This window comes from Aphelocoma coerulescens, chromosome 26 (genome assembly GCF_041296385.1).
Source record: "Aphelocoma coerulescens isolate FSJ_1873_10779 chromosome 26, UR_Acoe_1.0, whole genome shotgun sequence".
Lineage (NCBI taxonomy): Eukaryota > Metazoa > Chordata > Aves > Passeriformes > Corvidae > Aphelocoma > Aphelocoma coerulescens.
Genome location: NC_091039.1, coordinates 7,257,908 through 7,371,598, shown reverse-complemented (window position 1 = coordinate 7,371,598; position 113,691 = coordinate 7,257,908). Strand labels below are relative to the sequence as shown.

Here is a 113,691-nt window from a genome sequence, read left to right as displayed (position 1 = left end):
TGTCCAGGGAAGGGAGCGGAGCTGGGGAAGGGGCTGGAGCACCAGGAGCGCCCGGGGGGGCTCAGGCTGGAGCAAAGGAGGCTCAGGGGGGACCTTGTGGCTCTGCACAAGTCCCTGACAGGAGGGGGCAGCCGGGGGGGTCGGGCTCTGCTGGCAGGGAACAGGGACAGGAGGAGAGGGAACGGCCTCAGGCTGGGCCAGGGGAGGCTCAGGGTGGACATCGGGAGGAATTTCTCCAGGAAAGTGTGGTCAGCAAACAGCAGGGACCAAGCGGGTAACTGGGCTGAGGGTGTTTCCATATGGAGGAGACGATGCTGCAGCAGTCACGCATGGGACAGGACAAGAGCAGCTCCGAGGTCACCAAGCACTGACACACCACAGGGCTCAGGACCACATCACCTTCACCCCTTAAAAAGTTTTTCTTGAAACACAGCACTTAGAAGTGTGGAGGGTTTTATTTATTTCTTCAGAAAAGCATAAAAATAAACTGTAACATTGAAGTGAAATACACCTGTGATCAACAAGAAACACAAAATGCAGGAAGAGGAAATGGCACATAAATGTCCTGATGGTGGTTTTGTCACTGAGGGTTTGTGAATGACAGCAGCCACACAGAGAGGATCGGGTCAGAAGTCCAGCACAGTCACTGCGCAGGGTCTCATGATCTGGGAGATCGCTTCGTTAGCCCTGACTTAAGCTATAGTTCAGCTCTAAACTACACACTCCAGAAAAGCTAATGTCAACAGTCAATACATTTCGGGGCCTTTTTGTCCTTGTTAAGAATGTATAAATACCCCAAGAGGAGCTGTAGTTGCCTCCATGATTTCAATGGCCATCTCTCCATTAAATGCAGAGGGATCTCTCGTGTTTCCAGGCACTGCCACCTCCTTACATAACCAGGGACAGGACGAGGACTGCAGCCACCATCTCTGGGGATGCTCCTGGTGAGGCTGCAGAAGACGGTGCCAGAGGCAGCAGCAACACACCCTCCTCACACTCCTCTATCACCACTTGCAAAACTTCAGGGGCAGATTTGTTGAAGTCTGAGGCTACAGCAGCAATATTTTAGCAGTCATACTGCCTTTCATCCAGAACTCCAACAAAAATGCTAAATATTACTTGTCTGGCTGTGCAGATGAGAAAACAAAGATTAAATTGCTTATCCAAAATCCCCAGCAAGCGAGCGGCCAGGAGACACACAGAGCTCAGAGTCCCCACTCACCCTCTCTCATTGAAACTGCTCCAGTTCTCCCTCTCACAGCTTTGTGTGTGCAGCAGAAAGAAATGCACAGCGCAGAATTTTGCTTCCAGGTACAACTTGTGGCTGCTGATACTGATCTGTATCCCTGTTTTTATGGCTTAAGAGGTGTCTCCTTCCCTGGGGACCACCGTGCTGGGAGTGAGCAGGTGAATCACTGATTTGAATCGCTGGAGGCAGGGCGATGTCAGCAAAGGATTTCCACACTTTCTGTCTCTGCAGGACTTGGCAGCCTCAGCAGTGAGAGGCTCAGTCACACTGGGACAGTCGGTGTGGCAAAAGCATCTGCCTTGAAGGATGCTCAGCCACTTGTTTCTTCAGAGTACAAAAATTATCGTGAGATCTGTGAACTTAGGAAGTTACTAGCTCGATGTTTGAAAACATGAGGCTATGTCTGGAAAACAAGCAGGGACAAAATATCACCAGTAATTTCTGTTTTAAAAGCTGTGCAAAAACATCATTCCTATGGGCAGAAACTGCACAGGGATGAATTCCTTTAAGAGGCTCAATGTGCATGGAAATGTTTGAGCATTCTGCAAGGTTTTACCCCAAATTTCCTTTAAAATTAAATCTGTAACAAACTTTGCCCCAAATATCAACACATTTGCAGCTTTTCCCACTCAGCACTGACTGAAGAGTTTTATTGTATCCAAGGAATCACACACTTATCTATTTCATGGCTTGTGGACCATCTTCCAAGTTTCAGAACAATAAGGGTCCAGGCACACTGAGGGCCTGACTCAGCAAGACAGAGCTCCTGTTTGGTGTCTGTTCTGGGAAGGTTGACTTTTTTCCCCATTTTCTGCAGGTTTGAGTGGAAGCTGATACCATTTATTGCTGAGTCAGACTTTGCAAGTACATGAAATTAGATCTGGATGAATGTAAACCTGGTAATGAAAAGATTAGAAGGGGAGAAGCAGGTCCAAGTTCAGCTGAAATCAGAGGCACTTTTCCTAATGACTCCAACAGGGAGTAAATCTGGATCTCCGTTTCTCCCAGCCCCAGATTCTGCCCTCCTTCAGGCAGACAGATGCAGCCCCTCAGACAGAGCTGTTTCACTCCTGTGCTGCTGCTCCTTATCTCTGGTACAGCAGGGGATTGCTCGTCAGCAAATCCAGTCTGTCAACAGGGTGTTAAATCCCGTGTCCACACCTTGTCTCTCCCGAGGTGCATTTCCTCATTTCTAACAAATCCCATTATTTCAGGGACATCTCCAGGGTGACTGACAGCACTGACACCTGCCCGCAGGGGTGGAACCTGCTGACCATCCCCAAAACAGGGATTTCTGCTCCACACCAACTCAGCAACAACACAAGGTTAAGAGGCAAAGAGAATCGATTCTCTGCATCCTGTCACATACAGGACACAGCCTGTAATGTCCTGGATACAGCCCAGAAATCCAGTGACCCTTCACACTGCAGTTTTATTTTAAAAATAGTGTAATTTATCACAGCCCATCTATTTACACAAAACAGGGGTTGCCACAATAACTTTTTTCCCGAACTCTGCAATCCAAACCCATTCATATTAAATTATACCAAGATTTCATTCCCCCTTTCCTACTATATGGCAGCAGTAAAAGACTGAAAGGAAAGCACTTATTTATCCCAGAACCTGCAACAGGACTGCATTTTTTCACCTCGTTTTGCAGCTGACTTGCAGAGGCTGTATTGAGTCTTCTGCAGGCAAATTAATATGAAGCAGAATCCCTCATGACTTCTTCTATTCCAAAATAATAATTGGCCAATTGGATAAATTATCACAAGTTCAGCTGATGTAAATACATAGCTGAGGCCCATTTGCTGATTTAATGAAATTCAGAAACAATTTGTGATTGCATAATGACCGTGGATTCCTGGCTGATTGAATCAGAGGGCTGGAGAGTAAATGAAAGTGGGTTTGACACCGTGCAGGCTAATAACACATTATTGCTCTGGCTGTCAGAAGTAAAGGTGCTGACTGCATCACGGTCCAGTCCTGAGTGTCTGAACTTAAACTGCACAAGAAAGGAACTGGTGCTCTCTAAACTTACAGTAATCATTCTTTAAATCCTAGTCATGGAAGAATCAAGAAAAAATGCTCATTCCAAGGACCTCAACACAAGCCTTTGAAGTGCAAGCATAATTATTTTCTTTACAGATGAGATTGCAGTGTATCATTATGAATAATGACTTAATGATGTAATTAATAGTGAGCACCCACATGGCTGCCAGCAGCTGCCCTGGCTGAGGGTCACCGAGTTCACACCTCACCCCCCACTCTGTCCTTTGCCAAGAATCCGACCATAAGGAATCATTTAACACCGCCCAACATCCCAGGTTCTGCAGGGGCAGGTGAGCGCCAAAGGCCTGAGCCTGTTCCCAGAGCAGACAGGACCAGATTCCCTGAAAACCCCATCCCTGCTCCCACTGCAGACCTGGTTTGTTCCATGCCCACTGTCTGGCTGGGTGAAGCCACCAGGTAATTAGGCAGATGAGCTGGGAGCTGTGGAATCTGGGGAAGGATGGCTGATCCCAAGGCAGTGCTCTGCAGAAGCTCCAGCAGATTTCCAGAGGGAAAGCCTGGACTGGCTTTTCCCTGCACTACAGCCCTGGGGCAGCAGTGCTGGGGCCATACTCCTCCTCCAGCTCATCCAGTGTCCTTAAAGTTGCTTGAAATCACAGGAAAGGCTGGATCCCAATGCAAACATGGAGATATTTTCCAAGTTTGAGCCCTAAGGATGTCCCACTTGTGAGCACAGGACTGCAGAAAGGGTGAGGAGGCAAGAACAAGGCTTCCTCTACCAAAAACATGAGCAAGCTTGGCCTTTCCTCCTTTGTGACTGTCACTCTGAAAGGGACATGGGATGGAGGCTTCTTATGCAGCTTCCCAAACATTTCCCTACCTTGCAAGCGTGCCAGAAAAGCCCGGAGTCAGTCTGGTGTCTGCAGTTCTGCAGAGTCAGGGGAAAGGCAGAGACTGATAGGGGTTTCTGGTTCAAGGGTTTTATAAATACCATCAGAGCCTGTGCAACTCTCTGGGGAAGGAAGCACAAATCCCACTTCCCGTGCTCAGCTATGGCAGGGAACTGCCAATTATCATACACAGGGATTCCCATGTTTCAGGCTAATAGCAGCACAGTGGGCTGCTCTTACTCTTTGCTTTCTACGAGCAAGAATTTCCTTGTCCAAAGCTGTAGCAGCCTGGAATTTCCTACCAGAGGAGCCTGTGAAGGAAAGGACCCTTAGAAAGCTAAACAGGAGCAGAGCCAGCAGCCTGGGCACCTCTCCTGGCTTTAATCACAGGTGCCCCAGCAATCTGTTATCTGTGCATCTCCCCCCTGCACAGCCAGCCTGGCTGTGGCACAGAGCTGCTGCCAGCAGTTTGCTGGGGCTGTTTCTGGATGGGAGAGGTGAATTTGAATTTGAAGCTGGGACACACGATGGGAGATGGTCCCATCTTAGGGTGGGAGCTGACCCAGCAGCTCCTCATACTGAGATCATTTGTCAGATACTTCAAAAATCCCCTGGTAGGGATGGGTGGCACCTCCACAGACACCCCCATAACACAGCCCAGGGCCTGATTCTGCCCTCGCTAACCCCATCCACAGTTTGCAGTGTGGCTCGGGCAAAGCTGCTGGATTTGCACAAGAAAAAGCCAAAAGAGAGGGGACTGAGCTCCCTGAGCCCCGCACAGCCACAGACAGGAGAGGCCCAGTCTCAAGCAGGAAAAACTGGGACAGCACAGCTCAACAGGAGCAATAACAAGTGTTATCCTTTCAGCTGTCAAACTGTGCTCACTGCTCAAAGGCAGCTGCAAGCACACATTTTCTGCTGTTACCCAACTTCTTCCTGCACAGCCCTGTGGAGCCTGGCACCCGCTCACCCCGTGGCTGGGCGGTGCCTCCGAGTGTCTCTGGGTACCAAACCTCGTCCTACACTGCCAGCTGCTCTCACCCACTTCTAGGGCACACTCAGCTGCCATTTTCCTCCTTCTATTTTGTAAAATCCAGGCAGCACAGTATGGGGAAGTGGGGGAAAAGGAAAGAAGAAACAAAGATAAAATAAAAGTAACTACCAGAGGAAGTCAGAGACATCCTTTGACTGTGGAGGTTTGGTGGTAGCCACACAATGAGACAAATATTGCCTTGAAATTAAATGTCATATATATTGAAATTAGAGAATGTCTGATTCAATAAGTGCTCACTCCCGTGTTTCCTTTCATGGGGTTTAAACACTTGTTTTCTTTAAACATAGTCACACAATGACTGCGTTGTACCCAAGGGGTAATTTTTGATTAGCAGGTAAAAGTAACAATCCAGGTATTTGTCTGTCAGCTTCTGGAAGCCCTGTAAGATCTGTGGAATTTCTTCATTACCTGTTCCTGCCCTCTCCCAGTTGATAACTGGTTCCATTCAGGGTCAGTGCCAGTATCCCGGGATCAGACACTCCTTGTGCCTCAGCCCAGCCCCAGGCCAGCCGCACACCCAGGCACAGGGCTGCAGGACAGGGTTTGTAAAGACATCAGTGAGGAAATAATGAACCTGTGCCTGGAGAAGAGCTGTGTGTTTCCAGTTAGTGCTGCTCTGCTGTCCTAAGTGGACTTAATCATCCCACAGCCTTGGAGACCCTCCAGCACCTTCATTCCTCCTGCTTTCAGGGGTTAGCGGGAGCTTGTCTTAAACCAGCCGTGTCAGGAGAGGCTGTTCCTCAGCTCCCTTTAATAGCTGCTGCACTATAATTATGATTACAGTAACACTTAGACTCTTGACAGCACTCTTTGTGTTCTGATTGCTTCCTGAACACAAGCGAATAATCCTGGCTTTGGGCCTCTTTCCCAGGAAGAGCAGGTATTTTCCTTTGGGAAGGCTGTTTTAGTAGAGCAAATGCTGGATAGGAGGGAGCACGAGGCACCTGTGTCTCCTCACAGATGGTGCTGAGCTTCCCCTCCCAGTACAGTCACCCTTGGTCCTTTTGGGCCGCAGCTGAGTGTCACAGCCGCCATCCAACCACCCCTGAATCCAGCTCTGCAGTCAGCTGTTGCCTCCTTAGCGGATCGTGAGTCACTTCCATTCCTGCTATGACTCAGAAACTTTGACTGGAAACTGTCTGAGAAAGGCCTGAATGTCCTGGGTCTCTCCCACCCTGCCAAGGTTTCCCCCGGGGCAGGGGTCAGTGGTGCTGCTGCCTCGCCAGGGCCGGGCAGGTCAGCCCGGGACCCCTTGGCAGCGCACACGGGGCACACACGGATCACACACAGATCACACACAGATCACACACAGATCACACACGGAGCACACACGGATCACACACGGATCATACACGGATCACACACGGGGCACACACGGATCATACACGGATCACACACGGGGCACACACGGATCACACACAGAGCACACCCGGATCACACACTGATCACACACAGAGCACACACTGATCACACACAGAGCACACATGGATCACACACGGATCACACATGGATCACACACGGATCATACATGGATCACACACAGAGCACACCCGGATCACACACAGAGCACACCCGGATCACACACGGATCACACCCGGATCACACACTGATCACACACAGAGCACACACTGATCACACACAGAGCACACATGGATCACACACGGATCACACATGGATCACACACGGAGCACACACAGAGCACACACGGAGCACACCTGGATCACTCCCAGAGCACACACAGAGCACACACGGAGCACACACTGATCACACACTGATCACACACGGAGCACACACAGATCACACACTGATCACACACGGAACACACACGGAGCACACACTGATCACACACGGAGCACACACGGAGCACACACGGAGCACACACAGATCACACACTGATCACACACGGAACACACACGGAGCACACACTGATCACACACGGAGCACACACGGAGCACACACGGAGCACACACAGATCACACACTGATCACACACGGAGCACACACGGAGCACACACAGATCACACACAGATCACACACTGATCACACACGGAGCACACACGGAGCACACACGGATCTCCTTTCTGCACCTGAAGATTGTGGCAGGCAGAAGCCCCCTGCAAGCTGAGCCGTGCTGTCTGTGCCTCATCAGCAGCATGCGCGGCTGCAGCCCAGCGGAAAATCCCAGTGACATCCTCAAAACGTTTGGGTGTGCTTTGGCTTCCAACGCTTCCCTCTGTTGCCCTTTGAAAAGAAAGTGTTTGCATAAATAACAGCAGATGCAGTTGAAAATAGCTTGTCTCCCAGCCCGTGTTTAGCAATGGAAGGGAGCAAAGATAAAACAGTTGCATCTGATGCGAGAAAAGCACCAGATGGGTTTGCCAGGAGCAGCCGGCCCGGACAGGGAAGATTATGGCTCATGGACTGAAGTTGTCTCAGCATTTATGGGAGAGATTGGGAAAAAAGCTGAACTGACACCACAGCACTCAGGCCAGCAGTGACCTGAGCAGGGTGGGGACAAACTGCCAGGTTTGGAGTCACCTACAGCCGTGGCTTCCCACTAAAACATGGGTGGATGTCGGACTGAGCCCTGCTCCATCAGGCAGAGCACAAGGAGCAAGTCCCCAGCGTTGCATCTGCTTGGTGGGAGGGCTGGGATGGAGCTCCCAGGGCTGTTTTCTCAGGGAACAAACATGGCAGGGATGAGGGTATTTATCTGCCAGAGATCACTTTTACTCTAAACAGACAGAAAGTGTCCCAGGAGCTGCTGTCCCGTTCGATAAACCAGGATGGGAGCTGAGCTCCTGGGGAGATAGGGGCCGGTTCTTAAGGTTGCCTTAATGACAGAAATCTCCACTTGTCTCTCCAGAGTTACAGAAACCGCAGAGGTATCAGAGCATTTGATCACTTGTTTCACTGCCTGGGCTGTGTGTTGTGGCGAGGAGCTGCATTCCAGTCTGACAGGATCTCCCTGGTGGCTCCTGTCCTGGGGCACGTCCCCAGCCCCGGCAGCAGCTCTGTGCTCTCGCACTCTGCTCCGTGCCCTGCAGCCCTGGGCAGGGGCTGAGGGATGCTCAGCTCGGGCTGCAGCCCCTCCGCGCTGAGCCTGTGCCCGGAGCCGCCCGGCCGGGCTGGCCGAGAGCCACGGAGCCGCTCTCCCTTCTCCTGTGGCTCCGACTGGGACCTTCCAGGCACGCTGCTGCCTCTGCTCTGACCCCAGAGGGGCTCTTGGGGTCTCCTGGCGATTGGTCACTCTTGCCCCTTCACCAGGAGCCTTTGCCTGCCCTTGCCTGCCCTGCTCACACAGATCCCGCTCCGGCTGCCCTGGTCCCGGGCTCTCCCTGCTCCAGCCCCTCATGGAAACCTTGAGCGAGCACAGTTTTCATTTCCCATCTGCCAAATGAGCAAAGCCCAACTCAGCAGTTTCCTCCCCCACGTGTTTGGATGGCAGTGGAAGTGACGAGGAGCTGAGGAGATGGAAACAACAACACCTTATCTCCCTGTCCTTCCAGACCTGCGTTTCCCATGCTGCTTCTGGAGGTGCAGCCGGCCCAGGGGAGCTGCTAAATCTCCCCCTCACACCAGGAACAGGTTGTGGTGTTATTATTTACCCGGGAACACGCTCGGTTTAAATTCCCTTCCACTGCAGAGTGTGTTGTGATTCCTCCAGACAGATCTTAGGGGCAAGCTCCAGATACATCATTGTGAGGCTCCAAAACTTAGAGCAAGTATTTAGGAACACTTTATTTCCCCCCAGATCAGGGCACCAATCCTGGCAATAAGTGTAATTAACAACAGTTTTCTACAGCAATGAGAGCTCTGTGTGTGCTTTGTTGTAAGGAAAAATAAATTCCTTTTTTTGCTAAGGAACCAGAAAACATCTCTGAGTTAATTGTAGAACAAAAGAGGCCTTGATTTCTGCCATCCATCATGGAAAAGGTTGGATCCAAATATACGTACATTAAAAATAAAAAGGTATAAACAATGCTTCCTTCCTAAAGAGCTTCCCTGGCAAACCTGGGCTGTGTTGGCCCCCAGAGCCCGGCTGCCTCCAGCTCATCTTCCTGTTGGTGCAGCCGAGCTCCTGGGGACACTCCAGGCACCTCTCAGGACCACTTCCCTGGAGAATGGTTTGTTTCCAGTCCATCTTTGATCAAAGAAAGCCCCAAGGGCTTTCCTTCCTCACCAGCAGCTTTGTGTGTGACTGCCCTTGGTTCTGGGTCCCGATGTGAGGTGGGAACTGAGCCTCCCTCATTCCTTCTCTGCTCCAAGGCCCATCAACATCTGGTATCACTGAACTTCCCTGCAGAGCCCAAGCCAGAGGGACCAACCAGCTGTGGAAGCCTGTGTGGGATCAGCGTGGGGATTGGGACCTCTCACCTCTCTGGTTTGAGCCATCAGCTCCTTCCCCCTCCAAAAGGACCTGTGGGGTTTAATTTGTTCATTTGGAATTACTGTTCCTCAGGGGAAAGCCTCTGCTTCCACCTCGGAGAGGATTAGTGCAGCCACAGGACCAAATCCCTCTGTTCGTTACACCCGTGTAAAGCTGGAGTAAATAAATCCTGTTAAGCCATTGGGGCCACTCTGGGCTTACCCAGACAGAAATGGTGGTACTATAAATAAGATCTCGGTTTGATTATGGAAATAAAGGCAGGAAAAAAGCACTTAAAAGATATCCAGAGGAAATATAAGATCCCCCCCCCAGTCATGCTGACAATGATGAATTAGTCCACGAAAGCCAGTCAGAGAGTGAGTCATGTTTCATAAATAAATTACAGCAAGATATTCATAGAATCACAGAATATCCTGAGCTGGGAGGGACCCACAAGGATCATCAGTCCAACTCCTGGCCCTGCACAGGATAACCCAAAATCTTAGGAAATGTTCTTAGGAATCTTAGGAAATACCTTGGTAATATTCATTTAATCTGGGACATTTATAGCCTGAGATGCCACTGAGCATTCAAAATTCAGAGTAATTCAGTGACCCCGTATCAAGCACATACACTTATTGCAGCTGATAGAGCCACACATTTCTGGCAGTGTTCACTCAACCCTTGTTGGAGACAAACTGATTTGGAGAAGCTGCTAAATGGGTTTTACACCCCATGTCCTCAAGTCCTGGGGATGGGCAGGGCAGTGGCAGTGGGTGCTGCCTGTGCCAGGTGCCTTGTCCCCTCCTGTGGATGCTCATCTGTGAGATAATGGCACCTTCCTCCCTTTCTTTTCAGAGAAAGGCTACTTTGCAGTGCTTTGCAGTTAAATAATTTGCTAGTGTTCAAAAATAAGAGCTGGGAAGGGAGCTCAGGGCCTTGGCTTTGTTGTTTCACCCCGTCCTGCCTCCCCCAGCCTTGCTGTACTGAGATGCAAAATTATCAGTGGAAGAGTTTATAAAATGTCAAAACAGTTTCTCTCCTGTCAGCCAGACAATTTGTGTAAACAGAGCCTCTCTAAAGAACCTCCTGCCAGCTCAAACCTCCCTTTCATCTCCCCAGGATTTATTGTGTGCCATTTTCACGGAATTTTAGAACAGCCTCTAATGAAAAGCGAGGATGGAAAGTTCTGTGCTGTGCAGAGGAGTCTCCAGTGGGATCCTGGATCTGCTGTCACCTTCCAGGGCCAGGCAGAGAGGCTGTTAAACACAGGCTGAGGTGATTTCCTCTCCTCACACGCAGGAGGTGTCTCTCCAGACTGCTGGGTGACGTCTCTGCATTGCTCTGCAACAAGCTGGGAAAGCAGCTCTGGGAATAAAATATTCCAAAAAGCTGCATTTCCCAAGTCAGCAGAGAACACCGGGTATGGCACAGTTCATTCCCAGCCCCGGGTGCTGTGAGACAGGAACAGTCTGGGGCAGGAAGAACTGGATAACCAGGGAATGGCTGCTCCCACGGGCTGGCAGGGATCATTCCCGTGTGCAGGAGTGGAGCTGGCATCAAACGGGTCCTGTGCCGGCTGCTCTGCCCGGGCTGCAGCTGCACCCATTCCACAGCCACACCCAAGGAAAGCTCTAAAAAACCTCCAGTTATAATGCAATTAATTTTAAAAACACAAAAAAATATAACTTGTCCAAACCCCTGTCCCTGCGGTCCTTCCCTGTTTGTACCTGGAATTCCAGGGGTGGCAGGCGGGAGCAGTTTCAAAGCTCCGGCTGCTGCATCCCGCCCGTCTGCCCGGCAAAGCCCCTGGGCCGTACTGGTTTGACAGCCCCGGCTTCTCCCACACGGGCCCTGCGCTCCCCGACGAGCTCAGCAGGAGCAGCGAGCACGCAGCTCCCTCCCGGCTTTCGGCAGGTTTGAAATCCAAAGCCACAGAATCCAGCGGGGCAGAGCCACACCGGGAGCGTGAGGACTGCACAGGCTCCTGCTGTGTCCTGAGTGCAGGTGCCAGTCCTGCAGCAGCATCTCGGGCAGCGTGAATGTGTCTGGCTGTGCCCGCAGGGATGGCGGGCAGGGATGGCACCGAGGGAGTGCCAGAGGTGCAGGTTATCCGTGGTTAACACCTTAACAGCGTTTAACCAGCCCTGATCTCTCCAGTGTGAGACCCTGGCTGAGGCTGTCCCGGAGGGCTGGGGTTCCAGTGCCATGGGTCACACATGCCATGGGTCCCAGTGCCATGGGGTCACACATGCCATGGGTCACAGTGCCGTGGGTCCCAGTGCCATGGGTCACGGTGCCATGGGGTCCCAGTGCCATGGACTGCACGTGCTGGTGCTGCAGGGTGGAGCAGAGGTGCTGAGGGTCAGGGGTCCAAGGGCTCCGTCCACAGCTGGACACCAGTACATGTCCCAGCACCATCTGCAGCTCCAGACTCCAGAGTGACCCAGCCTGGGGTTCCACACTCTCCCTGCTTGCCTGCCCTGCTTTCAGTGGCACCCAGGGCCAGCCAAGGCTGAGGCTCTGCCCGGTATTGCCCTGGAGGGCAGACAGGAGCCAAGAGGCCCTGGCACCTTTTCTGGCTGTTCCAAACAGTCTGGTGAGTCACCAGGAGAATCCGAGCCCCAGCACAGTTCAAGCTCAGGGAAAGGGATGTGGAAGGGAAGAGCAGCTTTCCAGATCTGATTCTCCTCTGACAATTTGCTCTTGACAGCAGTTGAAATCATCTTTGGAACCAACCCTGCATTCTAAGGACAGTGAACTTTGCTTTTCAGTACAGCTCTGTGTGTGCCAGGGGTTTCTTCAGGTTTTTGCATCTGCAAGAAATCCCAGCAGCAGTTTTCCAACATCACTGTGCCCCCATATGGAGGGGTGGGTGAAAAAATCCCGAATTGGGAGTTTCAGAGGGAAACCAAAAGGGTCCTGCTCCTGTCCAGCCCTTCCCAGCTCTGTGTAGACCAGATTAACCCTCCTTTTACCACAGATGGGGAAACTGAGGCACAGTGACAGGACATTGTCCCCCACACCAGGCTCCAGCCTCTCATTCTGGCTCGTTACTCCCCAGACCACAATCACTCTCTGTCACACCACATGTGATTCTGCTCCACATTCACATCCTCTCTCTGCCTTGCTTTCACTTCCTTCCCAGGCAGGAAAGAGCCAGGACAGAACTCGCCACTCGCCACCTCTTGGTTTATCAGTTACTTGGGTTTTTTTCCTATAAAGTAAACATAAAATTTTGAAATCCAGAAAAAGACTCTGGCACAGGAGCAGAAGCTGCTGGGATGTAAGGAAAGAGGGGACACTGTTGTCCCAAAGCAAAGAGGGCGGCTGTGGCTGGGACACCCTGGCACTGTGTGAGCGCAGGCTCAGGGTCAGCCGGACCCCGAGCCCCCACTGGGCCCCAGGCAGGGCATTACGGGGAGTTTGCCTTCGAGGAGACCGCTCTGTCCTCCCTGCAAGTGCTCTGCCCAGGACAAAGGCGGCCGTGGCTGCTGTTGACGCACACGATAAGTTCATCGTTGTGGGATATTTCTTTTTTCTGTGTGTCACTTAGAAATAATTTTCTTTTAGCAAATTTGTTCTCCTCCCCTCCACCCCCGAAGTGAAAAGGGAGTCTGTGCTCAAAGCCGCAGCTGAGATTGCAGAGACCTTCCCTTCCTGATCCTTATCTCACCAGGATGTAGGAGGATCCCTGGGGAATAGCTGGAAGCCTTTCGCTGGAGCCATCCAAGAAAGGAGCAAGCCGAGTACGGCCTTGAAATGGCAAAACCACCAAGTGCTCGGGGGCCGGGATCCGAAAGCCCTTTAGCCCATCTCACTGTGACATCCCCGGGTGCTGCCGCACGGGACCCGCCCGGCTCTGATGCCAACCTGCCCGGCCCGGGCTGCTCCTGGAGCCGCCTCTCCACAGGCTCCGCCGCCTCAGCTCAATAACGGCACCTAAAAATACGCCTTGGAATCCTAATCTGCACCAAAGCCTTCAGGTGCTGCCCCACAGCCCCGCTGCAGCTCGCTCGCAGGTCTGGCTGGCAGCAGAGCCAGGGCTGGGCTTCTCCTGAGCGGCACCTCGGGCTGGGTCACACCAAACTGCTCCCGGAGCCCACGCTCGGCCCCATTTGGCTCCTCTGCACGGAGTGTTTAATCACTTTGCAAGCTGTAAAAACCTCCAGCCCTGTGTTTCCTGAGCCTGGGGCTGAAGGAGAGCACTGGGAGAAGGGCCGAGTGCCCCCGAAGGAGGATGCAGGGCCCGAGGAAGGGATGCAGCACCCACAGCACCCCAGGGCTGAGGGAAAGCCGTGCTCATGCGGGGCAGGGGCAGCAGAAGGGCACAGGCTCATCCTCCTTTGGTGACAGAGGAGTCACAGCAGTCCAGCACCGTGGCTCTGTCATATTTAGGACAGGAAACAGATGCTGCCTGGTGAGGAAGCACCTGAGGAGTATCAGAGCACCTTGTGCCTGCTCCGGCAGGAACCCGGTGGGAACAGGGGGTACTGGGTGGAACCCCCCTCCCTCCATTTGACCCCAGCTGGGCTCGGTGGCATCGCTCTCGGACACAGTGTCCCCACGGGAAAGCACCTGCCTTCGGAGGAAAAGGGATGGGCAGGGCCAGAGCTGTTAAACCCGAGCGCTGCTGCAAACCCCGCTTGCGCAGCGGCTGCTCCATCCCCCGGCTGCAGCTCCAGCCGCCCCGTCCAGCCGGGTCAGGGCGTTCTCACAGGGCGGAGCCTCTGCTCCAGCGCCCGCCCTCTGCCTTTACAACTTGGTTTTCTTTCTCGTTGTCCTACTCTGATTTGATTGGGGTTATTTCTTTCCCCACTCAAGTCTGCTTTGCCGCGTTGGTAACGACAGTGACCTCTCCCTGTCCTTACCTTCACCCATGAGCCTTTCGGTTTTTAATGCAGCTGCCTTCAACACCCCTGAGCTGCCTCAGTTGTGATAGTGACTGTGGACAGATTAACTGGAGTGATAAGTGGCAGCTTTGCAGCCAACTGCTGTTGACATTTTTGACTTCTAAAACGGCTTGTAAGAGGAACCTGTAGAACTATTTCTTTATAAGTTCCTGGTAAGAAGGGCTGTCTGTCCTTTCCCTTGAAGATAGCTTCCTTCCCAAGGCACTTTGCTGACTCGAGGCTGCTGAAGGGATGCAGTGAGCTTCAGGAGGGGTCTCCAGAGAGGGGAACAGTACCTGGATGCTGAGATATCTGCAGCTGGGGGAGGCAACAGCTGATTTGCTGCCTGGGTGCTGAGGACATGAAATAGTGCAGAGGTTTGGATGTTGGAGCGTCTCTAGAACAAGCGAGCAGCAGACACTGAAGATCCCACACGTGGCCATCGATGCCTGCATTTCCTTCCGCAGCTGCAGCCGGCGAGGGAGCAGCTGCAGGAGCTCACGATGCCAAACAACAGCCTGGCCCTGAGCAGCCTGGATGCGATTTACATTGGCAGCGAGTGCCTGGTGGCTTTGTTTGCCACTCTGGGCAACATCCTGGTGATCTGGGTGGTGAGGCTGAACGCGGCGTTCCAGAACACGACGCTCTATTTCATCGCGTCCCTGGCGCTGGCCGACATTGCCGTGGGGCTCCTGGTCATGCCCCTGGCCATTGTGGTGAGCCTGGGCATCACCGTGCCCTCCTACAGCTGCCTCTTCATGTGCTGCCTCATGGTGGTGTTCACCAACGCCTCCATCCTGTCCCTGCTGGCCATCGCCATCGACAGGTACCTGCGAGTGAAGCTGCCCACCAGGTGAGGCTGCCTCGGGCTCCTCTGCCCAGCTTCTGCCCCACCTCCTCTGTCCTCCTTAGCCTGGCCCCTTTCTAACCAATAATTACTTGAAGTGGATGCTTGTGCCTCAAAGCCCACCTGAGATGAGCTTTCCAGAGGCCCGGGGGTGCTCATGAACAGCTCGGTGTTACCAGGTGTTATCACCGATCAGAATTTGGTCACAGGATGTGTCTCTGGGCAGACTGTTGAATTTTCACCACTTTGGTTAATTGCACAGGATGCTGAGCGTATTACAAGTTTCTTTGGGTTTCTGAGGCTTGTCTTTTAAATAAAGTTCCTTTTAGTACTTGCTGAAAATACAAAAGTAGTAACAAACATTAACAGTTTACTAAAGTTTACATTTAAATGAAAAGTACAAAAGCTAGAAAAGCAAAGCATAACCTCAAGCATCCAAGAAGTCATATTTTATAATGGGAAAGGACCTGTGAAGCTCAAGAATGAATTTTAATCCTACAAATGGCATAAACCAAGTATAAAGAGGAAGGTACACCCAAGGAAGCCAAGAAATAAGATAGGACTGCAGCAAAGCAATATCCTGGCAAGAGGAGAACTAAGATCATAATGAAAGAAGAAATAAAATAGGTGAAGAAATCCAATTTTAAACAAGGGAACTTAAGTCCAGTTCTTACTGATGCTGCAAAGTAACTGTTACAAATGAACAGTTGGGGCTTGTTCTCAAGATAAAATTTGGTTTCCCCACAAAAAAAGTTAATGCTTCATTTTCTAACAATGATCCTGCAGTAGCTGAACAGGCGAGTTCACCCTTAACTACTTTAAAGCACTTGTCTTTAACATGACCTGGGATTTCTTCCCCTACAGATATAAAATAATCACAACAGAGAGGAGAGTTTGGTGGGCCCTGGGGCTGTGCTGGTCTCTGTCCCTGCTGGGAGGGCTTGTCCCCATGTTTGGCTGGAACAAGGCAGACTCAAGGAGCTCCAGCTTCCTCAGGTGCCGGTTCATCTCCGTGATGAGGATGGATTACATGGTGTATTTCTGCTTCTTCACATGGACCCTCGTGCCCCTGCTCATCATGTGTGCTCTGTATGCCGAGATCTTCTACATCATCCGCACGAAGCTCAGCCAAGGGACCAGTGTGAGAGGGGCTGGGGCTTTCTATGGCCAGGAGTTCAAGACAGCCAAGTCTCTTGCACTTGTTCTTTTCCTGTTTGCAATATCCTGGTTGCCTCTGTGCATTATAAACTGCGTTTCCTATTTCTACCCCGAGTCTCAGATCCCCCCGTATTTGATGTACTTGGGAATCCTCTTATCTCATGCCAATTCTGCCATGAACCCCATTATCTATGCCTGCAAGATAAAGAAGTTCAAAACCACGTACCTTTTAATTTTAAGGACCTATATCCTGTGCGAAAAACCAGACCCAGCTCTTAAAGAGCAAACAACAGACCCAGAGTCATAAACAAAGGTAGAACCTGCCAGTAGGTACCAGACCATTGATAAACCACCTGGCTTTGCTAAGGAACTCTCGGGAAACTGCAGCAACCTGGAGCTCTGAGACTACTCTGAAGCTGTGTGTGAATATATGTCTTTATGTAATAAAATCTCTAAACACAGAAGATGGAAATTTTGTCTCGTGCTGAGGGTTTTGGGGTTTTTTAACATGAGGATTGGTTGAGTTGATTGAAAAATAGGATGTGTTCTTTTCTGTTCACAGTACAGCAGCTCACAAGCTCACTGACTGTTCTCACACCATTTGTCTTGTCTGTCCATTTAGACTAAACTTGAGTCTGGTCAGCTTGAGCTTCAGCCAGTGTTGTCACATTTTCATGAGTAATAATAAATATTAGATGGATTTTACATTAATTCAACCTGCTGAGTCTTCCCATGACAATCAAAAAAACCTGCCCAGTTTCAGTCAATGTCCTGCCTGGGATGGCACAGAAGTTGCAGTAATTGTTACACCACAGCTGACACAGCCCATTTTTAGGGAACAAACTGAAAAGAGGTTGTTAAAGGCCAGGCTCTTTTTTTCTCCATCTTTGAATAATAAAAGAGGTCTAGAAAAAGCAGAAAAGGGAGCACATCATTCTGTTTCTTATCATAGAGTGTTGGCATCTGTTCCCTAGCTGAGATCAGGCATCTCATCTCTTATCTGATGTAACCCTTGTCACAGGCCAAAGCCCAGCCCAGTGACACAGCTCAGCTCTATAAATAAACAAGGCAAAGGAAGCCACTGCACAAGAACATCGGAACTTACTGCAGGATCTCTTGTGATCATTGATGGACCTGATCGCTTTCAGCAGAAAAGCAGGTCCCGCCTAAACAGCAGAGAGTTATTTGTTAGAATGATGCACGGGGACCTCTGCTGATGTGTTTTGGACAAATTGAGGGAAGAGGGAGTGACCCTGCACCGAATTCCTGGCAGGCTGCCTGGCAAACTCCAAGGGAATGAGGCACAAGGATATGGAGGAAGAACAGAGAGCAGCAAGAGCAAGCTGCAAACAGAGCAGTCCCAGCCAGCTGACTGCTCACCCGAGGGACCCCAGCCCACAGCTCACCTTCCAGCGAGGGAGGGAGACGCTCCCCACGTTTTCTTTATTAAAGAGAGTTTGAAGAAACTGCCATGACTGAGGTGAGGGCAGATAACAGCAAAACAAAGACCACGAGTTGTTCTGCTGACCCTGTGAAAGTCTGTGGCACCCACAGCAGTCTGTGGCCAAACCCACACCACCACGCCCCACATTTCAGAGCATCAGAGCGTCTGGCCACACTTTTCAGTTGTTCCCCGAGATTCCAGCAGCTGCTGTGAGGAGGAGGCAGGACAGCCCAGTGGAGCTGCCGGAGCTGGAGCCCCTGCGCTGGTACCGGGGCTGGGAGGCAGAGCAGCACCCGAGGGAGCTGCGGCATCCCCGGCGCTGGTACCGGGGCTGGGAGGCAGAGCAGCAGCCGAGGGAACTGCGGCATCCCCGGCGCTGGTACCGGGGCTGGGAGGCAGAGGAGCAGCCGAGGGAGCTGCGGCATCCCCGGCGCTGGTACCGGGGCTGGGAGGCAGAGCAGCAGCCGAGGGAGCTGCGGCATCCCCGGCGCTGGGACCGGGGCTGGGAGGCAGAGGAGCAGCCGAGGGAGCTGCGGCATCCCCGGCGCTGGTACCGGGGCTGGGAGGCAGAGCAGCAGCCGAGGGAGCTGCGGCATCCCCGGCTTGGTGCTGCCATCAGGCGGCACCTCCAGCCCGGCTCCTGCGGGGCTGCTCTGGCACAGCCGCTCGTGGTAACTTAGCCCCGGTTCATGAAAAGGGAACGAGTTTTAACTTTTTTACACTGTACTTAGAACGCTCGGGGTAATGACACGTGAATGAACATTTCCAGAGGTTTTGACTGTCACACTGATTGTGCATTTCTTTTACGGGACCCAACCTGAAAGCAGAGATTTGCATACAAACATTTCATTATCATCACGTCAATAACAGAAAATAACTAAGCAGAGCACTTGGCATTAAAAAAAAAAAAATACAGAAAATGCTAGAGTTGGTGACAGAAAAGGGAGACACAAGGGCACAGACGTGGATAGATGCAGAAAAACATTTTCATTTCTCAATTCTCTCTGGTAGTTCTCACAAACGGAAACTTTACAAGGGCATGGAGATCTCTACAAATGAGGAAATCCTGTATAGAAAACCTCAAATTGCCCACAGCCATTGGCAGCCAGTTTGGAACAGGAGACAATTTCCTGTCATAACTACAAAAAGAGCTGTGTTACAGAGGGCATGGGGGCACTCCCAGAGCAGGCCTTGGTGTAACATCCTGGTGGCTTCTGATGTCCAGAAAGTGGGAGCATTTTTATTTCACTCAGAACTTCTTCATCACACAGCCAGTGGTGTCCGGCCCCGCTGGAAGACCAGAGTGCTGTAGGTCACCTCATTCTGGGGATGTGAGAGAAGCCACAGACATTAGACCGTGCACAAGCACTGCAGGTCAGCAGGAATTTCCCACTTTTAACTTGTCCTCAACACCACACACCATAAACAGCCTGTCCCTGCATGCAGGAAATTGGTAAATGCTGGTTCATCCCACTGGCCAGTCTGGCTCAGAGTTCTGGGTCAAGTCTCCTTTAGGAGCTTCCAAAGAATTAATATCACAGAGGAAAATGGCAGAAATGCTTCCTCTTTAAAAATATTTCTCCTACCCCGCCTAGTCTGTGGTTTAGGTAAGCCCCAGAACCCCTGAAGTTCCTTGTCAAAAGAACTGCTGAGTAACAGTCGAGTCTCAAAGGCGACTTTTCTCCCTCCCACCCCAATGAATATTTACCCCACTGTCCATAATGTGAAATATCTGCATAAAGTGTTAGAAATAACAGTTGTGACATTTACCTGGGGGCTCCTAGCACAGTCCTCGGCTGCCATCTGGGAGAAATCTTCCTCTTGTAAATTTTGGTGGGGTCTCTTATAAACTAGGAAGGAAAGGGATCCCAGTCTCAGCTGTTTGCACTGTGCTTGGTCACAGCAATGCAAGGGAGGCTGGAGAGGGGGTGACAGAGAGGTGATGTGCAAACTCTGACAAGGACCTGCACAGCAAAGTGGCAGCTGGGCTGCCCAGTCCCTGCACACCTCTTGGAAGTGGCCAGGGTGAAAGGGACTGAGGAATTCAGTGCGGCCAGGATTAGGATGAGAAAAGACCACAACCAACAAAAGCCTCCACAGCTCATCAGTGGCAAAGTTAAGTCCTGAAAACAACTCCTGCCAGAGACGAGCTGTTCATCAATACAGAGTTATTCAAGGCAGGCATTATTTGTGCCACTTTCTAAGTACCTTCTGCAGTCACCATCACTCTGCTGTTATGCCCTCAACTGTGCCACTTACTTTTCCTGACTAAGGAGATGAGTGCAAAAACCAGGACAGTCAGGAGGACGCCAGAGAGGAAGGCCAGTGACATGAACAGTATTTCATGCCTGTTGATACACAGAAAATCCTGTCAGAATTCCCAGTTATGACAGAGGGGTTGAAGCATCAGTAGTGCTCAAATTCACCAAACTGTTTGGAGTGTAACACGTTTATCCCAAGCCCCATGAGATCAACAGGTGTGTATCTGCATTGAGCATCTCTAGGAATCACCCACCCAGTGCACAGACTAGGAAATTCTAACCAAATTTTAAACCCCCAAGATGTTAAATATGTGATATATGACCCTTCCCTTGCAGGAAGAGGCTGCAGTCTCAGGAAACTCTGGGTTTGAAGTCAGGAAATAAAGGTGGAACATTTACGTATTAATCCAGCATCTGACTTCCGCAGCTCTGAGATCATCTGCAGGGGTGTGGGCAGTGCTGTGGATGGTGCTAGGGACAGTGGTAGTAGTGGAAATGGGTTCTGGTGCAACTGCAGTAGAAAAAAAAGAAATCACGAACTTGTTTTAAAATGTGCAACTTTCTCCAGTAGTACTGCAAGCAACTAGCCCCACATGGAGACCTGTGTCTGTACAGGTCTGTCTGAAAGCAGAACCACCAGACAGGAAAATTCAGCTGTTCAGACGATGACTGTGCTGGGCAGCCTCTGGCAGCCATGCAGTTCTTCCCCAAACACCCCCGGCTGCTGAGCCTCCCCCACAGCAGCCCCTGGGTCAGGACATCACCTCAGTCAGGAATGCTGCAGCCAAGGAAATTCCTTACAAAATAAAATACCTGGAGTCGGTTTGGAGGAAGAGCCTCCCATTCTCCCAGAGCATTAACTGACAGGAGGAGAAACTGAAAGAAAGGGAGAAGAGTTTTATATTTATATACAAATGCACATGAGCAAAACAAACCTCCCACCCTCTTCCAACTCAAGAGACTTGATTTAGTTTCTATCCATTTCTTGGAAATTTTATGAAAGTGGCACAAACCTGGCAGTTCTTCAGCATCAACCCCTTCCCAGTGTCTTGTTCCTGCCCACTCGAGTTCACTGCTCCTTGGTGGGCACGGTGCCTTCTCCACCCAAAGAATGGAAGATGTTTAATAACTAAAAGGACCTACAGGATTATTTTTGCAGCAGCTAAAACCATATGAACATTTTCATAATCAGCAGCAGCTTTGAAAAGTTCCTCCCTTGATGTTTCTGTTTAAGTTAAATTGACTTTCCCACCAAACCAGGAACAGTAACTTTCTTCTCAAATTGGGGGGTGGAACCTTAAAGATAGGGATTCTTAAAGATATTCTACTACAAAATCCCTACACTGGCATTTCTCACCACATGCTCTGCAAACTTCATGTGGTGAATAATGCGAAAATATTACAGTAACATGAAAATAAACACCCTGTTCTCTGCTGCTGCCACTTTTCCTACTGTATCCCATTGTTGCCCACATTCCAGAGGAGTCAAACCATGAAACCTCCCAGTTTCCCACACCAAACCTCATGGGGTGCTGTGTTTGCAATAAAAAAAGAAACAAGAAATGATACAGCTCTTTCTTACCTCCCACCATGAAGTGCTGCTGGAAAACTCCCCGAGCGTCAGCACACCAGTTCAACCCCTTGCTTTGTGAGAAGAATCTGTTACACCAGTTAAAAGCTCAAATGTCAATCAGATGTGAGCTTACACAATTGTGGAAGTTGAGCAACTTCACTTTTTATTTAAATTGACAAAAAACAGGAAACCATGAAAGACACCTGCATTCTCTGGAACTGTTAATCTAAATAAAGTAAGTAAGGCAGCTTCAGCTTAGGTTGGCTTGAAGTAAGGCTCTTGCCTCTAAAGAACACCATTTTGGTGAACTGATGCACTGAAAAGTGTAGAAACCCGTGTTTCTTATAACCCCACTGAGAAACAGGATTGCAGGCACCCCCCAGTCTGCCCACCTGGGTTTATGGGCTGGGTAAATCCCATCCCAGCACACGGGAGGAGTTTATTCGTGTGTGTGCTTTGCTGGGATTTTGGAGTTTTAACGAATTCCTTCAGGGAAAAGCTCCCTACAAAAAGGAAATGAAGAGATGAAAAACCCCTCAATAAACTTACCCATTTATTTCCCCGTTTTAAACTGACTACTGACAAAGCCAGCTAAGGACAAGTTTTTCAGGAGCTTTTGACACATTTTCTGCCAGATCACTCTTCTCCCAGCACCCAAACACTCAACACTACACAAGGCGTTATGGTGAAAGGGGGTTTCCAGCTCCTCTAGGAAACAAGGACACTCACTCAGAGCCCCTCCAAGCACGGGGCCAGGTGAATGGGAGCACAAATCATCCTGACTTTCGAACATGTGTACAAGGGCAGCAGGTATCTGCAGTTGTTACCACACAGAATTCTAGCACACAGATCAGCTTTAGCACCAGATTTTTTCCCTGTGAAGTTCTGTGTCTCTGAATGTGTTCAAGACCAAACAAAGAATTCAGCACGATCTCACACACTGTGGTTTCAACTCATCCCCCACCACAAACCAGCTGTAGTGGTTGGTGTGACCAGCCAGTGACTTCAAACACAAACAGGCAGGGACTGCCAGTAGTGAAAGACAGCAGAGGAGTTTTTTTGTCTGTTTAATGATATTTAGAGTCATACAGTTTCCAACAGTAGGTATTGGGACATGTCAGTGGGCTCAGACTGCTCACACAGCTGCATGGGTGCTCCTGGACAGTGCCTTCAGGTCTAGGATGCACTTGGCAATGCTCTCCTTCTGCTGCAAGAGACAAGAAACAGCCTTCAGAGGACATTTCAACAAGCAAAAGAGACATTTAAGTGCATTTTAGATAAACCTTTTTAGACCTATAATTTACTGATTAAGAGGGATGCAATTACAGCTCATGAAGTCACAGATTCACATCCAGTAAAGCACAGGTGCGTGGAATCCCAGAAGGTTTGGGTTGGAAGGGATCTCAAAGCTCATCCAGTCCGACCCCCAGCCATGGGCCTGGACACCTCCCACTATCCCAGGTTACCCAGCACCTCCTGAGCCAGGAGCCCCAAACAGCAAATCTTTGTGCAGGCTACAATGTAAAGAAGGTAAAACCCAGCAAGTACCTGCTGAGGTGTGATGCTCTGAACAACGTTCTTCTCCACCCACTGGATCATGTAGTCCTGCTCTTTCTGCCGCTTCAGGGTCTGCATGGCCACCTGGTAGTCCAGCCTCTTCTTCACCTCGTTGTACACCATCAGTAACCGCTCCCGGTAGTTGGCTTCCAGCAGCATTGCAATGTTGTTCTGCACACAGAGCAGGAAACAAGAGCTCCGTGTCTGGCAGGAACACCAAGCAGCAGCAGAACATGTCAGGAGCCCCAGGACCCCAGCAGGGCAGGCTACCCTGGGGCTGGGCAGCAGCGCTGCCCCACTCACCCGCTTGGCATCAAAGAGGTAACTGCGGCCTTCGACCCTCCACTGCTCCTTCTTCTCCTCCTCGATGGCCGTCTGCAGGGTCTGGATGGCCTCGTTCTTCATGGCTAAAGCTGTGGCCACTTTCTCCTGAAAGATACAAAGAACTCCACACTTCAGAATCACAGTCAGGTGCAAGGAAAACAAGCGATCCACAATTAATCCTGAAATGTCGCATTAAGCTGTGAGAAATGTCTGTGAACTGCCCTGTGCCAGGGCTGAGGTTAAGCTGTGGCAAGAGAAGAGAATGAGGGTTCACAATCAATCATGGAATCCCAGACTGGTTTGGGTTGGAAGGGACCTTAAAGCCCATCCAGTGCCACCCCTGCCGTGGGCAGGGACACCTCCCACTGTCCCAGGCTGCTCCAAGCCCCATCCAGCCTGGCCTTGGACACTGCCAGGGATCCAGGGGCAGCCCCAGCTGCTCTGGGCACCCTGTGCCAGGGCCTGCCCACCCTCCCAGGGAACAATTCCTGCCCAACATCCCATCTAACCCTGCTCTCTGCCACTTTCAAGCCATTTGTACTTTAACAAAACCATCCCTTACTAACAACTGCAAAGTCTAATTACAGTTTCTTCGTCACCTCGTTAAGTTTGTCGGCGAAAGCGGCGACATCAGGCCCAAACTTCTTGATGCCATAAACGATGACTGTCAATATGCAGATAGCTGCTACTGTCTCGTGGTTAATGACGTAGATCTCCTTGGAAAGAAGGTAAAGCAGGAGGCCAGTGCCCAACATGTAGGGCCCTACAGAAAGAATAAAGCGGCATTATTTGTATAAAGCATAAAGAGGCTCAATAAACTCGAATACCTAAGAGGGAGCTACTCTAAAGGCTCACAAGATCAGGAAGAAGTGTTCTGTTTCACCAGGACAAAAAGCAGAGTCACAACTCCACCTGGGAAAGGTGGCACAAGGAATCTCACCAGAAATGGAAGCAGCTTGTACCTGACATGGGACTTGCTGCTTCTGCTCATTCAGAAACATGCAGAATTCCCTGCTTAAATGTTTTAAGGACCAAGAGGCAACTAAATCTTCCAATAAAATCAATTGTATTAATAAATGGAATTCTTTCAACCATTAGGTGTCTAACTTTAGAGCCAGGAGTCCTGGATTGGCTTGTTCTTCACAACCTGCACATGGAAAATACTAGTTTTCCCTAATATTTTACCTTTTCCGCAGCCAGAACGGGTGGACAAAACCACCTAAGCATAGCAAAAAATGGTAAAAGTCTGTATTAACCTGTAACTCCTGTTTTAGGATAGAGAAACTGGAAAAACTCCTCAGGGATCAAACCATGACGAACTTCTCCTCCCTTCTCAGGCAGAGGTGACACAGGAGCCAAACTCTGCTGAGTTGTGTGCAGTGGTCTTGTGGTGTGCAACACCCTGTGAACAAGGAGAATGCTTCCATTATGATTCTTATTAAAAAAATAAACCCAAACCACCCTTAGACGAGGCTCAAGCACATTTCCAATTAAATAAGTAGGTAACAGGTGCCCAGAGAAGCTGTGGCAGGCCAGGTTGGACCTGCTCTAGTGGAAGGTGCCCCTGGCCACGGCGGGCGGTGGAACTGGATGAGCTTTAAGGTCCCTTCCGACCCAAACCATCCCCTGATTCGAAAAAGGCGGCATTTATTAGACACACCTCCTTTCGGAAGTGGGTGGGACTAAATAACCTCCAGAAGTTCCTCCCCACCGTCCCTATTTTATACTCCTACAACACGAATGAGGAAAATAAGAGACAAAACCCTAGAACAACGCTGTTTAAGCACGAATCCCGGCCGGTTTCCGAAGGGTTCCCCCAGTACTCACCCCACGGCGACGGGCGGCGGCAGCGCCCGGAGCGCGGCGGGGGCTGAGGGGACAAGAGGGCAGAGAGCGCGTCAGGGCAGAGCTCGGCCCACACCCCCCGCCAGCCACCCCCGCTCCCCCCCCGAGGAGCGCTGCTCCCCGCGGCTCACCGGCGCGCAGGACGAGGCGGGAGAGCATGGCGGGCCGGGAAGGGCCGGGAAGGGCCGGGAAGGGCCGGGAAGGGCCGTGAGGAGCGGCGGCCGGAGCGCTGCTGCCGGTGACCGCCGCCGGTGACCGCCGCCGGTGACCGCCGCCGCCGGGCGCTGAGATGGCGGCGCGGCTCTCGCGAGAGCGCACGGGGGGCGGGCGCGGGGCGGGCGCTCTCGCGAGAGGAGGCGGCGGCGGGAGACACGTGGGGGCGCCGCCGGCCCCGCTGCCGCCGCCGCCATGGAGGAGCCGCTGCCGCCGCCGCCGCTGCCCCAGGCGGCCCCGCCGCCCGCCCCGCCCGACACCGCGGCTCCCGCGGCCTCCGTGGCCTCCGTGGCCTCCGTGGATGGGGAGCCCGCGGCCGAGGCCGCCCCCGAGTGGAACATCCCGCCGAACGCGCCCGCGTGCATGGAGCGGCACCTGGAGCGCGCGCACTACCGCGCAGGTAGCGGGCGGGGGGCGCGGGGTGCCCGCGGTGCCCGGGACCCTCGGGCGCTCCCCGGGCGCTCCCCGCGCCGCTCCCCGCGCCTCCCCTCGTGTCTCTCCCGCAGACGGGGCCCTGCTGCTGGGCGCCTCCGGGCTGAACGGGCGCTGCTGGACCGGCTCGCTGTGGGTGTTCGCGGAGCCCCGGCGCGCCCCCAGCGAGGGCTTCTGCACCGCCGGCGTGCAGACCGAGGCGGGGGTCGCCGACCTGTGCTGGGTGGCTGACAGGGGCATCCTGGTGGCCTCCGACTCCGGTAAGCAATCCTCCGCCGAGGTGGGTGGCGGTGGCGTCCCCTCTGCTGAGCTGGGTGTCCCCCCCCGTTCCCCTCCTCTGAGGTGCGTGACCCCCTCCCCATCTCATAGGTGGGTGTCCCTTTCACTGAGGGGGGTGTCCCTTTCACTAAGGTAGGTGTCCCTTTCACTGAGGGGGGTGTCCCTTTCACTAAGGTAGGTGTCCCTTTCACTGAGGTGGGCGTCCCTTTCACTGAGGGGGGTGTCCCTTTCACTAAGGTAGGTGTTCCTTTCACTGAGGGGGGTGTCCCCCTGCATCCGCCAGGTGCTGTGGAGCTGTGGGAGCTGGAGGAGAACGAGAGTCTCATCGTGAACAAGTTCTGTAAATACGAGCACGATGACATCGTGACATCGGTGTCCGTCCTGGCCGGCAGCACCCAGGCTGTCAGCGGGGGCAGGGATTTCTGGTGAGTGTCCCCAGCCTGGCAGCCGTGTGCCCGGGCTGTGCTGGGAGCTCACTGCTCGCTCTTGTCCACAGCGTGAAGGTCTGGGACATCCCGGAGCAAACGGTGCTGCACTCCTACAGAGGTGAGTTCTGACCCACCCCCCTCTCTCCTTTTTATAGGCCCCTTTATATCCCACTTTGATCCTTTCCCCCCAACCCCTTGTCTGGCTCCCTCAAGCTCAGGGTTGTCACAAGGACTTGTGGCCGTGGTTGGATTGGGCAGCTCATCACTTTGGTAGGAAGCAGTTGGTGGCTGCTGAGCAGAAGTTATCCTGCGTCTGGGCATAAACCGTTCTTTGTCCAACTGCTGTGCCTCTGGAGGTCCTTGGGAGTATGTGGGAAAGTTGGATCCAGTCTTTGAGGCTCTTTATCCTTTTGTGCTTTTGGTAGCTCACTCCGCTGCAGTGACATGTGTGGCTTCCTGTCCTGGTAAGGACACTGTGTTCCTGTCCTGTGCTGAGGTAAAGCTCACTCTATTGTCTAAACCTACCCCATAGAAATGAGATTTAACTTTAGGTATTGACAGTTTAATGCACTTAGAAACCACCTCTTGTGTTGCAATCTGCCTACCTTTATTATTGCAGTGTTGCAGTCTGATAAATTTATAATGAGTTTACCAAGCTGATTCCTACAGGTTTGTATCAAATTTTGGGAGCTCCTAGTTCTGTCCTGGGGATGACTGAAGGCTGCACTTACTGACAGCACCATTTTAACCCAGAGGAAGAGGCAGGGTCATTTTGCCTGTGAGTCAGCAGTGAATCTGAATTTATGCCACAAAGAAATTGTAAAATTCTTCTCATTCCTTTTGGATTTATAGGACAACAGAACTTTACTCTGGGACACCAGATGCCCCAAACCAGCTACCCGAATTGGTATGTCTCTGTGTGTAGTCACTGCTTCTTCATGAGTTTGTGTTGGAAGAAATAAATTATTTTATGTCTGATTTCTAAGTCTTAACTCTAAATCCAGTGATGTGCCTGTTAAAACCTAAGGAGGTCTAACACTGTCACAGACAATAAGCTTAAAACACTTGTCGTGATGCGGTAGCAGTGCTAAATGAGTTAGAGCAGGAATATCTTTGTGCTGCCTCCTTCCACACTCACCCCAGTTTCTTCCCTCGCAGTTTGCAGTGCCTGTAATTACCTCCCTACCTCAGTCATGTGGCATCCACAGAAAAGTGACATCTTTGTCTTGGGTAAGAATCTTGACTCTCACCAGGCAAATCAAGGTCATTATTTTCACAGAACAGATTTTGCTGGTAACTTCACTCCCCCTCTGTCCCAGGTGATGAAAGCGGAACAGTTGCACTGGTGGACACAAAGAATCCTGACTCTGCCCTCAGCGCCGCTGTGCACGCCCGAGGCATCACGGGCTTTGCTTTCTCTGCACACAGGTACCGAGTGCTACTGGCACAGAACGTGGGGCTGCACCCCCTTAACAGCCGTAGGTATTTCTGAGTAAAACCTATGAGTGCCCGTTTTGGTCATCTTATCAAGGAGATTGTAGCAAAGAACAGAGTAAACCAAACGTTGTCTCACTTCTGACTCCGTGAATGTCCATGACAAGAATTCTGCAGTTCCAGAATTACTCACCCACACGCTGTGGGGATTTTTCCAATTACAATCACCTCTGGTTAAAGAAGGATCACTTGCTTTCAGACTCTAATAGAATATTCCCGCTCAGTGTGCTGGCACCCTGCCAAATGCTGATGAAAACATTTTTGTAAGATTTTCTGTGAGTTAATTCGCTGTACCTGGGTCAGGATCACTAAGACTCCTGCTTTTCACAAATTTATCCCTAAAATTTCTTGTATTTGATTGTTCTAACTATGCTCTCATCTCTCTCTAGTTCGCCCTTACTGGCTTCAATCAGTGAAGACTGTTCAGTTGCTGTTCTTGACTCAGACCTCTCAGAGGTGTAAGTACAGACAGAATGTACTCACTGCTGTTGTCTTCTTGAATTAATTACTAATACACAGAAACCCAGACTTGGGGTTTGGGGTGGAAGGGACCTCAAAGATCATTCATTCCACCCCCTGCCATGGGCAGGGACACGCTCCACTGTCCCAGGCTGCTCCAAGCCCTGTCCAGCCTGGCCTTGGACACTTCCAAGGGTGGGGCAGCCACAGCTGCTCTGGGCAACCTGGAGATGAAAATATTCCTAAGCAGAGGAGCATCATCCTAACAAACCAGCAGTTAGGGATTGCACAAGCCCACATACTCCCAGTGCTTGATGGCTAATGGAGTGCTGGTGTTTTCCAGGTTCAGAAACCGTTCTCATCGAGACTTTGTAAAAGGCTTGTCCTGGTCTCCTTCAGATGATGCCTTGCTCACTACAGTTGGATGGGATCATCAGGTTTTACATCACACTGTCCCCATACCAGCTGGGGAAGCTTCTGGAATCAACTGTGTAAAAGAATAGTTTTATAAACTCATGGTCCAAGTTCCTTCCTGGCATCACTTTGATTCTGCTGAAGTCGCAGGTGTGTGAACTGGAGTGGGGATGGTCTGTTGTCTGCCTTGAAGCTTGTGGCTAAGAAGGTTCCTGTAGTAATTTTGATTTAGGCATAAGTTAGTTACAAACCAAGCTTTACCCTTTCCTCAGGAGTGGCTTCTCCTGTAATAAAAGACTTTGGTTTTACTCAGAAAAAAATTGACTTCAGGCACAGAGGAGACTTGGAGAGACAGGGAATTAGGTGTAATGAAAATAGAAATAAAGTCAAAAATACTTGATTCCTTCCTCAGTTCTCCAGACTACCCATGGAATTAATAGAACCTTTTGGGGGAGGTTAGCAACACACCTCTTGTTGGGTAAAAGTGAGAGCCTCACCCGTGAGCCAAGTTCTTTGCTCTGTAAATCAGGTGGAATGAAAAGACCTGTTGGGATTCAAGGACTGGAAGGGTTCCAGTGCTGTCTTTGATGCAGCACATGGTTGAGAGCGTTGGGCCTCAGTACCAGTGTGGAGCCTCTGGTGAGCACTGGTTGTGCACTGGTCTAAAACACCAGTGTTTGGAGTCAGGATGTAAAATGAGGATCCCAGCTGGAGCCCTGTGAGTAAACATCTTTGGGGTGGTGCTGGAATCCTGGGATGGCCAGCATGTGCTTGGCCTCAGGGCCAGTTGAGGGGACTGTCAGAGGCTGGAAGCCAGGAGGGAGCGGGTGCTGTGCTCTTTGACACCACGTTTCATCTCCTCTGTGCTGAAGGCAACTTACTCAAGGATAAGACCTGTGAATGAAAGGTTTATTTGAGGGAAAAACTGGACTAAGGACTTCAGTTGTCATGTGCTTGCTCCTGTACCAGACTCTGCTTAGTGATAAACCAGATCCATGCACTTGTGACAAGTGACCTCTTGTGCTGGTGACTGAGGGGACAGGACATTCCCCTACTCCCCAAAACAGACTCCACAGAGCCCTGAGAGGTGTTTTTGTCAAATACCACATACATTTCTAACTCAGCTGTTTCCCTGGAACATATTTACCCGGAAAAAGTCATTGCTCTGCATGCATTGCTGCTGCTCTAGATATGGCTTGGTCTGGCCTAGTATTTCCTAGACAGAATTAAGCAAGTCCTGACTGATGAAACAAAAATGATGTTGAAATGAATGTTACTCTGATTCTTTAGCATGATAGCAGCACTTAAATGTACACTGCTTCCAGTTCTTATCTCTGCATACACATAGGTTTAGTTGTGCAAAGCCCACAATTAATTTTTAGGCAGACTAAGCTTTCCCAGGCTCTGTACTTTTCTCATTTACTCTTTGTAAACCTCACTTGCTGCTTTTTAAATTCCCGTGTCATACAGGTGTTGACAGAGCAACTTCCTGTTCTAGAGCAGTGTATGGCCAGAAACAGTAAATGATTATAAAAACTGACACATTTCTTCAGAAATACCCCTTGAACCACAAAGTTCCCTATTAGGGACCTCTGATGCTGTACTGAAACAGGTCTTGTGCTGGTTCTGAAAAACTTGTCTTGGAAGATGGTTTTCATTTGTAACTGGGTTTAAGTTTCACTGGGCCACTTCTGTAGCACTGAAGAGCCAGCTGAGATCATCCACACAGTTGAAGTTGTGATTTCAGTCCCTGATATTAAAACTGTTCTTAAATAAATGTTCACCGTGTTCCTGTTCAATGCCAGGGTGCTACAGTTCTTCAGCACTAGTGCAAGGCAGGCTCTGGGTCCTGCTGCTTTTCAGGAAGTTTTTCTTTCCAAGGGTCTGAACATGGGTTTCCATCATGCACAGCTAAAAAGAGAAGTTCAAGTGTCAGACATTAAACCATGTTAAGTTCTCATATTGCCACACCTGAGCAAAGCACAACAGCACATGGCAAAAGACTCGTGGAGGATGGTGAAGCCCGTAGGGACAGCAGGTCACTGGTGCTATATTAACTCTGCTTTTACAATCAAAGACTAAAAACCCCTCAACGCTTCAGCATCTGACAGATGTTTGTTGTGCCACAGGATGGCAGCAGCTGCCCTTGACAAGGGCAAGGCAGCACCGCCCCAACTCTGCACATTGCCTTTAAGAGTATCTGCTTTTGGGGTTTCCAGCGCTTGCACTTGGGGTTCTTTCACTCTTGTCAGGGAAGCACAGAAGAGCAGCAGTTCAGGAGTCACTCCTGGGATGCAGCTTGGCTCAGAGTTGTTGTACCAGTGCAGGCAATGCTGCAGTAGTCACACGGACACGTGGGCAGCGTGGCACAAACACCAGCAATCCCACATCAATCCTTGCTGGCTTTGCAGCTCTCTGCCAAGGAATGGAGGGAATGCTGTGGGGTTTGTGGCTTGCCCAGCTGTCCCTGCACCACACGCCTTTCAGGTTTGGGGACATCCACTGCAGCTCCAGCAAAAGCTTCAAGGCATACATTGCACCCTTTCCCTCCCTCACACAGAGCCTGCTTCTGTAGCCAGAGCTGGATGAAGGAGATGAGAATGCAAATCAGTTTAATTTTGAGTGGAGAGAAGCCACTGCAGCCAAGCCTTTTATGTTGCTGCTTGTGTTGCTCACACTGCGCTTGCAGTTTTGGGCACAACATTCGAGTTGGGACTTGCATCAAGGATGAGAGTTTCGTCCCTAATGAACGGCTCCAACCCAAGAACTATTTATAGAAGCTGCACCAGCTCCTCTGCCAGCCTGCCCAACCAGCTGGGTGTGAGTGACAGAGCTCTTGGGGCTCAGCTGCCCCTTCATGCCTTGACTGGGCTTCTAAAGACACTGAAACGGCCACGGGCTTTGGATCAACTGCTCAGAGAAATTGGACCAAGCCTGGGTAAGCTGAAATTCAAACCCTTGCTGAGCTACATTTTCCCATCCTTCCAAGGACATGCTAACTTCTCAATCCTCCAGCAGACAGACCGCATAAGCAACACTAGAAAAGAAGTCAGACCACACATGTAATAAAACAATACATCCAGAAATGTTTAATGCAAGAAGGTTGGTGTTCAATGGCACTCATAAATAAGAGACTTTGTTCAATACTTTACAGCTCATGCTCTGTTACACTCTCCTAGCAGGAACTTGTGAGGAAGAGGCAGCTAAGTTGTATCACGACTTGAATGACCACACTGCAGCACAGAGGGTGAAGTGAATAATTCCACGCTCAGGATTCAGGATTGCTGTCAGCACTGGGCTGAGGCAGGTTGCTTTGCACCATGAATCCCCCTTAGTTTTGTTTCTTCTTAACTCTGTTGCTAAATGTCTATAGTGAAAGCTGGGAGGAACAGAAACAGGAATCCAAGGACAGTTTATCCACATACCTGACAGAGTATGTCTGCCCCAGGAAGAGGGAGCTCTTCCCCATCCCTGCAGTCCTCATTTCATGAGAGATTGAACTCTGTCCCCCAGTGCTTTGGCTGCCAACAATTTGACAGTGGTTCCTTTGTCACAATGGCCCCAGAATCAATGTCGAGTTGTTACTGAAATACCAGAATTTGCTGAATGCATTCAAGAGAAGCAGGGATAGTCCCAAGTGTTTAAAGAATAGAAGGGTTCCACTACTGAAAACCTGCATGCTAACCAGTTCTACAATTGGGAGCAGAGTCCAGCCTGATTTAGTGACAGCTCAGTCCCCTGTGCAGCCCCACAATGGTGTTCTTGAATGAAGAATGGCTATTTTATAAAGCTGACTTATATTATCATGCTTCTAATACTAAATTAAAACAAATTTATCTGCTAGAAATGAGACACTCCATGGTGTCTAAGACTATATTTCGACTACACATGAACTGTGTGTCTGGGTGAAGTAGCAAATGTGATATTCAAAGCTAGTGCCACCATGGGAGCGTCACATTTTTCTCTAAAAAGAAAAAAACTTGTGTTGGGGAGATTCCAATTCTTGAGGTGGAAAATTGCACACACACACCCCCTGCCCTCCCCAGTTCTGGGCAAAGTCAATATCAAAAGCTGAAATCGCCCACCCAGCCTTAAAATTGTTTTTGAGAGCTCATTTACAATTATAGCTTACTATTTTGAAAAAAAAAGTATCCGGAAGAAAAAAACATTAAGTTGCAGTATTATCAAAGTGACTTCTTTGCTTTCAAGTTAAACTGGTGAAACTTCATCCAATACTAAAACATGACCCTGAAACCCCTCAAAGGGGATCACAGATTTACTTCCACAGATGAATAAGAATCCTCAAGATGCTCCTTGCATGGAGAAAGTTCTGTATTTCGGGGCAGGTGGTATTCCATGTTACTTGGCACACTTAAATATCCTTACAGTTACTCCTTAGTCACTTTTCTCCATGAGTATTTTTTTAAAACCAACACCCAGATATTTAAAGTCTATGATTTCAATATTGGCTGGGGTGAGCAATGGAAATCTTCCAAGTCACTGCAACTTACTGGCATAAAAATGCCCTTTGAATTAGCTATTAGACTGATTATTTTATTTGCATTTTCATTTTATTCACAGCAAAGTAAAGTTCAGAATACTTTAAAGCTGCTGCAATATCTGAACAGGCTGTTAAATTATTAGGTGAAGCTGGAAATAAAACATAGAATGTCAATGACGATACAAATATCAAGATAACTTTTGGGAATTCCACCATGAAGGAAAATTTTTCCCTGATTTTGAGCTGAACTGTAGAGCAAGATCTGCTTGCAGGCCACGTACAGGTGTGTGCAAGGCAGGGTAAGCTGGAGTGGAACCAGTGGTATTTATAGCATTGAAAATAGAAAGTGCTTTCCATAAAAATAGACTAATGTCTCAAAGTGCTTTTAGTTTGTCAGTGACTAGAAAATATTCTCTACACGTTTTTACAGTTATCTTACAGTGATTTTCAGCCAGTTTACCTACGAGGAAGATTCTCTATTTCTAGTTTCAGAACGTTGGCTATTCACAGCTCAGGTCAGCTGTCGTGAGACCCCATGGCTCACTCTGAAGGCTAAAACCCTCTTTAAGGCTACTCACACCTCCCACCCCTGCACAGCCACCACCAGCTCTCAGAGGCACCAGCGGGAAGCAGGGACAGGTTTGCACACCCAGCAAAAAGCTGGAAAAGCACTGAGGGAAACACCGGGAGCCAGCTCCCTTCGGGGCATCACTGCAGACACCCCACACACCACGAGGATAAATAGAGTCACACTGGAATTTAGCTTCTCGGTCCCCAAAGCAGAGAGATGGAAGCCAAGTCTCAGTAGAACAGTTCATAAGGACACTGGGGGGGAGGTTACATGGGTGTGAAGTGGCAAGAGACCCCTTGGGGAGAGCACCAGCAGCACAGCACCGTGGCGAGTCGCTGGCACCCACCAGCCAAAGGAAAAGAAGGATTGCTCCATGTCCTATGTCTCCAAAGTGCTTTACAGCCATCCAGCCAGGCCTCACAGCCTCCTTCCATGAGGAATAATTACCATCAGAAACATTTACAGTGACCAAAAGGCACAGCAAAGCAAGGCCCCTGCTCCCGAAACTGCTCCTGGAGAAGGGGTCAGAGCCTGGCTTGGCAGGACAGGCCCTGACTGCCCGGGGCTGGGTTTAAGGCATAATTGATTTGCTCCAGACTCCTGAAGGACAGAAAGGGTCAGGATCCAGGCATCCTAAACTCTCCTCCTATCCCACTGGCCTCACATTCCTATTTTAATCCCTGACATTTAGCTATACACTGCTTTGGTTCCATTGTGCACATCTCCAAGTTGGTTTCTCCCTGCTCCCAAACATGCTGGAGTTAACCCAATTAAAAAAAACAAACTGAAATCCATCTTTCCAGTGGTGATACTCTTTAAAGAGAGCTTAGGATGCTCTTTGGCTTTCCTAGACTGCAATTCTGAAAATAATCCAGGAGGGAAAATGGGAAAAAGAGAAAGCACGTTAGCTCATGTAACAAGGCAGCAGCCTGCCCTCCACAGTAACTACTCTCCATGACAGTCTTTTTTGAGAAAAGTCCAAGTCTTGGGCTTGCTCCCCACCTTCCTCATCAGCAGTTTCAAGCAGTGCATTTTCAGGCTGGGTTGGGACCGTCCCTGGTGCCCATGGAGAAGGAAAAGACCAAGCCAGGCGTGTTCTCGCCCTTTCCCAGCCGGACGCCAGCAGGGCAGCCCCGAGGTCCGGCCTACCGGTGGCTCTGGTAGGCGTAGGAGATGGGCTGGCGAGTGCCGGGCCTGACCGTGAAGGTGTTGGTGGGTCCCCCGTACTGCGAGGTGCCGTGGGCAGGCCTGGAGGGGAAACAGAGGGGAAGTCACCGAAAGCCCAGGCAGACCTTGGTGTTTAGTCAGCCTTGCAATGATGTATTTTACTGCTTCATGTCTCCACTCAGTGAGGTGGGAGGGGAGGGAGATGGGCACCAGGGTCACAGCTGGCACCAGGGAGGAGCCACGGAACAGTCACTGCCCTTGGACCAGGACAGCAGGAGGAGCTGGGAGTGAGCACGAGCGACATCACTGGAGCCCTGGTGCTGCTCTGGGGCCGGTAGGGACACCGAGGACAGGAAGGGGTGGGCTTAGGGGGACACGTACCTGCTGGCTGTCAGCACACTGGCAGGAGAGAAGTCCCCGTTCTGCCCCTTGTACTTGGCGTCAGCCCCGGTGCTGCCGTACGCCGTGGGCTTCCCAGCAGCGTCCGCGGATGCCCGCCTGCCCTGGGCGCTCGAGGGGCCGTTCCTGTGGGCAGAGCCCAGGCGGCTCTGAGCCCCGGCTGTGGAGCTGAACCCCCCGGGGCTGTAGGAGGAGAGGGCGGAGGAGAGGGTGCCTGAGGCCCGGGGGGCTGCGGCTGCCCGGGGGTAGGAGCTGTCGGGCTCCGACATGTACAGGCGCTTCTTGATCAGCGGGCGTGGGTTGGGGCCGTGGCTGGGGAAACTCGTGGAGCTGCTGTAATCCAGGCACTGGGGCGTGAAGTCGCCGTTCCTCCAGCTCTTCTCCAAGGGCGGTGGAGCTGCTGGCTCCTGGCTGCCCCCGCAGCTGCGGCTGTAGCCAGACCACCTGAAATAGCGCGGCTCACCTGAGCCCCGGCTGCTGTCAGGGACACTGGGGCACTTGCGGTTCTCCTCCCGACTTGGGAGGGGACCCTCATCCACCTCGTTGCTGAATTCGGGAGGTGGGGGGATAATCCCATAGTCCAGTGCCGTGTCCCCGTTCTCCTCCTCCTTGGGCACTCTGTGGCAGGCTGGGCTGGGCTGGCTCGGCTGCCCCGAGTCCAGCAGGCCCCGGAGCAGGCTGGAGGCAGCGGCTCGCCGGGGCCCGGAGGGCTGTGCCTCGCCCACTGCCCGCACGTCCCGGCCCTGCTCCGAGGAGCTGGAGAAAGAGGGGGCTTTGCTCCAACCGGACCCCGCTGGACTGGCCGCAGAGGGCCGAGGCACCACGGTGAAGGAGTAGGGCTTGGACTCGTGGCGGAAGAAGCTGGTGGAGGTGGTGTCCGACGAGGCACTGCTGAGTCTCAGAGGTGGCTTCGCCCTCAGCGCGGCGGCCCCGTCCCCGCCCTGGCGGCCCCGCTGGGCGCGCTGCCGGGCTGCCAGCAGCAGGGCCATGGGTGAGCCCCGCTCCACGCGCTCCCCCGTCACGGGGTGGATCAGCACCTCCTCCTGCCCTGCTCCCGAGGTGTCCGGGGGGCTCCTGGCTGAGCTCCCAGGGCAGGGGGTTTCAGCTGAGCCCAGGGCATGGGGCAGCTCGGCTGAGCTGGCCCCAGCCCGGTGCACTTTGTACTGGAAAACAGCTGAGCTGGGCTGTGGTGCCGGGCTCTGTGCAGGGGACACAGGGGGTGATGGGGGGGTGGGAGCAGGGGGCTCCTCTGCTGGTCCCTGAGGTGGGTCTGGAGGGCTCACGCTGCTATTGAGGGACCCAGGAGCAGGGCTCACGTTCTCTGTGGCCTTGCCAGCAGCAGGAGCAGGATGGTCCTTGTGATCTGTCTCATCCTTCTCCACAGCAGCCACCCGCATTGGGAGTGGGCTGGGGACGGGTTTTGGCACTACTGAGTCACTCGTGCCAGGGGGGCTCTTCCTCAGGTCAGGGGGGCTCTTCCTCACTTCCGGGGTGCTGATGCCATTCTCCACACCCTGCTTCTGACTGCTGAGCCCTGGGGCAGGTTTCCCCTCTTTCTTCAGGGACAGCATAGCCTCCAGCTCGTTCCTGATCATCATCACGCTGCGGGGCTGTGGGGCAGAGTTGCTCTCTGGGCTGGTGATCGCCGTGCTGAGAGAGCCCCCGCTGGTGCTGGGGGGGCTGCTGGGCGCCTCCTTCTTCTCGCTCTCCCCTCCCTTGGATAACTCCGTGTCCTTCCTGGCGAGCTGGGGCTCGCTGAGCCCTGGCTCACGGCTGCCAGCACGGCCGGTACTGCTGTCCACGGGCTGGGGAGCACCCAGCTTCTCCAGCGGCCTCTCCTCCCGGCGCGGGGAGCGCAGCAGGGCCGAGAGCTCATCCCGCAGCCTGTTCAGGTTGTTGGCATCCTTCCAGTCATCCTCGCAGGTTGGGTAGTCCGGAGGAGGGAGATCCAGGTCGTTCGCAGTGAGAGGTTCAGATTTTGGAGGGGAGTCTCTCCCAGCTGTTTTCAGCTGGGGAATCTTCTCCCCCTCTGAGCCCGGCAGCAGGGACCGGTGGCCGGTGGCATTTGCCCCTTGGCTGAGCCCTGGGCCCGGCTTGGGGCTCAGTGGAGGGGGTACAGGTGGCTTCCCAACGCCCTGTCTGAGCCCAGAATTTCTCTGCTCGGCTTCTCCCAGCCGCGCCTTGGCCGCGGGTCTGATGGTGAAGCAGGGTGGGAGGGGAGGCCGGGCGTCCGGCTGCCTCGGGACGGGCTCCTGCCGGCCGGGCTGGCCCTCCTGCACCGGGATGGACGAGGAGCGCGCCGGGGCTGGCGGCGGCACCTTGAACGACCTGGGGAAGGTGAGGTGGGGCTCGGGCTTGGGCTGCAGGCTCTCCTTGGGGCTGGGGGCTGCGGGCGCCCCGGCCTCGGCAGGGCAGAGCGGCCCCTCGGCATCCGCCTGCCTCGTGTTCAGCACCGTCTCTGACTTCCACTTGGAGATGCTGGGGGCGAAGGGTGCGGGGTCCCGGGCACCCGGCGGGGCTGGTGGGATGAAGTCTGGAGGAGCCGGAGTGCTGGGGGAGGACAGGGCAGAGGTGGGAGGCGGCGGGGCTGCCACGGCAGGAGGTGGTGGCACAATCTCAGGTGGCGGTGGCGGTGGCAGCATTTCGGGGGGTGGAGGGACCGGCGAGGCTGGAGGGGGTGGCACAGGCACCGGTGCTGCTGGAGGGGGTGGTGGGGGCACCGATGGCGGTGGGGGGATGTCTTCATCCTCGTCATCCCCGTCGAGGGCCTGCGGGCGCAGGTCCCCCACCGAGCTGTAAATCCGATAATTGCCATTGACCTGGGAGCCAGAGCCTGGAAAGCAGCGAGAGCACAGCCGTGTGAGCACCTCCCCATCAGCACTGAGCCAGCCCGACCTGTGCCAGTGGCCCTCCCAGGGAGCCAGCCCCTTGCTGGGCTTGTCTAAAACTTCCTGAACTCAAACAGCCACTCAGCCTCACCCCTCAGGAATTAATTAATTTTCAATTACTTCAAAAAATAATTAATAGCAGACTATTTTAGCATGAAAATATATGAGCAGACTGTCTGCTCCAGCGCTCGGTACACACACACTTCCTGCCCCGAGGGCACGGTGAGCACTTTGTGCTGGCCAGGACTCCACAGAGAAGATCCCTTACCAAGAGCTGCCTTTTCCTCAAAGTCTTCTGGCACCGACGGCGTTGGCACAGCCACCCCATGGGATTCTTGGGCGTTCTGCAAGAGTTGAGAAAACAGAGCTGTCAGTTTTACGCCCAGGGATCAGAGAGAAGGGCTGACAAGCAGCCAGTAATTTGTCCACACAAACTGGAGCCTGATGGGATCCAGGGCAGTTTCTGCGATATGGAGGTCCCTGTGGAAGCTGCTGTTGACAGGGTTTGAGGGGATGAGTGATCAAGGCTGCACAGGCCATGGACACAATTCCCCCGTGGTCAGGTGCGCGGGCTGGAGAGGAGCTCAGCGATTTCACGTCTCCCCTCGGGGCTCCCCTGCCCACCAGCAGCAGCACCGGCTCCTCACCATCCATGTACCAGCAAACTGAGCAGCTCCCCTAGGTTTGGAGGGTATTTTTCTGCAGCAAACGCTGCCACAGTCACGTACACACCGCGCTGAGGCCACAGACAGACCTCCAGCCTTTTGGGAAACTGGCACCAGCATATCTGAACACTGGGGAAAACTGCTCCTTGTGTGGCTTGTGCTTCGCTCTCAATTACTCCTTCACATTCAAGCTGAGAACTCAGCAGTGCCTTTAGCAGGTACAGGACCAGCAATTTAGCAGCCTACACATCTGGGAGGACGCCTAAAGCGAGGGCACTGCGGGTACTTAGAGCCACCCAGCGTGAGCCATCCGGGCAGGCTGACTCAGCCCGAGCGCCGAAGGGCGCTGCCAGCAGCGCGGAGCCTCTCCTGGCCCCGGGGCTCCGGGCTGGGCTGGCTCTGCGGGGGCTCGGGGACGCGCTCCGGCACCCACGGAACGCACGGCGCTGCCGAGCCGGGCACGGACGGCGGTGGCCAGCACGGCCCGGCTGTGCCAGGGCCCGGGGACAGCCGGGGGCACCACGAGTGTGTCGGAAAGACACCAAGCTCCGAGGGAGCGTCCAACGAGGGACACGGCGCGGGCAGTGGTCACGGACACGCTGCCCCATCCCCAGGCTCCACATCCACCCCGCGGCTTTCCTGCTCACCCCAGGCAGCTGTTTGCGCTGTTAACAGCCCTTGACAAAGGAAATGTTATCCTGCCATCAGCCTGCGCCTCTCCCCAAGCCATTTCCTGCACACAAAAGCCTGGATAATGATTGAGCCCCTGCCCTTTGCCTTTCACTGCCATTATCACCATTTTTACATCAGATTGCGACGGGATTCCAAAGTTTCCTGGATCAAAGGTCAGGTTGGATTTGTTCATCCAGCCCCATCCAGGCACATTACGGTTACACAGTGCCCTGTCTGGGGAGCTCAGGAGCTGCTGGGGCAGAGCTGATTCAACAGCAGCACCTGGGCTCCTGTAGAAGAGCCCTGGAATGCCCCAGCTTTGGCCAAAATAATAGGAAAATACACATATTTCACTTGCTACGTCCATCACCCTGCAGATGACCAAAGATCTCTACAACCACAAAGAAATGAGCCAGTTACTGGTGAGCCAGGAGTGAGTGGGAATTCACATTCCTGGGATTGCACAAAGGATCAGACAACCCGGTGCTGATGGAGAAGCCAAGGTCTGCAAAGGCATGAGCGCAGATCCTTAACTTCCGCTGAAAGCCAGAGGGAAGACAAAGGCCAAGAGAGGCACTTCAAGAGCTGATAGTTAAATTGTCCAGAGCAATGACATTCCAAAACCACAAAGAGAAAAACCCCAGCAGTTCCCATTCGCTATGGAAATCGATTGCTGCTGGTTTCCAGAGCACCCAGAGGGTACCTGCCCATTTACAGGGAAACAAAGATGTCTGAGCTCTGCATTACAAGCAGCATATGCATCACCTGCTTGGACAGGGGTGGAAATGGACTGGCAGTCAGAAGAGAGCTATGCAAAGCTGGAGGACACAGTCTGCACTTCATAAAGGAGCAGTAATTTTGGACGTGTCATTTCAAACTGGGCAAGCCTGTTCATCACCAAAACCTTCTGTGGTAGTTGCTAATGCTCAGCAGCTCTCAAAAACCACCCATCCCCACGTCATGAGCTGTCTTCTAAAATGGAAAGCATCCCCAGCACGCTGCCAGTCTGCGGAGATGACTGGCAAGATTGTTCCCGGGATTTGCTCGGGGTGTGGCCAGCCCAGAAAACCTGCAGCTGATTCAGAGCAGGCTCAGGGTGCCGTGCCAGGAACCTGCATTTCCAGTTTGTGGTACCTGAATCAGATTTGTGCCTGCTGAGGATCCCATGGGGGGAAGCTTTCACTGTAACCACCAGGAATCACTTTTCATCCCTGGAACAGTCAGACGTCCCCAGTGCAGGGAGCCTGCCTGCCCTCATGGTCCCCAGATCCCCGGGCTCTCAGGAGCCCCCTCTTCCCACCCATTAAATGACCAAGATTTGAGGCTGCCCGTTACAAAAGCCACCCCAAAATACAACTGCTGAGCACCCCGGGGGCTCGGAGAGGCCAAGGATCTCTCTGAATATGAAGAGCTGTCCCTAAACTTGTTTTTGAGCTAGGGCAGTTTGGTGGTTTGCTGAAGGCATTTATTCCCCTGGGATGCCAAAGCCCTGCCTGCAGCTGCAGTGCTGGGGAAGCCAGGTGGGCAGGGGGACGTGGGGGGACCCCTCTCCTGAAATCCCTGCTGCGATTCCGTGTGGGACAGCCCAGGGCCATGGGGGAAAGGAAGCTGCTCCGTGTGGGAAGAGCTGCCAGGTGCAGAGGCACAGGAGCTGCGGGGAAGGGCGTGTGCATCCTCCTGACTCACTCGGAGCTGCTCCCCGTGGGTGGAGGGAAAGGGTTAAGGCAGGAGCTGCAGAACAGCCCCGTGCAGGTGTGTACCCGGTGCAGGTATGTACGTGGCAGCAGAAGAGTCTGTGCCAGATCAAATCATGATCAAACCTCACCAAAATAGTGCAAACATCCAACACAGACCGATCCTTCAAAATGCTGCCTTTTCCTACTATTCCTTCGGTTAAAGCCCAGGTTTGTGAGGGACCCTCACAAGGGAAAAGGAGCCCCAGGGCCAGCTGTGCCTCTGCAGGCAGCAGCAGAGCACCAGGCCTTGGGTGACAGCCCTTAGGATTTGTTAATTCCTCTACCACACACACTTCCATTAGCAGAGGTCACCTCCTTGTCAAGACCAAAGGATTTCAGCGTTTTACTGTCTTCACTGACCTCCTGACCTGCAGGTATCACTTCAATTTAGCTGCTGACATCGCCGGAGCCTCTCTGAGCACCCTGCTCGATTCTGTGAATCCTGTGCCTCACTGTGCTCTTTAGGGGATAAGACCTCTGGAAAATGCTGCATGGAAATGCAGGGTGGAAATGCTGCTGGCTAGGAAAATCCTAGCCAGCCACAAGCAAGTGTGGCTTCTGGAGTTAAAGCCACCTCCAGGCCCTCTGCTCTGGCTATGGTGGCCCTTGCTGCTCCAGGCCCTGCTCCCAGCTGCTGCTGGAGCACTGGCAGCTCTGCTGGGAAAGAATCATCCCCTGCACACCCACAGCATCACCTCCTGCTTCCCCTGCTGCAGCAGCACTCGGTTCAGCACTGCTGGCTCCAGCAACTGCCTGATCCCGGGATAGATCCTGCCAGCAGTGGGGAGATAAACTGCAGTGCAAGCCTGATCTATCATTTCCATGCTCAGCAATTATTCTTTAATTGAAAATGCAAGCCTGACGGTGCTCACGCCTCTCCCCCGAGTGCCTCGTCCATGTCCCACACCAGCCCTGAACTCAGATCACCTCCTAATCCCTCGTACCCAGTGTTATTACAGAGTGGTTTTGCTTTTCATTTCTTCTCTCCCTCGGGTAGGGGCTGAGAGCAGCAGCCAGCCCGGCTGGTTCTGGGCACCAGTTCCACCCCAGCAGTGACTTGGGCACTCACCAGGGGCAGGAACGTCAGCAGCGGCCGGACCCTTGGACGGGGCTTAAGCGTTGCTGTGCCAGAGTCTGTCACTGTCCCAAAGCGATTGTCACCGTAATACACCTCGATCACATCACCTGAGGGGAGAGCAGACTGTTAACAGCAGCACTGAGCTTGGGCAGTGGGCAAACACCACCGGACGCTGCGGAATTCTAAAAAGATGTGGAGAATTTGCTGCATCAGCTGCCAGGAATGGGCAAAACCCATCAGATTCTGAGGAAAACCTGGGTGTCTTGGAGGTGAGTGGAAGACAGGGAGAGAAAGGTCCTGTGTGTGCAGGACAGGCACTCACAACCCTGTCACACACCTGCAGAGCACAAAGAGCCTTCCCTGAGCTCCGGGGATGGAACTGAAGCAGCTCAGAAGGATCCAATCCTGATCTGAGCAGCTGGAATTGAGGGGGGAGGCAGCAGCAGAGCTGACCAGGAGGAGGGACAGCTCCTGCCCTTCCTCCCCTGCTGAGCACTCTGTGGGCAGAGCACTGGCATCCAACCCAGAGGTGATTCCAGGTGCTTCACAACACTCCCACACTCCAGCCTGCTTTAGGTGACTTCCCACAAAATACTGCTGTGGATGGAGGGAGACACCAAGGCAGGAAGTCACAGGGTCCTGGTGTGATAAGCAGGAGAAGGCATCAGGAATTCCTGTTTCCCAGCCTTGTGCTTTCACCTTGAACCACACCTCTTAGGCCGTTTTTTTTCTGACAGTGAATAAAGCTCATAAAATTAATTTAATTACATTCTTTGTGTCTGATTAGCAGCATGAATTAACAAGCAGAAATACTAAAGCACGTAAACCCCACCTTGGCTGGAAGGAGATACACAAATAACTCGTAGCCAAGGAGACCGACATTAAAGAAAATCTGAGGGTTTGGGGAAGGAGGGGGAAGCAACAAAATGGCTGTGATTGAAGGGAAAACTGCAGGAGAGTTCCCAACAAGAGATTTCAATAGTGAGGAAGGGAGGAGAGGAAGGAGGAAGAACCAAGCAACCTCCACCCCAAAATGCAGACACCAAGTAAAAAGCTTTCTTCTTTTGCCCCCTTCCCTAAAACGTCCGGGAGCCCAGACCTCAAAGCTGAGCCCCTGCTGAAGTGTGAGGCACAGAAACAGGTCCTGTCCAGTATGGGAAGCTGAGGAGCAGAAGGGTGAGGGTTGTGTAAGCTCTGGGCTGCATTTCCAAGCCTCCCAAACCCAAAGGCAGCGCTCTCCAAAGCGGGTCTGTGCCCGAGGAGCTCCGTGCCCCAGAGTCCCAGATGAAACTGTGCAAGCCACAGCCTCTGCCACAGCCCCAGCCAGTGTCCCACTCCCTCCTGCGGGTCCCTGCTCGCCCTTGGTGTGCCCTTCCCACACTGCCTGACCCCATCACACACTGCCCTGGCACTGGCTGTGGTTATCACCAAGTCTCTCTGCCCTCCTTGGATGGGCAGAAATCAGGAGGAAGCTCCCAAGGAAACAGCTTTACACCAGCTCTAGTGAAAAAAGAGGAGGGCAAATGCCTGTGTGTGCATCCCACAGAAGGAAAGCACTTGCATGAACACCTGGAATGAAGAACGTGACCACACCAGGGGCTGGGCATGAGGCAGCACAGCCTCTGCTGAAGGGTTGGAGGCAGATGAATTCCACACAACCTTGAAACACACCACTGAGTCCAGAAGCATGTCAGCTTTTCCCTTCTCCCACCCAGCACGCCCCAAGTTACCCTGGGACACCCCCAGAAGTATCCACGGTGCTATCACTGCCCTTCCAGGCAATCGCAGCTTCCTCTCCCTGACACCAAACTTCTCCCCACAAGAGATTCTTTACACAAAGGACATTTTCTTCAGCTTTCAAATCACCAATCAACCTGTGCTTCAGTCAGCCTGGTCCTACCAAGATTTTACCACTTCCCTGCCTGGGAGGGGCCCGAGCACACAGGAGGAGCTTCTGGAATCCCAAGGAGGACAGAGGTGCCAGCAAATTGCCTGGAAGTGTTCAAGACCGGGTTGGATGGGACTTGGAGCAACCTGACCTAGTGGAAGATGTCCCTGCCCATGACAGGGAGTGGAATGAGATGAGTTTTAAGGTCCCTTTTCACCCAAACTCTGTGATTCTGTGATGATTAATTCTATGGGTGACCCCGCATTCAGTGAGTAAGGAGCAGGAATTAAGGGCAACAGGAGAGTTTGGACTCAGACCGCCTGAGCAGCAAGAGAGTAGTTCTGAGACTTGAAATGATGAGTTTTATATTTAACAAGTCGCTAGGTAAACCCAGTGAGAAACTGGATTAAAGATCACAAGGACTTTGATCCTAGATTACTAAGCATCGCTACCCTGAATGCTTTAATTAAAGTAAAATGAAGTGCTTGTAGTTGTGTTTTCTTTGCTAGATAAACAGGACTTGCCTGCTGGGAGCCTGTCACCAGCAAGACCTGAGCTCTGCCAGCTTCGTTTCCTGGAAGGAGGGATCAGGAAATGCACCCTTGGAAGCTGCGGGAAGCAGCTGGCTCAGAGGACTGGCCTTGCTTCGGCCACTTTTTGACATTCAGCCTGTCCTGGAGACATTTGTGTTTGCTCAGCCATGGGAAATTAAATAAACAATTTGCCACGCATGTAATGGAACTTCTTCCTCCCCGGGGGTTGCATCACCTGGAGGAGGCACAGCAGGTTTGAGCCGGGGTATCCACAGCTCCCAGGAGGAGGAGGAGGTGGCATCAGTCACTATATTCAGGAATCTCTGAGTCAGGGACATGCAAACCTACACCCATTCCACATTGCTTAACTTGTGTTTACTTTGTATGAGAAACTAAGGTGGGGATCAGCAGGAGCAGCGGACTCCTCCTGGCAGCAGCGCTGGTGTGAAGCTCTGCAGGAAACGTCCCAGAAACAGGGCCAGGGACGGGGCTGCCCCGGGCAGGACCGTGCTGGGTGGGGGCCCAGGTACAACAGAACGGTCCCTTGGGACTGTCCCTTGGGCTGCTGAGCGGGGAGCAGACCCTTCCTCACACCACTCTGAACGCGGTCCCTCAGCCGCGGTCCCTCTGTCACAGCACCCTCCACAAGCCACATTCAGGGCAGAAATGCCAAGAGGATGCTATGGAGTGATCCAACAGCTGTAACTTAGGCTCAGATTTCAGGACTCCTGGCTTTTCCCTTGCAATCTGACCCACACCTGAGCAGAACGCTTTTGTACTGCCATTGCAGAACTGCAGCCACGGAAATCAGGCTTGTAATAAGCAGACACAGCAACTTCTTTTCTTTTTTTTAATCCAAACCACATCAGAGAGAAGCTTGAATCCTCCTCAGATTTACGACAGTTAGAAATCAGCAATTTTCTTCCTAGGTTGCAGAGTTGCATGAAACTGCCTGTCACATTTTCATTTTATCTTGGTTTCAGCAGCTTGGCCTTTGGGGTGTAACCACCTCGCAGTTGCTTTCACAGACAATACTTCACCCTGCACAGCTCAGCAGGCAGCACTTCCATTTTTTTTAATCTTGGAAGAGTTTGTTGGGCTCTTACATCCACCAAACTTCATCCACAAACTGCTATCTTCTATCTACCTGGCTCCATTACTATTAATTTGGCTCCCTCCTACATGAGCCTCCAGGGCACCGTATTGCAATTAAAACCACAAAGAAACACAAATAAATCCCGAGGAATATGCAACCCTCAGCTCCCTCCTCGCTCGCAGCCCTGCGATAAACAGGTTCATGAGTAAATAACTAAAACCTGGGAAGGCGCAGATCAAACATGGCGTGGGAAAGCGCGACGGGAAGCAATAAAACAGATTCACAGCCACTCATCAGCCTCTTTTAGCCAAGTTTAACTTGCCGGGAGCGGCGAGCCGGCCCCAGCCGAGGTGCGGACCGTCCGCGCCCTCTCGGGCACAGGTTCGGGACTTGCGCTGCCGCATCCCGGTCCCACCGGGCGCTCCCGGAGCCTCCGAGCCGGGCGCTGGAGGAGCCCCCGCCGCTCCCCGTCCCCACCCTTCTCCCCCCGCGACCGCCCCGGCCCGACCCCGCACGGCTCGCGGCGGGCGGGGGACACTGACCGGTGCCACCCGCGCTGTCCGAGGTCACCTCCTGCGTGAAGATCCAGGGCGGGTTGGTGGCGAACAGGGACGTGGCGGTGGGGCTGGAGTGGCGCTTCCCGAAGAGGCGGCTGAAGGTGCCCTGCACCGAGTGGTGATGGTGCTTCTTCATCCTGGCCGAGCCGGGCGCTGCCGCCGCGCTCCCGGCCGGGCATCCCCGCGGCACCGCGGGACGGGGCCGAGCGGCTCCGGAGGGGCGGGGACGGTCCCACCCCCGGCCCCGCCCCGCCAGGTGCCCCGGTGTGTGATCGGGGCGGTCACAGCGGCAGCGTTCGGGTGTGAGAGCCACGGAGTGACCTGAGCCGCAGGGGATGCGCGGGGATCGTCCCAGCGCGGCTGCGGCCCTGCACAGACACCCCGAAATCCCACCCTGTGCCTGAGACCTTTGTCCAAGCGCTCCTTGCGCTCTGCAGAGCCTGGTCCAGTGCCCAGCCACCTCTGGGCGAGGAACCTTTCCCTAATATCCACCCCAAACCTCCTGACCCAGCTCCGGCCGTTCCCTCGGTCCGAACCCTCGAGGGGTTTGATCTTTCTCCTTTGTTTCTCTGTCCGTTCACCTTCTGCTGAGTCCCGGCTTCCCCGGCAAGGCCAGAAACACCCGGTGAGACCGGGGTGCTTCGAGGGTCTGAGTGCCTTTGATGCAAAACCCTAAAGCCGTGGGACTTGACCCCAAACCATTTATAGTTTCAGGTACAAAAGCAAATTCCTAGCACGGCTAATGATTTTTTGTGCCATGCAAGTAAAAATTGAGAGTTAATGAGTAACACTGGCTACTAATAAATGTAGGGAATTCTGGAGAACTTTAAACCCCAAATAGTTGTCAAAACATTAACTCTGAAACACAGCTCCCAGCTTCAGGTTAAGGTCTTACATCTCTTTCTCTCTCTACCACATTTTGAGAGTGAAAACAATATAGATTTATTTTTTCAGTGATAAATATCACTTATGTAATTACTTTGAAATGATGCTTTTCTTGTGGAAAGCGTCTTCTTTTTTTGCCTTAAAGTACAAATTAGAGCAACACATTAAATCCCCTTGAGGAATGAAAAATGAGCACTGCTATGATATTCCAAAAGGGAAGTCTAATCGTGGCACAGATTGTGAGGCAGCACTTAAATAAAGTGAATTATGAATGGGAAGTGGGGAAGGAAAACGAGAATTAAAATGTTAAAATTCAATCCCGTGGTTGTGCTAGAGGAGCTGTAATGATTTAAAGCGTTTTCCAGGGGATTTAACCCGGGCCGCAGCTGCGTCCCGCTGGTCGGACGCCTTTCCCTGGCTGCAGTGGGCAGCCCGCTCCCGGCTCCCGAATCCGCTCCCGGAGCAGGGGTGGCTTTGTGCCCTGCACGAGCCCTGCAATTAGTGGGACTCTCCTGACAGTTATCTTAAGTGCTGTTTGTGAGACGGAAACGCCGCTTCGGACTGGCACCCGCCCTGGCACTCAGCAGGGACCGGCTTTAGTGGGGTGGCAGAAGGGATTGTCCTGCCTGCGGGGAGGAGTGGTGATGGGGTGGAAACTGGGAAACAGCAGAGCTGCGTCCTGCTGAGCTTCAGGCAGCATCGCAGCATCGTGGGATCAGCTCGGTTGGGAAAGACCTCTGAGATCACCGAGTCCAATCTGTGGCACATAAAGAAAATTCCCTGGCACCTCTCGAAAGCAGAAATCGGATGGGATGAAGGACCCACTCCCTGCTGGAAAGACAAAGGACACAGTATCTCTACAAGACAGGCAAGGCAAAAGTGCTCGCTGATATCCACAGTCCTTGAATGACCAAATGGAACAGGGCACAAAGAGAGGCAGTCATGGAAAAGGGAAGGAGAAGAGGAACTGTTTTAAGAAGCGAAGCCAATAAAATCCTGTGGAATGAGAGAGCCTGGGCTCGTGCACAAAGGTGTCCCACAAAATCTCATTACAGCAAGGAGACTTCAAAGGGGCTGCGGGGCTGCAGCGCTGCTCTGCGTGAGCAGAAGGGGTGATTCAGCTCCCTGACACTGCTCCGAGGAGTTCCTGAGCCCCGGGGCTGGGGGTGCCACAGCCCTGCCCCTGCCACCCCACCAACAGCGCTCCTGCCTCACCCTGGGTGGTGAGCGCAGGAAAACATCACCCTCACAACATGAAGGGATTTTGAGGTGAATTTATTATCCCACTGAACACCAGCTGCTCAACAATTCTGCCAGGGCTCCTGTGCACACTCCCATTTGTTTGTTCCAGATGAAAGATGTTTGTTCTTTACCTTCCACCTCCCAGCAAAGCACAGACCTCTCCTCAGAAGGGCAGAAAAAGCTCGGGAGCAGCACGAGGAGCAGGCTGGGTGTGCTGCTGGGCACAGCGACTTCTGTGAAGTGCAAACTCCAGAGAAACAGGAAAGTTGCCAGGTTTGCTAGCTTGGCTGTATTTTTAAGGAAGGACAACTGTCAGTCCTGAGTGACTGAGGCCACACAGCTAAAGGGACTGGTGGGCTGGGCTGGGCACAAAGCTCAGGAAAGCGCTTGGAAGATCTCCAGCAGATTTTATGGCATAGAAATTGCCATGTGAGCACTGCTGTGATGTAACACTCGGCAGTGTGAGGCTGCCTTTGATCCCAACAGGGGTAAACACCCCAGAACAATCTGCTTTTGCATCAGGGTGAGGAGCTGCACCTCCAGCTGTGGATCGTTCCTGCTGCACTCGCGGGTGTGAGAAGGGCTTGCACAGTGAGGGCAGCTCTGGCTGGACCTGGAGGAGGGAAGAGAAACCCTCAGGTGTGGCTGCAGAGCAGCAAACGGCTCCCATGGACAGAGAACCAGCTCGTGCCAATGACTACAGGGGCAGCTGGGGGTGGCAGGGCCAGCAGAGCGTCCTGCAGAGCCCGGCTGTGCTCCAGGCAGCAGTGGTGGGTCCCAGGGGAGGGTAAATCCTGGTCCCCATGGCTGAGCCCCTGCACTCCTCTGCACCCTCTGCCCCCTCAGCCCAGCCACCCCTGTGACATCCAGCACCCTGTGCCACTGCCACGGTCACAACGGCCCCTGTGCTCACAATGACCCCCACGGCCCTGACAACCAGCCCTGCCCACGCTGGCAGGGCCGCCTCCTGCTTCACCCCCGACAGACCCACACTCCAGGGCCTCCATCACCGAGAAAACCTCACAGGTGGGTGTCCCAGGCTCACAGCTTGGCAGGAGGGACACGTCTCACCATGTCCCCTTCCTGTGGGCTGAAGATCCTTGCCCTGAGGGTGACCAGCACGACAAGGTCCCAGTGATGTCAGTGTGATGCTTCATCCCATCCCTGCTGCGCAAATCCCGCTGCTGCCGTCAGCCGGCTTTGCCCCCGTGGTGCCGAGAGCTCAGAGCAAACCACACGTGGTAGTCCTGGGATGGCTCCTGGGATGGCTCCAGGGGGACAGGCGAGGAGCTGCCGGCGTGGGGACAGTCCCTGAGCAGGGACAGGATGGGCTCCAGCAGCTGCCCAGGGAAGTCCTGTCCGGGGAGCACCACTGAGCCCTTCCTGCTTCCCTGATCACTGAACCAGCCTTTCCCTCTGACCCACCTGTGGGATTTGCTCTGACAGACACCAGACAGTTTGGGAGGGATTAGGGATCTGTCTGCATAGGAATGGGTGCAATAGGATTACGTGGGACTCTTCATTCAGGCACGGAGCGCTGGCAGTGCCATAAATAGCACCGGGACCTTAAGCTGGTGCTTCCCTCCATGGCAGGGATCACGCAAGCAGGCGCATTCACCCGGGCAGGGAGGATGTTCCTGCAAACCTTCAGGTGCCCCAGAGGACAAGCAGGAACCGGGGGCAGCCGAGCCCCATGGCAGGAGCAGAGCCCAAAGCTCAGCACGCCCTGGCTCGGTCTCTGCCTGTCACTGGAATGACTGTCGGGGCTCCAGCGCCCAGCGAGGCTTGCTCACCTTGAAGGCATCTACATGACTTAGCAATTGGGTTGCCAAGGCAGCTCCAGCCTCCCCTCCACGCCCCAAATACAGGGGATTAATGACTTTAGTGCTCCTGCTGGGTGGGTGCAGAGGCAGCAGCACAGTCGTGTGTGTACTTGTCTCTTCCAAAGTGAGAATGGCCGGGAGCTACCAGCGCACACGTGTGTGAAAACAGCAGTTTCTGAACAGTCTAAGTCCAGAGCAGGGGTGCACAAACCTCACTGAAATGGCAGTGGTGGTATAAAATCTGCTTTTCAGGAGTCAAAATCCCATTAATTACCCCTGGGGAAAAATGGACTGAGGTTTCCTTGGAGCAGCAACTGCTGAAATAGCCCCTGGGTGCTGAGGTCCCGCCTTCCAGGCTGTCCCTGGGGAAATGAGTGACAAAAAGAGATGGTGAACCTGTAAGGATCTGGTGATTCCCCTCGGAGGCTTTAAGGAGATTTCTAAACAATTTGTGGGCATTCCCCTCCTAATAGGTTTAGGAGTCAGGGAGCAGAAATAGCACCAAGTACGTCACGGAAAGCAGGAAACCTCTTTACAAGGTTAAAAATAAGCAAACAGCAAAGTGTTTATTTAGGACAGGCAGGAGTAGAGCTGCTTATTGCTGAGGGAAGAGCCAGTTTCCATTCGCACAGAGGTGTCGTCAGTGAAAACAAGATACCTGAGTCATGCTTAGGTAACAGCAGCAGAAACATCTCTGCCATCAAGCACAGCCCAGCAGCAGCCATGGGTCACAGGTGACCCCACGTGTGTCCTGGGGCTCATGTCCACCCCCCTCCTCTGCAAAGGGTTCTTGCAAATGCTCAGGCCAAACGGGCTCTTTCCCTGGTCCTTGTGCCCTGTGCGGGACCATCACATTTCTGGGGGGAAAATCCGCTTGGAGATCCACTGAGAGCAATTCCCAGAGCAGGAGGAGGCTCTGGGAGGAGGGTGGCATGGGGTCCCTGCAGAAGCACCCAGAGCTGCTGAGCTGATGCTCCAAAGAACAGTGTCAGGCTCTGCCACCACTGCTACGTCCTCTGGCGTCAGATTGTGTTGAAGCATTTTCAAGGCAGGTTTGCCATGGCTGTGCTTTGGTGACAGCTTTACCAGGAGCGTGTGCTGCTGGCATTTATCACTGTTGTAACTAAGAGTCAAGAGACAAGCAAGTCCTTTGTGCCTCATCATTTGTATTTCTCAGCATTTGTTTAAAGTCACTTCCATATTTCCAGAACATCATTTGAGTTTAAACTCCCTTTCTCTTTAAGCAGCACCACCTCAGATTTTTGGCTTAGGATGTGTAACCTGCTGACACCTCAGCACTTACACTGCCCCCACTGCCCTTGCAGGAGCTTCCCAGGCTCTCCTGGTGGGGATGGTGAAGGGTGGGGGCAATTGCCACACATTTTTCTGGATCTTTTGCTCCACAGGTGGCTAAAACACCAGAAGCCCCTGGCAAAGACCACACAAGACCCAAGGGAATGGAGAAGGCCAAAGCAATGCCAGAGGTCACCAACACACCTCCCATGCCGAGGAACCGACCGCCTCCAGCTCCTCCTCTGGGCTCTCGCCTTGTCCCGTTTGTTGCCCACACCAGGGGCCATCCCCTCAGCTCCTTCAACTTCGTCTTCTACCACCCAGAGTGCTCCAACTCCCTGGCCCCCTTCTGCACCATGCAGAAGCCCTTCTGCGGGGCCCGCTTCCAGGAGGGCACCGACCACTGCCGGAGGAAGATCGACGTGGAGAACGCCAACATCATGAAGTGGAGATCCATGCATGGCAGAAAACCATAGCTGAGAGCAGCACAGCCCAGGCAATAAAGCACTGAAACAGCAGCTGGCATGACTTCAACGTGCCAGCAGTGTGTGAGCTACGGCCAGCAGCGAGCACTGGGCCGAGGGATGGGTGGGGACGCTGTGCCACTGCTCCCCAGAAAAATATGCAGTGTGGATTTTGCTCTAAAAACCTTGTCCAACTTGTCCTGCCATTTATTGCCCGCTGCACTGGTGTCACAACACAGGGCACTGAGTGAGTGGCCACCCAGCCCAGCTCCTCTTGCCTCGGCACAGGCTGGGCTGGAGCTCAGGGCATCATTGAAGGTTCACCTTGCACAACAGGGGCCTGGCGGCAAGCACAGAATTAGCACATCCAATTAGTGTTCCTCAGCTTAATTCCTTTTCCATAGGTGTTTTACGATTGTGTAATGCTGCTTTTTTTAGTAGAGTTATTCCTAATTTACTTTGGTGCAGAAGCAACACTGGGCTCTTTTACTTGTTAGGTAACTACAGTTGTCAGGTATAAACTGTGTGCTATGGATAAACTCTGTGGGAGAAACCCAGGAGTCACATCCATTAATTTCTAGCCAAGGACCTGGCCCATGATGCTTTCTGGGGATATTTTATTCCTGAGTCCTTCTCAGAAAGTGTCAAAGTGAAAACAGCATTGGATTTGGCTGTATTTACATGGAGAATTTTTCATGGTAACCCATCGTCAGTGAAAATTGAATCTGCATTTAACTCCACTGGTGTGAGCTGAGTTTGTAACACAGCAGCCAGGACACACTCCTGGGATGAGCAGAGTGTGGGACAATTTTGAGGAAAAACCACTCAATTATCAGGACCAAGACTGGACACGGGACCCTGCAGCTGGGGGGAGAGGGCCCTTCCCATCCCTGCTGTCTGCAATTAAAGCACTTAAACCTTTACCATTCAAGGCAATTATGTTTCTATATTTGACTCCTCACCCCAAATTCACCCTCCTGGTCAGCCCTTCCAGGACTGAAGTGGCACTTCCCCCTCCCTGAATTCCAGGCTCTAGAGCCCCTCTGGAATCCTCTGGCAGAGTGAGGTGAAGCGAAAGCAAAAAGCAGTAACAGCACAGAGGATCCAGTGTGGTTTTCTCTCTTTCTTCTTACTCTGGTGCTGGTGCAAAAGTTGTTGCTCATGTGACACCAGCCCCCCCAAACTGATAAATGAAGTGGATTAAGAGATTAGCTCATCACAGAGAAAATTCCACCCTCCTAATCTTCTGCTGGGCCTGTAATCTGAAAGACTTCCCCATTTTACCTCTTTTCTATTTTAACCCTGACCTCTTAATGCCCGGCAGGAGCCCACCACCCCCCTGAGCCTCATTGGCTGGGGAGGGATTTGCTGGGTACTTAAATGTCACCTTCCCGTCCAAAGAGAGTTCTGTGCTTTTGGGTTTTCCCAGGAAGACGAGTCTCCTGTGTCCATCACCACCACGGAATCTGTACAGCACCAGGCACTTCGGGCTTTCCTGATGCTCTGACCCCTGCAGTGCTGGGGACGTCTGGACTTTGAAGGCAAGAAGCAGAATTGTGAAAATTTTTTCCTAAATTTCACAAACCCTCCATTTTCAGCTGCAAAGGGACCAGCACTTGGTGTGGAGATGGGGAACATGGACGGGAAAACCGTGGAGGAGCTGAGCACCACCGAATGCCACCAGTGGTACAAGAAGTTCATGACGGAGTGTCCTTCTGGCCAGCTCACCCTCTATGAGTTCAAACAGTTTTTTGGCTTGAAAAACCTGAGTCCGGCAGCGAACAAATACGTTGAGCAAATGTTTGAGACATTTGACTTTAATAAGGTAAATATTGTCCTTCCCACTCGGCTGCGCAGGGATCGGCCGTGTCTGCGCCCTGGGATCCCGTGTGCTGGGGCTGGGTGGGTGTGAGAGAGAAACGGTTCTGAGTATGTACAGCCTGATTTACTGTGGCCTCATAAATTGTAGAATCAGTTCTGGAACGTGAAAAATGCCAGCAAAAACTCTTCACCCACTGCCTGCTCTGCGAGAACACAGAGACACCTCCCAGAACTGATATTTTCCTTTTAAAACAGTGGGGTTTTATCTGGCAGTCTTTGATCCCTTTAAAATGAAGTGCCCTTTAATCCTTAAACATTGGATGTTGTGACAGTAAGGACTCAGTGGTGTGAGGACAAGGGCTGCATTCAAGCAGGGACAGCACGAGCCACCGTCCGCAGAACAGATCGGGGCTGTTTGCGTTGTTTGAAACTGTAAATGGATTGCAGTGGGATTGATTTTATTCCATGTGCTCCCTGCCATGGGATAAGGAGCTCGGGCTCCCTGTGGAGAGGCTTTGTGCTGGACCCCTGGGATGGGGCAGTCCTGGAGCAGGTATTTGGGAATGCTGCTCCCCCGGCTCGGGAGCTGTGCCAGGGAAGCAGATGGATGCTGTGTCTCCAACAGGAAACAGTATCCTCCTCTACTTGTAAATGATGTGAAATTGCACCTCCTGAGAGATGAGGAATTTATTTTATGGCAACCCAAAGGGCTTAGTGGTATTAATCCCATTGACAAAAATGCAAATCAGGCCCTAAATCCTTCAGGTGTTTGGTTTGTGCCTTGGCCTTTACTTTGCTCACTGCCCTGTGTTTGAATGCACTCCTGAAAAGGGAATTGATGCACAGGAAATCCTGCTGGGAAAGGGGCTTAGTAGCTATTTATACCTAATCTGGCTCTGGCAGCAGCGGGATAAAGCAGATGATCTCCTCTGGAACCGGCCCTGGCCCCGCAGGGCCGTGGCTTTGTTCACTGACAAAATCCTGGCTTATGCTCTGCCCCTGGTTTGTAGCGGGAATCACGGAATCATTAAGGCTGGAAAGGGCCTCTAAGATCATTGAATGCAGCTGCTAAGCCAACTCTGCCAGGTTCACCACTGAGCCGTGTCCCCAGTGCCACATCCACACAGCTTTTGACCACTTCCAGGGAAGTGCCACAAGCCACAGCAAGAATCATTTCCCTTCAAAGTTCCATGGAACACTCTGTGGTGGGCAGGAGGCATTTCAGCAACCTTCTGGAAGCTGTGAGCATCATGGGCAGTGTCTGGGGGAAGTTTGGTGGCCTGTGAGCTCATCCCAGCAGCTTTGCAGTGGTGCCACCACCCTGGGTCCAGCTGGACGTCTCAAACACCGTGGTGTGAGCTGGGTGGGCAACCACCCAGCAGGAAAGTCAAAGATAAAAGTGTTTGTGCTTTGGACGTGACCAAATGTGGAGCAGGTACAGAAATGGCACAAGGACAGAGAAACACCTTCCCAGCCCGAGATGTCAGCAGCGTGCTGGGGTGACTCCTGATTTTACTCCTCTCCTGGAAATGAGACCCCCTTGCAGGAGCAAGGAGCTGTAGGTGTGTGCAGGCAGGATGAGGTTGGGTAATGTATCAGGGTTCATCTACATAAACCTCTCTGACCTCTGAATTACCACTGCTTTGGGCTGGTAATTAATGCCTGGCATGTGTTAATTCCCTGAGCACAGCCCAGCTCTCAGTCTCCAAGCCAGGTCCACCCACCCAGTCTGTGCCTTCCCACCCTGTAACGGTCCAAGGTGGACCTGATGATCTTGGAGGCCTTTCCCAGCCTTAATGATTCTATAATTCTATGATTCTACGACATCTCTGTGCAGATTAGGTGGAACCTTGGCTTTAACCATTGTGCTCCACAAGCCCCTGGTCTCAGGGTGGAGGGAGCAGCTCCAGAGGGGACTTGCGAAAGTGACCAGGAAAATCACTTACTGCCTGACTCTCTGCTTTTAATCTCACCTCAGCTTCTAAACTTCTGCTTTTAGGATGGCTACATAGATTTTATGGAATATGTGGCAGCTCTGAGCCTGGTGCTGAAGGGGAAGGTGGATCAGAAGCTGAGGTGGTATTTCAAGCTCTACGACGTGGACGGGAATGGCTGCATCGACCGGGCTGAGCTGCTGAACATCATCAAAGTGAGTGGGCTCAGCTTTTCCATTCCTGCCACAGATGGGCACTGGGTGCAGGGAGACAGGGAGGCTGTGACAGGAGCTTCCAACCCAGTGAATTCCATGGTGGATTAGCAGACACTGCCCGAACCTGCTGCCTGTCCTCTGCCAGCGCTCCCAGCGGGCGCCTCCTCGGCCGGACCTGCCTCCCACGCCCCCTCGGACACCCAGCAGCCCCTCGTCCTCTCCTGGCAGGCTGCGTAATGCTGTTCACTGAAACTGGGGCTGAGATAAGCTCTTGAATTTAATCTAAGAGTTTTCAGAGGTGACCGGCTCCTGGCTTATGCTAGCATGCCCACTAAATCTTGTAAAGCATTGATCTCCTTTTTAGGTGATTTTAATCTCCAGTTTTTTAGACAGGACTTACTCCTTTCAAAGCCTAACTGCCTGAAAACAAGTTTTAGCCCTGAAAAAGAGTTTGGCCTTTCATGTGTGGTCATTTGGCCACTTGTTCTGATGGACACACAAACCTGCAGAGCACTCAGTAACTCCCTGTGCCCCTCGCTCCCTCCAGGCCATTCGATCCATCAACCGCTGCAACGAGACGATGACGGCGGAGGAGTTCACAGACATGGTGTTTAACAAAATCGACATAAATGGAGATGGTGAGGACCTTCCCTGGGCAGTGCCACTGCTCCTGCCTTCCCCCTTACCTGCACTCCAGACTGCCAGAACAATTCCTGCTGCTGGATGTCCCAAAACACCAGGACAGGGAGAGCTGGCAGAGGGGGGCTCCCTGTGAAGGTTGAGCTCCCCGTCCCCTCTGGGCTGCCCGAGGGGACACTGCCCACTGCCCCTCCTGGGTGGGGATCTGTGGTGGCCTTTGGGGTACAATACACAGCGCTGAGACCCCAATTTCAGGGTCTGCACCCGTCCTGGGGGCAGCTGCGAGGGCGGTGCGGGGAGGAGCGAGGCTGCGGGGTTTGACAGAGCTGTTGTGACCGTGCTCTGCAGGTGAGCTGTCCCTGGAGGAGTTCATGGAGGGCGTGCAGAAGGATGAGATGCTCCTGGACATCCTCACGCGCAGCCTGGACCTGACACACATCGTGCGGATGATCCAGAACGACGGCAAGAACCCGCACGAGGGGGAGCAGGACGCCCAGGCTGCCCAGTAGCTCCTGGGATGCTTTCCCTTTGCCTCCCCCCTGGCACTGTCACCTCGGATCGGGCTGTGGAGCTGGGAGCTCCCACTGACAGACACTGGGAGCAGGATCTGCCTGGGCAGCGAGAGGAGAGGTCTCTGCAAGGACGGGGTGCAGAGCTGGGCTCGTCTCACACGGATCTGGGATGGCCTTGGGGCCTCTGGATGCTGCTGCTGAGCTCAGAGGGGGCACAGCTGGGGCCCCCCAGGCAGGGCAGCAGCACGAGGCTGTGCAGGTCAAGAATGCACCGAGAGCACCCCAAAATTCCCACTGAGGCCATGGCCAACAGCTCCTCGGGGGGGTCCAACCCCTGGGCTGCCCAGGACTTGGCCCCAGTGAGAGGCGTCCTGGAAATGCAGATCTAAACCTTCTCCTTCCATTCTATTTCCAGAGGAAGCAGTCACTGGTTTTGGTCACTCCTTCCTTCACTTGTTAATATTTGGTCAGCAGTGATTAGTGATAATGTGAGTTAAAACATTTATGAGCTAGAAAAAGGGGAGGGGTGAATGCAGTGGCTTTTCTCTGTTCAAAAGCATTAAAAACATTGAATGGTGCCTTTTTTAAAGAACCCCCTGAAGTGTACGGGAATGTGTCTCCCTGAAGCATCTGGAAGGAAGGAAGGAAGCGCTCCCAGATAAGCAGAATCAGCAGTGCAGTAACCCGAGAGGGAGGAGCGCTGTAGGACTATTCCCGCACATTTCACCACCCGGATAAGGAGCTCCAGGAGGTTTTGGCTCCCGTGTCTGTGTGGGCTTTGAAGGGGGGAGCTGCTAGAGAGGGGTGAGGCTCAGCTCTGAGCGCCCACAGTAGCTGAGGACTCCTGAGCAGGCCCTGGGGCCCAGCACCTCCAGGGTGGGATCACGGCCAGCCCCCACAGAGCCCAGACCCAGCTCCTCCCTGGAGCCCCTGGGCACAGCGGCCTCGTGCCCCGAGCCGGGGCTGCCCAGGACCCCGACACGCACAAGGGCGGCTGCGGGAGCGCAGCCTCGCCCCAAACCATCCCCGAGCTGAGCTGGGAGGAGGTTCCTCACCGACCGGAGCAGTCCCAGGCGTGGTGAGGCAACACAGGACACCAGGAAGGATTTCTTGCCCAGCTGAGAGTTTTGTTATTTAGCACTGGGTGTTTGCAATTCACAAGCAGCTTTCTGACCATTTTTCCTGTGCATCTTTTTCATTTGACAGAGTTTTACCTGGAAGCTTTTGTACTTCCAGTCCTACAGTGAACCAATAAAGGTGTTTTACAATATTATTTCAGGTCGTGCTTCTTCTCTCTTCCAATCAATCCTTCTCTTTCCAGCAGGACAGATTAAGTGGCTCACACAAGTACAGAAACAGCTGCTCTGGGGTTGTTCTCAGGCTCACAAACCACCCTGGATAGGAGCCCTGGATGGGCCAACTCGTCCACTCACGGCAGTGCAAGAGGGAGCAACTGCAACCCCTCATTAGAGGTGGGCTGAGCTGCTTACTCAGAGTGTAACTCTCCTTCTTGCAGCAAAACCAACTCCCCCAGAAATGACCAGCACAAAACTCAGAGTCCTTTGGCTTTGCACCAGCACGAGGAGGGAGCTGAGCTCAGTGTGGGCTTTCTGAGCAGCCTCCCTGGGCAGAGACGCCTCTCCTCTGCACCCCGGGAGCAGCAAGAAGCAGCTCTGACCAGCCAGATTTCTATTTATAAAGCCAAAGTTGTTCTAAAAGGGCTGTCTCAGAACTGCCCTCAGGCGAAAAGCACCTTTCAAACCTCAGCGTCTCTCTCCAAAGGATGTTATTTCAGCCTCTAAGAGAGCAAATATGAAATAATTAAAAACTAATACGATGAGTGTCTCGGCCTTAACTCATGCATAATTAATTTATTTCAGAATCCTGATGGCTGCTGAGGTGCCCTGGGCACGCTGCTCACCCCTGTGCCAACTCCTCGGAGCTGGGAGGCAGCACGGGCTCTGCTGAGCATGGGGGGAATTTTTGGGAGCTGCCCTCAGCCTGATCCCCTGATGGGTGATTCTTGCTGATATCCCATCCCAATCCCCGCTTCCTGTCCCATCCCTGTCCCCATCCCCGTCCTATCCCTGTCCCCATCCCCGTCCCATCCCCGTCCCATCCCTGTCCCATCCCCTTCCCCATCCCCGTCCCATCCCTGTCCCATCCCTGTCCCATCCCCATCCCATCCCCTTCCCCATTCCCATCCCATCCCGTCCCATCCCGGTTTTTGGGACCCCTTTTGTCCCCCCGCGCTCCCGCCGTGTCCGCCCGTCCCGCAGCGCCCTCTGCCGGCCCCGCCGGGAACAGCGGGAACGCGCCGGGCTCGGCCCCACGGACCCCAAACCCGAGGGGATCCCACACAGGCGGCGGCAAAAACATCCCCGAGTGCATCCCCGGGGGTGCCGAGAGGCAGAGAAGTGCCACAAACCCGATTCTCGGCCAGACGCTTCCCAAGCCCTTTTTCCGCAGGTTTTGGCTGCTCTGCCGCAGCCCCGGGGCTCCCGCAGCACTCCTCAGATCCCAGAATATCCCCTAAATGCAGGATCTTTAAGGGTGATGCCCTTGAGACACTTTCAAAACTTCTGAGGTGCACTTAACTTTGAAGAAAAGAAAGAAGAGAAAGAAGAGAAAGGGAAGGAGAAGGAAGAATAGTAAGGAAAGGAAAAGGAAGGACAGTAAAGAAAGAAAGAAAAGGAAAGAAAGGAAGGAAAGGCAGGCACGAAGGCAGGAAGGAAAGAAAGGAAGAAAAATAAAGAAGGAAAGGGAGGAAAAGAAGGAAAGGGAGGAAAGGAAGAAAAGGAATTTTGCCGTGGCACAGCTGAGCACAGGCACTGCAAGAAAACCACTGAGACCACAGCCAGTCCCTGCAGTGACCAGCACGGGGCTGAGGAGGTCACTCCGGCTTCTCACAGGAGATTTTCAAAGGGAACTTGGCCACGGGTGCTTCGGGAGTGACCTGGACACAAACCCTGCCCCGGGCAGCCCCGAGCCCCGGGGGAGCCGCCCCTGCCCAAAGCTGGGCTGCGCACGGAGCACGGCCGAGCGCAGAGCTGGGTGCGAGGATCCTCCCTCCTCCTCCTCAGCCTTTCATTGCTGCTGCTGCTCTCAGCGCCTTCTCCAGGGATGCATCTCCCAGAGGGTTTTAGGATGTGATGCCTCCTTGGCTCCTGCTCCCTCTTCCCTTCAACAACAGCCTCAGCTCCAGCTTTCCAACCTGATCCTTCCACCTTCAGTCCTGCCCAGCTGCAGGGACATCAAACCCGGGAGCAGATGGTAGCCTGGAAAAATCATATGGCATTTGCCTTTTCCAAGCCATCCTGTTTCCCAATTTAGAGCAGAAAGAAATCCAATCAGTCAAATCCAATTCAAGCTGGGCCTAAGTCTGGAAAACCGATTATGCAAAATGCCTGACATCAGTGCTTGATGTGAATGTTGAATGGAGTTTGGGAGGACTCAGGGTGTTTATACCCAGGGATTTAAAAATAGCACTAAGGCCAAAGCACCTTTGATTTCTTGACAAAAGATTACAATTGATAAGAGGAACAATTTTCCATTGGGTTATGCCAGCTCTGACACAAACACATCCCCTGCACCTCCATCCCACATCTGCCCAGGCCACAGGACATGGAACCATCCAGCTCCTGAGCCCTCAAGGGTCCTGTTTCAGTCCTGGAAGGGTTAAAAGAGGAGCGTCTGATTGCAGCAGTCAGCTCACTTCATTTAAGCACCTATTTCAAGTTCCATTGAGAAACATTATTTTTTAAATGATACTCTCATGGTTCCTGCTGTCATCACAGGAAGTTAAACAGAAGAGGCTCCTTCCCTACTCTGCCTCTGCAACAGCATCGTCATCTCTGCCTTATCTCTGCCTTATCTCTGCCTTATCTCTGTCTTACCCAGCTGTTCCAGCAGCTCCTCCCCTAAAATCAATATATCAGACTCACAGGCTACAGTTTCAGTCAGATACTCAGGTGCTTGCACAGATCTTCACCTAATTAACAAATAAGTACTACAAAACAAAGGTTTTTAATAAATATTTCTTTATTCAATTCCTGTTTTACAAAACTTCTACCAGCATCTGTACAAGTGCTCACCAGGGGAGGGCTGCTGGCCTGGGGGGCCCCAGACAGCCCCTGCAGAGCCTGGGCTGACCGGGCGAGCAGAATTGGAGAATTTGGAGCATTTCAGTGAACCAGCAAAATGCAACTCCAGGAACTAAAGAGCCTCTCTAAAACTGTGCAAGAAGCAGAGCGTGTTACCTTGGTTGAGATGCTGAAATGTAAGGAATTCGAGATTTGTATCCTCCAATGAAAACATTTTTTTCACAAGCTGGAAAATCAATAAAAGTGAATGTTTTCATCCAGGCTCTCAAGTCAGATTTTTCTTTCAGATCTTTGGCTGATAAACTATTGACTAGAGAGAGCTTTGACCAACTGCCTCAGAGCAGCATAAAGCAGGAGTCTAATCAGCTCTGATAAGTCAGCACACCACCAACTGGTCTGTATTTACAGAGAACTCACAGAAAGGCTATTTCAAAGTGGAAATGTGCACGATCTGAACTCTAGCATTGATTTTGTCTTCTCCTGAACACTTCCTCATGGAATTTAAACTCTGGGTAAACTGACAAGACCACAAACCAGCAAACTAATCAGGTAATGAGAGTTCTCACAGTCCTAATTAAAGGCCACAAAAAAGGGGCTGTAAATCTTTTCATTGGTATGACCTGGCCCACTGATCCCATGGGAAAATTAAAATGAAAGAGACAAACTCATGTTATTTTCCTGGGGAGTTTTTTTCTTGTAAATGAACCAATACATCCATTAAAGTTGAACCAAAATATTGATTCAACCCAAATTCATTTTCCACACACATCTATGTAGAAACACGGGTCAGGACAGCAGAGCTCAGCCTGCAACCTGTGTAAATTTTATATCTGTGGTCAGGGGCTAAATTAAGTCCAGTGTAAAACCACTGTACTGGATTTTTTGTCACTTTTTCCATTCTTTTCAAGGCCGGTTTGGACAGGGCTTGGAGCAACCTGATGTGGCATCCCTGCTCATTGCAGGGGGGTTGGAACTGGAGGAGTTTTAAGGTTCCTTCCAACCCAAACCATCCATGATTTATGATTCTGTGGTCCTGCCAACGGAGCAGCACAAGTCCTCTCATTGCAGAGACACTGCCAAGCAAAACTCTGCTCTTCCCTCATCTCTGCTTCCATACTAAACTTCTCCCACTGCAGTGAAAATCCTGGAGCTCCTTGAGCTCATCCACTGTTCCCAGAGCAGGAAAAGCTGTTCCAGAGCGATGATTCCCTAAGAACCAGGGGCTCAAAAGGAGCCGAGTCACACCCGTGCCGTTCTGTCCTCTAAACGGGGCTGTGAAATGTCAGTGTTTGGAATCAGCATCTGTCAGCCCCTCAGGCCTCGAGCAGGCAGAAGGAGCAGACTCTGGTCCCCAGGAGGGAGGGGAAGGAGTCCCTGCTCCTCCTGCCCAGCCCTCACGCCGTTTCCCTCAGCTCTGAGTGTTGTCCTGGCCACTGCTCTGATCCAGTTCTCATTTTTGGTAGTTGTGTGTTGGTCTTCAGGAATCTGACATGAGCAGCAGTAAAGGCTACAAAACACACACCGAGACACCCTGAATGTCCAACGCCTGCCAGAGCAGCTGTGTTGGTGTGAGATGTTGTAACTCTGCAGGAGTGAGCGATGCCAGCACCAGTCTGCTCTGGAGACAGCACCACTGGCTCCTTTCCTCACCTCCCGGTCCCATCTGTCACCAGCTCCAAACTCTGCTCAGGATCTGCTGCAGGAAGCCACAAAAAGTTTGTTCCTTGGGGTGTAACCAAAAACCAGAGCTGACAAACACAGTGCTGTGTACACAAAAAGACTTATTCATGGGCCAGAAATAGTCCCTGGGTACCAGCGGTGCTCGGCACCTGGGTTTTACATCGAGATACGGCTCCTTAAACCACTCAGGTTTTCATCTGCATGCTGAGATCGAATTAAAAAGGAAAGTCACTACCAGGCTAGAGGAAGGGTCACACTTGGGAGTCAGCATCAGGTTTTCAGCTGTGCCAAACCCGAATTTTCTCAGAACAAAGCACTCTTCCTCCTCTGCTCAGTGATCCATCCCCCAGGGTTCACATCCATTTGCAACATCTTCATCACCCACTTGTCCCTCCTGGCTCCATCAATGAACTCATCAAGAGACAACTGCCCTGTGGGTGAGGAGGGGGACACGAGATGGGCAGTCAGAACACAGAGATAAGAGACAAGGAGGAGGCAGGAAGCAATTCCAGCCATGTGTCAGATAAAATGCTAATCAGACACGACCTTCCTTAATTTCCCCACCTCTGCCAGGCCAGGCAGCTAAAGACAAACCAGGGGCTGTGACCCTGCTCATTCCCACCTGCCCCATCCAACAGGAGACTCCAGATGCTGCAGGGGCTCACCCAGGCACTTCCAGGACCGGTGCCAGTCAGGTCCTGCAAGCCCCAGTTTGACTGGAACCAGCGTCTTTACTCAGCTCTTTGTGCTGGGATTGGGACCTGCCCTCTGGCTGCTGGGGGCTGTCAGAGGATGGGATCTGAGTGACATCAAAATCCAGACGGAGCAGTGACTCCTTGGTATTTTACATTAAAATAACAGTGGAAAAGATTTCACCCTGCTGCACCTTCAAAGTCACTTTTGACTGTGGAACAGAGCAGAACCAAGCCCAGCGTGTGCATTGTGAGTAACACAGTGGAGCCAAGTGATCTCTGGGCAGCCAGGACCAGAGGCAGCCAGCCCGGCACAGGTGAGCTCTCATCAGGCAGGAATGCAATCTGTGCCAGCCATCACTCACCATCCCCGTTCTCGTCCACCAGCTGAAATATCCTGTCCACCACCTCCTCTGGTGTCAGCAGCGGGGTCCTGTCCTCCACGTCCGACCAACACACCCTCTTCAGCCTGTAGATGGACTGAAAGGAGTTCACAAATTAGGAAAGGCACTGGAAAATGAAAAGCAGTGAACTCCATTATCATCCCAACCTGAGAAGGTCTTTTTCAAAGGCTGTGGGTTTAACCTTTCTGGAAAGATCTGCCCCTCAACAGCCTCAGATCTAGAACAGAACCCCTGACCTTACGCCTACCCTCACTGCACGTTAATTACCTCATTTGCTCTGTGCAGCTGCTGCTCTCCTGTTTCCCTTACACATATTGGTCAGACCTCAGGGTTCCTTTGCAGAGAACAAAGCAAGAGTTCCACAGATGGGAAAAATCATAAGCCTTGACTGTGATTTTTTCCTAACGTCCAAAGCCAGGCACATCTGGACTAACCCAGCCCTCTCTCTGGGGAAGCTGTGTCCAGGCTGCAGATCAAACCTGTATTAGCACAGATTTTGACCCCCAGTTTCTGCTCCCCTTTGCCATGGGAAAGGGTCAGATTTTGTCCACTCCTGTGGCACCACCTGTCCATCGTTACCTTTACTGCTTAGGCTGAAGGGTTTTGTCTAAAGTCTTCCCAGAGAGAGGATTAGCAGTGGCCTCACAGTTCTGGACAATTCTTGGTTGACCTCAAAACTATAATGGGTCGTGGCCCAGACAGGCTGCCCTGCTGCCACACCAGCTGCTGCAGGTGACCAGCTGCTCACCCTCCCCAGCCGGAGGCCCTGCTGTCCACAGGGACAATTCCTGGCACTGCACTCCCCCGAGATGCTCAGATGGGTGATAAGCAGTGGTTATCACCCTGCCAGGCACTGCTGTGCAGGGGAACCGTCCCTGTGGTGCTGCAGCACAGCCACCGAGATATTTCACCTCAGGTAAGAGCACAGGTACCTGTGCCTGGCTGCCTGCTCAGCCCCACAGCATCCTTCAGGTTGGAAAAGAGACCTTCAGGATCCTCCAATCCAGCTGTTCCCCCAGCACTGCCAAGGCCACCCCTAACCCCTGTCCCCAAGTGTCACATCTACACAGCCTTTACATCCCTGCAGGGATGGTGATTCCTGTGTCATGGCTGGACAACACTTTCAGTGAAGAAATTTTTCCTAATAATCATCTAAACCTCCCCTGGTGCAACTCGAGGTGATTTCCCCTTGTTCCATCACTTGGCAGAAGACACCAGCTCCCACCCTGCCAACCAAACCATGGAGTCACTGAGAGGCCTCTTCTCACACCTCTGCACCATCACTGGTTACATCCAGGGCAGGACACAGCAGAAACCCAGAAAGGCACCGGTACAAAGGAATTTCGGGGCTAATTGGTGCCTCTCAGGGTATTCTCACCAACCACCCAGCCAGGACACAGCCCCAGCAAGGGCATGGGGTAAAACCCTCCTCCCCAGGCCAGCCCAGGGAACCTTGGTGCTGAGAGGTTGAAAAGAATGGCAGAGCAGAGCTCCAGGATCTCCAGAACCCAGAGGGTGCATTTCTGGGCAGCAGCAGGGCCAGGCTGCCCACAGTGGGTACAGCAGAGCCCTCAGACACCCCAGCAGGCTCCAAACCCTTTCACCAAGGTCAGGCATTTTCACTTCATCACCATCCACAGCTGCCCTGAAACCTGATTATCACAAACCCCATATACATCATAACATTGCCAAAGAGCAGCGATTGCTTAAAAAAGTGATTGGGCAATGCCCACTTACTTCAACAATTTCCAGCAGCTCAGGTTTATCTATGCAGCCATTCCCATCCTTGTCATACACTTTGAACGTCCACCTCAGCTTGTGTTCCAGTTTTCCTCGTAAAACAAGATTCAAGGCAGCTACGTATTCCAGAAAATCAATGGTGTTATCCTGTGGCAACAGAAAAGCAGCAGCTGGATGACATTAACTGGGTAGAAAGTTGATAGAAAACTGCTTTACAGATTCCAGAAAACCTGGGTTAAAAGTGCCAACAGGATAATGCATGGGACAGGTCTTTGGCTGGCACTGTAAAGAAGGTTTGGAGCAGTTCAGGACCAGCAGCAGGCACAGCCACACCCTGTGCACCTCCTCCCCCATCCTGTCATGCACCAGCAGCCCTTAAATCCAGATTCTCTGTCCTGTCAGGGAAGCTCCTATAAATTAGGAATGGGACTTCATCTTTTATGCACAGTTTGCTCTGCTACCTTTTCTGCACAGCTTTCATAACAGAATTTGGGACCCGAACCTTTCATTTTTTGCAGGAATTTGGGTTTTTACAACTTGGAATTCTGAGACAAGCCTGACCTGCCAACATCTTCCATGGCCTTTTTTAATCCTTTCTCACAAACTGACTTTTGCTGCCACTTCCATGTGATTTTGCTGCTGTTTCCAAAGGGAGCTTAAGGGAGATGAGTTGATCAGAGATGAACAACCTGAGTCCCCCTTTCCTGTATGGATACAAGGAACAAACATCCCCACACTTGGAATGTGATCGAGAGCATCAGGAAAAAAATAATTGAAGCATTTGGCAAGCGTTGCTCACCCAAGGCAGCTGAGCTCCACTCTTTGAGAACCCAAAGCATCCCAGGCTGCCCGTGGCAGCAGCGCAGGGTATGCAGGAACTGTGACTAAACCAGAAAACCCACTTTTCCCAGGTGTCTCATGACAAATACGGCAAAGGGAATCAAGACCAGAATGTCTGAATTGTTCAGCATTCCTTTCCTTCTGGAAAGCAAAGCTAAAATCAATATTTTATTACAAACCACCTGTTCATACTGGATGCAGACACTTCCTCCAACACAGAACAAGCCAGAGTAGGACTTTCCTGCACTGTAATTTTCCCCCATCTCAACAGAGAAATGTTTCTGCCATGTGGGAGCCTTGGCTGTTTGAGGGTGTTAGAACAACACTGTCTCAAAGTGTGACTGCCTAAGTTTCAACCTTTTAATTCAATCTTAGTCCTTTCAGGGGACATTCTGACCTTAATTTAGGTAGAGATTTGAGGAGATAATCCAGACCAGCCTGTGCTCCTTCTCCTGCCCTCGGGGGTCCCTCGCCCCTGCCTCAGTCCCATGAAGGGTGGGCACAACCCAAACACCTCCCCACTGCAGACGACAGATACAGAAATGGTTACACAAGTACCTGTAAAACCTTCTCAGCACTTACCCCATTCTTGTCAAAAGCCCTGAACATGTTCTCCACATACTCTGCTGCTTCCTGATTATCCTGGACCCCGAAGAACCTCTTGAACTCGTGCATGAAGAGGGTCCCACTGGGACATTCCACCACAAACTTCTTATACCATTCCTGCAGCTCTGCAACATCAATCTCTCCTTGATCCTCTTCAGCATTGGTGAACTGCTGTCCCATTTCCCCACAGAAGGCAGGATTAAAAACAGAAGGAAAAGAAGAAAAGTCCTTTGTTCTTTTTCTTCTCGCTGTCTCGTGCCTCTATCTGATGTTAATGCTGTGTCACCTTCTCTCTTCTGTGTTTTAGTTTCTTGTTCCTCCTCCCCTGCCCAGCTCCCGGTGCTGCAGCTCCGTGTGCTCCCCAGGAGATCTGAGAGTGGCTCCTCTGCCCCGGAGCACTGAGCACTGGGCACGGATAAAAATAACTAAAGATCATTAGAAGATTCCCACCCATGAGCCCCAGAGACCTTCAGATGTTCTGAGCTGTGCCCTATTTAGAAGCAAACTCCAGGGGCTCAGTGTCTTTCTACACATTAATACCTCCATGTCAAAGAATTTGGGAGCCGAGGTTCCCTTTGCACACAACACACAGCCCCACTCTGTCCTGTAGAGTCTTTCCGGGGAAAAAAGGGATTATAGGGGAAGGAACATTTATCTTTGCAATGCTGGCTTGTATTACCTGCCTGTGGGGGTTGCTCAGTGCTTCAGTGAGAGGGGGCATAGGAAAAAACAACAATCACGGAGAGGAACTCCTGAGAAAACAAACACTTCCATAAAGAAACCTGCTAATGCATTAAATTAACTGAATGTCTGCTGTAGCTGTGCTCTACAAAATGGTTGAGAGAATTAGTGGAGGCACCTGGATACAAACACACACATTCCTCTTATTGTCACATCTCCATCTTATAGCTTTAAGCTAAAAAGAACAGGAATTATTTCCATATTTTTAGAGCATATTCTTCTAATTCCCTTCCCCTCTTTGTGTCCATGGGAGTTCCCCTCCTGCCAGCCTTCCCCCTGACCCTCCTTTACTGCGTTGATTACAGACACCAAGTGTGGCTCTTCCCTGAGCTCCTTCTGTCCAGCACCACTCACAGCCACGGCTCACCCCCTCCTCTCCACATGCACAGAGCCCTTTCCTTCTCCTGCAGGAGCCACCAGCTTTTCTCCACACCAAACCAGTTGCTCTGAACCCAGTTTGTGTCCGCTGGAAAGAATGACCTGAGCTATAAATGTGCCCAAGCCAGCCTGATATCTTCATTAAGAGGATTGGAGCAGCATTAATAGAAAACAATAGATTCTCCTATCCTAATGCCAAGGTCCAGATGGATTTAAGCTGCTCACTTTTTTGGAACAATTTTTGGTGTTGGTTAGGTAAGAAGAGCCTCTCTCATGGAAGAATACTGGCTAAGAACCAGGCTGAAATTTGAATTTGATATTGCAGAACAGTAGAGCAATTCATGCAGCACTGTAAGAGTGGGATTTGCTCTGAATCCACTCACACCTGCAAATAACCCAGCAGTGTACTGTGTGTGTATATATATATATATATAATATATATACACATACAGAGATTTGCAGGAGTCTAATACAACCTTACACTGTTACATGTAAGGATACCCAGGCAAGGTTTGGTTTCACTTAAAAGAAGAGCAAAGAGAGGATAGAGACAACACAGCAGAAGCCTGGAGATGGATGGGAAGGGCCAGAGAAGTTGCCAGTAAATTTAAGACTGTTCTATTTAAATTAAAGCATTTTTATAGAATAATATTCTTGTCTATCCTCATGCCTAGAAGAATGCAACACAGTTAATGAACTCAACCCTTCCCTTTGGAAATGCTTCAGCTGAATTTCAGCCCCTGACTTGGAGATGCCTCATCCACAACAGAGCAGCTCGAGGGCTGGCTCATCAGAAAAATAACAGTAAATCCATCCCCCCCGTTTTTCTCTTCATAGAGCTACTGGAAAGAAGTCTTTGGTAGCCACAGTCATGTTTATAAATTATTTTATATAATTTTTGGAATTATCTTGCCTGGTGAGGCCAGGAGTTCTCCCAGCGTCCCAAACATCCCCAGGCCACAGAAGTGCTGCCAGGACAGCAGTGGGGAGGATCCATTCCCTTTTCCTGCAGCACAGCTGGGGAATTTGGGATGTGCTGGGGTGAAGCCTCTCCACCATTTTGTGCTGCTCTCCTGCACGGAGCTGCCTGCTGGAATGCGACTGCTGAGAGCGCACAGCAAGACTCCACATGCCCAGGACATTGTCTTGACTCATTGCATAATTTTGTTTTGCCTTATGGGAACTTGGTGCTCTGTTCCCAGGAGAGAAAATGGTTCCTCTTTGTTTTGATGACTGCAGTCTTCTCCAGCCAGGAACAAAGGGCTGCAGGAGACCTGGAGTACAAAGCCCAGCTGCTGCTATTGCAGGTTTCATGACATACAATCGTGTTGATAAAATAGTGATATTAATTTGGCACTGAAATAAAGTAAATCCCATAGCTCCTGGTACGAAAATTCCTCTGCATGTCCTCTGTGTGCTCTGCAGACTGCACTGAGAGAGCTGCTGTCTCTCAGCCAGCAGGATGTCACTTTATAAGGCACAGTTTATCAGTCAAATTACTTCTTACTTTGATTCAAAAAAACTGATGCATATAGATGTAAATATAAGCAGAGAGAAGTAAAAATAAAAAGAGTCATTTCTAGAAAACACTGCAGTGGAGAGGTTGGTGCTGTTTGTCTGCCTGAAGGAGCAGGATCAGCGCTCTGTGTGTTGTGTCAGAGTGAACACTTTGGATGATCAGTTACAAACAGGTAACATCTGATTGCACGTCCTGCCTAATGAGTTATCCCTGGATTATCACCTCTACAGCTCCAAAGCTCTGGAGTTTCCCAGCCAAGAGCATGGAAAAAGACAGCCTATTTCCCGTCAGCTGCCTACCCCAACGTGCTGCCACACGCTTCAGCACAGGCTGGTAGAAACTCAAGAGAAAAAAAAAAAAACACCAAACCCTGCAGAGGGCTGGGAAGACTCATTTGTTTGGCATCTGTGTCGGTGCTGGGAAGGCAGCAGTGGCTGTGGCAGAGGCAGCAGGGTGCTGGCAGGCACAGCTGCCTGCCAGAGGGGACCAGCTTCAGGGAGACTGCAGGCAGGACTGGACCCTTCTCCCAAGCTGGAGCTCCCAAGCTGGAGCAGTCCTCACCCAGCTGTTTTGCCACATTGCTCCATTTTTTTAAATCCCCCAGCCCTGACCTGCGGGTTGGGTGTCTCGAGTGTCCTTCCAGTGTGCCCAGGAAGGGCAAAACTCCACCCAGGCAGCTCCCAGCACTGCCACAGACAGCCAAGGCAGCAGGAGCATGAGCAGCAGCACTGCCGGTGGCTCCTTCCATAGCTCCCCAAGCATCCACCACAAACAAAGCCAACCCAAAGCATCCTTAAATTTCCCTGTCGTCGCCAGGCGGGATGGAGGCGTGGACAGCAGGAATGCAGGGAGGATGAACGGCAGCTTTTGTGCTGACCCATCTGAGGAGAGATCAAAGATCCTTCAGAGCTTGGCCTGGAGTTCAGCCCAATATCTCCCTGTGTCTCTTCCCAGTTGCTCCCAAAATTGTCCTACCACTGCATGTTTTTATACAGCAGGAATAACAAGGGTGTTTCATTGCACGAGCAGCTGTCCCTTGATTTACACATCAGAAATGGTCAGGTACCACTAACGAAACCCATCCACTGCAGTGTCACCCAACACAGAGAGTGCTGGCCCTGAGGTATCTTCTGCTGATTGCCAGAAAGATTTTCTTATGTGCTGACAAACTCCTGCTAAATATTTCCTCTGAGTGGAATTCCGTGCTGGATGAAGCCTGAATTATCTACCTTGCACTTGGCATCCGGCAAGGCAAACTTCCCCAGAAAAATGTTGAATTGTTTTGTCTGTGTGTGAAGATCTCCAACATTTTTTCTGGTTCCAAACTCTTGGCTCAGGACTGAGCTGTGGGTGTAAGTCAGCCTTCCAAAAGGCAGGGTTCAGCATTTTCCATAGGGCTCATGCTGAGAAGGAGAAGGGAAATTCCCATTTTTTTCTGGTTAATTGAAACTGAATGGTGAAGTATTGTATGATCCCTGAAACCAAGATTCACCACTGAGTCATGGCTCTCCACCTACAGGGAAAATAAATAAGACGCGAGGCTGGAGGGCAGGAGACTGCAGAGGGACCAGGGAGAAGCTGCTGAGCCCCTTCCCAGGGGTAGGTGTGACCCCAGAGTGGGGATGGAGGCAGGGAAGAGGGACATTTTTATGCTTTTCAGAGAAAAAAGTGTGTGCTTCTGGCTTTAATCAGAGCTGACTTCAGAGTTTGGCTTCATCCCGTGCTGTCATTGACCGGATATGGATCTATATGGATGGATTTAGGACAAGAGGAAATGTACTTAAAATGTGCCAGGGGAGGTTTAGATTGGATATTTGGGAGAATTTCTTCACTGAAAGGATGGACAAGCACTGGAACAGGCTGCCCATGGAAGCGGCAGAGTCACCGTCCCTGGAAGTGTTCAAAACCGTGTGGATGTGGTGCTAAGGGACACGGTTCAGTGGTGGGCCTGGCAGTGCTGGGTTAATGTTTGGACTCAATGATCTTAGAGGTCTTTTCCAGCCTTAATTATGCTGTGATTCTATGACTCAGCTGAATATGCTTTGAACTGCGAAAAAGCCCAGGAACTTTATGTTTTCTTCACAAAATATTCTGTTTAAAAGGCAAAGATATCCCGTTTAAAAGCAAACTTCCTTTCCTAAATACTCCATTTACAAAGGGAAAAACAAATCCCGTTTGGAAGTTTCCTAAATATTCCATTTGACAGGAAAAGGGCCGCGGCAGAAGGCCGGGGGATCGATCGGGCGCTCCGCTCGTCCCGGGTCCCCGTGCGGGCTCTGGGGGCTCTGCGGGCGGTGCCCCCGCGGGGGCGGGGCGGGCGGTGCGGCTGCGCCCAGCGCACCTGGGCAGGTGAGGGGGGCGGGACGGGGCAGGTGAGGGGAGGGCGGGGCGGGTGCGGGTGAGGCGGGGCGGGCGCTGGGTGAGCGCGGCCGCCGCTGCCCGAGCGCCGCTGCCCGAGCGCCGCTGCCCCACGCGCGGGCCCCGCGGGGCGGCCCCGAGCCCCCGCGGGACGGACCCGCCGCAGCCCGACGGACGGACGGATCGATAGAAGACGGACGGATCGATCGATAGAAGACGGACGGACGGACGGACGGGGTGAGCTGTGCGGGGCGCAGGGCTCGGACGGGACCGGCCGCGGGATCCGCCCGGCCCGGGAGCCGCCGGGCGCGGCCCCGTCCCGCGTAGGGCTCCCGGGCGGAGTGGGGCCGACGGGGCTCGGGACACACGCGGGGCTCCGTGCGGAGCTCCGGAGGCTGGAGCGTCCCGGCCCCGGCAGAGGGGCGGCGGTGCGGGGGCGCCGAGCGGGTCCGGGCGCAGCCGGGAGGGCAGAGCCCGCTGAAAATGCCAATTTACCGCTCCTTCCCATCGGCTCCGCGGGCTGCGCTCTGCTAGCCCCGGGCTACGCCTTTCAAGTCGGTGTAAAGCGAGGCCTAAAGTTAGGGCAAGGCTGGTGTTTTCCCCCCACCCCCTTCACCCACTGCAGTTTTCGGATGGCAGCTGTTACGCCCCAAAACCCCGCACTTTGTGTAACAGCTCGTTCCCCTTCCAACTTCACGGGCTGCCTGGCCGTGGCAGGGGCTGAGGTGACCAGACTGGGGTGCGGAAACTGGGAATTCAAAGAGTTAATCGTGTTAGGTGTGTTGGGGGCAGCACGGGTGGTGGGAGGCAGGCGATGTACAGAGCTCTGAAATGTGGGAGCCCCGGGCTCACGGTGTAGGGAGGTGATTCAGCGTCGGATGGAAATTCAGCCTCAGTTTCTCTGGGTGAAGGTTTGTCTTTGAAAAAATTAAAAAGTTCCATGAAATACAGGATAATGTAATCAAACAAAGGTAACGAGCAAGGAGCGGGGTCTGTGGGTTCGCAGCAGTGAACCCCGAGCAGACCCTTCCTTCTCCAGAGGCTTTAATGGATGAGGTGGAGCAGGAACACTGAATATATCTGGGTCTACAGGTGGGGAGCGAAAGCATCTGTGCAGCAAACTGCATCGGGCTTCAGGTCGGTTTTCCTGGTGCTCCGTGTGTTGTTGGACTGTCTGGCACCTCACCAGAGCCCCGAGTGTCACCAGAGCTGACCGGGGCTGTCCCTGACCTTGGTCACTCCTCGGCAGCCCTCGGGGGAGTGGCTGCAGGCTGGCTGCTCCTTCCTGAGTTTGAGTTGTTCTTCTTGGGGTGAATGTCTGCAAGGAGAAATACTAATAATTAGGGTACAGGGAGTAATTACATCACTGACCAGAGATTCATTAGCAGCACAGGGATGTGCTAATTATCCTCACACACCACCCAAATTGAGTGGGAATAAAGAGAACTGGATAATCCCTGGGTTTGTGCGCTGAGGAGTTTCGAGAGAGGACCAAGCCTGCCTTGGCAAAGCCGGTGAGTGTGCACAGACATTGCCCAGGAGTCTGGCATCAGTGGAACCCACCGGATCGAAGTTGAAGGTTGTAAGAGGCTGACTCACCGTCTGAGCCCAGCAATGGGATTCAAGTTGATTTGCTCTCAGTTATTGTGTCAACAAGTCATTGGTGATAAAAGGTCATAAAGCATTGTGGTGTGGAGCACTGACAGACGCTGTCTTCGGGCCCAGGGACAATCCCAGCCAGCACCCACCTTGTGACCCGACTCCTCTGCTGTGAGAGGGGAATGAATCTCTGCTGTTCTGGGGGTTTGAATTTACTCCTGGTCTTGCAAACGTGTGTGCACAGCACACCTTATTAGAAGGGACTGCTTGTAGAGTTCAGTGTAAAAGAGATCGTGGAAACCAGCCGTAATAAGGGTTCTTTAAAATGTCACTTTTACTTTCCTTTTCAAGAGAAATCAATACCTGGTTTTGGTCTCAGTTCTAAGTCCAGGATTAATCTGGACCTTGTGTCTTTGCAAGCACGCTTCTGAAAATTTAATTCTGACAGCATTTTCAACATGGAGAACCAACACAGCAGAGTTTCAGGAGCACTAAAATAATTTTGATGATTGCTTCCTGATCCTTTGCAGCTCCTGGGAAACAGTCTGGTAATGTGACCACACATTTTCAAACTATTATTTAAAAGTGGTTTGCAGTTGAAGCTTAACATTTTCTTTGCAGAAAAGATTAACAGATAAACTGAGTTGTGTTTGGATTAATTTTGTGTGAGCACTTGCATCTGAATGGGATCTGCAGGTATTTGAACAAATAAAACCTGTTCCTAGACTAGTTCTTGGATAGGATTTTTAAAAATTTTCTCCATCTCTGCTACCAGATGCATTTTGGAACTCCTCCAGCAATATTCAGGGCTTATGGCAGAAGTTTTACTTGTCCTGTAACTGCTTTATTAATGGGAATATTTGTAATTTCTCACCTCTGTTTCAGGATTTACAAATGAATATAGGAGATGCACCTTCTGAGCACATGTGTAGTGCAGAAATCCCCTCCCAAAATCTAAAGATACTGAATGTTGCCTCTTCTTGGAGAGGAACGGGCATTAATTTTGTTTGTTTGGCTTTGTTCTACACAAGGAAAATATTGTTGGCTGGCTGCAATTGTGTGAGCAACACGGGGTTACTTAAGAAAAACATTAAGTAAACAGCGCTCGATTTTTAGCAGCAGTGCAGGCAGACTTGCAGTTCATGTCCTTCTGGATAAACATCCTGGTTATTACAGGTCAGTGCTGTTTGCCAGGGATTGTGCTGCATTCAGGGCATTCATGGAAAAGTCATTAAATGACTTTCAGAGTCTGTCTCTGTGGTAAAAGAGCCCCTGTGCTTCAGCCTGGCCCCCTGCACCTCGGCTGGGCTAAAGCCTCTCAGTCAGGGTGAGCCTTTCTCCTCCTCCGTGCCAGTCTGACAGGACTGAAGGAGCACGAGATCAGATCAGCCTCTTCTCCAAGGTGTAAGTGGAGGCTTTTGAAACTCTGCTGCCTGTTCTTGCTGTTGCTTGTTCGTGGCTTTATCTGCTGCTCAGGGTTTACAGCCCAGGTCTGCTGGGGGCTTGCCCTCCGTGTGCTCGTTGAGCACAAATAACGTGCTCTGGAATGTTGAATTGTGGAAGCTGTATTGAACTATTGAAGCTGTTGTGCTTGTAACAGTTCTGGGCCCCGCTTAGTGAGGTGTGTGTGACTCTTCCTGGCAGAGGAGTCACCCAGCTCAGTCTGAATTGGTGGTTTCAGGGTGCAGTAACATACACAATACAGCAGTTACACAGCATAGGGCCTTTTCTCGTTAAATTAATTCAGTTTTTTTGAAGCAAATGAATCCCAAGTAACCTCTAGCAGTGGCTCTGCCGTTACCCCAGCAGATCATGGCCCTGCACCCGCGGAGGGTGCGCCTGAAGCCGTGGCTGGTGGCCCAGGTGGACAGTGGGATGTACCCCGGGCTGATCTGGCTGAACCGGGAGGCGAAGCGGTTCCAGATCCCCTGGAAACACGCGACTCGGCACAGCCCCCAGCACGAGGAGGAGAACACCATCTTCAAGGTGAGGCAGGGGAGAGCTCGGGGATCCCACGGCTCTGAAATGGAGACAAAGGGCTGGATTGTTGGCCCAGGAGCTGGACAGGCATCCCGGGAGCTGTTTCTAGGCACGCTTTATTTATCTGACCTCAGAAAAGCCACTGTGTGCACCTGGATGCCAAGCTTGGCACTGCCTGAGACAGTGTTGAGTTTTTTAACCCTTTCCCACCACCAAAGGGCAGATGCTGTGTGATCTGTGGTCTCTGGAAGATGACTGCTGTTGGCTTCATCCACTCGGGCTGGGATGTGGTAACTGGCTTATTTTTGGTAGCAAACCCTGAAATGCTGTTATGTAAATCTTAAGGGGTCCACCACAAGCTCATCACAAGCAAATATTAGTTCTGTCCCTAATATTTTTATCCCAAGGGATTCACTGTAAGTCCCTACACTCCTTTGAGGAATTTCTGACCTCTGTCTGGAGGGATCTTGGACCAATAATCAGATTTTGGGGTGAGAGAGGGAGAGGCCAGCCAGATGTCTGTGGCTGTCCTTCCACTCAGTTTTAACCAAATCCATTCATCCTGCACAGGCTCCCTGTCAAAAATGAATTCTGGTGTTGAATCTGAGACCCACAAAATCTCTAACCCAAAACTGCTAATGTTCTTTTGGAGTTTGGATTTCATCTTTTTTTCTCCACTTTATTTTAATGGGAAAAACTATTAAAGTGGGAATTTCCATTTTTTTTGTTATCACAAGAGCTCTAATTAAGACTTCTGCAAGAGAAGTGTTTTACAGTGGATTTGTTTGGAAGTATGATTTCTGATAAAAGCTGCTCTGTGGGGAGGGCTGGACTAAGCTGGCTGTACTTTGTCCCCAGGCATGGGCCGTGGAAACGGGAAAGTACCAGGAAGGAGTGGACGAGCCAGACCCTGCAAAGTGGAAGGCCCAGCTCCGATGTGCACTTAACAAGAGCCGGGAGTTTAATTTGATGTACGATGGCACCAAGGAGGTGCCCATGAACCCTATTAAAATTTATGAAGTGTGCGACATCCCGCAGTCGCAGGGATCAATCATTAATCCAGGTGAGGGCCTTGCTGACACGGGCTGGCTCCTGGGCAGGCCTTTGTCCAAGGCACCTCCTTCCCTCTCTGCATTAACTCTTCAGCTGCCAGGTGAAGACTGTACTTAAACTAAAAGGACTTTGAGTCATGCTTCAGTACTAAAATTAATAAAGCTGCACACAGCTGCATGTTTTCCTGCTAAACAATCTAATATTGGCAATACTGTGTCTTACTCCATCAATACTTTACCTTCGCTTTCTAGAATTATATATTAAACTGAAATTAGCATCTAGTATGGATCAGATTTATCCTTTTTTACTTACATTTCAAAAATACACAAATGAATATCCAATATTGTGCACAACCAATATGAAGATGATATTTTTTCAGTGTTTCATGCTGATCATCCACCCACAAGAATGTGCTTGTTTGCAGGTTCCACTGGTTCAGCTCCGTGGGATGAAAAGGATAATGATCTTGATGATGAAGAGGAGGAAGAATTGAATCAATCTCAGCATGTCCCAATTCAAGAGACATTTCCATTTCTTAATATCAATGGTTGGTGGCACAGACTAATGTATTAGTGAAGGTATTTGTTTGTAAATTGGCACATGCTTGAAATAAAATCTTGATTTACTGAAGAGTTGTTGCCTTTTTGTAGATTCTCCAATGGCTCCAGCCAGTGCAGAAAACTGCAGCCCTGAAACTGTGTGGCCAAAGAACGAACCCCTGGATATGGAAATGCCCCCAACAGCGCTGCAGCACGACTTCTTCAGCAGCCCTGAGCTCTGGATCAGCTCCCTGCCAAGTATGTGCATGGGTTTGTAACAGTGTTTCTGTTTTTGTACTTTAAAACCTCACAGAAAATAGTGTTTTTTACCTTTTTCTTCCTGTGGCTGTTTGCGGGTGAGCGAGGAGAACTTGTGTAGGTTAAATAGAACTGTGTGTGGTTTAAACATCCCTGTGAGGGCAGCGGGGCTTGCATGGTGTCCCTGCTGCTGATGCTCCAGGAAAAGCCACACTGACGGTTTCTCTCTCAGTGACAGACCTAGAAATCAAATTTGAGTATCGAGGAAAGGAGACCGGACCCACGACGACCGTGAGCAACCCGCAGGGCTGCAGACTTTTCTACGGGGAGCTGGGTCCTATGCCAGACCAGGAGGAGCTCTTTGGGCCCATCAGTTTGGAGCAAGTCAAGTTTCCAGGGACAGAGCAGATCACCAATGAAAGGCAGAAGATCTTCACGAGTCGGCTGCTGGATGTTATGGACAGGGGACTGATCCTGGAGGTCAGTGGCCACGCCATCTATGCCGTGCGGCTCTGCCAGTGCAAGGTGTACTGGTCTGGTCCCTGTGCCCCCTCCTCCACCACCCCAAATCTGATCGAGAGGCAAAAGAAGGTCAAGCTCTTCTGTCTGGAGACGTTCCTAAGTGGTAGGTAACTTCTGCTTCTGGCAAATAGCTCCGGACACTGGTCATGGCACTGTTGGAAAGGGTGGTCTGCACTGGGGTGCACATCTGCCTGGATGCACCAGGTAGTTCTCTGTGGAGGGTGGGTCAGGGCCACTGCTGCCCTGACTTCAGGGGAGCTTGGAGCGGGTGTGTGGCAGGAGCAAAGGGCTGTACGCTCATATAACGCTCTGAGAGACATCAGAGGGCCTTGCTTTTAAAGAAAGCACTTCACATGCAAGGAATGAGCTGTAATTGTGAGAGGTGGCAGAGGACAGTGTGTAGGTAAGAGCGGGGGTGCTGCAGTCAGGTGGGATGGCACGGGTGTTTCCAGCTTAAAGAGGACAACCCTGCAGCGCTCTGTTTTTCTTCTTAGAGCTGATTGCCCATCAGAAGGGACAAATTGAGAAACAGCCACCATACGAGATCTACTTCTGTTTTGGAGAAGAGTGGCCCGATGGAAAACCCAGGGAGAGGAAGCTGATTGTGGTGCAGGTAGGAGCTGGGGCTCTGGGGTGACATGTGCCAGCCTTGTTGGGTTTGGGATCAATTCCCATGGATATCGAGACCTGTTCTTTTCTGCTGTAGCTTCTGACACCAGGAAAACTCCAGTAAGACTGGTGGGGTTTGGGAGAGCAAATACAAATGTGACATGTGCTGAATAGAATTGGTTTGTGTGTTTTAAGGTATTGTGGAAACTATCTCTGCATCCAGGGCAGGGTTTCCTGCAGACTAACAGGGATATTCCATGTGCCTTTAGGCTAGAACAAATGCCCTCTTTAACAGGTCATCCCCGTTGTGGCCCGGATGATCTACGAGATGTTCTCTGGGGACTTCACGCGCTCCTTTGACAGCGGCAGCGTGCGGCTGCAGATCTCCACGCCGGACATCAAGGACAACATCGTGGCGCACCTGAAGCAGCTCTACCGGCTGCTGCAGAACCACCAGGAGGGCTGGCCCATGCAGGCCCCCGCCATGCACATGGCACAGCCACTCCCAGCACAGTGACAGACCCTTGGCGTCCACCGGGGTTTCTTATGTTGTACATATAGAGAAGTGTTTCTTAACCAGTGCCTTGCCTAAATCTGAATAAATAAAATCTGTAAATCTCGTCATCTGCTTTCACAATTTCAGCAGTCTGTGGTGCTTTTGTTTTGGAGGTGGCTGAAACCAGAGGGGATTACAGGCATACTTCTAACTCCTTCACCCTTTTCAGCTGTTTGCTTAAGCAACCCCTCTGTATAAATCAGATTTTCAATTCTGTAATATTTTTAATCTGCTATTAATACAATGTATATAAACACTTGACCATTAGAGTGGAAGAAAGAAAATATTCTGTGTTCTATTAAACCTGCCTGCACCATATCACCTTGTCTAGTTTTTTTCTCTTGAACGGGGCTGTAACAGCAACCTCGGAGGCTGATACTCCTTACAATGTGCGGTTTTGTATAGGGGTGGGTGTATGCAGGCATTGTAAAGGCGTGTATCCCGGAATGGGGGTGGAAGGGGCCTCTGGAGCTCCTCTAGTCCAGTCGCCTGGGGTCAGATCCTTCAGATCCGTACACTCCACAGCATTGTGTGATGGCACAGCGCCGTCAGCTGTGCCTGTCCCCGCTTTGTGCGCCGGCTCCGAGCCCTTCCGTGGGCCGTGGCGGGGCGGTGGCTCCGCCCGGGGCCGGGCCGCGCTCGGGCCCGCCCCGGAACCGCGCGGCCGCGCTGGTTCCGCTCATGGCCCCGGGGCCCGCGCCGCTGCCGGTGCCGCTGCTGGTGGCGGCGGCCCGGGAGGCGCTGGGGGCCGGGCCCGGGGCCGGGCGGAGGCGGCGGCTGCCCGCGGCCCGAGCGCTGCATGCGGCCGGGGAGGTGCTGGCGGTGGCGGCCGGGCTGAAGCCGGCGCTGCTGTGGGACTGCGGGGCCGCGGGCCCGGCCGAGCTGCGGCGGTACCTGGGCAGGCTGCGGGAGGCCGGGCTGGCCCGGGGCCGCCTCCACGTGCTGGGCATGGGCGGCTCGGCGCTGGTGCTGCGGCCGGGGCTGGCCCGCAGCAGGGTCCGGGCCGTGCTCCGCGCCCGGCCCGCGCCGCTCGTGGATGTGTCGGCGGGGCGGCGGGGCCCGGCACTGTGCGCCCCGCCCGAGGCCCGCGCCATCCGCGGCCACCTCGCCGACCTCCTGGGCCAGCTGCGGGACGCTGAGGCCGCCAGCGCCGAGCCGGTGACCGCCAGCGAGGTTGTTCCCAGCGACTGGAACCTGTGCACCGTGGCCGGGGTGCTGCTGGGCTACCCCGCCGTGTACACCTTCGCCAGCGCCGAGGGCGCCGAGAACTGCCTGGCCCTGACCCCGCTGAGGGTGTTCACGGCCCAGGCCTCCTGCCCCCGGATAAAGGATGGGCTCAGGGTCCAGATCTACTCCTTCAGCGTCCCGGAGAGCCTCTGCGCAGAGCTCAGGGAGGTGCTGGATGCCTGGTGCGAGGAGCTCAAGGAGGCTTTCAGTGCTCAGGATGATTTTGTAGATCTCTGCATTTCGAGCGAGGTCGTGTCTCTTCCAGCGGTTGCCTTGTGAAACACGAGCATACTCACAACTTTTTAGCCTTCCTCACTGCATCAGGGGCCAAGGCAGAAGATCCCGTTCCCTGTGTGTGTTGTCCCCTGCATCTCTCTTGGTCCTTGAGCACTGAAGGCTGAATTGTGACAGTCACTGCAGGCCAGTGGCAAAACCCAATACATGTACCTTAAAGATGAGTGTGTGGACATGTGTGCTCCCAGCTGCTCTGCTGCCTCGGCCCTGCCTGCACATCGCACCCTGCAAAGTCAGTGTGTATTTATTTGCAACAGGCAGATGAAGATGAATAAAAGATTTGAATACCGCAGTGTTTTGAATTAGTGAAGTTTATTGTAGGCTCCATGTGTATTTACTGCGTGTATATTATGTGTATATTGTGTGTATATTTCATGTATATTTACTTCCCATGCGAGGTGGTGTCCTGCACTGTGTTGTATCTGAGCTTGCACACGAATGAGGGGCAAGTGCTGCCGTAAAACCTGCACAGTGCAGCTTCAAAAGGGACTTTAAACCCCTGTCTTTGATGAATTCATGTGCTGGAAGTGAAAGGGGGATAGGTGTGGCTGTGGGGATACTCAGCCACAAGAGATGCTGGAGGAGTGGAATAGAACAGGGCCTGGTGGGTGTGAGGTGGGAACATTGCTCAGGACTCGTGAGGGGACTGTGCTAAAAAGCCCCTGTGAGCTGGGTTTATTTGTCAGGTAAGAGTAGAGATGGTCCAGGATCGAGGACCTCCCGTTTAGGGAGGCAGTAAAAGCAGGAAGAGAATTTGGGGGCATAAAACTCAGGCAGGCTGGATCCCAAGGGCATGGGATGCCCCGTCCTCCTCGCCCTGTGAGAGCCACGGCAGCGGTGGCCAGAGGGGCTCTGTCCCCCAGTGCCTCGGGGGCTGGGCAGTGCAACCTTCAGCAGGAACAGAGTAACCACAGCAGCTGAGGGAAGGGGTGATGTCCCCGTGTTTATTGGGAGTTGTCTGGAGTGAGACCAGCTCAGGATAAGAACCGAATGTGCACGTACGAAACAGCAGAAGGTGCGGTGAGGTCGAGTTGCTTTTGGTGAAGCAGAGGTCAGTTCCCGCAGTGAAGTCAGTCATCCAGGAGCTCCTTCACAGCCTGTAACTCGCGAGGAAGGTGGCGATGGCCACTGCTACCACTGCCACCAGGAGAGGGATCCAGTGACCACGCTGTCTCTGCCAGGAGAAGCATGTGTTACTAGGAATGGGCTGGGGGATGACCCTTCTCATCTCAGCCCTAGCAAGGATGTCATTCATCTCTCTGCACTGCACAAAGGACGGGGGATCTTTCCCAGGCCGCTGTGCAGCGCTGGGGGTCGGGACAGGAGCTCCCACCTGTGCCTGGCTGCCGTGGGAGCGGTTGAGCTCGTCCCGGCACTGGCGCAGCCGGGTCAGGCAGGACTGGTACTCCTCGCTCAGCGCCTCCAGCTCCGAGCGCAGCTTCGAGCACTGCAAGCACAGCAAGGGGCTCTTAGCAGGAGGGGCCCCCTCGGGTCTGTACACACCCAGAGTGGCCGGGCTGCTGCAGCAGCCGCAGCGCTTCACCTGCCCACGGGCACGGGCACGGCCCAGCTCTGCTGCCCGAGTGTCCTCGTGAACCTGCGGGACAGAGCACAGCTCAGCGTTACTGGCAGCGTGGGGCTGGGGGCGATGCCCGGGCTGCCACCAGCCCACCGCCTGCCTGGCTTTGCTGCCGACGTTCACATCACGGGGGGGGATGGTGATTTTTTATGATCACAGGAGCGTGCAGGTCAGGAAGATGTGGAATGCAGACTCCTGCCAGGGCTTGCCCCTCAATCTGAAATTCCTTCTCCATTTCACTGATCCCGACAGCAATTCCTGACAGTTCTTTAAGCCCTCTGAGACATGGGACACCTGGGACAGGCACCTTGGTTGTGCTGCGCAACCCCAAAACTCAGGGATGGCCCCTTCTCCTGAACAGCCAGATGGAGCGAGTTCTCCCTGACATTCTGATGAGCAGAGCATTGGCAGCAGCACCCTGCCTGTGCCCAGAGGCTTCAGGAGCCAAAGTGGGGCAGCTGGGGTGTCTTGTCCTCCCCAGCCGTTCCCTCTTGCTGTGACTGTGCTTTATCGACCCCTCCTGGGAGCTGCCGGGTGCTACCTGATGGTGGTGGTACCCTCAGTCCTGTGGGTTAGTGTGACAAGCTCTCCTCCTGCATGGCTCTCAGCTCTGTTACAGTAAGTTATAAATCATTTTTATAAGTCCTTTTTTATAAATTCTTGCTGGCTGAACACTGCAATAAGAATTGAGGTGCTGTTGGTTGGCAGAAGCCTGGTTTGATGGTAAAGTGTGTGTAAAAGGCTGTAAAGCTTTGGGTGGTTGGGTTTTTTGCAGCCCAGTTGTAAGGGCATTGCTTCTGTTAGCAGACCCTTCCTGTTCTTTTCATTGTTGCTATTATTGCATGCCTTTTCTTTTCCTCCTCTCCTTCCTTTATGTTCAGGGGTTTGGTTCTTAAAGTGTGGCTTTGGCTTTTCCCTGGGAGGCTGTTGAGGCTCTCCTGTCTGTGAGAGCAGGAGTGGGTTTGTGTGGGGAGAGCTCTGCTCCTGCAGCCAAGGCTCCTGGAACCCTGTCCTTGTGCGTAGGTGCTTCATCGGGGGTTTAGGCAAGAGTGGTACCAGGACAAAAACTTAGGGGAGATAATCCTTACAGGAGAGCCCAAGCCTGGGTTACTTGCAGGAGCTTTGGTGTGTGGTGTTTGTGCTGGAGCTCTTGCACCAGCAACAACTGAGGGACTTCCTCACCTCGTCCTCCTTTGCTGTGAGCTGGGATGTCCTTTTCTGCATCTCATCCTTCAGACTTTCTGTTCCCTCCTCCTCGGGGTGCTCTAACAGAGAGTTTTGTTTTTCCTTGGCAGGAGTGAGAGGTGGGGTCTGTGTGGTGAAAACCTGGTCTAGAAAAGAGTCAGGCTTCTGATGAGAAACAACTCCAGGCTCTGGGTTGGCTTTAGCTCTTGTTTACTCAGCACAGTTTAAGGATAATATTTGTGTGCTGTGCACAAAGCAGAAGACACAGGAGCTGACTTTGTTATCACAGGCCTGTCTCTGCTGTAGCTACAAGTTCATCATCTTTAGAGCAATATTTCTAAGCATTTGCCAGAAATGATGGGGAGGGAGAGTCAAAATGCTTTTTTCATTAATTTCTTTTGTCAGGTACAGCTGTAATTGCAATTATAAGCTGGAATGTGTTTTGTTTGGAAAAAATATGGCGTAGCCACTGAAGTAGAATTTGCAGTGAAATCCATTTATTTTTTAAAGTCCTTGCCATCATAAATACATTTATGTTTTAATGTTATCTAGCAAAACAACTCATTCTGTGTAGCTCTAGAATAACTGTTCATTCTAAACCAATGTAGACTTTTCCTAGAGTCAGGGCTAGTGTTCCTGTGTCCAGGGAGTGCTATGTGGGGATTACAAAGTTTGCTGACCTTTCCTTTGCACCATCACCTCCTGGCTCTCCTGTTCGTTGTTCTGGTTGTGGATCAAGTCTGGGAACACAAAAAGCCACATTATTGTCCACAGCACTAAAGAAGGTCTCTTACTTTGTGCATCTCTGTGTTACTTACTCTGCAAATGGCTGATTGTTGCTTCCAGTGTTACCTTCTGCTCCTGCTCTTTTTGCAATTTATCTGAAATAAAGACAGAAGGAAATCAGGGTTGGTGTAAATCTCTGTGTATCTTTTTGCAAGGGTGGTACTTTTCTGTTCTCCCCATGTGCAGAGTCGAGCAGACGTTGTAGGCTGCACTGAACTTTCTTCTCTGAAGGGATGTGATTTTTAGCTGTTCATTGCCCTTTTTTGGCAGCTTTGTCTTGCGTGCCTTGCGTTCAAGTCATTTATGGCTTATTTTAAAGGCGTTCATGCAAGACCTGTTATGAGATTAGAACTGCAACCCACTTTCTCTTCCTTAATTATGCTTTAAAATAGTCATGTGTGAATTTAAAATAACGTGTGTGAGTTTCCTTGCCTGTCTGAACTGGTGCTTTAGGACAGCATCAGCTCCTGTGTAATACCCAGCGCCGGGGCCTGCAGCACTGTGTTTGATGCTCCGGCAAGGGAGCAAAGTCCTGATGGAAGCTGAGGACACATCTCAGATTTTTATTTCTTTTCAGGTCTCCCATTCCATCCTTTCCTCTAGCGAAGTCACTTGACTTCTCTGAACTCTTTAATCTAGTCGGAAACAACTTTTGGAGGACTCCGGAAACCAGCAGCTTTTGCGGCGAGCTGAGGTGCGCAGCGTTGGAAGTGAGCCGTGTGTGCGTGCGGCTCTGAGCACCGCGGGTTTAGGAGTATTCTCCTCGTCCCTTCCGTTTTTTCGGAGGGCACGCCCCGCACCGGTCCGTGTCCCAGGTACCTTGGATGTGGCGGATGTGGCCGGCCTGGCGGTCGTTGTCGCTGCGCAGGGCGCTGGCTCTCTGCAGCAGCTCCGTGTGCTCCTCCCGCAGGACCTGCAGCTCCCGGCTCAGCCGCTCCTTCTGCGCGTCCGCCCGCTGGCCCAGGGGACAGACAGTCACACACTGGTTGGGGCTGGGAGGACATTAAAGCTCGTCTCGTCCTGCCCCCAGACCACCTTCCATTGTCCCAGGTTGCTCCAAGCCCCGTCCAACCTGGCCTTGGCCACTTCCAGGGATGGGGCAGCCACAGCTGCTCTGGGTACCCTGCATCAGCAAAATCCCGAATTCCAGAGGAAGCTGCTCCTGCAGGGAACCGACATACCTGGAACTCACTCTGTAAAGACTGGAAGCTGTTTTTGAGCTCGGTGTGTGCTGTGGTCACCTTGGTCAGTTCGGCTTTGAGGGCGGTGTCGTGCTCCTTCCAGAGGGCAAGGTCCTCTCGTGTCTCTGCCAGGCTTCTCTGGGGAGGAGAGCAGGGACCCGGGGTGGGTGGGACCCAGGGCCCGGTGGGACCGGGCCAGGCTGCCCTGGGTGACACAGCTGGGCTGTGCTGGGCAGCGCTGGCTCCCCCAGCACCAGGATGCAAAAACCTGCGTGGGGCTGATGCCATCTGATGGACAGAGCCAACGCGGGCAGTGTTCCCTCTGGAACACATTCCTGTGCTGCCAGCAGGCTTGAGAAGCCTGGTGGTACTTGGGATAAAACTCGCTTGTTTTTCTGCAAGTACCAGTTATCCTGTGGGTCAAAGCAATTTGCTGCCTCTTGGGGAAAAGGTATTTTCATATAAACGAGCAACTCTGGAGACGTCGTGCCCTGGTGTGTGTGTGCAGAGCAGGGAAAGGCACAGAGGGGTGGTGGAGGGGAAGGGATTGCAATTCAAGCTGACAAACCCCAGTACATTTCCCCAGCTGTGAGCTGTCTGTAGCTTGATGTGCAGTGCAATGAGCACAGGTTGCATTAAAGCTGCTTTGGGCTTTGCTGAGAAGCTAAAACGTTGTATTTTTTTTATCTTTGCTGCTAATGGTAAGCCTGTCATTGCCTTTCTCTGACGTGTGGGTTTTCTTTGTCACAGCTGGACTAAATTAAAGCCAAGCCAGGTGTAAAATGTGTTGCTCACCTGAGAGTTTTGCAGCTGCTGCTCTGTTTGGAGTTTGTCCTCCAGCATCTTCTGAAGAGCCTCTTTTGCCTTCTGCTCATAGGTCTGCTTCTGGTCCTCCATCTCTATCAGGATCTTCTTCACACACTCCTTTGAGTAACTCTTTAAAGAAAGAAATAAAGAGCTTGAAATGCTTATCTGTCAGAGTCCTGACCTTGCTAAACCTGAATATTAGCAAACCCAGAGTGTGTAAATGCTACTGCTAATGTGCTGTGAAGCATTGCTTCAGCAAAGAGTTAAAGTCCTTTTTGGATAGGTATCTAATCTGATTGATGTAGAAACTGAGACTCGACCCAATTACAAGATTTGATTTTGGTCTTCCTGCCTTTCCTCACCAGTTTGTCAGTGAATCAGACATTACCTGGGTGCAGGCCTGCAACTGATTTTCCAGCACCCGTAGTTTACACCTCAGTTTGTCTTCATTCAGCTGACCCTGGGGAAAAAGAAATTGAAGTGAGATGTGAAATTATGAACTGCACAATGTGCCCCCAATGTTTTGTTAGGTTGTGTTTTGATTCTTTTTCTCTTTGTCTGTAATCAATTCAAAGTCTCTTCAGTGCTGAGAGCTCAAGTAAACCTTCCCAGCCTCAGAAGAAATGGGATATGGGGGAAGTAAAACTTTTATGGATTGAAAACCTGTCCTGAGGCAGTTTCTCTGGTTACTGAGTGCAGGTGCTGGCAGTGACATGCCAAGTTAAGAGTGAGGGGATTTTGGGTTGTTCTGGCTGAGCTTAGCAGAAGTGCAGCTGCTGCCTGTCCCCACGGATACCCCTGTTCTCTGCTTGTGCTCCCTCCCTGCCTCAAGCTCCAGCTGCTGGAATGATCTTGTCTCACTGTTTTCCTTGGAAAATAGGCTGGGTCTGCATTGCAACATCTGCAGTTGGGCAGGGGGATCGAGGGCACCAGTGATGATTCATTTTGCCCATCATCATCATCTCCTCTCGGTGTTAGTCAGGCTGCTGAGGCTTTGTGAAAGCAGACTGCGCGAAAATTGAGATAACATTTCTAGCAAAGAGTTCACGTGGGCTGTTTTTCCACCACCAATACTGAGAACACCAATATCCTCTCTGCCCACTGCTGTTTGAAGTCACGACTCTGAAAAGAAACTCCTTGATGTTACAGGAATAGCTGACAGACCCAAGCAGGACCAGATTCCCCTCCAGTGTCTCAGCACTGTTTAAATTTGCACAGAAGCACGTTTACAGTTCCAAAGACTAAATCTTCCCACTTCAGCTGTTGGTGTAAAGAACTAAAGGCTCTTAGTAAGTAGGTGGGATTTTGAAAGGCAATTTTAGATGTACAATATTCTGCCTGGTTCTCCTCCTGTTATCTGCACGGGCCCCAGCTGCTGTGCACAGATGTGGCTGTGCCATGGACAAGGCAATCAGGCCCTTCCTGAGCTTTGGAGCAGAAATCATGGAAGGGTTTGGGTTGAAAAGGACCTTAATCATAACGGAGACTCACTTAGCATCATCCTTCACCTGGCAGCATTTCTGAATCAACTATGCAGCTTTTACAACTGGTGGGGGATTTAAGGCACAGACCCAGGGTAGGAAGGTCTCTCTAACCTCAGAGTGAAATTGTGGGAGGGGGAAGGGCCCAAATGCTTTGTCCTTTCAGTCTGACACCCCCATCTTCCTGCAGAGCATTCACTTGCCCCATCAAGCCACAACCACACACGAACAGCACCTCAAAAATGACTCTGTGGCCATTCTGAGAGCTACAGCCACGTCACTCACATGCATTCAACAGCTCATCTTTGAAACCCAAAGTATTAGAAAGGGTTAAAAAGCTGCTACAATAAACATTTGGCATCTCACCTGAGGCTGGAAAGGGGCAGCCAACCCTCACTTTCCATGGCACAGCCTCATGGGGAAGGCTACATCCGTCCCTCCCTCCCTTGGCCAGCACCCCCTGGAGAAGCCCCCCAGCCCCACCTGCCTCCTGGAATTCCCTCCAAGCAGCAGCATCTGCCTGTTCACCCCATCAGCTCCAGCACCGAGGGGATTTTTAGGCCGATGAAAAGCGGAGTGCAAGAGGCAGCAGCAAAGTCTCTCCTGCAGCAAGGGCAGCGAGCAGCAAAGAGCACCCACCTGTTTGTAACCTGAGGTTTCGTGGCCACTTCCTGCGAGTGTGGCTGGGTGTTTTTTCCTGCTCACATTATATTGAAGGAGCGAGCGAAGGCGGAAGTTTCTGACCACAGGATGTCTAACACAAGTTTTTGTGCCCCCTCGCCCAATCGCTCGCTTTTCTGCCCCAACAGAACTTTCTAACTACTTTTTTTTAATGGCACAAATTAATATTTGATTAGATAATCCTTTAGGAAATCTTCATATATTTCATAGAATGCATCACCCTAATTTTGTGTCCTCACAGCATAGAAAAAGGCCCCTGGCTCAGGGTGCCCAGAGGATTTTTTTTGAGCTGTGGGGAGACAGTTTGATGCCAGGCCACAATGCAGCACCAACAGCCTTGGTGTTGGGGCTCTGGCCTGTGTTTGGGGCCCAGAATACATCCCTGACAGGAACAGGGAGGATAACCCTGTTATTTTTTCCCCACTCACTGCTGTTTGCTTTAAGAAACAGTGGGAAAGGCAAGCTATAAAAACATCCCAAACCTTACGGGAGAATACAGATTTTTAGACTTGCTGTTGATCTGAAAGCAAAGTGCATTTTGCAAGAATCTCTTGGGGCACAAAAGGGAAAAATTCAGGCCAAGTGCCCCCTTAACTCCTGAGTTTGTCCCACCCTCCCTAAGCAGAGAGGTGGCAGTGAGGCAGGGAGGCACTGGGAGCGGATGAGGGGTTCTGCAGCTCCCTGGTACCTGCCAGGATTTCTCTGATGCCTGGAGCAGCGTGGAGAGAAGCTCCTGCAAAATCACCATCTTCTTCTTGAGCAGCAGCTCGCGGTGCAGGGCCTCCTGTGGGCAAGGGGATGTGGTCAGTGGGACCCAGAGCTGGTGGGGACAGCCCAGAGCCCCCCTAGCCCAGGGCTGGGCTTGCCCTGCTTGGGGGGCTCCAGGTCTTTGAGGTCTGTTGGCTTTTTTGGCAAGTTAAAATTGGGCACGTAACACCCCTTCATTTAGCAATAATAATACTAATTTTAAAAGTACTATTCTTAATGAAAACCAGCTGTCCTGGTGGGTGCTGAGCACTGTTTGGTACCTACCTTCAGGTAGTTGGAGAGCTGCACCATTTCCTGAAAGGGAAAGGGCAAATGTTTAAAAATAGGATTTAGTTTATAAACATTTCATGAACTTGCTACAAAAATCTAAATATTTTGAAATAAGAGTTTAGCACAGTATTAACAGACTATATTTGGGTGGAGAAGGAGAGCCTGCTGGGGTCTATTGGGTTGGTTTTTCCAGGCAAGTGGAAATATTTCCACCACAGTTTAACTTTCAGAAGTTCTTGGTGGTCATTACCTGTGCTTTGCTTACCTTATTTAAAACTGCAATTCCCCAACTGAAATGAAAAACAAAGTGTGTTACTGAGGTGTCAGGGAGGGTCTGCAGCCATCTCTGGCCCCGGACCCCCACCCAAGCTGAGCTGTGTCTGTGCAGCAAACCTTGTGCCTTTGTGAGGGGGAGCGCTTTGGGGCCCTGTGGGAATTCCCAGGGAGGGAGGGCAGGAGCTGCTTACTCTGTCTGCTGGCTCGAGTCTCTCACTGCTGTGCTGGCGTCTGGGAGGGTCTGGGTTCCTGTGGAAGCAAAGTGAGAGGATGTGAATGATCCCCCTGTCTGAGGATGTTTTCCAAGAGGGTGTCCATCTCTGCTCCCAGATGGCTCCCATTGCTCCCAGTTTAAATAGTGTCCAGTGACAGCTCAGTGGGCACAGGAGGCAAAGAAATGCCCTGCTCTGATGGACAGAGAAGCAGAATGGAAGTTCCCCTGCACTGAAGTCACTCCCCAGAGCCCTGGATGATCTTGGGACAGCAACAGGGCAGCCCTGGGGCAGAGCAGCTGCTCTGCAGCACTGGTGGTCAAGCTGTGGGCTGGTTTATCCTTCCCCAGGAAAAATATTCCTGGTTCCTGCAGTCTGCAGGGAAACCTCAGACTGGGATGGTAAAGCAGCACAGGAGTGGGGATGCTGGCTGGGGAGCTGCCAGCTCATCCCAAACAGCTCCATGGAGATGTGAAAGTGGGAAGGGAATATTGTGTTGGGAGGTCTGAGCATCCCTGACGTACCTTGGGTGTTGACAGAGTCCCCTCGTCCCTGGGGGATGCTGAGGTGCAGCAGGGACTGTGCAGGGGAGAGTGTGGGGCAGCTCCTCGGGTGCTGGAACGAGAGGGCAGCTGCAGTCAGTGTCTCCCCAAAACAGGCTGAGGGGAGGGGCTGTACCTGCAGGGAGGGACTGGGTGAGGAGCAGCAAGGAGATGCCGAGGAACTGTGGCAAATCCACAGGAATCTGCTGCTTTGGCTGCTGCTGCTCCAGAGCTTTGTGGGAAAGTGGGGGAAAAGCCTGCTGACTGTTGGGATGGGGGAATGACAACCCCAGAACGGGACAAGGTGGCCGGGAGCTGGGCCCTGGGGTGGGTCTCTGCTGCCATCTCGGAGCAGAGGTGCCGGTTCTGCACCGGCTTCCCCAGGCTGGGGCCTCTGCACAGCTAAACAGGGGAAGGCCCCGTGCATGCCAGTGCTTGTTCCAGATTCCTGGGACTAAAGCTGCTGAACCAAGTGGCAGCAGGAGGTGGGAGATTGCTCTGCACACTCTGGTGCTGCACAGGGAGCTCCAGGGTGCGTCTGTAAATCACCTCGTGCTCAGTTGTCTCTGCTCTCACAGGTTGAACATCTCACGAGGATGAGCTCAGTGTACCAGAGAATTTTACACAGATATGCATTTACCAGGAGATCTGTTTGGCTCTGCCTGGGGCGTTTTGCACCTTTCCAGAGGTGTTCTTGAAGGCAGGGAGCCCTCTGGGTCACTGTGCAGCACAGGGTGGGTAATGAGTAGCAGGGAGTCTCCTGACTCCTCCACCTTCTCTGCTCGCAGTGAAGGTGATGGAGGGAAGCCAGGTGGCTGCAGATCACTTACCAAGGGTGAAAATAATTTGTGTAACTGCAAAGCTGCAGCCTGGCAGCAAAAAAAAGTGGGGTTGTACTTGGAGAAATGGCAGAAAAATCTCCACGTGGTTCAGGAGTAGGCAGGGAGGAGGTGACTGCATCCCCACGCCTGACTCTGCAGTTTGTAGGGAAATGCGCATTTTTGTCTGTGCCATCTCCATTTTGGCTGTGTTTTGACTCGGATCCTGATGCTTTAGTGGTGGCTGGAGCAGGCTGAGCCCCGAGCTGTGCTGCAGGGCAGGCGTTACCTGGAGCAGGATGCTCGGGCTGGGCTCCACCCGTGAGGAGGGGTCCGGGGGGGTTGGTGCCTCGGGCTCCTGTCCCGGCAGGGTCCCCTCGGCCTCGCTCGCCAGGTTCCTCCTCCTGAGGAACTCCCTTTGCCGGGGGCTGTGCGCTGGCCGGGGGGCGGGCCGGGCCGGGGGGCGGCAGGTGGTGGCATTGCTCCTCCTGCGCAGCCCCTCCCTCGCCTCCTGCCGCCGCTCGCTCCTCTCCTCGTAGCTCTCGCCCGGGCGCCGCCGCTGCGGCCGTGCCCGCCGGGGCATGGTGGGCTCGTCCCCTCGGGGCCTCTGCCCTGTGAAACCGGGGCAGAACACAGCGGCTGAGTGAAAACCAGCCATTTCTAGGATTTAATGGTTGTGGGGTATCCAGCGGTTCTGAAGTCCCATTTACATGTATAATACTTCCGTGCTTTTTAGTTTGTATTAAAATCTGCTCTTGTAATTTCTTTTTTACTGTCCTTGTGGTAGCTGCGGGGGTGCTCAAAGCTCATTCCTGGTGACATCTTTTACTGTAGGAGCCTCCTTTGAAGGAGAGCAGCATTTTTGGGGTGGTCAGCTGTTGCCCTGGGTGGGGAAGGTGCCGACAAGCCCCAGCCAGGACACTACTCCAAATGCTGAGTGTTTTTTAACTCATTTTGCTGTCTTTTAGAAAAGGTCCAGTTGCGTGTCCTGCACAGTGTCCACTCATCCATCTCTTCCCATCAGGAAAAGCTCAGCCACCCTTCCACCTATGCTGCCTCTGGGTCGCCCAGCCTGTCCCAGGGCTGTAAAAGCCTCAGTTCACCAAAAATGCACTTAAAAGCCGGGTAAAGCTTAAAGAAACACAGTCCATTACTCACCCCGAGCTGAGCAAACTGTTGAGGCCTTCTTGACAAGCTAATGATCTATTTCCTCCTTCTGTTACCCCAAATTACCCTCTCTAATTCAACATATCCTTTATCTTTCCTTTCCAAGCTGTTACACTTCTTGCTTCAAGGGAGACCAGAAAAAAACCGTGCTTCTTGCTGGTTCATGTTACAGTTTCCCGGTGCAAGTTGTGTAGGCTGAAAGTGGGGTGAAAAAAGAGGAAAAAGATGCCTGGTGCTGCCTTCAGCCTCCGCTCCCCTCCAGCCCCACCAGCCTGGCTCTGTGGGTGCTCCAGCACTTACCTGGTCCCAGGGGTCCCGTCCTACCCTCGAGTGCTGTGCAGGAGCCGGGTGTTATCAGGCAGGAACACGCCCCAACTGCCCTCTTCATGCCAAGCACCTCATCCTGTGCTCTCGCTCTCTTTTTCTCTCTGTAAAACAGGAAACGTTGCAGCTGCGGCCGAGCCCCGGTTCCTGTCTGTGCTCGCAGCCCGGCTGCGGGACACGGGCCCGGCTCACTGCGGGATTGGGCTTATCTGGGGAGCCCAGAGTGCCCAGCCTGGCTCTAAGCAGAGCCAGCAGTTATCTCCTGGGGCATCTCCCCTTGCTGGTCTGACACAGAGGTTGAGCGCTGGCTCATGGAACTGCTTGTGGCACTCGGTGACGGAGTTTCCCCGAGCAGCTTTGGGGCAGAGAAATCCAGACTTAGGGAAGTACAGTAATGCTATTATTTTAAGGCTTCTTGCAGATTGGAAAGAGGAAAAAGAGGGTGTTTTGGCAGCTGAGGAGAGGTCAGGAATGGCAGAAATTCGTTAAGGTCTTTAGAGAAGTGAAAGCTTCCTTAATGCAAATCGGGAGGAGGTCACTTTAGCCAGCTGGGCACTGATAAAGGCTCCATGCCCTGATAAGGGCTCCCTGCTTGTGCAGGTGGAGAAGGAACACCCGGAAAAGCAGAGATCTCAAAGTAACATTGGATTTATTTTTACAAAGACCGGCATGGAAGGGATGTGTGACAAAAAATGTCCAGATTCAGAGACTCTCTCATGGCTTTGGGTGATTTGTGCTGCTTGGCCCAAACCCTGGTTCTGGGCCAGGGCTCAGCTGTCTCGGTGGCTTTGCAGAGGGAACAGTTTCTGCAGGTTGAGCAGGAATCCTGCCGCTGAGCAAGACACTGGCAGCAGATGCTGCTGCAGGGCCTCTGAAGGGCCTCCTGGTTGGAAAAAGCCCTTTACAAGAATCCGTTACTAAAAAGGACATTTTTGTGCTGTTACAGACTCCTGGAGTGTCCCGTCCCAGGCTGCCAGGGTGTCAGCACAGGGATGCCCCAGTGGTGTGGAAAGGGGCACCCAAGCAGCAGGGTTAACACCCAAATCCCTCACACTTGGTCCCGGGTGTCCCAGCACAGTTCCAGGGTCTGTGTTATGTTCTCCTGACATTTTCCACGTGGTAGCTGCTCCGGATGATGGAGTCGAGGAATTCTGGGGCCAAGCTGCGGATGAGGAGCATGCTGCTCACTGCCCGGGGCGGGTAGCGCACCTCCCGCTGGCGCAGGGCTCCGCCTCGGATGATCTCCAGGGCACACTCCTCCTTTGGGGCCGGCGCATCCGGGATAACGTGCGAGACGGCGCGCACGGCGCTCTCTGCAAGGGAGGGGGGACAGGGACGTGTCAGGTGGGGGCACTGCCACAGGCACCACCAGCTCACTCAGGGTGTCAGGGGCATCCTCAAACCAACAGACTCCGGGAATTGGGCCTATTTAACAAGGCTCTGAACACTGAAAAGAACAATTATGGGATGTCCTTCCCTTTCCTTTCCACCTCTTGAGCGGGCACAGGACCTCCCCTGGGTTCCCAGTGGGGCTGAGCTTACCTGTGTTGATGTAGCCCAGGATGCAGAGTGTGATGGAAACATTGACCTTGTCTATGATGAGTTCCTGTCTCAAGGAGCTGAAAAATCCATCTAAGGCGAACTTGGTTGCAGAATAGGGCGCAGTAAATGGGCCACCAATTCTACCTGGAGCAGAGGCACAATGCTGGGGTTCAGGTACTGGGCAGGCACCAGGCTACACAGACACAATATAAACATCCCAGAGGACTTGAATTGTGCACCCAAGATGTAAATCGTGCTGATCCAGCTCTCTGCCTTGTCGCCCTTATCCTGCCTTTTGAAGAGGGGATCCCAGCAGGGATCCCTGGCAGGCAGAGGAGGGGCTGTGGGCAGGGGGACCTTGGCCCCTGTGAGCTCACCTGCTATGGATGAAACCACGATGATGCTGCCCTCGCTCTCCTTCAGCATGGGCAGGGCAGCTGTAGCCAAGGCCACGTAGCTCACGAAGTTGATTTCCATGAGCTTTTGGACTTGCCCCACGTCCCCGTTGAAGTAGGTGAAGCTGCTCTGGCCGATGTGGTTCAGGATGAGCATGTCCAGGCCACCTGGGGGCAGAGCAGGTTTGCCACTAGCACCCATCATCCAGACCAGGCAGCCTCTTGGTGGCTGGGATGTGCTGAGGGGTGAGGAGCGGCAGCTCCACAGCACCTACCCCAGGTGTTCTCAGCCTCCCTCAGCAGCTCCTCGGGCAGGGTGGGGCTGTCCATGGAGCCGCTGACGTAGCGGGCGGAGGCAGCACCGAGCTCCAGGCATCGCTTCACCACCTGGGGGGACAGAACGGGGTTGGATGGGGCCCTCTGCAGGGAACCCCCCATCCCAGGCTGTTCCTGTCTTCGGCCAGACAGGGCTCGTGCTGGGGAAGGCCTGGGGTGGATCTGTGGGGTACCAGGCGTTCCCGTGTGCCCGGGCTGGGGTGAATATCCACATCCAGCCCAGCATGCCATTTACTTTCTGCAGCTTGGCCTCTGTCCGTGCGGTGAGCAGCAGGTGGGCCTCCATCCGTGCCAGGTGATAGGCCATCTGCTCCCCGATGCCACTGCTGGCTCCCGTCACGATCACCCGCTTCCCCCGGAGCATCTCTGCAGAGGAGGGTGCAGAGCTCAGAGCTGGCACAGCCCTGTCCCTGTGGCTCCTCTGTGTCCCTGCCACCCTCGTCAGACCCCGCTGGAGTCTGATCCCTAATCCCAGTTTGGTGGGGAGCATGTGTGAGGCTCGAGCTCTGCACCCGGCCTGGCCTGGGAGCAGAGAGAGTTGACCAATAAAATGATTAAATGTTTAAAGTGGGAAAAGTGCCTGTTTCCCGAATAAGTCATTTGCAGAGGTCAGACACGGTGTCCCAGCAGAGCCAGTGTAATTCCATGAGTTTTTCCTGGGCTCTGACCCCTTGCCCAGGGGCTGTCTGCCCTCCCAGCCCTCCTGCTCTGACAGGCCCTTCAGGTGCCTGTGCGTGGCACACGCTGCCCCTCTGGCAGCAGCCTTGCTGCCGTTGTAAAGCCGCTTTTCCCCAGGACTTACCTTCATTGAAGTTCTCAGATGCTGAATAAAAATAAAAGGCCAGTGCTGCTCCCAACAAAGGGATGAAAACCTTCAGGAGCAATCCCATCCCTTTGCAGAGGTACAGGCAGGAATGAGGCGAGCCCCACAGGGAGGTGAAGGTGGCTGGAGGTTGCAAATGAGGCTGGGAAGTTTTGAGCTGGTTCTTATCTCACACAAGTTTGCTGGTATCAGTTGGAACTTTTCTTTGCCCTGCCAGTGATTTAGCAAACATTAACCTAATGAAGAGCATGGCTTTGGACTTTAGGCTGTCCCTTTGCACCTTTGGCCTGCCAGGAGTGTCAGGTGTGCTTTCTGAGAGGGCTGAAGGGAAGGCAGTGAGCAGCTTCCAGCTCCACAGCGCGGTGGGGACGTGGTTTGGTGGCTGCCCTGGGGGCTGGGACAGCAGTGTCCCCTCAGAACTGACATCCATGGTGTGAGTGGACATCCCTCTCTCCCCACTCCTCACCTAAACCAGGAGCAGCCCTTCTCTTCCTCGCTGGCTGCCACAAGCATTTACTGATCAGCGCTATCTCTGTTGTGCAGGTTCATATCAGTATCTGGAGAGAACAGGGCTGGAAAAGGTTACATTTTCTGACCATTACTGATGGTTCTGGTTTATCCTCTGGGATATCACCATGGGTATTATACTGACAGTTTGTTGGGTGGCTCCTACCCCTGAAAAGATCACTTTTGAGGAATCCATGAATTGCAAAAGGCAGTAAAAGAGCCAAGTGGGTGAATAAGAAAGAAAGATCTTCAGCTTTCTCAGTGTTGTGGTACTGCTCAGCATCTGCTGGGCAGATGGCAAATGGGTTTGAGAGTAATTTTCTGAAAGTTTAAAGGGCAGAGCCCACTCTGTGTGTGCTGGCTTGTGTAGGTGATCCTGGGGTAAGGACAAGAGAAATTAGCAAGAAATCCTTCCCTGTGGGGGTGGGGAGGCCCTGGTACAGGGTGCCCAGAGAAGCTGTGGCTCTCCCTGGATCCCTGGCAGTGTCCAGTGGAGCTGTGCCCATGAACAGCTGAGAAAGGCGATAAACCCCCCCCCCCCCCCCAGCACACGCAAAGCTGTCCGGTTAGTACACTTTATTAACAATTAGGTTAATAATTAGCTTTCCGCGGCCGGGCGGGGCGAGCAGGGCACGGAGCCGCCGCTGCGGGCCCCGCTTTGTCCCTGCGGGTGCCGCCCGCGCATCGCGAACCGGACGGTGGCGATGCCAGGACAGGGAGAGGGGGTGGCCGGCGACCTCCCCCCTCCCCCCGGTGGCCGCGGCTCAGTGCGGAGGGCGGGGGGCGCCGGGGGCCGCGGGCAGGCGGTAGCGGCTCCGCACCAGGTAATCGAGGAGCTCGGCGGCGCAGTCCCGCAGCAGCAGCGGCAGCCGCGTGGAGCTGTAGCGGTAGTAGAGCTCCCTCCGGCGCAGCGCCGCGCCCTTGAGGATCTCCAGCGCGCACTCGTCCCGCGGCGCCGGCCGCTCCCGCAGCACCTCCGCGGCAGCGCGCACTGCGCGCTCTGGGGGCCGCATCAGCGCCGGGCACCCCCGGGGGACGAGGGGAGAGAGGGGACCCCCGGGGGCGCACCGGGGGAGGAGGGGAGAGCGGGCCCCCGAGGGGATGGTGGGCTGTGCCAGCCTGTAGGCAGCGCCCGGTTTTATGCGGCACGGGGAAATAAGTGACTTTTGAGGCTGTTTTTGGGTGGCAGAGAGGTGCGGTCCCCCAGAGGCACTGCAGCTGAGGCCCCGGCAGAGGGGTGGAGGGGCAGGAGGAGGAGCCGGGATGGGGATGCTCAGCCCCTGAGCAGGGGTAGGAACAGCACTGCTCTTACCGGTATCGATGAAGCCGAGGATGCAGAGCGTGATGGAAACATTAATGCTCTGAATGGCGAATTCCTGCCTCAGGGAGCTGAAAAATCCATCCAGGGCAAACTTAGTCGCAGAGTAGGGGACGGTAAAGGGAAACCCGACTTTACCTGGACACAGAGCAAAGTTCTGTGTTAGCACAGGAGGCTGTTCTCCCTGAGCCTCTCTTTATTCTCTCAGAGAAAGTATTTTACCCCAAGGGAGTTTACAGTCAGTGAAGTATCATCCTGGCACCTGAACAGCAGCATTACAAATATTCTTGTTGGCTTCCAGCTCTCAAGGCCAAAGCCATGGCTCACATCTCTGTTCAGGTCACGGGCAGTCCACAGGAACCACAAAACCCTCAGTGGGGAGAGATGGAGCAAAGCTGAAACTCTTGTCCCTGGACACTGAGCTGCTCACCAGAACACTGGCCAGCATAGCAGCTGTGAGGTTTTATTGCAGCGCTGGTCAAAAAGCAAAATGGGGTAATTGGAAAACAAATTCCATCAAGAGAATCCCAAACCGATCTGGGTTTGGGTGTTGGGGCTGGTTTTGGTGGGGTTTCTGAGTGTTAGGCAGTTATGGCTCCTTTAGGATGCCTGGTGTCTCTGTGTGCTCCCTCTGACAATCAGCCCAGGTGCCTTTTGAGAGAGTCCCATGTCACCAGCCAGGTGACACTCCCCGCTCACCTGCCATGGATGAAACCACCACAATGCTGCCCTCGCTCTCCTTCAGCATGGGCAGGGCTGACGTGGTCATGGCCACGTAGCTGAGGAAGTTGATTTCCAGGAGCTTTCGTACGTGCTCAACATCCCCGTCAAAAAAGCCAAAGTAGGATGCACCAACATGGTTAAGGATCAGCATGTCAAGGCCTCCTGCAAGCAGAAAAATGGGCATTAGTGCTGGGGGGAAGAGGGCTGCAACCAGCAAAACAACATTTTCTGAAAGCAGAATTAGTGTAATCCAAGGAAATCAGGTTTTTGGGTCAGAGCTGTGGCCTGTTATCTCCAGAGCGGGGATGCAGCCCGGATGGTGGATACCAGTAAATATTTTGTTGTGATATATTTTTTTTTAGTTCAAAACACAAATACCATGGCCCAAGGGAGATCCTGAATTGTCTGTGGGCTGGGGAGGGAGAGGGAGTGCTCCACACAGAGCTGAACTGGTGCATTTCTGCAGCTATGACCCCTGGCCGCAATGGCCGGGGCTGCCAGATCCTTCAGGCCCTGGCACTGAGCTGATGAAATCCAGGGCTGGGATACTGCAAGAGGATGTCAGGAGGCCACAGAGCTGAAACTGAGAGTGTAGTTCAGTTTGAGAGGCAGCAATGCAGGCAGAGGAGCAGGGCTGCGAAGGGCAGAATTAGGGGAGAATTTTTCCCGTCTTGCCCCATCTCTCCCCATTTTTTCTGCATGTGGCAAAAAGCAGGGCCAGGGGGAGATGCCAGCACTGTGAGGAGCAGGTTGCAGACGTACCCAGCGAGGTCTGTGCCTCCCTCACCACGTGCTGGGCGAAGGCTGTGTCCTCCATGGTGCCGCTGACGAACCGCGCCGAGGCTGCTCCCAGCTCCAGGCACCGCTGCACCACCTGCACGACAGCGCGGGTCAGCAGCGCCTCTGCCTGCCCTGGGAGCCCGCTGTGCTCTCTAGAGTGGGTGTCTGAGCTCCCTGTGATGTGTCCGCACCTTAAACCAGCGGTTTGGAGTTTTGGGAGTGTGTTTGGAGCCTTGTGAGCTTCAAAGGGAGTCTGGAAAATGATTCCTTGGGTGAGCGCGTTACCCGAGGCAGTCTGGCTCCTCCGTGCAGGCTGAGCTGCAGTTGCACGTGTGCAGGGGAGCAGGAGCCTGCCGTGGAATGAGGGTGTGTGGGATGTGTGTGCATCAGTTCAGACACTGTAACGTGGAGTGCAGCGTGCTGTGTCTGCAGGAGGGGATTGCTGTGCGTGCGGGAGCTCCCAGAGCACAGGGGTGGCTGTCACCGTGCCCGGCTGGGACCTGTGACTGCCACCATGCCTAGCTGGGGTCTGTGCCGTGGATGTTCCTGTGGCTGGGATGGGAGGTCACCTCCCCGTGTCTGTGTGAGCCCTGCCATGACCACGTGAGAGTGCCCAGGTTGCCATTTACGTTCTGCAGCTTGGCCTCTGTGCGTGCCGTGATGAGGATGTGGGATCCCATCCGTGCCAGGTGGTAGGCGATCTGCTCCCCGATCCCGGTGCTGGCTCCCGTCACGATCACCCGCTTCCCTCGCAGCATCTCTGTGGACCAAGGCACAGCCATTTAAGTTATCCAAATGCTATTAGAAAAAACCTTAAAACTAAAAAAAAAATCCCCGAGTGCCGTTCAGAATCAGCAGTTAATTGGGAGGTAAACGAGCCCGCGAGTGCAAAGCATCCGGCACCAGCAGCGCTCTCCCATCTCATGGAAAAAGCTGCGGAGCCGCTGCAGCTCCCTGTGGAATGCAATGACACAGGGACAGCTCTTGACTCTTCCAGCAGCTTTTTCCACAAGCCAGGGCACAATTTATCAACGCCCCAACTATTCTGCAATAAAAACAATCCTCCGAGTGCATGCTCCAAACTTTAACACTCACGCGCCACATTTATTAACTCCTTTCCTACACCCAGGAAAATGGAGTGCTCGGTGCCCTGTCCCTCTCGCCCCCTGCCTCACCTGCTCCCTCAGGAGGTTTTTCTGCATAGTCCTTGCTCAGTTTGGTTTCAGATCTTTGTTAAAGCAACTTCCCAGTATCTGCCACCACACAAAGGCTCGGATGTGGCTTGGTCCGAGCTCTGTCCGGTTTCTATGCAAAACACCCAAAAGTGGCTTTTCGTAGTTTTTTCCTTAAAGACAGATTCACTTTGGATACTTACCCGGTTTGAAAGTGTCCCTCGCAGAATAGAACCAGCAGGCCAAAACCAATCCCAGAAAGGGAATGAGAATCTTTTGCAACCGACCCATCCCACTGTGGAGCCAGGAAATAAAGCATGAGAGAGAAGGAAGGAACAAAAAACCCTCTGCAGAGCTGCTCCTGAGGGAAGCAGCGATGTGACCCTTTAAAAACCTGTTAGCGGAGGAGCTGCAGCTTCCAAAGCCCTGGAAAATCACGGGTGGGTGGATGGATAAGCCAAGCAAAAGCCTCTGGTTTGCTCCCCGCTGCTCGGCCTGGCCAGCAGGGCTGTTTGGGTTCTGCCTTGCTCTTTTCATATTTCCTGTCCTACGTTAGAATGCAGAATTTTGCACAACACCCTGGAAGAGGTGTGTCTTTGCTGAGCAGCATCAAGTTTCACTTGGAGAACATCAGAGGGAGCCCAGTGCAGGTGGTTAAACATTGTCCTTTATTCCTGCAGGCCCTGGACATGGCTGTGACCCGGCTCCGGCACTGGGGACACCCAGAGCCGCTCCTGTGCTCCCCAGGGCGTGGCTGCTCTGTGCCCCAAAGCAGCTCCTGCCACTGGGATGCTGGCAGCAGGCACTCAGCAGCACATTGCACCCTAAACAGCCCCAGAAATGCTCTGCTGAGGCAGGGCTGAGTTTTTCATCTCATTTTTATTCATCTGTGAGCAGATGAGGGAGCAGGGGCTGAGCTGAACCCATCTGTGGGGTGCAGCCACCTTGGCCCCAAGGGGCAGTCTGGGCACAGGGAGGTTTGCAGGGAAACTCTGGATGTGTTTTCTGCAGAGAAATCAGTGGCCTCGCTGCCGTGGTTTCTGCTTGGGGTTTTGCAAGAGCTTTGTTCTGACTTTTAAATGAGTATAATCTTGAGGAAACCCCACAGAACACCCTGTAGCTCCCCGAGCCTCAGCAGCAAATTCAATGCTGTGGATCTTGTGCCATAGGGATAAACCATGTCCCAGCTTTGGTGTGGGGCTGGGATCTCCATCCCACAGTACCAGTGATGGGGATATGCTGTGGGAGCTCCTGGAACTGCCCTGCCAGAGCCTCGGCCTTCTCTGGTGCGACAAAAGCTGTGTTTGTGGGACAGGAGCCTCATCTGCCGGGCAGCAGCGGCTCCAGGCTCTGATTTCTGGGGGCACAGCACTCTGCCCAACAGACTCAGAACCAGACAGAATCGTTTAATGTTCTTTTCCCTTGTATTGCATCTTTAAAATGCAGGTGCTTTAATTCAGTGGTGTGCCTGCTAGGGCAGTGTTGCTCTCTGGCCTTGCTGCTGCTTTATGGATAATTTTTTTTCTTTTTCTGCCTTTCTGCTCCAGCCTCGACTTTCCCTCTGATAAGAAGCACTCAGCCAGATAACACCAGTGCAGCCACTCTGCTTTTCCTGCCTCCCTTTGCTTTGAACTTGGGTTGTGATCATGGGGCAACCATTTCATTCCTTGGCTATGGAAAAGAGAAGAAAATGAAGTAATTAACCAGATGTCAGATGTCTGCTGTGGCAGGGAGAGAGGCTCTTTTCAAGATATTTTAGTTTATTACTGGCATTAGTAAAGCAATAACCACCACCCTTTGTGCACCATCTGCAAGTGTGACGGGAAGGGATTGTGCTCTCTGCTCCCTGGTGGCGCCAGGGGATGTGGGGATGGAGGCACTGGGGGGTCCCAGAGCCAACGCTGTGCCTGCCTTGCTGGTGGCAACGAGAATTGTGGGGTTGGGTTGGGGTTTTGCCAAGTAGCTGGTAATAAAGGACTGAGAGATGGAATATTTTGGGCAAAACTGACCCCAGCTTTCCTGTAAAAGCAGTTTCAGCGCTGTTTGGTGTGCGGGAGGGGCCGTGGGGGGTGCAGGGCCGGGGCTGGGGTGGGAGCTGCCGGCTCTGGCCCCGCTGCGCTGCCCACAGGGTTTGCTCCCATCCCTGCCAGGGTGCTGCTGCTCCTCACTCCCACTCGCGGCTTTTTCTGGCCTTGTTTTCCTCTGTGCAACTTAAGAACTTGTTTTTAACTTTTTTCTGGGGGCGGGGAGCGAGAGCAGGGAGGAGGGGGGCAGGAAAGGGCTGACGGGGAAGGGTTTTGTGATCCCAGCTGGTCCAACCTCGGCAGCGGCAGAGCCCAGAGCTGTGCCCGGCCCTGCTGCTCCTGAAACACCTCACTGGGGTGATCCTGGATGGATTCCCCTGCTGCAGGTCCCTCCCGGGTCCCGCCTGTGGGAGCTGTGCTTTCCTAGGGGATGCTCCTGCGCTGCTGCCCGCTCTGCTCGGGGCTTTCTCTGCTCGGAGCTGCCCGGAGCTCGCGGGGAGGAACCGAGTCCGGGAAGGAAACTTGTTCTGACAACAAACTGGGAGAGGGGAGCTTGGAGAGCCCCTGGAGGAGGGAGCACGTTCCAGGGCACGGCTGAGGCTCGGGCAGGTTTGTGCAGGCAGCTCAAAGACTCAAAAACACTTCGCAGGAATTTGGATACCGTTGTTTTCTTTTCCTTTTTTGAGAGATATTTGGCTTTTTTCAAACCTTTATTAAATCTTGGTCAAATGCACAGGATTTCCCTTTTTTTTTTTCTTTCCCCTCTTGCTTTCCTTTATCTCATAGACATTAAAATATTATTTTTCCTACCCAGCTGTCCCAGTGCCCTTTCCCATGAACACAGCTCTAATTCCTTTCTTTACAGACAGGGCCATCATGATATAAAGGGCTGTCCTCAGCTCTGCTTTTCTGCTTGCTCATCCTGCAGAACCCCATCGCTGTCACGGTTACACCACTGGAAAAATGCACTCCCAGTCCCATGGGAGATGAGAGGATTGTAGGATGGGTTTGGTTTGGTTTGACATCATATTTCTACGTGCTGCTGGTTCAGAGAAAATACTATGATGTTTAAGTCATTTCCAAACCCTAAATTTGCATTTCTTCCCCTGTGTGATCAAATTGGGAACTGCTGCCTTGCTATTTCATTGTTGGAACAGTGGCTGCTCTGAGCCTTGGCCGCTGTCCATGTTCCCAGTGCCCTTGGAGCTGCGTGGCTGAGGCTGATATGGTTATCTGCACCCCTAAATTTAGCCTGGCAGCTCCTGGAATATCCAGTGTCCACACTGCAAATAGCAAGTGAGGACTCTCTGAAGACATGCAGCTCCTGCCTTTGAAGTGTTGGGCTGTGAGGGGAGGGCTGCTGCTCTGAGTGGCCTTCAGCTCCATGGCATGAGGGGCAGGATGGCAGCTTCAGGCTGAAACCAGATCTTTGAAGAGATGGGCACAAAGACTGGCCAGATTTTGTGCCAGCTGCACTTTTTCTGAGGATTTAATGTACCGGGAAAGTGTCCCTTTTACAGGTTGGAATAAACCCGATTCAGACAAGTCTGAGAACAAAAGAAATCAACCTCATGCAAACCCAGCAACGTAACTCAGCCCTGGGGCAACGTGTGGCCCTCCCCAGGAGTTTGTCCCTCAGGACTTGGGTTTAACTCAGCCTGAAATGCTCTCTGCCTCTCCCCAGCAGCTCACCCGAGGTGTCCTCCCTGGTCCTGTCTGTGTGCCTTATCCCATCTGGTCCCTCTCTGCTCTATCCCAGTGTTTATAGTTAAACTTTGTCTCTGCAATCCACCCGGGGGCTGTGGGAATGGCCCTGTGTGCTCTGGGGATGCTGTTTGCTGTGTCTGTGGCGTTGCTTTGCCCGGGCTGTGCTGCGGGTTGGTGCTGGGGTGCAGCTGTGGTGGGGCTGGGGAACAGGCTGGGCTGGAGGCTGTGCTGGGGTTTAGAGATGAGGAAGTTTTGCTGAAGCCTTTTACTCTGCTGTGTCAGGCCACTTGGTCACTGGTCACCGCTGGAGTGGTGTCAAAGGAGTTACCAGGCCTCGTGCACACCGAATTTATTGTGTGGTTTAAATAAGACTTTATGTGGTCGTTGTTGTAAAATCAGTGATTAATGCTCCTCTAATTCCCCCTGCTGAAGAGAGCCAGCCCTGTCTCAAGTCCCTGCAATCCCCTGGCGAAGTGGCAGCACGCAGGGCTGATGGTGTGATGTGTGTCTGGTTCCCACCCGGAGCCTGCAGCACGTCGGGAGGCAGGGCAGGAGCTTGTCCTCTGCAGGAGGGCGGCCGGAGCAGGGCTGGGCTTTAGCTGTCTAATCCCGTTAGTGTCTTAGGAGAAGCTATTCTGACTGCTCACAACCCTCTTTGCTTTAAGCTCATCACCCCGGCACTGGAGCACTGGGAAGAGGAGGTGCGGGCAGCAGGGCAGGCAAACCTGGGGTCCCTGCCCAGGAGTGGGGGGAGCCAGCCTGGGCGGGCTCACCTGGAGCCCCCCGGTCACCTCGGCACTCAGGAGCTCCCTCTCCTCCCTTTTCAAGCCCCCCTTTCCCACAGGGCAGGATGAGACACCTGGAACTTGCAGAGGAGCTCTGACCTTGGGGACTGAGGGGTGATGAGCAGCTCCCAGCTGCCCCGGGCAGGGCTGTGACTCTCAGCTCGGTTTCATCTGTGTGAGCGCTGGGCTCTGCCTGTCGGTGATGCAGGACAAACCCGACCCGGGAGCGCTTCCATCCCTGATACAGCCACAGGCGCCCGGCTCCCTGCTTTGTGCACCAAGCGTGCCACAGGGAATTCCAGCTCAGCCTTCCCTGAGGCCCTGCTGGAAATGTAAAACCTCTTTAAAAGCTGGAATCGGTAGGGAGGGAGGAGGACAGTGGACACTCCTCAGCTGATGGCTCCCTTCAGGCCTGAACTCGTGCTTTCCCATGAAACTTCCATTGGTACCAGTGAGGGGTTGGATTGTTCAGCCTTGCCAGAGTCCAAAGGGGTGGTTACAGAGTAAATGAAGTATTCCTCAAAGGCCATTTGAATTAAAATATACTTTTAGTTGAGGAAAAGGTACTTTAAATTGGATTGAAAGCTTGAGCAGGGTTTTTGTGCAGATACTGGGTAGGATTCTTTCTCCACTCTGTTTTGGTAACAGAAATAATTGTCAACAAAATGAATTGTGGGTATTATGAAAATGAAGTTGTGAACTTCATCTGTATTCTGACGTTTTCAGGTTCTGATCTTACCTTGTGCAGCTTGGGGAGGACCTGTGCTTTGGGCACTGGGGTCTGGCAGGGGTTTTTCATTTCCCATGGTCCAGCGTTTGGCTCAATTGCTTTGCTTTTAGCTGGAGAGTGGCACATGGCTGGTGCATCTCCCAGTTTCTGTGCAAGGTGTGGATCCTGCTACTCCCCCTGCCCTGCTGGTGTGTCTTTGAGCAGATAAAGAAGATTTTCTGCCCTGGTCAGGACTGGCAGGGCCTGTTTCCCTGCCCTCCCCTCCCAAGTGTGGTCAGGATCACTCAGCTGTGGCTGCCTGGAGAATTTATTTGACTGACATGACACAGTCCCACATGCAACAGATTCTTGCTAAGCCCCAGAACAATTTTTAAATAGGTGAAAGTCCTCTAATGATTCTGGCAGTGCTCTGAGTAGAGCCTGAAGCTTGGAACAGTTTCCACACCCTCCAGTCTGACTGTGCCATCTCTGGGTTTTTCCATCTGTGACACCCTGTGACGCTGGAAGCCAATATTACTCTGCACAATTAGGTGTCTGTGGTGGCTTTGAGAAAGATCCCAGGAAAGGTAGAAGGTTTTTGGTTTGAAGGTTTTTAGCTGTGCAGCAGCTGGAGCCTGTTGGAGGATTGCTGGGGCGAGAATCGGGTTTTTATTTATTTTAAACCAGTTCTGTGCACACGTGGCCATGGCAGAGACACAAATCTGTGCCACTGAACCCAGATAACCCCCGAAGTACAACTCCAGCTCGGGGCATGTGGCACCCATTGCACAAGTGCCACCTCCTCCCCAGCTGGCCCCTTCTGGGAAGGAGCAGCTGCCAGAGGGACAGACAGAACAGACCCCAGAGCAGCCTCACTGGGCGTTATGGGGAGGGGGCAGCCCCCTCCTCCACTGTCCCCTGGACTGTGCCCCTCAAAAGGGGCCAGAGGTGTGAGCAAAACCTCTTTGCAAATCAGCACGAGAAGGCTTTGAAAATAAATGCAGCGACAGAGAGCACTGGTACCATATAAAATATTTATTGATCTTGCAAAATGGTGTAAAATGCGTCCGTAAGAAAAATAAGAAACCATGCTGTGCGTCGTGCACAGGTTCATACCAACAAAAGGTATTTTTTCCCACTGCTGCACAGCAGCAAATATAACCCTTCACTTCTGGCGAGTCTCACACGTGCAGTCTCCCTCAGCCGAGCTTCTCTTCGTGCTGGAACCCCCTGGGCGGGCGGGGCAGCGGAGTCTCTGTGCGGCGCTGAGCGGCGGGGCCGGCCTAGGACGCGTGGTGCCGGGTCACCAGGGCCCTGTGCAGCGCCGGCGGCTCCTTGCCCTTGGCCAGCACCAAACCCTCCCTTGCCGGCGGGACCCGCTGCTCCCGGGGCGCCGCGGGCTTGCTCTTGTCCTCCTCCTCTATCCTGCCCTCGGAGCTGAAGGGGCTGCACACGGTCTCCACCAGCCCGATGACCACCCCAAAGAACGCCAGCACGCTGCCCAGCATGTACAGCTTGATCATCTTCCTGTTGGGCTTCTGGCTGAGCATTTCTTTGGCGAAGGGGATCAGCTCATGCATGGTTTCCATTTTAGCTTTGCAGCAGCAGGTTTAGATGTCAGTTCTGGAAGAGAAGAGAGAGTGACGTGAGTTAAATCCAGCTGCTGTGGTGGCAGAGGTCTCCGGGCTGCCCGAGCTCCCCGCAGACCCCCGGCTGTGCTTTAAATGGGGATCGGCGATTTTTGCTGAAGGTTTGCTTCAGGAAAACGCATCCACCCTGTTCCCGTGGTGCCCGGTACGGAGCAGACCCTCCCCAGCCGGGCTGCGGTGAGAGGGGGACACAGCTGGTCCCACGCGTTTTGCACAGCGTCCCCCGGCCCATCGCGTCCCACCCCACTGCATCCCCATCGCGTCCCACCCCACTGCATCCCCATCGCGTCCCACCCCACTGCATCCTCGTGGCCTCCCCATCCCCTCGCCCCCCTCACCGGCGGTGTTGCTGCGGGGCTGTGCCGTGCCGTGCCGTGATGTGAGCGCTGCGGTGTCGCTGCGGGGCCGGGCTGTGCTGTCGCTGTCGCTGTCGCGGCCGCTCCGCTGCAGCTGCTGCCCGGAGCCGCCGCCGCCGCCTTTTATCGCTGCCGGGCGGGCGGGGCGGGGGCCGGGCCGGGCGCGGGGCCCGGAGCTCGGGCCAGCCTGGCCCCCCCGCCGCTTGGCAGCTCCTGCCCCTAATCCGGCCAGATGGAAAAAAAACTCACTTTTTTTTTTTTTTTTTTAACCCTTCCCCCTCCCCTTTTAAAATTTTTTTTCTTCTTTTTTATCTCTTCCTTTCATTTCTCCTTCCGTTCCTCCTTCCAGTTCTCCTTTTTTCTCTTCAAAAACTTGTGGTTTTACCCCTTCAGAAAAACCCCCCGAATTGTCTCGAAGTCTAATTGTCGAACCAGAGATCTGATGCCTGACTTGCTGTGCAGCTCTGTACCTGCTTCTGTAATAAATATTTAATATGTTAATAGAAGCTTTACTGAATGCCTAGGAGGGAGGGAGAGGGTCTGTATCCATAGCTCCCAAAACAGGGCAACGTTTGGATCCAGGGCTTGGGGCTGTGTGCGGCCAGTTCGGCAAAATGTCCCTGCCTTGCTGCCCATTGTGGCGGTGAAGTGGGTGAGAAAATGCCCCAGGGAAGCACAGGTCGGGTGTCACCCAGGCCAAGGTGTGACGGTGTTGGGGAAAGGTTTCTACAGATGGCTCATGGCGAAAGGAGCCGTTCGCAGGTGATGCTGCCCTGTGTGACAGCCCTGATTTCCCGGGAGGGAGAGAACAGTTGGAAACTCCAAAGCGGGAGGAAGTTACATCAACTTGCTAAGACCCGATCTTCACTTTTCCCGCACTTGCTACTGAATGTCTGTCACCCCCTTTGTGTCACTCCTGTGTCACCTGCAGGACGGTGCTGTTTCCGTCCTGGGTAAAGCAGGAGGCCGCTCTGCTTGCCTGGATTGCAGGAGGGAGTGTTGCACCAGTGACCCCCGGCATTACTGATGATGCCAGAATGATTGCATCATCACCAGCACCATCATCTGCTCCCGCTGCAGGGTCCATCAGAGCACCGACACTGCTGTGGCTGCACGAATCCGGGATATTCCATACCCATCTCAGCAGCTGCTGAGCTCAGAGAGCCGCTAAAGCCACAAGAAGTTGCTGGGATTTACAGCTTTTGATTTCTAGCAGATGATGGACTCTGGGACAGATTTCTTGTCTGATCCATATGGCTGCTGATGGGAATTGTTCTGCCAGGGCAGTGTATAGAAATTAAAATACAAGTTGATGCAATAGCAACAATTTTAGAGAGAGACTGGTGCATGTGGAAAGAGTAAAGCTCAGAGGGAGCCTTCAAAGGAGGCTGTAAAGGAGGTTGAATCCCTTGGTGAGGCGCAGCCCAAGGGTCAGGCAGCTCCCAAAGCATCTGGAGAAGAAGGGGGCTTGTCCTCAAACCAGGGAGGGATGAAGGGAGGTTCCCTGGCTTCCTGCTCCCGGCACATGGAAGACAGGGCCTGAGGCACAGGGAACGTGGGTGTGATGCTCCTGAGCTGGGTTTTGTCTCAGCCCATGCAGGGGAAACCTCCAGTGACGGAAATAACTTGTGACTGGAGTGGCTGGTGCTGCGTTTGCCCTTCCTGCCCCTGCGATCCTCCAGGTGAGGAGTGTCCTCCCTTCCTCCCCCGCTGTTGATGCCCCACACACTGCTTGGTTCCCTGCCCTCGAGAGTATGGGCACTGCCGACCCGCCCCTAAAAGGGACGTGCTCCTTGAATTTGTGGGGTTTTCCCCCTTCCTCTCTGAGCTGTGCCGTGGGGTTGCGGGGCAGTGAGTCAGCCCCGCTCCTCACATCCCGCACGTCCCAGGGAGGCTGAGGCTCCCCCTGCCCCCGCAGAGCGCTCCAAGGAAAGCTTCTAGTGAAAACTTGGGGTTTTTTTGCAAGTTTTGAGTCTGCTTAGGAAATTGTATTGCAAGACTGGCTGTAAAAGTTGCTAAAGACTTGTCTATCCCTCCTCAGCGTCTGGCGTTTTTTACTTTAAATAAAAGGTCCTTATCTTCTCTGCCAACTTGGCAGCCGAGGTTGCAGCTGATTCCTGCGTTCGGGCTGTGTTTTTTCTCTTCTGCAACACTCAGAAAAATGAGCACTGGAGAAAGATAGCCAGAGGAGCCAGCGGCCAGACAGGGGAAGTTCAAGGTCGCCGCCGGCTCTTTGGGGGTCATTGTGCTGACCCTTCCCAGCACGCAGGGAGAGGCTGCCCCGCTCCTGCTCAACCCCAGCAGTGTCTGAGCTGCACCTGGTCCCTGACACAAAGGTCACTGTGAAGTGTTGGAATTGTGACATTTCACCTAAAAAAGTGATTTTTGGTTGGTTTCGTGTTTTTCAGGCAGGGTTTTTGTTGCCTGCTGAACCTTATATTTTCAAGTCTTTCCTGAGGGCTGGGAAGGGTATTTTTGTTCATTAAATACGGATGGAGATGTCCATGCGTTCCCAAAGTGCTGGAGCTGGAGCTTTTGGGATAATAGAGAGCTCAGGATAATTTTGAGCATTAAGCAATCATCTGATAATCATCTCTGGCAAACACTTCTCATAGCAGCACTCAGATTGTGTTGATCTAATTTAACAATATCCAATTCAATTTTGGTTTAGATTTCAGTAACAAAGTCTGTGCAAGCTCGTTGTGTGGACATTTAAATTGAATTAAGTGTGGATAAAACGATTAATGATTAACAGTAAATTAGACTAATTTTAGCTGTTCTAAATCTTATTTAGGAGAGTCTGCATGTGGATGTTGTCAGGTTTAATAGCAACTTTAATTAAACCAGGCTTTGTGGCTGGGGGAACTGCACAAGTTTAACGTCATCGGGGGGAAGAGCTCTGTCTGAACTTCCAAAGCAAAGTCAGCAGCCGAGGCTTAACCTAAATCTGGCAGGGAGGGGAAGCGGGGATGTTCGACGGCTCAGGGGGGATGATGCTGCACAGCCGCCCGGAGCTGCCAGCTCGCGGAAATCTGCTTAGAATTGCTCTGGAGGAGGGCGCAGGTGATGCTGAGCTGCCGCCTCTGCTGCATCGGGATGTCTCTCCCAAATTTCGGTCTGCTCCTGGCTGGCTCTGCACGGGGATAGCCTTGGCGGGGCTCTGGGAGCGGGAGCAGCGGGAGCGCTGCCCTGGCCGCGGGTGGACGTGCGGGAGCGAGGAGCGCTCCCGGCCCTGGGGAGGGTTCCAGGAGCCTCGGCTCCGGTTTCAGCCGTCCCGGGGCTGGCACCGCTCCGGGCTGGCACCGCGGCCCTGGCAGGGGCGGCAGGCGCTGGGCACGCCGAGGGTGCGTGCTGGAGGCTCGGGGAGGAGGAGAACTGCCCTGAAAGGGGCTGGGAGGGAAATGGAGCTGCCCCTCCTGCCAGAACACCTCCATAGGAAGCTCCAAGAAATTCCCAGGACAGCTGCTCTGCTCGGGCACAGGCTGCTGTAGGTGGTGTCACCCTGAAACACTCGAGGGCATAAGGACAGAAAAAGGAAAGGAAAGCCTAAAGCCCAGCAAGCCATGTTAAAGATCTGTCCTATTGAAAGTGAATAAAACAATTAAACAGGTTTGGCTCCATGGGCCTGGCTGTGCCTGCTCGGGCTGGGCCCAGAGGAGCCTCCCCCAGGCTGTGACGGGCACAGAGCGAAGACAGCTCTGGCCACGGGGCCGGGCCGAGGTGACCTGGTCACTGAGGTGTCTGAGGAGCGATTGCTGCCCTGGACAGGTCACAGAGGCACAGCCACTGGGACTTTGCTGCCGGGTACCCAATATTGCCCTGTTTTGTGCAGTTTTGCACCCAAGTTCCAGCCAGCCTGGCCACGTTCTCATCTCAACCCAAATTCTAAATCCAAATTTTATTTTTCTTTGCTTCATCTTGTTTACATTGGAAAGACATTCAAACAGAATGAGCTCAGTGCTTTTCTGCAAGAGCTCTGAGTCTGGGGCCCCCCCCTGACCTGGTCACAAGTCCAGTCCCACCCTGAGTGGCACCTTGGCCTCAATGGCCACTGGAAGCCCCTTCCCAGCAGCCTGGGCTGTGGTTCTGGGCTTTGCAGGGTCATGGAAGGGATCTTGAGACAAAACACTTGCCTCTTGGTGCCATGTCCTCGACTGTGGCACAGCCTCCCCTCAGGGGGCTTGGCAGGAGCACGAGAACTGGACAGAGGTGTTGCCTCATCTCCCACACGGCCCTGAGTGGACAAGGGACAGGCACTGCTGGACTTTGTCTGGGATGAGTGTGAGCTCCACGGGCTGTGCTCACCCCACAGCCCAGCCAGGGAGAGAGCAAAGGTGGGCCCAGACTCTGAGTTTTAGCTGGGCAGCTCGAACCCCTGCACAGCCAGGCCCCTGCTCCAGTTGCAGCACTCGGGGGAGGCACAGCTGGCAGCCAGGAGCAGCAAAGAGTGTGGCCTTCGTGTCAGTCACACACAAGGAGAATCTGTGCCTTAAAGGGGGGGTCTTAAAATACCCCATAAAAATTTCTGCCCTGGATGTTGCAGGGGGAGGCAGGGTTGCTGTGGGGGGCGGTTGCTGGCTGGCACCAGGGGTGCAGAATCCCCTCCATTCCACCACCTGGAAAAGCCAAAACCCTTCCAGAGGGGAGCTGGATGCTTTCCCAATGGAATATTTTCCCGTTTAGAAAACAGGGACGTGACAAAAATAACGCTGCTCCTCTGCAAGGATAATTTTATCAAGGTCCCGGTGGGAAGCGGGCGCAGTCCCAGCCTGTGCCCTGCCAGCTCTGCACCGTGTCCCTGTGTGCCTGGGGAGCCTGTGCAGCCCAGCCCCTCCTGCTCCATGGGGGATACTGGGGGACTCTGTGCCGACCCGTCGTGGCTCAGGGCACAGGGAACTCCATGGGGTGGGGGAAGGAGCTGGGGGGGAAAAAGGAAAACCCAATTTAAGGGCAAATCCCGAGCCTTTGCTTTGCTGTACAGCTGCTGCGTGGCTCCTGAAGGGATTTGGGACAACTGCTCTGCTCCATCGCTGGGCTGGGGCTGGAGCAGGTGCTGAGCTCTGTGCTGGGCAGAACTGTCCCCTCCATGGCAGCTCGGGCCATGTCCCAGCTGTGCCTGCAGCTGGCACCGGGCAGGGGCTGCAGGGCTGCAGAGGGAGGCTGGGGTCACAGGGCTGCTGCCCTTTGGAGCCAGCTCCCAGAGTTACTGAAATTTAGACCTAAAGTGGGTCAGTGGTGCTTCGGTTCAAAGTTTTATTTGCTTTCAGAGCAGGTTTTCAGAACATGAATTGGAGTTTTGTCAGGAATTCCTGAAATG

The 113,691-nt window shown here is 52.8% G+C and overlaps 13 protein-coding genes across 24 annotated transcripts; 5 read left to right on the top strand and 8 right to left on the bottom strand.

Annotated features, from left to right (window-relative positions):
- Positions 1 to 14,323: 14,323 nt before the first annotated feature.
- On the top strand, positions 14,324 to 16,923 carry ADORA3 (adenosine A3 receptor). Its single transcript, XM_068995759.1, has 2 exons — positions 14,324 to 15,319; positions 16,178 to 16,923. Exons 1-2 carry the CDS (start codon positions 14,970 to 14,972, stop codon positions 16,776 to 16,778), a joined length of 951 nt encoding a protein of 316 aa, XP_068851860.1. The 5' UTR covers positions 14,324 to 14,969; the 3' UTR covers positions 16,779 to 16,923.
- Positions 16,924 to 18,774: 1,851 nt separating this feature from the next.
- Positions 18,775 to 21,055, bottom strand: C26H1orf162 (chromosome 26 C1orf162 homolog). The gene is made up of 5 exons (XM_068996000.1): positions 20,990 to 21,055; positions 20,576 to 20,687; positions 20,175 to 20,263; positions 19,686 to 19,765; positions 18,775 to 19,238 (listed from the first exon to the last, which is right to left on the bottom strand). The coding sequence occupies exons 1-5, from the start codon at positions 21,018 to 21,020 to the stop codon at positions 19,179 to 19,181; spliced, it is 372 nt and encodes a 123-aa protein (XP_068852101.1). The 5' UTR covers positions 21,021 to 21,055; the 3' UTR covers positions 18,775 to 19,178.
- A 1,745-nt stretch (positions 21,056 to 22,800) lies between these two features.
- Positions 22,801 to 25,724, bottom strand: ATP5PB (ATP synthase peripheral stalk-membrane subunit b). Its single transcript, XM_068995692.1, has 7 exons — positions 25,607 to 25,724; positions 25,458 to 25,500; positions 24,887 to 25,032; positions 24,230 to 24,393; positions 23,610 to 23,735; positions 23,298 to 23,477; positions 22,801 to 22,956 (listed from the first exon to the last, which is right to left on the bottom strand). Exons 1-7 carry the CDS (start codon positions 25,632 to 25,634, stop codon positions 22,885 to 22,887), a joined length of 759 nt encoding a protein of 252 aa, XP_068851793.1. The 5' UTR covers positions 25,635 to 25,724; the 3' UTR covers positions 22,801 to 22,884.
- Positions 25,725 to 25,861: 137 nt separating this feature from the next.
- Positions 25,862 to 30,971, top strand: WDR77 (WD repeat domain 77). Its single transcript, XM_068995870.1, has 10 exons — positions 25,862 to 26,088; positions 26,195 to 26,380; positions 26,683 to 26,824; positions 26,896 to 26,945; positions 27,253 to 27,323; positions 27,680 to 27,734; positions 27,986 to 28,057; positions 28,147 to 28,255; positions 28,711 to 28,779; positions 29,124 to 30,971. The coding sequence occupies exons 1-10, from the start codon at positions 25,884 to 25,886 to the stop codon at positions 29,281 to 29,283; spliced, it is 1,119 nt and encodes a 372-aa protein (XP_068851971.1). The 5' UTR covers positions 25,862 to 25,883; the 3' UTR covers positions 29,284 to 30,971.
- An 824-nt stretch (positions 30,972 to 31,795) lies between these two features.
- On the bottom strand, positions 31,796 to 47,143 carry C26H6orf132 (chromosome 26 C6orf132 homolog). The gene is made up of 5 exons (XM_068995691.1): positions 46,931 to 47,143; positions 42,863 to 42,978; positions 38,989 to 39,064; positions 35,815 to 38,665; positions 31,796 to 35,514 (listed from the first exon to the last, which is right to left on the bottom strand). The coding sequence occupies exons 1-5, from the start codon at positions 47,079 to 47,081 to the stop codon at positions 35,412 to 35,414; spliced, it is 3,297 nt and encodes a 1,098-aa protein (XP_068851792.1). The 5' UTR covers positions 47,082 to 47,143; the 3' UTR covers positions 31,796 to 35,411.
- A 7,136-nt stretch (positions 47,144 to 54,279) lies between these two features.
- On the top strand, positions 54,280 to 57,770 carry GUCA1A (guanylate cyclase activator 1A). Its single transcript, XM_068995838.1, has 4 exons — positions 54,280 to 54,477; positions 56,473 to 56,622; positions 57,170 to 57,260; positions 57,610 to 57,770. Exons 1-4 carry the CDS (start codon positions 54,280 to 54,282, stop codon positions 57,768 to 57,770), a joined length of 600 nt encoding a protein of 199 aa, XP_068851939.1.
- Positions 57,771 to 63,859: 6,089 nt separating this feature from the next.
- Positions 63,860 to 68,018, bottom strand: GUCA1B (guanylate cyclase activator 1B). Its single transcript, XM_068995836.1, has 4 exons — positions 67,815 to 68,018; positions 66,390 to 66,539; positions 64,614 to 64,728; positions 63,860 to 63,987 (listed from the first exon to the last, which is right to left on the bottom strand). The coding sequence occupies exons 1-4, from the start codon at positions 68,016 to 68,018 to the stop codon at positions 63,860 to 63,862; spliced, it is 597 nt and encodes a 198-aa protein (XP_068851937.1).
- Positions 68,019 to 72,919: 4,901 nt separating this feature from the next.
- Positions 72,920 to 80,268, top strand: IRF6 (interferon regulatory factor 6). Of its 2 annotated transcripts, none has more exons than XM_068995822.1 (8): positions 72,920 to 73,071; positions 76,243 to 76,419; positions 77,272 to 77,476; positions 77,891 to 78,013; positions 78,117 to 78,263; positions 78,496 to 78,888; positions 79,280 to 79,398; positions 79,690 to 80,268. In XM_068995822.1, the coding sequence occupies exons 2-8, from the start codon at positions 76,246 to 76,248 to the stop codon at positions 79,909 to 79,911; spliced, it is 1,383 nt and encodes a 460-aa protein (XP_068851923.1). In that variant the 5' UTR covers positions 72,920 to 73,071; positions 76,243 to 76,245; the 3' UTR covers positions 79,912 to 80,268. The 2 variants fall into 2 exon arrangements, with proteins under 2 accessions (XP_068851923.1, XP_068851924.1); XM_068995823.1 differs by having other exon boundaries at positions 76,240 to 76,419.
- Positions 80,269 to 80,621: 353 nt separating this feature from the next.
- Positions 80,622 to 81,788, top strand: C26H1orf74 (chromosome 26 C1orf74 homolog). The gene has a single exon (XM_068995607.1). It carries the CDS (start codon positions 80,632 to 80,634, stop codon positions 81,454 to 81,456), a length of 825 nt encoding a protein of 274 aa, XP_068851708.1. The 5' UTR covers positions 80,622 to 80,631; the 3' UTR covers positions 81,457 to 81,788.
- A 601-nt stretch (positions 81,789 to 82,389) lies between these two features.
- Positions 82,390 to 94,152, bottom strand: TRAF3IP3 (TRAF3 interacting protein 3). 11 transcript variants are annotated; one of them, XM_068995598.1, is made up of 17 exons: positions 93,525 to 94,095; positions 92,347 to 92,669; positions 91,222 to 91,375; positions 90,677 to 90,734; positions 90,475 to 90,499; positions 90,204 to 90,233; positions 89,860 to 89,955; positions 87,398 to 87,469; positions 86,998 to 87,138; positions 86,203 to 86,340; positions 85,841 to 85,976; positions 85,054 to 85,116; positions 84,916 to 84,975; positions 84,233 to 84,381; positions 83,015 to 83,068; positions 82,805 to 82,918; positions 82,390 to 82,645 (listed from the first exon to the last, which is right to left on the bottom strand). In XM_068995598.1, exons 1-17 carry the CDS (start codon positions 93,610 to 93,612, stop codon positions 82,562 to 82,564), a joined length of 1,785 nt encoding a protein of 594 aa, XP_068851699.1. In that variant the 5' UTR covers positions 93,613 to 94,095; the 3' UTR covers positions 82,390 to 82,561. The 11 variants fall into 11 exon arrangements, with proteins under 11 accessions (XP_068851699.1, XP_068851700.1, XP_068851701.1 ...); XM_068995599.1 differs by adding an exon at positions 93,216 to 93,419 and having other exon boundaries at positions 82,805 to 83,068; positions 93,525 to 93,612; XM_068995600.1 differs by lacking the exon at positions 83,015 to 83,068 and having other exon boundaries at positions 93,525 to 94,152.
- Positions 94,153 to 94,180: 28 nt separating this feature from the next.
- Positions 94,181 to 96,848, bottom strand: LOC138098791 (11-beta-hydroxysteroid dehydrogenase 1-like). The gene is made up of 6 exons (XM_068995608.1): positions 96,624 to 96,848; positions 96,057 to 96,187; positions 95,761 to 95,872; positions 95,468 to 95,653; positions 95,091 to 95,234; positions 94,181 to 94,861 (listed from the first exon to the last, which is right to left on the bottom strand). The coding sequence occupies exons 1-6, from the start codon at positions 96,709 to 96,711 to the stop codon at positions 94,641 to 94,643; spliced, it is 882 nt and encodes a 293-aa protein (XP_068851709.1). The 5' UTR covers positions 96,712 to 96,848; the 3' UTR covers positions 94,181 to 94,640.
- Positions 96,849 to 97,840: 992 nt separating this feature from the next.
- On the bottom strand, positions 97,841 to 101,796 carry LOC138098841 (11-beta-hydroxysteroid dehydrogenase 1-like). Its single transcript, XM_068995703.1, has 7 exons — positions 101,539 to 101,796; positions 101,348 to 101,439; positions 100,602 to 100,732; positions 99,955 to 100,066; positions 99,169 to 99,354; positions 98,464 to 98,607; positions 97,841 to 98,151 (listed from the first exon to the last, which is right to left on the bottom strand). Exons 1-7 carry the CDS (start codon positions 101,679 to 101,681, stop codon positions 97,916 to 97,918), a joined length of 1,044 nt encoding a protein of 347 aa, XP_068851804.1. The 5' UTR covers positions 101,682 to 101,796; the 3' UTR covers positions 97,841 to 97,915.
- Positions 101,797 to 107,389: 5,593 nt separating this feature from the next.
- Positions 107,390 to 108,473, bottom strand: G0S2 (G0/G1 switch 2). Its single transcript, XM_068995693.1, has 2 exons — positions 108,357 to 108,473; positions 107,390 to 107,992 (listed from the first exon to the last, which is right to left on the bottom strand). Exon 2 carries the CDS (start codon positions 107,956 to 107,958, stop codon positions 107,653 to 107,655), a length of 306 nt encoding a protein of 101 aa, XP_068851794.1. The 5' UTR covers positions 107,959 to 107,992; positions 108,357 to 108,473; the 3' UTR covers positions 107,390 to 107,652.
- Between the last annotated feature and the right edge of the window lie 5,218 nt (positions 108,474 to 113,691).

Excerpts from the sequence above, each read along its gene's own strand:
- ADORA3 (XM_068995759.1), top strand. The coding sequence starts at position 14,970 with ATGCCAAACAACAGCCTGGCCCTGAGCAGCCTGGATGCGATTTACATT. Across the intron at positions 15,320-16,177 it reads CGAGTGAAGCTGCCCACCAG|ATATAAAATAATCACAACAG; the intron begins GTGAGGCTGCCT and ends CTTCCCCTACAG.
- C26H1orf162 (XM_068996000.1), bottom strand. The coding sequence starts at position 21,020 with ATGGGAGGCTCTTCCTCCAAACCGACTCCAG. Across the intron at positions 20,688-20,989 it reads TTCCTCCAAACCGACTCCAG|TTGCACCAGAACCCATTTCC; the intron begins GTATTTTATTTT and ends TTTCTACTGCAG. Across the intron at positions 19,239-19,685 it reads ACTGTGCTAGGAGCCCCCAG|AATGAGGTGACCTACAGCAC; the intron begins GTAAATGTCACA and ends TCACATCCCCAG.
- ATP5PB (XM_068995692.1), bottom strand. The coding sequence starts at position 25,634 with ATGCTCTCCCGCCTCGTCCTGCGCGCCG. Across the intron at positions 25,501-25,606 it reads CCGCCTCGTCCTGCGCGCCG|CCCCCGCCGCGCTCCGGGCG; the intron begins GTGAGCCGCGGG and ends TTGTCCCCTCAG. Across the intron at positions 23,736-24,229 it reads TCGCCGACAAACTTAACGAG|GAGAAAGTGGCCACAGCTTT; the intron begins GTGACGAAGAAA and ends TGTATCTTTCAG.
- WDR77 (XM_068995870.1), top strand. The coding sequence starts at position 25,884 with ATGGAGGAGCCGCTGCCGCCGCCGCCGCTGCCCCAGGCGGCCCCGCCG. Across the intron at positions 26,089-26,194 it reads GCGCGCGCACTACCGCGCAG|ACGGGGCCCTGCTGCTGGGC; the intron begins GTAGCGGGCGGG and ends TCTCTCCCGCAG. Across the intron at positions 28,780-29,123 it reads GACTCAGACCTCTCAGAGGT|GTTCAGAAACCGTTCTCATC; the intron begins GTAAGTACAGAC and ends GGTGTTTTCCAG.
- C26H6orf132 (XM_068995691.1), bottom strand. The coding sequence starts at position 47,081 with ATGAAGAAGCACCATCACCACTCGGTGCAGGGCACCTTCAGCCGCCTC. Across the intron at positions 42,979-46,930 it reads GGACAGCGCGGGTGGCACCG|GTGATGTGATCGAGGTGTAT; the intron begins GTCAGTGTCCCC and ends CTCTCCCCTCAG. Across the intron at positions 38,666-38,988 it reads TGAGGAAAAGGCAGCTCTTG|GCTCTGGCTCCCAGGTCAAT; the intron begins GTAAGGGATCTT and ends GCTGCTTTCCAG.
- GUCA1A (XM_068995838.1), top strand. The coding sequence starts at position 54,280 with ATGGGGAACATGGACGGGAAAACCGTGGAGGAGCTGAGCACCACCGAA. Across the intron at positions 54,478-56,472 it reads AGACATTTGACTTTAATAAG|GATGGCTACATAGATTTTAT; the intron begins GTAAATATTGTC and ends TTCTGCTTTTAG. Across the intron at positions 56,623-57,169 it reads AGCTGCTGAACATCATCAAA|GCCATTCGATCCATCAACCG; the intron begins GTGAGTGGGCTC and ends CGCTCCCTCCAG.
- GUCA1B (XM_068995836.1), bottom strand. The coding sequence starts at position 68,018 with ATGGGACAGCAGTTCACCAATGCTGAAGAGGATCAAGGAGAGATTGAT. Across the intron at positions 66,540-67,814 it reads GGGCTTTTGACAAGAATGGG|GATAACACCATTGATTTTCT; the intron begins GTAAGTGCTGAG and ends CTGTTGCCACAG. Across the intron at positions 64,729-66,389 it reads AGCTGCTGGAAATTGTTGAA|TCCATCTACAGGCTGAAGAG; the intron begins GTAAGTGGGCAT and ends AACTCCTTTCAG.
- IRF6 (XM_068995822.1), top strand. The coding sequence starts at position 76,246 with ATGGCCCTGCACCCGCGGAGGGTGCGCCTGAAGCCGTGGCTGGTGGCC. Across the intron at positions 78,014-78,116 it reads TCCATTTCTTAATATCAATG|ATTCTCCAATGGCTCCAGCC; the intron begins GTTGGTGGCACA and ends GCCTTTTTGTAG. Across the intron at positions 78,264-78,495 it reads CTGGATCAGCTCCCTGCCAA|TGACAGACCTAGAAATCAAA; the intron begins GTATGTGCATGG and ends TTTCTCTCTCAG.
- C26H1orf74 (XM_068995607.1), top strand. The coding sequence starts at position 80,632 with ATGGCCCCGGGGCCCGCGCCGCTGCCGGTGCCGCTGCTGGTGGCGGCG.
- TRAF3IP3 (XM_068995594.1), bottom strand. The coding sequence starts at position 93,612 with ATGAAGAGGGCAGTTGGGGCGTGTTCCTGCCTGATAACACCCGGCTCC. Across the intron at positions 83,069-84,232 it reads TCACAGCAAAGGAGGACGAG|GTTCACGAGGACACTCGGGC; the intron begins GTGAGGAAGTCC and ends TCTGTCCCGCAG. Across the intron at positions 82,646-82,804 it reads CCCACGGCAGCCAGGCACAG|AGACAGCGTGGTCACTGGAT; the intron begins GTGGGAGCTCCT and ends TTCTCCTGGCAG.
- LOC138098791 (XM_068995608.1), bottom strand. The coding sequence starts at position 96,711 with ATGGGATTGCTCCTGAAGGTTTTCATCCCTTTGTTGGGAGCAGCACTG. Across the intron at positions 95,654-95,760 it reads GGAGGCTGAGAACACCTGGG|GTGGCCTGGACATGCTCATC; the intron begins GTAGGTGCTGTG and ends CTCTGCCCCCAG. Across the intron at positions 94,862-95,090 it reads CCTGGGCTACATCAACACAG|AGAGCGCCGTGCGCGCCGTC; the intron begins GTAAGCTCAGCC and ends CCTCCCTTGCAG.
- LOC138098841 (XM_068995703.1), bottom strand. The coding sequence starts at position 101,681 with ATGAAAAGAGCAAGGCAGAACCCAAACAGCCCTGCTGGCCAGGCCGAG. Across the intron at positions 99,355-99,954 it reads GGAGGCACAGACCTCGCTGG|GAGGCCTTGACATGCTGATC; the intron begins GTACGTCTGCAA and ends TTCTGCTTGCAG. Across the intron at positions 98,608-99,168 it reads GGTGGTTTCATCCATGGCAG|GTAAAGTCGGGTTTCCCTTT; the intron begins GTGAGCGGGGAG and ends CTCTGTGTCCAG.
- G0S2 (XM_068995693.1), bottom strand. The coding sequence starts at position 107,958 with ATGGAAACCATGCATGAGCTGATCCCCTTCGCCAAAGAAATGCTCAGC.